The following is a 144,179-nucleotide window of genomic DNA, read 5'->3' as shown; positions in this document are numbered from 1 at the left end:
ATAATAATTTATTAAATGTACTTATTTATTTATTTATAGAAGAGTTACAAAAATTCTATTGATCAATAATTTAAATAATTAAAATGTTCTCATTTCTATTTTACTATTTATTTTATGTTTATTGATATTAAATTTATTATTTCTTTATAGTGAAATGTCTGTTGAGAATGAATAAACATATGTTTGCTGCAATATAGACCTGTGATAATCAGTTTACTTGAGCCATATTCTTGAATGTGTATGAAGTTACTCATCATCCATTAACGTCCTTTTAGTAACTAAGGCTAGTTTCACACTAAGGCCTCATGCACACGACGTTGTGTGTTTTTTTTGCGGAACGGCGCAGACAGCCATTAATATAACTGCCTATTCTTGTCCGCAAAATGGACAAGAATAGGACAGTTATATTTTGTTTGCGGACCACGGAACGGCGCAACGGATGCGGACAGCACACGTAGTGCTGTCCGCATCTTTTGCGGCCCCTTTGAAGTGAATGGGTCCGCATCCAAGCCCCAAATACTGTGGCTCGGATGTGGACCAAAATAACAGTCGTGTGCATGAGGCCTAATGCTTACATCAGAGGAACAGTCTGCAAGAGGTCATCACATCCATCGCATGCCATTAGCTGAAGTGAGACAACCCTCTTTTACATGAGCGAGACTGATTGGATCCGGATGCATTCAGGGTACGTTCAGTGAAACTAGCACCATTTTGCAAACAAGTTCAGTCAGTTTTGTCTGCAACTGCGTTTTGATGAGTTTTTCATGCACGTAATAAAAAACTGAAGGTTTACAAACAACATCTATTAGCAACTATCAGTGAAAAACGCATTGCATCCGCACTTGCTTGCGGATGCAATGCGTTTTTCACTGAAGCCCTATTCACTTCTATGGGGCCAGGGCTGCGTGAAAAACCCAGAATATAGAACATGCTGCGTTTTTCACACAACGCAGAACTGATGCGTGAAAAAAAACGCTCATGTACACAGACCCATTGAAATGAATGAGTCAGGATTCAGTGCGGGTGCTATGCATTCACCTCACGCATTGCACCTGCGTGGCAAACCCGCTTGTGTAAAATGGGCCTTAAAGTGTTTTAGTCAACTTTTTAACTTCTTTAACAAGGGTGGCCTACCATAAAGGCTTAAAAAGCGACAAGGTATACCTAAATGTGGCAAAACTTTTATGCTAAATTCTGGCATAAAGTAAGCCAACTGTGATAAATCTGACGCATTTACAGACTGCCTGTCTAAAACTTTGGCAGTATTACTAATTCTAGTATTAGTAAATCCGCTTCAGAAGTTTCAGAACCATTGACACAAGCAGTGAACACTATACCTTTCTTTTAAACCAACTACAATAGGACAGATTCACTAATACTGAATTTATGGTGCAGAGAGGCAATTTATTGTATTGAGCAATTTAAAGACGATGACAGACAAGCATTTTTCCGCAACGATTATCATGCACAAATTTTTTCAAATGCGATCATTTACTTGCTTTATCAAAGATCGTTCATTGTATTTAAACAGCGTCAATTTACATGAACACACCTGTTTTTTCATTGTTCACACCACAGAAAGATCACACAATGCACCTTTACATTACCACAATTCAATAACCACAAACAATAATCTATTTGTTCCCATAAATTATTTTACAAGCAATGAATGAGTGTTTTTAGTACAGTCATTCAGGACGGGCCAGAGCTGGGCTGCAAGCCTGGGGGAAGGCCTGCATGAGGGAGAAAATGGCAGGTAAGGGGTTAAGGACGGTGCTGGGAGGGGGGTGGCTGGTAGGAGGGGGAAGATAGTTAAAAGGGGAGAGCAAAGGCGGGAAAGGGGTAATTTTTAGTGGGCACAGTGAAGGGATCAGTTGTCCCCCCCCCCCATTTTAAATAGTGTACTGTGTGCCCCAGAGCCTACTCACCATGTCCGAGGTGGAGGTGATGCTGGCGCAGCTCTGGGCAGCTGCTGAACAGAGAGGGTCAGGATGGCTGAAGGCTCAGGTCCAGGGCCTGATGGTGGGGTCAGGTGGTGCTGCTGCTGAAGTGCCCCCAGAAAAACGACCACAGAGGACCATGCCTCTGGTGCGCCTGATCCCATAGGTGACCCCGAGGGTCCGGCGCAGAGTGAGGAGCCCCTCCAGGGACCCTCCGGTTCGTGCGGCTGTGGGGCAGGTTAGTTCCAGGTGGGCATGGGCCGGGAGGAATCCGGCAGCACGGCAGGACCCAGGCCTGGGGAGTGGATCCCCTTCTTATTCAGTGGAGGTGGGCGGCAGGGGAGCAGGACCAGGTGCGGCAGGACCTCTGGGCAGAGGTTTTGATGCCCAGCGTGGGAGAGATCGCAGTAGTGAGCAGCAGGAACGGCATGGCCAAGATGGAGGCTCGGCATCTTCTTTCCTGGCTTCTTCTGGAGCTTTGGTGACACCTAGTGGTACGGCGGTGGAACTGCGCGCCCGGGCTACAGGTGGAGAAGAAATCTCTACAGAGGATTTCCTGAGGATCGGTGGGGAGTTAGGGGAGCTTTGGGCCGGGTTATGGGAGTTGGTTCAGTTTAATGGCACCTGGGACGACGGCAGGGTCACCATTGGCGGCATGGGGTTTTTCAGGGGAGGGGAGCTCCGGTCAAGGGGGGACGACTGTGAGCAGCGGTAGTAGTGGTGGCAGCGGGGCTGGAAGGACTTTAGCGGAGTCGGGAGTTGATAAGGACGGGGGAGTAGACGTTAATAAGGATGGCGATACGTCGCGCTTGGATGACGCGGCAAAGGGCGAGGTGTATGTTTGCTTTGAAGGACCCTTAGGGGCACATTTAAAGCAAGAGATGCGGGATAAAATTTGGAAAGGGGAGTACGTGGATAATTTTTCCCTACTCCCTTTGGAGCATTTTCAGCTGAATAGAAAACAGATGGAGGATAGGAAGCCTACAGTGTGACTTCCTTCGCTAGCAGAAGTGCCACCCACATATCAGAGTCCTCAAATACTTCAGCCAAAAGAAAGGAATTAGCTGAACAACTTCCTGTCAAGAAAGCAGAAATTGAGATGGAAGCTGCCATCGAGGCGCAGCATCAACTGATGGCTGAAAAGCAAGCTCAAAAGGATGCACAACGCCATCAGATGGAAGCTGAAATAGATGCACAACGCTATCAGATGGAAGGTGAAATGGAGGCACAGCGCCATCAAGTGGAAGCTGAAATGGAGGCACAGCGCCATCAAATTGAAGCTGAATTGAAAAGTCTGGAAAGGCAGAAAGAAGTTAAGATCATAGAAGCCAGACTCAGAGTACATGAGGAGGATATGAGTCAGAGTAGTCATAGGTTCAAATCTGTACTAAGTAAAGAAAAAGACTCCTACTTTTCTTCATATGCCCAGGAGAATGGAAGGAAATCTCCAGCATGTAGTGCATGAAGTGAAATAAGTTATTTACCTTCCATCCCTGCTCAGAAAAACAAAGAGAGGCCTAGTCCAGTGTTGGGAAAAAGGTGTGTGAATTTACCCTCTATCTCTACCGGAAAAGATGAAGAAAAGGACTCACCTAATTCAGAAGTAAGTGAGAAAATAGAACCAGATGATTCTATTCCTAGATGACACGGCAATGCTCAGGAGAGTGTTATAACCATTGTCCCAGCAAGACCACAGAGAACAGTACTAGCTATACTTCCCGTTTTGGAACCCACTGTATTTTCAGGAGATGTACTGAAGTTCATAGAGTGGAAGGCAAGTTTTGAAATGATGATTGAGCATCATTGCTTCAGTCCAGTTGACAAGTTATTCTACCTTCAGAGATATGTTGGTGGAAAAGCCAAGGAAGTTCTTGAAGGTAACTTCAATATAAAAGATAAAGAAGCCTACAAACAAGCTTGGGAAAAATTGAATGCAAGATATGGTCATCCTTTCTTAGTACAAAGAGTCTTTAGAGAGAAACTGAATAACTGGCCTGAAATAGGTCCTAAAGAACACCTCAGACTTCAAAAGTATGGTGACTTCCTGCAAGCATGCAGCAATGTCATCCCACATGTTCAAGGACTGGAAGTACTGAACGACTATCTAGAAAACCACAGGATGCTAACTAAGCTACCTGAAGAAGTGGCTTCAGGATGGATTCGCTATGTGACTAACAGTTAGATCTAGGTAAGAACTTCCCAAGTTTTAAAATGTTTTCTGAGTTTGTCAATGAGGAAGCACAGATAGCATGTTATCCAGTAACATCCTCTTACGTCTTAAAATCCTTAGAAGAAAGGCCTGCAAGAGAGATAAGACGTGCAAGAGCAACTAGCTTTGCAACCAACACAGCAGCTAAAGGTCCAGATACCTACAAAAACAAGTTCAAAGTCACTACTGCAATCAGTAGAGAGACAGAACCGACAAATCTTCAGACTACCTTCAAGTGTATGTTCTGTGGAGAGAACCACTCCATACATAAGTGCCAACAATTGAAGGAGAAGTCCCCAGATGAAAAGAAAAAAATTGTGCTGGATAACCAACTGTGTTTCAGATGCCTAAGAAAAGGCCATGTTACTAAGGAGTGTAAGAAAAAGGCCACATGCAGCGTTTGCAAAGGACGCCATCCTACACAACTACATGAAGAACGTCCAAAGAAAGATAAATTCTCAATACCTAAAGATACTGAGGAAGAAAAGAAAGTATCAGTATACTCTTGCAGAGTGAAGGAAGGAGAAAGCAATGGAACATCAATGGTTGTACCAGTGTGCATATTAAATCCTAAAAGGAACAAGAAGGTATACGCCTATACGCCCAGAGTGATGTCACCTTCATTGATCAAGAAATCTGCAAGAAATTACAAGTGGCTACAGAACCAGTGACGCTCAAACTCACCACAATGATGGGGAGAGACACATTAGTGAACAGTCAAAGGGTCAAAGGACTGAGAGTTAGAGGACTTCATTCAAACTGCACATCTACCTCCAGCTTATACAAAAGATGATATACCTCTAGATCGAGATCGCATACCTACCTGTGAAACAGCCAATGAATGGGAGCACCTATCTGTCATATCTCAAGAAATGTCCCCGCTTAAGGAATTTGGTGTTGGACTGTTGATAGGCTACGATTGTCCCGAAGCCTTGGTACCACGAAAGGTAATCACAGGAGGAAAGGGTGAACCCTATGCTGTTCAAACTGATCTAGGATGGGGTGTTGTTGGAGGAAAACAGCAGATCGCAAACTCAAGACAGGTGACAGGATTGTGTCATCGAATATCTGTCCAAGAGTTACCAACTGTAAGTCCAGCAAAAGTAATCAGATCCTCGAATCCGACTTTGCAGATATAAGTTCTAAAGAAAAGAGTGTATCCCAAGAAGACATAAAGTTTGTACACACTCTAGAAGAAAATATTCAGCAGAATCAACAAGGTCATCTTGAAATGTGCTTACCTTTTAGAGAGCGACCTTCTCTGCCAAATAACAGAAATCTTGCCCTAGCAAGATTGAAATGTTTGAAGAAAAAGATGGGAAGAGATCCCAAATTCAAGCAGGATTATTTGAAATTCATGGAAGGCATCCTTGAAGAAGGACATGCAGAGAAAGTTAATAACCAACCTAAAGAAGAAGTGTGGTACATCCCACATCAAGGTGTTTACCACTCAAAGAAACCCGATAAGATTAGAGTATTTGATTTCTCAGCAAAGTACAATGGTGTTGCATTAAATGATTATCTACTAAAAGGACCAGATCTTACAAACACTCTGCCTGGAGTACTCTGTAGATTCAGAAAGTATCCCGTAGCGGTCATGTGTGACGTTGAAAAGATGTTTCACCAGTTTCATGTGAAGAATGAAGATAGAGACTTCCTGAGGTTTTATGGTGGGAGGATGGAGATACAGAAACAGAGCCAGCAGAATACAGAATGAAAGTACACTTATTTAGAGCAGGTTGCGCCAATTATGGTATGAAGTACCTGGCTAATCAGAATGAAAAGGATTGCCCATCAGCAGCACATCTTCTGAAGAAAAACTTTTATGTAGATGATGGTCTCATAAGTCTAGAGTCCACAGAATCTGCAATCAAACTAGTGAAAGAAAGCCAAGAGTTATGCGCAAGAGGAAACCTGCGCCTTCACAAATTCATCTCAAACAACAGAGAGGTACTGGAATCCATCAGTGACTCTGAACGTGCAGCAACAATGAAGAATGTAGATCTCAATTATGATCATCTTTCAGTTCGGAACGTACTTGGATTGGGATGGAATGTAGAGAACGACAAGTTCTTCTTTGAAGTATCTATTGAAGAGAAAGTTGCAACTAGACGAACCATTCTTTCCGCAGTGGCTTCTATATTTAAACCATTGGGATTCTTGGCCCCAGTAATCCTCAGAGCAAAATAAATACTGCAAGAATTATGCAGACAGAAGTTGGAATGGGATAAGCCCATACCTGAAAATTTGAGGCCAAGGTGGGAGAGTTGGATAAGAGACTTGCAAACCTTGAGAGAACAACGACCTACAAGAATCGAAGCCAAAGGTACAAATGCAAAAAAGTGTATAAGCTTTATTAGATAACATGATTATCTACATATAAGACGTTACGTTAAAAAGAAATACCAGCAGGAAAAAAACACCATCCCGGTGGTACACTACATAGGAAAATAGTGGTACTGTATATATGCCAATCGCAAATCTATATGGTATATGGCAATGTCTCCTATATGAATATGTTCAATATCCCTGAATAAGACAAGAAAGTCACTACCAGGGAAGTGACCACAGTCAGAACTGCAAAAAGTAGCTGGACCATATGGAAACTGGGTGTAACCCTGGCACCTAGCGGAGTTATGACCAAAAAACAAAAATGAACATATATCGGGGAGACTTACCAAACAAAGTAGTGTATCTATGGATGTATAAATTATGGGGATATGTGGTGTTTTGAGGTGTTTTCTGTGTTTTGGGAAAAAATTTGTGTTTTCTGCCTGTGAGTGATTAAGTTAGCCCATTATGTTTGGTAATTGTATCACAGGCAGAGCCCATTATGTTTGGTAATTGTATTTTGTTGATTGCGTCAAAGACAATGCTTATTCTGTTATTGAGTGCGTCACAGGCAATGCCATTGTGTTTGTTAATTGCGTCACAGACAATGCCATTGTGTTTGTTGAATGTACAGTTTTTGTGTTTAAACTGTAAAACTGTAAAGGATTGGCTGCTATGTTATGTCCTCAGTTCCCAACCAGGTCCACGGGGGTGGTACCCTTGTTGGAAAATGTGCATATAAGTCAATGCTTGTGTGTTCAATAAAGAGTTCCTGTTTTTACATTCAACCTAGAGCCTCGTCTCATGTGTGTGTGGGGATTGCTATATGCTGTATACTCCCCTGGCTATAACTCCTAGCTCTTGTAAGAGCTGTTCCTGTTCCTTGTTCCTGTGATGGTTACGGTGTAGAGCGGAGTGCTTGGAGTCCTCAGGAAGCACTAGGAGCATCCATCAACGGAGGTACCCAGTCAGGGTGCCAGGAGATCCGTTACACTCTGTATAAAGTATAGGTGAGATAGTTGGTGGGCAAAGGTCTGTGAGGGGCTGGAACAACAGGGGGATACAAGATGTGCAGGGGCAGCAGCTTCAGGTCTCTTCTAATTTCCCTCCCATAGTAACTTACCCCAGTGCTGCTGTGTGGAGCAGTAGGAGGACCAGTGAGAGAACTGAACATTACATGTGGCAGGCGCAGCACTATCAAGTGCCTTTTGCGCTGTGGCATTAGAAGAATTTTGATATCTCTGACTTTTAGTCTAACCAGACTGTCTGTTATTCTGTAATTCCTCTAGCGCCGTTCTATGGAAACAGTAGGTTTAAAGAACACACCAAATGCTTGAAAATAACTTCTTTGTATTGCGAACTTCTTTATTAACTTCAACTTTTCTTCATATATAACACTGCCACCTCCGCAGCAGATAGTCCATGTACAAAACACGTGTTGAAAACATATCACAAAATGGCGGTATGCAGTTAGCAGTAACTATTTGCAGATTGGTTGAGTATGATCTGGTATGGTTGTATGCAATTTGGATTGCAATATGTTTGTATGGTATTTGTAGTAGTTCACAGTTTGCAACTGTAGCTTGCAATTTGTATTTGTACATTAAAATTGGTGGAACTGTAAGTAAACACACATATAACTGGTTCGATATACAGTTCCAATCACAATACTAACAACAGGAACATTATATAACTGCTTTAAATACCTATTTTGGCCTCTCCTGCTTTCATAAAAACACAGCTCTCAGTGAAGTGAATGTCTCTTCAGCTCCTATCTCTGGTGAATAATGATTCTATAGTTCCTGCTAGGGGAATTCCCAGACAGGCTGTGTGTGAGGCTGACTCTGATTGGTGAAAAATCTTGCTGTGTGAGAAGCTGGCTGTGATTGGTCTAGACTTCTGCCCAGCAACAACAGATTAACACTATGCTTTCTATTGTTTCTGCTGTGTCACTGAGCTTACCTTACACTATAACATGAATCTTAAAGGCATATTATCTTTTCTGCTTCTGTGAACACAAAATATAACAGTTATATGACATCCAAAACATGATGTCACAGTAAATAACCCTGCTTTTGTCTTTAACACATAAACATAGGAATTGTATCAAGGCTATTGGCAGGTCTAGCTGTATACACATATAAGCTATACTAGCAACCTAGGACAGGTCTTAGCTGGCCAGCTACTTTATACTGGAGGCACAGTAACACAGGAGGTCAGAAGGAGCAGTGTCTCCATTATTTCCTGCTGCTGCCTGGGCTCCTCTGGCTCTGCCCCCTCCTCACACATGAAGGAATATCACACTGCAGAGAGGAGTGGGGGTTGTCTGCTCATGTGGGGTCCATGAAGTTTACTTTGGAGCCCTGCAAGGTACTGCGCTGTCCCTTTCACCAAAGTAGAATGATGTGTGCCAGTGCTGCAGTCCAGCACCTGATAACAGCGGGTGGTGGTAGCTGGGAGCTGGCCCTTGCTTCCTTGCAGCTAGGCCCCTGACAGTATAGTAACTGCCCTGCTGGTGGTTCTGGCTGTAGTATAAGCAGACAGTCAAGGGGCCCACGGGGGATTTCACGGGCTCCCCGGTGGGTCAGTCCGAGCCTGAGTCAGTGTTTCTCAACCTGTCTGCTAGGACAGTCCTGCGTACCCAAAGGGGTAGTCCCCTTTATGCGTGAGAGGGTACGCAGGACTGTCCTAGCAGCGAGCAATATTTCATTGCTGGTTGCAAGAGCCTCTTGGTATTCAACTTTATCGCCATCCGCAGGGCAGCAATATGGTTGAATTCTGCAGTGGAGCAAAGGAGCTGAAGTCTCCCTGCCCCACTGCTCACTCTCATAGGCTACAGGCACTAGGCCTGAAGCCTAGCAGAGGCCGGAGCAGGCAGCACGATGATGTCATCAATAAACATACCGCCTGACTGGGCTGCAAGCAGCTCGGGACTCAGACCAATAGAGGCCTGAGTTCTGCACCGTATCACAGACAGCGGCATTCAGGTATCTGATTTTGTTATTGTTTTGTTACCTTGGGGCAGCACTATTGGGCCACTACCGGGAAATAAGTGGTAATTTTTTTTAACTGGGGCAGCACTATTGGGGCACTATAGGGGGTCATTATCATAACTGGGGCCACACTTATTAGGGCACTGTAGGGGAGCACTATGGAGACATTAGTACTGTAGGCAGTACTATAAGGGGCATTTATTTTTTAAATTACATTATGGGGGATTTAATGCTACTGGGGACACTGTAGGGGGCATTTTTTTTCTACTGGGGCACATTATGATGACTTTAATAATGCTGGGGGGCACTATAAGGAGGAACTAGTACTACTGAGGGCATTATAGGTGGGCATTATTACTTCTTGGGCATACCATAGGTGTCTTATTACTACTGGTGGGCACTATGGTGTGTGTCACTACTAATGTAGAGCACTTTAGGGGACATTATTAAATAATGGGGGCACTATAAAGAGGCATATTTACTACTGGGGCACACTGTGGTCCCAGATTAAGGTAACCAGGGCTGTAGGGGCTTTAATACTACTGGGGGTATGATAGCGGGCTTTATTACTACTGGGTCACCATGGAGGGCTTTATTACTACTGGTGGGCTTTAGTACTACTACTAGGTACTATAAGTGGGCATATCTACTACTGGGGCACACTGTGGGGGCTAATACTACTGGGAGCACTGTGGTGGGCTTTATTATTACTGAAGCATTCTAGGTGGCATTGGTACTATAGAAGGGCATTATGGTGGGCTCTTCCTCTACTGGGGGCACTATAGGGGTAATTATTACTACTGGGGGAATTATGGTGGCATTTGTTTATACTTGGGACCTATGGGGAACACGATTACTATTATAGGCACAATGGGGGAATTATTACTTCTGGGGCAATATTGGGGACACAGTAGAGGCATTATCACTACTAATGGCACTCTGGTAGAGAATTATTACTATTGGTAGGAGCACTAATGTGTAGGACCTATCCAAAAGAAGGTGGGGTTTCAGTGAAAGGGGCATGCCCTCTCTTGAAAAGAAAATCAGCTTACACAATCGGGACTCTGCCACTTTTAAATGTTTGGAAGTATGCTATAGTATGATGCATGCTGCAGTGAAAATTCCTCCTTCTATTCTCAGAGCATTGCTAAATGTTCTCCAGTATGTACAGTTGTGGCCAAAAGTTTTGAGAATGACACAAATATTCTTTTTCACAAAGTTTGCTGCTAAACTGCTTTTAGATCTTTGTTTCAGTTGTTTCTGTGATGTAGTGAAATATAATTACACGCACTTCATACATTTCAAAGGCTTTTATCGACAATTACATGACATTTATGCAAAGAGTCAGTATTTGCAGTGTTGGCCCTTCTTTTTCAGGACCTCTGCAATTCGACTGGGCATGCTCTCAATCAACTTCTGGGCCAATTCCTGACTGATAGCAACCCATTCTATCATAATGAATTCTTGGAGTTTGTCAGAAATAGTGGGTTTTCGTTTGTCCACCCGCCTCTTGAGGATTGACCACAAGTTCTCAATGGGATTAAGATCTGGGGAGTTTCCAGGCCATGGAAACCAAAATGTCAACGTTTTGGTCCCCGAGTCACTTAGTTATCACTTTTGCCATATGGCACGGTGCTCCATCGTGCTGGAAAATGCATCGTTCTTCACCAAGCTGTTGTTGGATTGTTGGAAGAAGTTGCTGTTGGAGGGTGTTTTGGTACCATTCTTTATTCATGGCTGTGTTTTTGGGCAAAATTGTGAGTGAGCCCACTCCCTTGGATGAGAAGCAACCCCACACATGAATGGTCTCAGGATGCTTTACTGTTGGCATGACACAGGACTGATGGTAGCGCTCACCTTTTCTTCTCCGGACAAGCCTTTTTCCAGATGCCCCAAACAATCGGAAAGAGGCTTCATCTGAGAATATGACTTTGCCCCAGTCCTCAGCAGGCCATTCACTATACTTTCTGCAGAAGATCAATCTGTCCCTGATGTTTTTTTTGGAGAGAAGTGGCTTCTTTGCTGCCCTTCTTGACACCAGGCCATCTTCCAAAAGTCTTCGCCTCATTGTGCGTGCAGATGCGCTCACACCTGCCTGCTGCCATTCCCGAGCAAGCTCTGCACTGGTGGCACTCCGATCCCGCAGCTGAATCCTCTTTAGGAGACGATCCTGGCGCTTGCTGGACTTTCTTGGACGCCCTGAAGCCTTCTTAACAAGAATTGAACCTCTTTCCTTGAAGTTCTTGATGATCCTATAAATTGTTGATTGAGGTGCAATCTTAGTAGCCACAATATCCTTGCCTGTGAAGCCATTTTTATGCAACGCAATGATGGCTGCATGCGTTTCTTTGCAGGTCACTATGGTTAACAATGGAAGAACAATGATTTCAAGCATCACCCTCCTTTTAACATGTCAAGTCTGCCATTTTCACCCAATCAGCCTGACATAATGATCTCCAGCCTTGTGCTCGTCAACATTCTCACCTGAGTTAACAAGAAGATTACTGAAATGATTTCAGCAGGTCCTTTAATGACAGCAATGAAATGCAGTGGAAAGGTTTTTTTGGGATTAAGTTAATTTTCATGGCAAAGAAGGACTATGCAATTCATCTGATCACTCTTCATAACATTCTGGAGTATATGCAAATTGCTATTATAAAAACTTAAGCAGCAACTTTTCCAATTTCCAATATTTATGTAACAGTAGTTAATTTGGGGCCTACAATGAGTGGACAGATCTGTACTTCTGTAATGCGTAATTGAATATTTTCTTTGAGGTAACTGATGGTCAGCTGTCTTCTACAGAATTAGTTGTATGGCAAGGAACCTGAGCAGAATATTTCAAAGAGTATCTAATACTCTTAGGTTGCTTAACAACATGGATTTGTGATGCTGAATGTGGTATTTTTAAAGAAGAACTGGAATAAATCATATTATTGTGCTCACCTGCTCTCTTCTCCCATGTGGTGTGGCCAAATTCATAACTTCTTTCTTACTTCTATTCTTCAAGACAAGAGAGGTTGGTTTCTATCCTAACAAAGGAGGGAATTAAAGAGCCAGGGCAGGAAGTAGAATACATAGAGTGTCTTCAAAAAAATTATATCTAGAAAACAAGCTCCGGTGAGTAGAAAATGAACAGCGGCACTCACCAATATGCGATGAAAAACAGTAGCTTTATTCCATGAGATTAAGGCAGGGGGCAGACAGTTCAAGCACGCAACTAACAGCGGCGGCCGTTTCGCGATATCTGCGCTTCATCAGGCTGTGCGTCAATGCGTGCTTGCGTCAGTGCTCCTTTTAAATCCAGGTGCAGGTTACCGTCATGACATCAGACAAATCAAACCGCACCTGAACTAAGGGGGGGGATCGACACCGCCTCCTCCTGCAGAGGGAAGCCAGGTGGGTCTTGCGCACACAAGCGCTGGGGGAACTTGGGCTGAATGACAGAAATGACCTCAGCCCTTTTCTTTAAGTAAGTTTTCTATATTATTTTTTTAAGTTCGTTCGAACATATGTGCATGATGTGTCCGTACTTGTCCCTGATATATTGCTTGTCCATTGTTTGTTTGTATTTTGAAATGCATTTGATTTAGTTCAGGTGCGGTTTAATTTGTCTGATGTCATGACGGTAACCTGCACCTGGATTTAAAAGGAGCACTGACGCAAGCACGCATTGACGCACAGCCTGATGAAGTGCAGATAGCGCGAAACGGCCGCCGCTGTTAGTTGCGTGCTTGAACTGTCTGCCCCCTGCCTTAATCTCATGGAATAAAGCTACTGTTTTTCATCGCATATTGGTGAGTGCCGCTGTTCATTTTCTACTCACCGGAGTTTGTTACGTTGTATCCACTTTATCAGCTGTGCACCGCCGAGTGCGTGTTCTCTCACCAGCCTCGCTACATGCACTGACTACTTTGTATCTATCCTGTGCTTGCTTGATTGTGCCGCCCTCCATCTCATTTGTTTGGATCTAGAAAACAAGCCATCCATTTTTTTAAATTACATAGAATATTAACATAGAGATTGATACTGTACAATGCTATGGTTTTGCCGCATATAAATCTATGGCAGCCAATCCACAGTGTTCACGCTATGTATGATCCCAAACTTAATGTGTATAATGTGACACAGTGAGAGGTTTTGTCTGGGAAAACAGGTATTTTCCTCCCAGCATGTGCTGCTGGGCTGATTTACAGCCAGGTGAGGTCAAATACCGGACTGGATTTTAGTGCCGGTCCGGGTTTTGGCAGCAGCTGGCTGTCCTTAAATAGGCAGCTGGGCTCAGAAGACAGGTCTCTGTGTTGCCACTGCGACATACCTCAGCAAAACTCATAGCTAAGGAGTTAATGGAGATGTTTTCCCGAGTAGGACTACCTAAAGAGGTTCTGACCGACCAAGGGACCCCTTTTATGTCCAAGGTGATGAGAGAACTCTGTAAGTTGCTGCACATAAAACAACTACGGACGTCCGTTTACCCTTCGCAAACGGACGGTCTGGTAAAAAGGCTTACCCAAACATTAAAAAATATGTTGAAAAGGGTGGCGGCTAAAGATGGGAAGGACTGGGACCTCCTTCTGCCCTATCTCATGTTCGCAGTGCAAGAGGTACCCCAGGCCTCTACTGAGTTCTCGCCCTTCGAACTGCTATATGGCAGACACCCTCGCGGTCTCTTGGTCGTGGCCAAAAAGGCGTGGGAACAACAACCCACTCCACATAAAAGTGTCATTGAGTACGGTAACCAAATGCAAGATCGGATATAGACAGTGTTGCTGTCACAGTCGTTACCTCTGGCTGTGACCTTCTGTCTATGCTCTCGCTGCAGCTCCGTTCCTGTGTGTTGTTTGTGGTTCTTTATGGGTTAACTCCCCTGTGTGCCTATTAGGAGTTAATCCTCTCTGTCTGCTCCATGGGTGTGGCCTCTCTGCTGCACTCACGGAATCTGGAAATAAGGCTGATTTTCCCTTAGTTCTGGTGCAGCTCTTCTTGTATGAGTTTGTCCTGTCCTTCTCTTGGTTTGTATTTTGTCTCCCATGCTGCTGACCCATGGCATCCGTGTCTGTCTGTGTTCTGTGAGTTTGCCTTCTTGTTCATTGTCGTCCTTTCTCCTGTGTTTCTGTTATCAGGGTTGCCAGTTATGTTTGAGTTCCCCTGTGTTTATTATTATTTCTTTATGCCTCTGCCCTTATTTGTCTTGCCTATCTTGTATCGTACCTGTCTTCCCCTATTTCATATTCGTTCCTGGTATGGAGGGTTCTGTCCCTGCGTTAGGGGTTATTCTGTTCAGCAAGCCCTTGCTGCACCTTTTTTTTTGCAGCAGAGTGCCATGGGCAAGGCCATGCAGTTTACTTCTGGTGGAGCAAGTCCTCCTCTGCTCATTGTCACTCCTGTTTCCTTGCTATGTACTCCTGCATGTGTTATTAGTTGCCCTGTTTGTATTTGCCTGTCTATGTTATGTTTGCTTATGTGCCGTCTGTACCTTCTGGTACCTGTTGTCCGTTCGTTCTTGCTGTCACTGTCTAGTTCATGCTCTGGAGTGGACACTGGCAACTTCCTGCTGCAAAGTCTAACCCTACCATCTGGGGCCCTAGTGAATACCAGGAGTTGCTTAGTCACGCCCCTCTGGAGTATTACTAGACAGTGGTGCAGTGGGGGGTTTCTCCCACTGTGCTGATGGTACATAGAGCTCATGTTTTGTCTGTGCTCCTTCCCTGGTTTTTGTTTGTGCAATAAACTCTTGTGTGTCTGTACCTGATTTCCATTTGTTTATTGCTTGACGATGCAGAGGTCTTTCGCTGGATCTCTAACTCGTGACAGTTGCCTCTTGTTAGGGAGCATATGGAGGCAGCTCAGCAAGCCCAGAGTCGGGTCCGGATCTTTAACCCGGGTGATCGGGTTTTTGGCTCTGGTGCCAACCATGGACAGTAACTTCCTGGCTAGGTGGCAGGGGCCCTACGTAGTACTTGAGAAAATTGGAGATGTAAACTACAAGGTACACATGCCAGGGCGGCGAAAGCCGGAGCAGCTTTACCATGTGAATTTACTCAAACCATGGAAAGATAGGGAAACCTGTACAGAAGACAGCCCGTGGCCGGTTTTCTAGGAGAAGAGGTACCGGCCCCTCTGTCTGATGCAAGAGAGGTGGCTGCCACAGTAAAAATTGCTGACAGCCTCTCCTCTAAACAGACTCAGGAGGCCAGGGTGTTCATTAGGCGGAACACGGATGTGTTCTTGGACCTCCCTGGACGCACTTCAATAATCCAGCATGACATTGTCACTGAGCCCCAGGCAAAAATGTCTGATTAAAACCATACCGGGTACCCGAGGCTCGGCGACAAGCCATATCGGAGGTTGGTGCAGCTAATGTTGCAGCTAGATGTCATTGAGGAGTCAAAAAGTGAGTGGGCCAGTCCTATAGTATTGATACCCAAGCCGGACCGGACGTTGCGGTTTTGTAACGACTTTCGAAAACTTAACGAGGTTTCCAAATTCGATGCGTATCCCATGCCCTGGGTGGATGAGCTCATCGAGAGGTTAGGACAAGCCCGGTATTTTTCTGTTTTGGACCTCACGAAAGGGTACTGGCAGGTGCCCTTCACGAAGGCTGCCAAAGAGAAAACTGCCTTCATGACGCTTGAGGGGTTGTATCAATATAAGGTCTTACCCTATAAACATCGTGCTTCGCCCACATTGTTGGTACGCTTCGGCTTACCTGGACAATATTGTCATCCACAGTACCTCCGTGAAAAGTCACCTACCCAAAGTGCAGGCTGTAGTGGACTCCCTTCGGAAAGCTGGCCTAACCTCTAACCCAAAAAAATGTGCTATAGGGTTAAAAGAGACTAAGTACCTGGGGTATGTCATTGGTCGCAGAGTCATCAAACCCCAAGTGAACAAAATAGAGGCGATAAGGAATTGGCCCCGACCTGTCACCACTAGGCAAATAAAGTCATTCCTGGGAATGGTGGGCTATTACATGAGGTTTGTCCCCCACTTTGCTACTCTAGCCGCGCCCTTGACAGGACTCTTGAAGGGACACAAGTCAATGATGGTTCACTGGGATGATCGGGCGGAAGAGGCTTTCTCCGCTTTGAAGTCGTCCCTGTGCGGGTCTTCGGTTTTGGTGATGCCCGACTTCAAAAGGGGGTTTATAGTACAGACCGATGCCTCCGAAGTAGGCCTCGATACTGTATTGTCTTAGGAAGTCAACGGAGAGGAACATCCCATTGTCTTCCTTAGCCATAAGCTCACACCAGCCGAGACCCGGTATAGTATAGTGGAGAGAGAGTGCCTGGCTATCAAGTGGGCACTAGAATCTCTTCGCTATTATTTATTGGGGAGAAAATTCCGCCTGGTGACTGACCACTCCCCTCTCAAGTGAATGAGCCAGGCCAAGGACAAAAATGCCCGGGTCACCCGATGGTTTCTCTCCCTACAAAGTTTTCAGTGGAGCACAGCGCAGGCCGGTTACAGGAAAACGTGGATGCCCTGTCCCGGGTACACTGTCTGGTGTGTGTTCACCTCCTCAGGGTTGAACAAAGGGGTGGGGGGTGTATGTGAGACACAGTGAGAGGTTTTGTCTGGGAAAACAGGTATTTTTCTCCCAGCATATGATGCTGGGCTGATTTACAGCCAGGTGAGGTCAAATAGCGGACGAACTTTTTGTGTCGGTCCGGGTTTTGGCAGCACCTGGCTGTCCTTAAATAGGCAGCTTGGCTCAGAAGCCAGGTCTCTGTGTTGGGATCTGGGAGCCTTGTGTCTGGATAAAGGCTTGCTACCTGTTTGGTGTGAGAACAGGTTGGTGCTGCTATGGTCAAAGACTCTTTGATGCAGAATTGCTGCATGGTGTGAATTACCACCAACACTGCAAGGTGAATTTTTTTTGATTATGACTGCTTGTTTTGTCACTTGCCTAAAGTGTTAATAAAACACTGAACTATTTGATGTTGTTGCCTCTATAATGCGTCCGCTAATTCTGTCTACCAGAGCGAAACCCCACAATAATTTAATATAAGGTTAATACAATGATAATAAAACTATGAGACATTCTACTCTACCACTAGAATGACCACAACATTTATCACATTAGTCACCATATTAAAGGGGTTATCTCACTTCAGTAAATGGCATTAATCATGTAGACAAAGGCACCGGCCTCTTTGGTGGCTGGGACTATGGGAGTATGCCTAGGCCAGTGCTTAAGCAAGGACAAAGCTGCTAGATTGCAGGGTGATCAAAACCCCTGGATATGAGCAGTGATTAAAAAATGAATCCAGCCTTGAAAGGAAGAATATGGACAATCACAATACATTAGTAAGTGCCTTGTATTAACATTCTCTAAATGATAAATGCAATTTTCTAAAGTGAGACAACCCCTTTAATACAAATACATGACCTATTTATTTTACTTCTATTGCAATGTCTTTACTAGAGGTCAGGTTCCTCTTCACTGGTGTTGGCAGCATATAAATAATTCAGCCAAACTTGTACATACCCATTACACCAACGTGAGGAAGGAGGGTACTTGGCTTGATAGGAAACCAAAGGGGATGTTTAGATGTGGCACATGCAAGGCCTGCAAACACATATGCATAACAAAAACGGTAACTTGTTCTATGACCAATCACACTTACTCCATAGGTGATTTTGTCAATTGTAAAACTAGGGGAGTCATTTATATCTGTCAGTGTACCTGCCCCAAAGATTATATTGGAAAAACCTATAGAGAGCTGAGACGGAGAGTGTGCGAACACATCAATGACATACTCAAACAGAATGATACCTCTATAGCTAATAATGTTAATCAACATCATAATGGGGATCTCAACTCCATTTGATTCTCCGTACTAGAGGTTTTCCCTATGTCCCCCAGAAAGGGTGACTAGGACCGGAAGATTCTAAAAAGGGAGACTGAATGGATCTATCGCTTCCATTCCCAGTCGCCAGGAGGCCTTAATGAAAGATTGACTTTTACTTGTTTCATTTGACTCGTTTTTTTCCTGTTAGACATAGCCTCTTCCTCTGTTATATTAGTTGTCGACGTCAGGACCATGTGGGTGCGAGAAGCACCTTTGCTTTTAGGTGACATTTGCATTATATGTCCCTTTTATCTCTTCCACTGCGATTATGGGTTCCCCTCTATCTATGATGGGGTTCACTTAATTGGCTGTTTATTAACATATATATAATCAAATTGTTGATTCACACTAAAGGCATCAAAACTATGAATTAACACATGTGGAATTATATACATAACAAACAAGTGTGAAACAACTGAAAATGTGTCATATTCTAGGTTCTTCAAAGTAGCCACCTTTTGCTTTGAGAACTGCTTTGCACACTCTTGGCATTCTCTTGATGAGCTTCAAGAGGTAGTCCCCTGAAATGGTTTTCACTTCACAGGTGTGCCCTGTCAGGTTTAATAAGTGTGATTTCTTGCCTTATAAATGGGGTTGGGACCATCAGTTGCGTTGAGGAGAAGTCAGGTGGATACACAGCTGATAGTCCTACTGAATAGACTATTAGAATTTGTATTATGGCAAGAAAAAAGCAGCTAAGTAAAGAAAAACGAGTGGCCATCATTACTTTAAGAAATTAAGGTCAGTCAGTCAGCCGAAAAATTGGGAAAACATTGAAAGTAAGGGCTATTTGACCATGAAGGAGAGTGATGGGTAGCTGCGCCAGATGACCTGGCCTCCACAGTCACCGGACCTGAACCCAATCAAGATGGTTTGGGGTGAGCTGGACCGCAGAGTGAAGGCAAAAGGGCCAACAAGTGCTAAGCATCTCTGGGAACTCCTTAAAGACTGTTGGAAGACCATTTCAGGGGACTACCTCTTGAAGCTCATCAAGAGAATGCCAAGAGTGTGCAAAGCAGTAATCAAAGCAAAAGGTGGCTATTTTGAAGAACCTAGAATATGACATATTTTCAGTTGTTTCACACTTGTTTGTTATGTATATAATTCCAGATGTGTTAATTCATAGTTTTGATGCCTTCATAGTCATGAAAATAAAGAAAACTCTTTGAATGAGAAGGTGTGTCCAAACTTTTGGTCTGTACTGTATTTTGTTACTTTCTCCCTCCCCTAGAAGATTGAGCTAGTGTTACAACTTTTCTTAATATGAGTATAATCTAAGTATTTATGGGGTCCCTTACAGGTCAGTTGAACATCTACACTTACCTAAAGAATTATTAGGAACACCTGTTCTATTTCTCATTAATGCAATTATCTAGTCAACCAATCACATGGCAGTTGCTTCAATGCATTTAGGGGTGTGCTCCTGGTCAAAACAATCTCCTGAACTCCAATCTGAATGTCAGAATGGGAAAGAAAGGTGATTTAAGCAATTTTGAGCGTGGATGGTTGTTGGTGCCAGACGGGACGGTCTGAGTATTTCACAATCTGCTCAGTTACTGGGATTTTCACGCACAACCATTTCTAGGGTTTACAAAGAATGGTGTGAAAAGGGAAAAACATCCAGTATGCGGCAGTCCTGTGGGCAAAAATGCCTTGTGGATGCTAGAGGTCAGAGGAGAATGGGCCGACCGATTCAAGCTGATAGAAGAGCAACGTTGACTGAAATAACCACTCGTTACAACCGAGGTATGCAGCAAAGCATTTGTGAAGCCACAACACGCACAACCTTGAGGCGGATGGGCTACAACAGAAGAAGACCCCACCGGGTATCACTCATCTCCACTACAAATAGGAAAAAGAGGCTACAATTTGCACGAGCTCACCAAAATTGGACTGTTGAAGACTGGAAAAAAGTTGCCTGGTCTGATGAGTCTCGATTTCTGTTGAGACATTCAAATGGTAGAGTCCGAATTTGGCGTAAACAGAATGAGAACATGTATCCATCCTCTGATGGCTACTTCCAGCAGGATAATGCACCATGTCACAAAGCTCAAATCATTTCAAATTGGTTTCTTGAACATGACAATGAGTTCACTGTACTAAAATGGCCCCCACAGTCACCAGATCTCAACCCAATAGAGCATCTTTGGGATGTGGTGGAATGGGAGCTTCGTGCCCTGGATGTGCATCCCTCAAATCTCCATCAACTGCAAGATGCTATCCTATCAATATGGGCCAACATTTCTAAAGAATGCTATCAGCACCTTGTTGAATCAATGCCATGTAGAATTAAGGCAGTTCTGAAGGCAAAAGGGGGTCCAACACCGTATTAGTATGGTGTTCCTAATAATTCTTTAGGTGAGTGTATATCCACCATTGGTCCATTCTAGACACCCCCAGCAACCTCTGATGCTCTTTAGCACCTCCTCTAGGCCAGGCATCCTCAAACTGCGGCCCTCCAGCTGTTGCAAAACTACAACTCCCAGCATGCCCGAACAGCCTACAGGTATCAGCCTACAGCAGGGCATTGTGGGAGTTGTAGTTTTACAACAGCTGGAGGGCCGCAGTTTGAGGATGCCTGCTCTAGGCTATCTGGAGCTGTGCGTTCCATACCTGCGTTCCAGGTACCGGAAGTCACGTGTCGCGTCACTGCGATGCGTTCCAACTACCGGAAATACGCTGTTTTGGCATCTGGTTGTTCCATGTGGCGCCGGTGCTTAAATACTGGGCGCCGGCGCCCTAACACTTGCCGCATCAGCTCCCTGGATATCTAGGCAAAGTGTGCTGTGGGTTCCCTGGCCAGTAAGTACAGTATACTTTGACAGTCTATATACATACCACCTCCCTCTTTATTTGTAGGTTCTGTATCTACTGGCAGAGTTACCATATTTTTATATCTGATCTCCACAAGCCACTAACGGGAGCTAAGTATCCATTACATCTATTACTGTATATATCTCTTTTTCCCTACGATTACTCCTGTTCTATCACCCCCTAATGAACCGCCAGGTGCAGGTGAAACGCGTCAGGGTCTTTAAGTTTTATATTTAGGCATCTTATTTCCTTCTATGGGCTATTTCCTATACCCCATAGGATACTGCGTGCATACATCATTTATACATTAAAGTAGGGCCATAACAGGGTTGAGTTCAGACATGGGTACGGGGACAGGGTACTTCCACCATCAGGGGGTATCCCTGGGCACAGGATTTGGTTCTCCAGGGAGGACTAGGGAAAGATTTCCTCCTCCCTCCCCACCTCACCCCTCTCCACATAGCCGCATTGGATACCAATGTCGACATCTACCTCTCCCTGTTAGTTTATTATCTTATTTTCTCTATGATGGGAGTTTCTTAAAGTATCTGTCTTTAGGCATAGGTTATCACTTGAGCAGTTACTTACTCCGTTACCTTGCTCCGTTATAAAGGTATTATTTTAAAAAACACTTTATTTCCTACTTATTTAACCTAATTTATTACGTGTCTGCTATCCATACCATCTTTATGATATTTTTCTTCACAGTTCAAGCTCTACTTTGCTACATACCTCCAGTAATACATTTTTCAAAGCACATCTCCATACAGCAAACATATGACCTGGTATATTAACAACCCTAAGAATATATGTGATGAACAATAGTGTGAAATGGTTTATACTTCTTTAAAAAGTTAATTTTCTATTACCTAGCATACAAAGCAGAACAGTAAAATCTATGTGAAACAGCAAAAAGTTGATAATGCTAGCGGTAGTGCTGAACCTCTGACGTGTTCTAAACAAAAATAGAGCTGTGACAAGATCACACCACTATGCTTACAAGGCTAATTTTAAATATAGATCTTAAATACAGATTTTTGGGGGGACTGTGTCTAAACTTCCGGTTATTATCGAAGGATCCTTTTTGCTGCTTTTTTTTTCATTATAAATATTCTTGAAAGTATTACTACGTTAATTTGTTACATGTGTTGAGCTAAATAAACCTCCCTTTTAAAAATAAATAAATTAAAAATTAAAAAATAAATAAATTTGTATCAATCTGCTCAGACCCTCCTTCTCTATAACATGCTGCCTGCAGATTGCACTGTTTTTTCACGGTGACAGGTTAGGGGCTCATGCACATAACTGTTTGGCAAAAAGTGCAGATTCAATGGGGCAGCAAAAGGATAGGACATTTCTATTGAAGTGAAAAAGAAAATGGCAGCGTGCACATGATTGGGATCCGTGTTTTGTGGATTCGCGATTTGCAGACTGCAGAACACATACAGTCGTGTGCATGAACCCTTAATCTGCATTTTGTTACTTTTGATGACTTTAGGCTTTCAACAAAAGTATGGCACTCTTCCTATTTTGACTATATATTTGTCATGGGTAACAGGTATGTCTTGCCTGTTTCTCACTAACTTGTCTGAGGCAGCTGCTATACAACTTCCGTACATCTGATTCTGTGTCTGTTACCAACTTGCTTAGGCCTCCTTCACACGTCCGTGTCCGTGCTCAAATCCGTAAGTGGGGGTCAGTAATGCATCCGTGAAGCTGTCCATGAAGGATCCATGTTTGGTCTGTGTCCATTTTTTGCTGTCCGTGTGCCATCCGTGTTTCACTGACACTGAACAGCTGAAAAATAATTTTCAAAGCATCTCTTCCTAATGATCCGTGAAACACGAATGCAACACGGATGGCATCCGTGTGGCATCTGTGGCTTTCACGGAGCTATAGACTATAATGGGCGTGATGGATCTGTGAACACGGACAAAATAGAGCATGCTTCTGTGCTAAAAACACAGACAGTGCTAAAACACTGATGTCTATATATACACATTAAAATGAATGGGGATGTGTGCTGTCTGTGGAGAACCCCACACGTCCGTGAAACACTGACGTGTAAATGCGGCTCCTGTTTGTTGAGAGGGGCTTTTTATTGTTATGCCTATAATACCTTTCGCTTCTGTGCCTCTTGGCCATGTAGCGATAGCTCTGTGCAGTTGTTTCCAGAACCTTAAAACCTCTTTGTTTGAGTGGATTTGTGGTTCCACGGTCTTGTTGTTGTGTACATTGTAGTTGTGTTTGTTGTGGGTTCAGCTTGCTGTTTAGGTTTTGTGATTTCCTTACTGTCTAGTTGGACTTAGCTATTCAGGATTGGCTTCTGCTAGGTACATTCCTACACTCTTTGGGGCACATTTACTAATGTCTTTTGACGCCAGTCTTAGTTTCCCCCTTGCACTACTCTAAGATTCGTATAATATATGATGAGGCGTGCACCTTGTCATAAGTTAGGAGCATCTATGGTAGTCCTGGCGCCTGGCGATTAAAACCAGTTATTTGCCAACATTTACTCCTGTTTGCAGACATAAATGTTAGCAAATTTGACAGGACTGGAGCTCCAGCCCCAGTACGGTCCTTGACATGACCTCGCCCTGCACGCATCCTGCCCAACTGGCGAACACAGCGTAAAAACAGCTGTGTGACTAAATATTCTCTGTTAAAAAGGGGACTTCCAACTATTTTTTCACTAAAATAGTTGCTGATCCCTTCATAAATGTGCCCCTTTGTTCTTCACCATTTCGTCAATGTCTGTGTTTCATTGCTGGACCCCATCTCCCTCATCCATCTGTCATCTATCAGTGAGTTTATTAGCATTCTGCTCCTTCAGCTTTCATCAGCTCTGCTTGGCTTTTACTATTACTATTGTTGTTGCATATGACTGAACTCAGCTAGGAGGTATATACATTTACACCCTACAGTTATTGTAAAAACTTGAAAGAACTTGTGGTAAGGCCTCATGCAAATGACAGTATCCATTTTTTGGTCCACCAACTGCAGATCCGCAAAATACGGATGCAGTCCATGTGCCATCTGCATTCTTTTTGTGGACCAGCAAAGGACATGCTTTATCTTTTACCGAACAGACATACGGCATTCCGGAATATGTTGCCATAATAATACAATTTTATCTCCTGTTATGGAAAATACATCTCCTTCCGCTATTTCACTCAAAGTTTATGAGCATCATTTCTCAGGCTTTATACAATGCAGCTCTCATTTCATTACAATAATCAGACAAGTCTACAGGTTCCTCGAAATCATCACAATTCTGATTCTTTAAATAGTCTGATAATATGGAAATAATAAAGTGACTTGGCACACATAAATGTAGCTTTATTTCTGCTGATATAAACTGATTGTGAATACATTAGATTACATCATATTCCGGTATCGCTGGCTTTCCTGTTATATTCTGAATTACTACTCTCTAAAGTCTGTGTAATAAAGATAGATTTAAAGGATATGTACACCGTTGGAGGCAGTTTCTGTTTATGATTGTATTTTTACTAATTTTTGGCTAAAAATCATATTTTTAATTTGCAACTGGTGGCCTCCCCCCTGGGCCCTCTCTATATAAAACGTGTCCCAGGTGTAGGAATTGCCGAGTGGTATAGTGCGGCCTAAAATGTCTCTTTATGGGTGTTACGGTGCTCCTACCTGGATACGGCTGGACCCCAGGCTTTGGCTCCAAAGCAATAAATAGGGGGAATAATTGAGGGATAAAAGAATAACTTGAGTCCAGACCTTGAGATGAAGTTTAATGGCAGCTTTACTTTGCATAAACGTTCTCCAAAAATTTTTACAGGCTTTGTCTTGGTTCCAGCAGGCTTTAGCATGAAACTGGCAGGAAAACTACACTCTGCTACATCTGTTTCTCTCTAAATCTGCTGTAATGACAGGCTGGCTGTATAGCTCAGCTTCTTCTGTATGCTGTACTTCACTTTGTAGTCTGACTCCAGGTTATGCCAGGGAACTTTCCTGAGGCTTTAAACTTTGGCTTCCATGGCCAGCAGAGAGAAAGGTGCTCTGGCTGGTGTGGGCACATCCAGCAGAGACATGCCCCTGCGCACCTTTCCCCTAGCTGTGGGTAAGCTAGACTGACTAGAACTTCTGCCCCACCCTTCCTGCAGGAAGTAGGACTCGCCCACCTCTCTTCAGAGGCGGGTTAGAATGGAATGGAAGGTTCCATTCTATCTAAATATAGATCTGCCATGTTTTCTGCCACCTGCTGGTGAACCAGGCGCATTACATGAACAGTTACATAACATTAGAAATGCACAGTGTGGAGGACCTGGAATAAATGCATAAGATGACTTGAGTTTAGACCAATAAAGACAGTAGCAAGGTGCAGAAGTGGTAACACCACTCTGGGGTGTTACAACTTGGCCTTTATTTAAAATATTGAGCCATTTTGTCACAAAAGGTTAACTGTTTTTCTAATGATGCATTCACACGACTGTATTTCTAGGTCCGCATTTCTAGGTCCGCATCCCCAACTTTGCAGGAAAGGGTGCGGATCCATTCATTTCAATGGGACCGCATCTGTTGTTCCATTCCATGACCCTTCAAAAAAATATAGAGCATGTCCTGTTCTTGTCTGCGGACAAGAATAGGCATTTTATATATAGCGCCGGCCATGTCCAGTGCGCAAAATGCAATTGGCGGACCGCAAAACTGTCATGGTCTCACCTTCTTGCTGTTCTCCTTCGTTTGACATGTGCTGGCGGCCATCTTGGTTTCTGGGTTTCTTGTAGCCTTCCACCCTGCGGCTCCTCCTTCCCACTGGGAGGAGCTGGATGCCTAGCTCATATATATAGGAGGTCTGTGGCTTCAGTTCCTTGCTTGGTCCTCCTGTGTTCACATGCTTCTAAGACTGCTGCTGCTTCTGGTTCCTGATCCTGGCTTCGTCTGACTACCCTGCTGGTTCCTGATCCTGGCTTCGTCTGACTACCCTGCTGGTTCCTGATCCTGGCTTCGTCTGACTACCCTGCTGGTTCCTGATCCTGGCTTCGCCTGACTACCCTTCTGGTTCCTGATCTCTGGCCTCTCAAAGACTCTGCTTCGGTTTCACCATTCGTTTGGACTTTTGCTTTACAGCTTTATTTTCAATAAAGCCTTCTTATTTTCACTTATCTCTTGTTGCACGTCTGGTTCATGGTTCCGTGACATTAGGACCAAGCCATGAGTTCTGACGGTACAGGGCCATCCTCGCTACCCATGCTGGTTGCCAGACTTGATCAGCAGGATCACCTGTTGGGTCGGTTCGCTGTGGCGTTGCAAACCCTGCTTGAACGCACGGCTCATTTCGCTCCCGTTGCCGATGGGTCGGTTGTCGCTCCTACTGCCGCTCCGGTTGTTGCGCCAGAGTCTACCCCGACACCTGTTGTTGCGCCTGCGGTGTTTCGGGGTATGACCGGTTCTGCCCCTCTTCCACAGCGCTTTGGGGGAGAGCCAACTCAGTGCCGAGGTTTCCTTAACCAGGTGGGCATTTATTTCGAGTTGCTGCCACATGCCTTTCCTACTAAGAGATCAAAGGTGGGCTTCTTGATCTCGCTGCTCTCGGACAAGGCCTTGGCCTGGGCCAGCCCTTTATGGGAGAACAACAATCCGGTGGTTGCCGAGTTTTCCGGTTTTGTTGCTTCTCTTCGGAAGGTATTCGATGTGCCGGCTCGTGCTGCCTCTGCTGCGAAGCTCCTTATGTCCATCAGACAGGGTTCACGATCCGTAGCTGAATACGCCATTGAGTTTCGTACCCTGGCAGCAGAGGTGGGCTGGAATAATGAGGCTCTGGTCGCTGCTTTCTCTCATGGTCTCTCGGATGCCTTGAAGGATGAGGTTGCAGCTAAGGACCTACCAGTGGAGCTCGAGTCTCTTATTTCTTTCCTGATTTTGATTGACACCAGACTCAGGGAGAGACCTTCCTTTAAGGAGAGCCTGCGGAGGTCTTCTAACAGATTGGCGCCTACGTTTGCTGTCCCACCCGTGCCTCCCTCTCCTCCCACGCCTCCTGGGGATGACTTGTCTGGGGGTGAACCCATGCAGCTGGGGTTTGCTAGCCTGTCCGAGGGGGAGAGGGTACTCCGGAGACGCGAGGGTCGATGCATGTACTGTGGTCTCGGTGGGCATTTTCGGTTGGCATGTCCGAACCGTCCAGGAAACGCTCGCACCTGAGATCCTGTCGGGGGCAGATCTTGGGTGGAGTCTCCTCGTCCCCGGTTTCCCGTGTTGACAAACCACTGATCACTGTTGTCCTCTCCTGGGTCGGGGGCTCGGTGACGACCCAGGCGTTGGTGGACTCTGGTGCTGGTGGTTTGTTCATTGATAGAGTGTTCGCTGCCGCCAATTCCATTCCTCTGCAGGCTCGAGGTTCCCCACTGGCTCTTGAGGCGATAGACGGCAGACCCCTTCTGTCGTCACACGTGACTCATGAGACCCTTCCAGTGGGAATAGCCATTGGTGCCGTTCACAGAGAGTCGGTCTGCCTCCAGGTTATTTCGTCTCCACACTACTCGGTGGTCTTGGGCTACCCCTGGCTCCAGAAGCATAATCCGACTTTCGATTGGAGATCGGCCGAGATCCTCTCGTGGTCACCGCAGTGTGGGGCTAGTTGCATCCATGGGTCTGTCAAGTTGCTGTGTACTTCCTCGGACTCTCTGTTGCCTCCTGAATACGAGGAGTACCGGGATGTATTCGATAAGGTGCGCGCGGTTGCCCTACCTCCGCACCGCCCATACGATTGTGCCATAGAGTTACAACCTGGTGCCGTTCCTCCTCGTGGAAAAGTCTATCCACTGTCGGTAGCGGAGAATGAGGCCATGGAGGAGTACGTGAGGGAGGCGCTTTCACGCGGACACATTCGCAAATCCTCATCCCCGGCAGGGGCTGGATTTTTCTTTGTGAAAAAGAAGGGCGGTGAGTTGAGGCCTTGCATCGATTACAGGGGTCTCAATCGCATCACGATCAAGAACGCTTACCCGATACCCTTGATTTCCGAGTTGTTCGATCGCCTTAAAGGGGCCACGGTCTTTACCAAACTCGACCTGAGGGCGGCATATAACCTGGTAAGGATCAAGGCGGGCGATGAGTGGAAGACCGCGTTTAACACCAGGACCGGTCATTATGAATCCTTGGTTATGCCCTTTGGGTTGTGCAATGCGCCCGCAGTCTTTCAGGAATTCATCAACGATGTTTTCCGTGACCTGTTGCAGCAGTGTGTGGTGGTCTATTTGGATGACATCTTGGTATATTCTGAATCCATGGAGGCCCACATTCTGGATGTCAGACGAGTGTTGCAACGGTTACGAGAGAACAAGCTGTTCGGTAAGCTTGAGAAATGCGAATTTCACCGATCCCAGGTAACCTTCTTAGGTTACATCATTTCCGCTGAGGGGTTCTCCATGGATCCTGAGAAGGTTTCGGCTGTCTTACAGTGGCCCCAGCCCAGTGGTCTTCATTCCCTGCAGCGCTTTTTGGGCTGCCAATTATTATCGGAAGTTCATCAGGGACTTTTCCATGCTGGCCAAGCCTCTCACGGATCTGACCAGGAAGGGCAGTAATTCCCAGGTCTGGCCGCTCGAGGCCATCCGAGCTTTTGAGGCCCTAAAGTCCGCTTTTGTGTCGGCTCCGATTCTGTCGCATCCCAACCCTGGGTTGCCCTTTGTCCTCGAGGTGGACGCGTCTGAGACGGGAGTAGGCGCCCTTCTGTCTCAGCGTAGAACACCAGAGGGTCCTCTGCTTCCTTGTGGGTTTTACTCCCGGAAACTGTCTTCCGCGGAGTGCAACTATCAGATTGGTGACAGGGAGTTATTGGCCATCGTGCAGGCCCTTAAAGAATGGAGGCACTTGCTCGAGGGTTCGGTGGTTCCGGTTCTCATCCTGACGGACCATAAGAATCTGACCTACCTTTCTGAGGCCAAGAGATTGACACCACGTCAGGCCAGATGGGCTCTGTTCTTGTCACGTTTTAATTACGTGGTCTCCTACCTACCCGGTTCTAAGAACATCAGGGCGGATGCCCTATCACGGCAGTACTCCGAGCTGTCCAGGGAGGAGTCGATTCCGACTTCGGTCATACCTCCGAATCAGATCCTGGCCGCCATTCGCACCAGCCTGACCTCTCCCCTGGGTGAGCAGATTTTGGCGGCTCAATCTGGTGCTCCCTCTGGGAGACCCAACGGCAGATGTTTTGTGCCTGAGGAGTTGCGCACTCAGTTGTTGCGAACCTACCATAACTCCAAGACCGCGGGGCATCCTGGAAAGAATCAGCTGTCCTGGGCTGTTTCACGTCTGTTCTGGTGGCCTTCCCTACGTTCCGACATCGCCGCATATGTAGCGGCATGCTCCGTTTGTGCCCAGAGTAAGTCCCCTCGGCACCTTCCGTTGGGCCTTCTGCAACCCATAGCCACCGGGGAGCGCCCATGGTCACACCTGGGGATGGATTTCATTGTGGACCTCCCTGCATCCCGAGGCCATACGGTCATTCTCATGATTGTGGATCGGTTTTCCAAAATGTGCCACTGTGTTCCTCTCAAGAAGTTACCCTCTGCACAAGAGTTGGCCACGATTTTTGCCAGGGAGGTCTTCCGGTTGCACGGTTTGCCCAAGGAGATTGTGTCGGATCGGGGGAGTCAGTTTGTGTCCAGGTTCTGGCGCGCCTTTTGCTCCCAGTTGGGGATTCATCTCTCCTTCTCCTCGGCCTACCACCCTCAGTCCAATGGGGCCGCAGAACGATCCAATCAGGCCTTGGAGCAATTCCTTCGTTGCTATGTCTCCGATCACCAAGACAATTGGGTTGACCTTCTGCCTTGGGCTGAGTTTGCCAGGAACACGGCGGTGAACTCTTCCTCTGGGACGTCTCCCTTCATGGCCAATTATGGGTTCCAACCTGCCGTGTTACCGGAGGTATTCTCTCCCCAGGATATTCCGGCTGTGGAGGATCACCTTTCCGTCCTACGTGCTTCTTGGGTACAGATCCAGAAGTCCCTTGAGGCCTCTGCGCAGCGCCAGAGACTCCAGGCTGATCGCAGACGAGCGCCTGCTCCTTCCTACCAGGTCGGAGACCGTGTATGGTTGTCCACCCGCAACCTCAACCTTCGAGTGCCCACTCCCAAGCTGGCGCCTCGCTTTGTTGGTCCCTTCCGAGTGCTTCGCAGGGTAAACCCGGTAGCCTATGCCCTTGCGCTTCCTCCTGGCATGCGGATCTCTAACGTGTTTCATGTCTCCCTGTTGAAGCCACTGGTGTGTAATCGTTTCACTTCCTTGGTTCCTCGGCCTCGTCCGGTCCGAGTGGGCAATCATGAGGAGTATGAGGTGAGCAATATCCTGGACTCACGCCTGGTCCGCGGTCGGGTGCAGTTTTTGGTCCATTGGCGTGGTTATGGTCCAGAGGAGCGTTCCTGGGTTCCCTCCGCAGATGTCCATGCTCCTGCCTTGCTCCGAGCCTTCCACGCACGCTTCCCTCAGAAACCGTTTTTTGCTCCGCGGAGGAGGGGCCCTTGAGGGGGAGGTACTGTCATGGTCTTACCTTCTTGCTGTTCTCCTTCGTTTGACATGTGCTGGCGGCCATCTTGGTTTCTGGGTTTCTTGTAGCCTTCCACCCTGCGGCTCCTCCTTCCCACTGGGAGGAGCTGGATGCCTAGCTCATATATATAGGAGGTCTGTGGCTTCAGTTCCTTGCTTGGTCCTCCTGTGTTCACATGCTTCTAAGACTGCTGCTGCTTCTGGTTCCTGATCCTGGCTTCGTCTGACTACCCTGCTGGTTCCTGATCCTGGCTTCGTCTGACTACCCTGCTGGTTCCTGATCCTGGCTTCGTCTGACTACCCTGCTGGTTCCTGATCCTGGCTTCGCCTGACTACCCTTCTGGTTCCTGATCTCTGGCCTCTCAAAGACTCTGCTTCGGTTTCACCATTCGTTTGGACTTTTGCTTTACAGCTTTATTTTCAATAAAGCCTTCTTATTTTCACTTATCTCTTGTTGCACGTCTGGTTCATGGTTCCGTGACAAAAACACTTATGGTCGTGTGAATGCAACCTAACTGTGTGACTAGTACTTTCACTTTGTGCTGGTCAAGGTCATAAACACTTATTTAACCCCTTCAGGACCGGGCTCATTTTCACCTTAAGGACCAGGCCATTTTTTGGAAATCTGACCAGTGTCACTTTAAGTGCTAATAACTTTAAAACGCTTTGACTTATCCAGGCCATTCTGAGATTGTTTTTTCGTCACATATTGTACTTCATGACACTGGTAAAATGAAGTCAAAAAAATTATTTTTTTTGCACAAAAAAATACCTAATTTACCAAAAATTTGGAAAAATTTGCAAATTTCAAAGTTTCAGTTTCTCTACTTCTGTAATACATAGTAATACCCCAAAAAATTGTGATGACTTTACATTCCCCATATGTCTACTTCATGATTGAATTGTTTTGGGAATGATATTTTATTTTTTGGGGATGTTATAAGGCTTAGAAGTTTAGAAGCAAATCTTGAAATTTTTCCGAAATTTACAAAAACTCAATTTTTAGGGACCAGTTCAGGTCTGAAGTCACTTTGCGAGGCTTACATAATAGAAACCACCCAAAAATGACCCCATCTAAGAAACTACACCCCTCAAGGTATTCAAAACTGATTTTGCATACATTGTTAACCCTTTAGGTGTTGCACAAGAGTTATTGGCAAATGGGGAGGAAATTTGAGAATTTCATTTTTTTGTCTAATATTTCATTTTAACCCATTTTTTACACTAACAAAGCAAGGGTTAACAGCCAAACAAGACTGTATCTTTATTGCCCTGACTCTGCCGTTTACAGAAACACCCAATATGTGGCCGTAAACTACTGTACGGCCACACAGCGGGGCGTAGAGTGAAAGGTGCGCCGTTTGGTTTTTGGAAGGCTGATTTTTATGGACTGGTTTATTTACACCATGTCCCATTTGAAGCCTCCTGATGCACCCCTAGAGTAGAAACTCCATAAAAGTGACCCCATCTAAGAAACTACACCCCTCAAGGTATTCAAAACTGATTTTACATACGTCATTAACCCTTTAGGTGTTGCACAAGAGTTATTGGCAAATGGAGATGAAATTTGAGAATTTCATTTTTTTGCCTAATTTTCAATTTTAACCCATTTTTTCCACTAACAAAGCAAGGGTTAACAGCCAAACAAGACTGTATCTTTATTGCCCTGACTCTGCCGTTTACAGAAACACCCAATATGTGGCCGTAAACTACTGTACGGCCACACAGCGGGGCGTAGAGTGAAAGGTGCGCCGTTTGGTTTTTGGAAGGCTGATTTTTATGGACTGGTTTATTTACACCATGTCCCATTTGAAGCCCCCCTGATGCACCCCTAGAGTAGAAACTCCATAAAAGTGACCCCATCTAAGAAACTACACCCCTCAAGGTATTCAAAACTGATTTTACATACGTCATTAACCCTTTAGGTGTTGCACAAGAGTTATTGGCAAATGGAGATGAAATTTGAGAATTTCATTTTTTTGCCTAATTTTCAATTTTAACCCATTTTTTCCACTAACAAAGCAAGGGTTAACAGCCAAACAAGACTGTATCTTTATTGCCCTGACTCTGATGTTCACAGAAACACCCCATATGTGGCCGTAAACTACTGTATGGCCACACAGTGGGGCGTAGAGTGAAAGGTGCGCCGTTTGGTTTCTGGAGGGCTAATTTTGCTGGACTGTTTTTTTGACACCATGTCCCATTTGAAGCCCCCCTGATGCACCCCTAGAGTAGAAACTCCATAAAAGTGACCCCATCTAAGAAACTACACCCCTCAAGGTATTCAAAACTGATTTTACAAACTTTGTTAACCCTTTAGGTGTTGCACAAGATTTAATGGAAAATAGAGACACAATTTCAAAATTTCACATTTTTGGCAGATTTTCCATTTTAATATTTTTTTTACAGTTACAAAGCAAGGGTTAACAGCCAAACAAAACTCATTATTTATGGCCCTGATTCTGTAGTTTACAGAAGCACCCCATATGTGGTCGTAAACCGCTGTACGGGCACACGGCAGGGCGCAGAAGGAAAGGAATGCCATACGGTTTTTGGAAGGCAGGTTTTGCTGGACTGTTTTTTTTGACACCATGTCCCATTTGAAGCCCCCCTGATGCACCCCTAGAGTAGAAACTCCATAAAAGTGACGCCATCTAAGAAACTACACCCCTCAAGGTATTCAAAACTGATTTTACAAACGCTGTTAACCCTTTAGGTGTTCCACAAGAATAAATGGAAAATAGAGATTAAATTTCAAAATTTCACTTTTTCGGCAGATTTTCCATTTTAATATTTTTTTTCCAGTAACAAAGCAAGGGTTAACAGCCAAACAAAACTCTTTATTTATGGCCCTGATTCTGTAGTTTACAGAAACACCCCATATGTGGTCGTAAACTGCTGTATGGGCACGCGGCAGGGTGCAGAAGGAAAGGAATGCCATATGGTTTCTGGAAGGCAGATTTTGCTGGATTGTTTTTAGACACCATGTCCCATTTAAAGCCCCCTGATGCACCCCTAGAGTAGAAACTCCAAAAAAGTGGCCCCATTTTGGAAACTACGGGATACGGTGGAAGTTTTGTTGGTACTAGTTTAGGGAACATATGATTTTTGGTTGCTCTATATTACACTTTTTTGTGAGGCAAAGTAACAAAAAATAGAAATTCAGAAATTTCATCTCCATTTGCCATTAACTCTTGTGGAACACTTAAAGGGTTAACAAAGTTTGTAAAATCAGTTTTGAATACCTTGAGGGGTGTAGTTTCCAAAATGGGGTCATTTTTTGGAGTTTATACTCTAGGGGTGCATCGGGGGGGCTTCAAATGGGACATGGTGTCAAAAAACCAGTCCAGCAAAAACTGCCTTCCAAAAACCATATGGCGCTCCTTTCCTTCTGCGCCCTGCCGTGTGGCCATACAGCAGTTTACGACCACATATGGGGCATTTCTATAAACTAAAGAATCAGGGCAATAAATATTGAGTTTTGTTTGGCTGTTAACCCTTGCTTTGTTATGGGAAAAAATGAATTAAAATGGAAAATTTGCCAAAAAATAGCTGTTTTGGCACTGTTTTTATTTTTTAATATTTACAACGTTCATCTGACAGGTTAGATCATGTGCTATTTTTATAGAGCAGGTTCTTACGGACGTGACGATACCTAATATGTATACTTTTTTATTTATTTAGGTTTTACACAATAATATCATTTTTGACACAAAAAAAAAACATGTTTTAGTGTCTCCATAGTCTGAGAGCCATAGTTTTTTCAGTTTTTTGGCGATTGTCTCAGGTTGGGTATCATTTTTGCGGGATGAGATGACGGTTAGATTGGTACTATTTTGGGGTGCACATGACTTTTTGATCGCTTGCTATTACACTTTTTGTGATGTAAGGTAACAAAAAAATAGCTTTTTTGACACCGTTTTTTTAAAAAAAAATTTACAGTGTTCACCTGAGGGGTTAGGTCATGTGGTATTTTTATAGATCAGGTTCTTACGGACATGGCAATACCTAATATGTCTACCTTTTTATAATTTATCAGGGTTTTACACAATAATATTTTTGAAACAAAAAAAAAATCATGTTTTAGTATCTCCATAGTCTGAGACCCATAGTTTTTTTATTTTTTGGGCCATTGTCTCATGTAAGGGCTCATTTTTTGCGGGATGAGGTGACGGTTTGATTGGTACTTTTTTGGCGTACATGCAACTTTTTTGATCACTTTTATTACCTTTTTTGGGAAGTAAGGTGGGCAAAATTTCAATTTCCTCATAGTTTTTATTTTTTTATTTTTATGGCGTTCACCGTGCGGGGAAAGTAACAGGACCGTTTTATAGATCAGGTCGTTACGGACGCGACGATACCTAATATGTGTAGTGTATTTTTTTATTTTATTTTTTATTCAGTGATAAATGTGTTTTTTTGAAACTTTACTTTTTTCACTTTTTTTTACTTTTTTTTTGACCCAGACCCACTTGGTTCTTGAAGATCCAGTGGGTCTGATGTCTGTATAATACAGTACAGAACAATATATATTGTTCTGTACTGTATTTTACACTTGTCTGAACAGATCTATGCTTTCAGCACAGATCTGTTCAGCACCATGGACAGCAGGACGCCTGAGAGGCGTCCTGTTGCCATGGGAACCTTCCCCGTCTGCTCAGTACTGGTCAGAACTGCGCAGACGGGGAAGGGTAAGCACAGGGCTGAGGGGGGCTCTCTGGGGGCTCTCTCCCTCTCCCATCGGGGGGCTGCAAAGGCACAGCAGCCCCCCGATGGGAGAGGGAGGGAGCTCCCTGCGCTGTTAACCTTTTCCATACAGCGGTCCGTACGGACCGCTGTATGGAAAGGGTTAAACGGCTGACATCGCATCGCAGATGTCAGCCGTTTATACCAGGGTGCCAGCAATGTGCTGGCACCCTGGTATCCCCACTAGAAGCCAACGATCATTGAAAGGGAGGCGGGCGGGGGATCGCGATCCCGCCTGCCGCACCGCCCGCCTCCCGCAGCTTACCGCACCTCCCCACCGCCTGCGACACCCCCCCTGCACCACCCGCCCACATAACATCATTCAGGGGTGCAGGGGGGGTGAAAAAGCTTTATTTTGGGCATAGTAAAGTTTCTGATCCCCGCGGTCAGGGACCGCGGCGATCAGAAACCGCTACAAACCGCAGGTCTGAATTGACCTGCGGTTTGCAGCGATCGCCGACATGGGGGGGTCACAGGACCCCCCTCGGCATTGACCTAAGGTGCCCGGCTGTGTGTGACAGCCGGGATCTCAGCGCTGTCACCATGTCTGCAGACATGGTGACAGTTTATGCCATGACGTGTATACTCATCATGGCGCGCTAAGTAGCAGTGCGCCATGACGAGTATACTCGTCATAGGTGGGGAATATTTTCACACTATCTCCTTCTCTGATCGCTTCCCTGACAGGAATTGGGGCGATCAGAGAAGAAGAAGCACATAGTCCCTCCCTAACCCCCTCTTACCTGCCCCGATGCGCTGTGATTGGTCCCTCTGCAGTAATGGACCAATCACAGCGATCGCGGGCGGGTCAGAGCTCCAATACAGCTCCTGCCGGCTTCTCTGGTTGCCTAGCAACCCCAGCACGCCGGCTTCACTGGAGCTTCAGCGCTTCGCTCCCTGCGCTGACAGTGAAAGCCGATCACGTACATGCACGTGGGAATGCGGTGAGGCACCACATTCCCCCACGTACATGTACGTGATGTTGCGTGAAGGGGTTAAGCCACATTCTTATCATTAAGATAAGAACTGACCTATAATGAGTGTTTATAATGTCAGAGAGCAGAGATAAGGAGCCTGTCAACTAGCTATCTGACGGAAAAGAGGCTGCTTGTCCACTAAAAAGGCTTCTGTAGTCATACTTCACAAGGGCTACTAAATAGACAAGGGGAGGTTGGGTGTTCCTACACAGTGTGCCAGTGGCAGCACTTACTGGACAATGTCAGATTGTGATGATTGTCAATTGATTCATAAATTACCAGAAATAATAACAGAGGACTCACATAAAATAGAGCTGTAATAAAAGATGCTTAGGTTATTAATATAATTAAAAGGTTAATAACCGCATATGTGAAATAACATTGTGTGTGAAACCACAGCACCCACAAGACACCAGCTTGCTATTTTTACTTTTCTGAGCTCATTATGAAAATACATGCTCGTGAAAATAATCTTGTACTCAAACCTTTAGTCAACCTTTTGCTAGCATTTGTGATAAAATTACATATAGTCATTATTTCATCACCTTCTGCTATCTGCCTGGCTATATTAGTTTGGCTGCAGCAAATCACTGGACTAACGGACCATATACCAGATACTAGAGGCAGTGATTGGCTGCGGAAGTGTTCGGGTCAAGAAGATGACGTCATGGCTGCAGACGCCGGGAGGGCTGGACTGGCAGCACTGGAAGTGTCAGGGAAGAAATAGGTGAGTATATGTTATTTTATGACAAATGCTGCCTCGGCTGATTCTAATAAGACCTCATGCACACGACGTTCTGTATTTTGCGGTCCGCAAACTACGGATTCGCTAAAAACGGAAGCCGACCGTGTTGTCTTCCGCAATTTGCAGAACCGAATGGGTGTCGGCAATATAAATGCCTATTCTTGTCCGCAAAGCTCGGACAAGAATAGGACATGTTATATTTTTTTAACGGGGCCGCGGAACGGAGCCACGGATGCGGACAGCACACGGAGTGCTGTCCTCATCTTTTGCGGCCCCATTTAAGTGAATGGGTCCGCATCCGAGCCGCCAAAACGGCGGCTCGGGTGCGGACCCAAACAACGGTCGCGTGCATGAGGCCTAACTCGGAGAACCCCTTTTACAGACCATTCCAAATGGAAAAAAAATTAAGAATGAGCATGTCACAGATTACCAATACCAAATAACCATTGAATGACATTGAATGACAATCCTGAATATGTGAACAAACCCTTATGAAGTAATTTCCTTTGTGAAAAGTGATTGTGGGTGGCCATATTTCAGGCACTAACCCTTACTGTTAACTTATCATGACGCAGGAAGTTCCAACTTTATCACACTATATTGCTGAAATAACTTTTGTTGCTGTTTTTGTAACTTCTAAGTTCAACATAAGTATTTTGCAACTATTCACTTACTAGTCACTCACTATTCACTCACTTACTCCAGAATGTCTTAAGGGTACTTTCACACTAGTGTTTTTGTTTTCCGGTATTGAGTTCCGTCAAAGGAGCTCAATACCAGAAAAAAACTGATCAGTTTCATCCCCACGCATTCTGAATGGAGAGAAATCCGTTCAGGATGCATCAGGATGTCTTCAGTTCAGTCACTGAATGGCACTTTGAACGGAGGAAATACCGCAGCATGCTGCAGTATTATCTCCGTCCAAAATTCCAGATCAGTTGCCGGAATGCCGGATCCGGCATTTATTTACATTGAAATGTATTGGTGCCGGATCAGGCATTAAAAATGTGGAAAAAAAAACTAGAAACTGATCCGTTTGTCCGTATGACAAATTGAGAGACGGATCCGTTCTTGCAATGCATTAGTGAGACGGATCCACATCCGGATCCGTCTACAAATGTTGTCCTTTTGCATGCAGATTGCCTGATCCGTCAGGCAGTTCCGGCGACGGAACTGCTTGCCGGATCACTCTGCCGCAAGTGTGAAAGTAGCCTAAATTTCTACATTTGTATTCCTCTTTTGTGTCAACCATTTAGGTTTTAGTAACTTCTTTCTACCCCATATTGTACTAGTATTAAGGCTGGTTACAGCCTGCATTTGTGGGCGGGGCTGCCGGCCTACTTATTCCCTCGCGACCTCACCTCCAGGACGGTCGCTTCAGGCTGGCTTCTCCGTTCCGCCCCGTCACTTCCGGTTCGCAGTCGCGTCACTTCCGGGTAAGTTTCGGCTCCCTGGGCTGCCTCGGCTGGGGGCAGCGTTCGTGCATCGCCCGGCCGGGCTCGGCCGGTCCTTCTCTTCTCTCCAGCTCCGGGGGAGCCTCCTCTTGTCAGGTCTGTTTTGGTCCACAGCGGAGTTCGGCGGGTCCGGCGCCCGCAGCGCTTCAGGTGGGGGCGGACTGTTCCGCTCGGCTCCCCTGCGCCTCAGGTCTTCAGCGGTGTAGCAGAGCTGGAGTATGATAAAAAAAATAAAAAATAAGCACGCACTGCTCTGCTGCCTATGTTCAATTTTCTTATGTCTTTGTTTTATCCAGCAGGTTCCTCAAATGTTATGTGGTTCCCTGTATGCATATAGACATATTCCTCAATGCCATCCCCATCTGACTCTCATTGCCATGTCCATAACACTTGTTGTGCCGCCCTCCCGTGCACGCGTGCATCTCCGCATCCCTTGCCGCCTTCCTGTGTGCTCATTTGTGGCGCAGTGGTGTGGTGTCGCCTCCCGTGCACGCGTGGTCGGCTCCACTCGTGTGTCACCCTCCGGGGCACATTACAGGGCTCAGTGGCATGGGGCTGTCCTCTGTGCTCGGGTTCCTGGCATTGCTGCCGTGCCGCCCCTTTGTGCACAGGCGCGGGGCTCTGCCAGCTTTCCGGACTGGCGCGTGCATGGAGGAGGGCGGTATAGCTCTTAATCAGGCCTTCCTTTCGTGCTCGGAATGCTGTTTTCAGGCTGTCTCGTACCATGTCGAGCTCAGGGTTTTCTTGTTTCTCTGGTCATGTCTGGGTGCTGATAAGTTTTTTCCCATATGAACAGGACTGCGGTTTCAGGGTTTCCAGACTTCCCGTTCAGCCAGGTAGCGACTCTTCAAGTTTCTGGGTTCTTCAGGTATCTCGCATATGTTATTGTACTATCTCCACAGTGTCGTTTTGCTCTCACATGTCATAGGTGGTCTACCGCGATCGCCCAGGCTCGTTTTTTGCTATCTTCCTGGTTCGCCCAGGCTCTTTTTCTGTCATCCTGGGTCGCCCAGACTCGTATCATTCCAGTCTTCTTTGTTCGCTCGGGCTCGCCTTATCGCTGTCTTCCTGGCTCGCCCAGGTTCACGCTGTCTCTGTCGTCCTGGATCGCCCAGGCTCGCTCTGTTCCTATCGTCCTGGATCGCCCAGGCTCGCTCTGTTCCTGTCGTCCTGGATCACCCAGGCTCGCTCTGTTCCTGTCGTCCTGGATCGCCCAGGCTCGCTCTGTTCCTGTTGTCCTGGATCGCCCAGGCTCGCTCTGTTCCTGTCGTCCTGGATCGCCCAGGCTCACTCTGTTCCTGTCGTCCTGGATCGCCCAGGCTCGTTCTGTTCCTGTCGTCCTGGATCCCCCAGGCTCGCTCTGTCCCTGCCGTCCTGGATCGCCCAGGCTTGCTCTGTCCCTGTCGTCCTGGATCGCCCAGGCTCGCTCTGTCCCTGTCGTCCTGGATCGCCCAGGCTCGCTCTGTCCCTGTCTTCCTGGTTCGCCCAGGCTCACGCTGTCCCTGTCATCCTGGATCGCCCAGGCTCGCTCTGTCCCTGTCGTCCTGGATCGCCCAGGCTCGCTCTGTCCCTGTCGTCCTTGATTCACCCATTCACGTTCCTTATAGGCGCTCTTGAGCACGTCAGGTCCACCTGGTCAGACACCTCTCAGTTAACTCCTGTTGCTAGGGTCATTTTCCTTCCTGCTTTGCACAGGCATCTGTTCCGGTCTGCCTCCACCTGGATCACCAGGTCCCGTTTCTCGCCTCCCTTGCTCCTGCTCGCTCGGGTCACCTCGTGGTCACGGCACATGCCTATTCTAGAATTTCTTCACTCGACTCACCCAGGTCCTTCCAGCAGGCACCAGAGGCGTTCAGTTCCTCTTGTCGCCTGTTCACCCGCCCCGCCCTCGGCACTTTCCGGCCTTTTCCCAGCACTCGGCATTTCGCCCGTGGTCCCTCTCTCGTCCACGGTCCTCTCCCATCTTTGCTCCCCACCTTGGTCCTCCTTTTCTTTTCTTCTTTCGCTGGTCGGCTCCTAAAGCGGTGTTTATTCGTGCCTGTCTTTGCTTACGTCCACAGGTAAATTTTTCCCCATACTCTCTCCAGTACCCTCCTGTAGCGAGTTCCGGTTCTGCGCGATTCGGGTAGGATCACGTTTTCTTCACGCCTCTATCCTCATTTCATGCCGGTCCTTTGTTTATTAAAATTTTTTTTTTTTTCCTTTCTTCTCCTCTCTCCTCCCCTTTGTCTTCTGTTTGTTTTGACTTTTCTTTAACAGGTTCAAGATGTCACAACCATCGGATATTGAGGACTCCTTCTCGGATCCCGGCTCATCAGTTTCAGGGCACACTGGGAGCCCATCTCTCAGGCGTTGGACTGTCCCTAAACTCATCGCTGAGCTGAATAAGAAGGGTATTCCCCATCCAGCTTCGGCCCGAAAGGCGGAACTCTATCGCCTCCTGAGGACCGAGCCAGGGAGCGGCAATTCCCAGTCCTCCCTCTCTTCCATCCAGCTGTCGCTGCACCAGCTGCAAGCCACCATCAGCAGCCTCGTCGGTTCTTTGGCGGACGTCCAATCCAGAGTTGCGGAGCTGGAGTCTCGTGGCTCAGAGGATCCCCAGTCCGCAATCACTGCGATTGTTCCCTCGTCTTCCCAGGAGCCTGCGTTGGGTACGCTCAGCGCTGGTCCTGTTGTTGCCCCAGCCTATTTTGTCCCTGAGGGTATCAAGAAGGACATTTTAGCTGGGAAGGACATCAACTTGGCGTCCATCCTGATAGCTTCCCAGGATGTGGCCGAAAATAGAGTTATTAACTGCGGGGAGGTTGCAGTGCTACTCAGGGCCAAAGATGCCCGCCTGAATAGAAAGCTTTCTATTCCAGAGTTCGTGCTGGCATTTAGCCTTTATCGCGATGTGGTCTGCTCAGCCCATCCGCTCAGGCGGGAGGAACTGGATACATATCTTTACCGCCTGACGGATCTGGGATACAAATATGGCGGCTTTAATTTTTACGATTATCATCGTTCTTTTTCCGCCAAGGCTGCGGCAGCCTTGGTCCAGTTTCAGTTTGTCACCAACTGGGCCATATTGGACATGGAGCTCTTTTTCCGACACTTCGCCGGGCTGAGAGCTCCCACCTGCACGACATGCCAGTCCATCTTGCACACGGCCGACTGGTGCCCCTTGCTGGCCACTCCGGGTCTTGACCGGGCCCTTCCGGCCAAAGAAGCCAGCCGTCCGTGGACAAGTTGGGCAGGCCCATCGTGTTCCTAGGACAGAGCCAGGTGTGCAACAATTTTAATGCAGGCGGGTGCGGTTTCGGCAGCTGCAGAGCCTTACACGTCTGCTCCCTGTGCTTTAGGGCTCACCCCCGTTCTTCCTGTCCTAAGAAACCCTCTAAGTCGTGACTAGCCGACATCAACGTCGACTTGCTGGCTGTCCTCTTACAGGAGCACCCCGATCAGCATCTGGTCCAGTTCCTCCTTTCAGGATTCAGGAGGGGTTTCCACACTGGGTTGATTGCCCTCCCTCTTGAGTCCTGGGAGGGGAAAAACCTGCAGTCAGCCATGCACGATCCGGGCGCAGTCGACAGCTTGTTGTTGACAGAAGTCCAGAAAGGGTTCCTGCTGGGCCCATTCGACTCCATCCCTTTTGATGTCTGGAGGATTAGCCCGATCGGGTTAGTCTCCAAGCAATCCTCAAATAAAAAAAGGTTAATTTACGACCTGTCTGCGCCCCATATGTCCTCCACACCCAGCTTGAATTCCCTGATTCCATCGGAAGAGTTCACAATGTCCTATTCCACCATAGGGGAAGCAATCAAATTCATTTTGCAGTCAGGAAGAGGGGCCCTTCTCGCTAAGGCAGATATAGCAGATGCCTTCCAGTTGCTTCCTATCGCACCTCATCTCTGGGGATTTTATGGCATTAAGTGGGGTCATAAGTATTATTTTGCCAATAGACTTACCTTTGGCTCCAAGAGCAGCCCTTGGTTATTTGACCAGTTCGCGGGCGCTCTGCACTGGATCTTGGGTCACCACGGGGGTTTGGATATGGTCATCCACTATCTCGACGACTACTTAATTGTCCAAGACCCCCGGGGTGAAGCCTCCGGGCTGGACGTCCTCCTCCAGCTGTTTTCCAGTCTCCAGGTTCCAGTCGCTACTTCCAAGACTGAGGGCCCTAGCACGAGGGTCACCTTCCTGGGCATCGTGTTAGATTCCGTCGCCATGGAGGCTAGTCTTCCGGAGGCGAAATTGTCTAGGATCAGGGCTGCAGTCTCCACCGCGGCTTCCTCCCGGGTTCTTACCAAGCTGGAGTTGCAGTCTCTCCTGGGTTCCCTCAATTTCGCCTCCCGGATCATGCCCCAGGGGAGATCCTTCGTGTCTAGGCTCCTCTCTCTTCTCCCCTCGGCACAGGACCAGGATTCCGTCGTCCATCTTGACAACCAAGCGGTCGCGGATCTCCTCATGTGGCACTCCTTTCTGACTTCCTGGAATGGCATTTCCCTTTTCGTGCCCTCCTTGGATGCCTTTTCCCCAAGGATTCAGTCCGACGCCGCCGCCTCTCGCGGGTTTGCGGCCATTTTTCACCCACACTGGCTGGTTGGCAAGTGGCCGGCGGAATTCTCCCTCGATGGCGAGTCCCTCAAATCTTCCCCTCTTCTGGAGCTGTACCCGTTGGTGGCGGCCGCCCAGGTCTGGGGCCCCCTCTGGACCAACAAACCCGTAGCTTTCATCACGGATAGCCTAATCCTGGTAGAGGTTCTCTCCAAAGGCAGGGCCAAATCACCTAGGATCATGTCCCTCCTCCGCAGGTTGGTTTGGCTTTCCCTACGGCACAACTTTCATACAGGGAGTGCAGAATTATTAGGCAAGTTGTATTTTTGAGGATTAATTTTATTATTGAGCAACAACCATGTTCTCAATGAACCCAAAAAACTCATTAATATCAAAGCTGAATATTTTTGGAAGTAGTTTTTAGTTTGTTTTTAGTTTTAGCTATTTTAGGGGGATATCTGTGTGTCAAGGGGACTATTACTGTGCATAATTATTAGGCAACTTAACAAAAAACAAATATATACCCATTTCAATTATTTATTTTTACCAGTGAAACCAATATAACATCTCAACATTCACAAATATACATTTCTGACATTCAAAAACAAAACAAAAACAAATCAGTGACCAATATAGCCACCTTTCTTTGCAAGGACACTCAAAAGCCTGCCATCCATGGATTCTGTCAGTGTTTTGATCTGTTCACCATCCACATTGTGTGCAGCAGCAACCACAGCCTCCCAGACACTGTTCAGAGAGGTGTACTGTTTTCCCTCCTTGTAAATCTCACATTTGATGATGGACCACAGGTTCTCAATGGGGTTCAGATCAGGTGAACAAGGAGGCCATGTCATTAGATTTTCTTCTTTTATACCTATTCTTGCCAGCCACGCTGTGGAGTACTTGGACGCGTGTGATGGAGCAATGTCCTGCATGAAAATCATGTTTTTCTTGTAGGATGCAGACTTCTTCCTGTACCACTGCTTGAAGAAGGTGTCTTCCAGAAACTGGCAGTAGGACTGGGAGTTGAGCTTGACTCCATCCTCAACCCGAAAAGGCCCCACAAGCTCATCTTTGATGATACCAGCCCAAACCAGTACTCCACCTCCACCTTGCTGGCGTCTGAGTCGGACTGGAGCTCTCTGCCCTTTACCAATCCAGCCACGGGCCCATCCATCTGGCCCATCAAGACTCACTCTCATTTCATCAGTCCATAAAACCTTAGAAAAATCAGTCTTGAGATATTTCTTGGCCCAGTCTTGACGTTTCAGCTTGTGTGTCTTGTTCAGTGGTGGTCGTCTTTCAGCCTTTCTTACCTTGGCCATGTCTCTGAGTATTGCACACCTTGTGCTTTTGGGAACTCCAGTGATGTTGCAGCTCTGAAATATGGCCAAACTGGTGGCAAGTGGCATCTTGGCAGCTGCACGCTTGACTTTTCTCAGTTCATGGGCAGTTATTTTGCGCCTTGGTTTTTCCACACGCTTCTTGCGACCCTGTTGACTATTTTGAATGAAACTCTTGATTGTTCGATGATCACGCTTCAGAAGCTTTGCAATTTTAAGAGTGCTGCATCCCTCTGCAAGATATATCACTATTTTTGACTTTTCTGAGCCTGTCAAGTCCTTCTTTTGACCCATTTTGCCAAAGGAAAGGAAGTTGCCTAATAATTATGCACACCTAATATAGGGTGTTGATGTCATTAGACCACACGCCTTCTCATTACAGAGATGCACATCACCTAATATGCTTAATTGGTAGTAGGCTTTCGAGCCTATACAGCTTGGAGTAAGACAACATGCATAAAGAGGATGATGTGGTCAAAATACTCATTTGCCTAATAATTCTGCACGCAGTGTATATTCCCTTCCCACATCGCGGGGGCTGAGAATGTGGCAGCGGACGCCTTGTCTCGTTTTAACTACACCGTCTTCTTCCAGGCAATGCCAGACGCAGATCCGGTGGGCACGCCCGTTCCCCCCCTGAGCCTCCTGACCATGGACTAGGACAGCTGGTGGCATCCGCAAAGAAGTTGGTCCAGGGATCCTTGGCAAAGAACACCGCCAGGAACTATCTCACGGGCTACAAGGCATTTCGGCGCTTCATGCTCAGCCACCCGCAGAACGGCCAGGACTATGTGACCTTTGTCATGGCATTCATCGCCCACTGCCATCTCCACCTACACCTCACTTCCAATTCCATCAAGGGGTACCTAGCAGGTGTCCAGCACTACAGACTGCTTGCCGATCCCACCTGCCAATCAATCTTGGCCAACCAGGCGGTGAAGGCAACCCTTAGGGGCATACAAAAAATCAGCCCATGCCCAGTAGCGCGGAGACAGCCGATTTCTGGGGAGTTATTTCAAAGTCTGTCACTAGCCCTAGACGGTTCTCCTTTGGGCACCCAGCAAGCCTTGTCATCAAGGCTGCAATATATCTCGGGTTTTATGGCTTCCTAAGACCAGGGGAATTTACTTCCAGTGCCTTGACGCGCTCCACCCTCCTTAAACGCCATCTCGTCCGTCAAGGTGACCAGTTTTCCCTTTTTCTCCCTTCGTCCAAGACTAGTCAATCAGGTCCTCCCGTCGAGATTAGGTCACTTTTCCACATCAAACTCCTGGTGCCCCGTCAAGGTACTGGGGGCCCTGACCGAGTTTCTCCTTCCTCTAGCACCAGAGGATCCGCTACTTCCCCTCCAGGGCAGACCTCTCTCCGCGTCCCAGTTCATGTCCCACGTTCGCGCATTAGCGGCAGGGCTAGGGCATAACCCAGACACGATTTCAGGGCATTCTTTCCGTATAGGAGCCGCCTCTGCGGCCTCTAAACACCGGGTTCCCGCGCATATTATCCGCAGGATGGGGCGCTGGCGTTCTTCATGCTTTGCCAGGTACATACCTAACCCGCAGGTCGAGATTGCCAGGGCTTTTGGTTCACTGGCCTTGTAAGTTGTCCCGTTTACTCAATAAACATTTTTCACTCCTAACGCGTTGGTAATCTTCTTGCCCACATATACAGGCCTACCCCGCTCTGGCTCCGGGCACAGTTCAGCCATAATAGATCTTGGAGGGTGGTAGGCCCCCCCCCCAACTCCAAGCTGACGTACACCTCAGCCCCTACCACAAGTATTAAGGCTGGTTACAGCCTGCATTTGTGGGCGGGGCTGCCGGCCTACTTATTCCCTCGCGACCTCACCTCCAGGATGGTCGCTTCAGGCCCCACCCTCCCGACCCTTCTTTCTTTCATTCCTCTCTCTTGGGTGGCCCACATATACAGGCCTACCCCGCTCTGGCTCCGGGCACAGTTCAGCCATAATAGATCTTGGAGGGTGGTAGCCCCCCCCCCCCCCCCCCCAACTCCAAGCTGACGTACACCTCAGCCCCTACCACAAATAACAGGTTATTGCTGCGTGACTCAGACTGCTGAAAACTAGAACATGAAGCAAATCATGGAAGATGAATGCTCTGTATGTGGAATATAATGTTAATATTAGTCAATGGAAATACTCTGTAGCCACATTTCTAAATATTCAGCATACTCTTCATGATGTCTATGGAATATGAATGATATGAAAGGCTTATAGAGTTATTCCCTGTTTGTCAGATACTATACATCTGTTCATACAAAAGCTAAATTTAAAAAACAAAAAATAACTCTTTCTAACAGTAAAGGAGCAGGTCAGGTCACAGATGAGTTCACTGCTCAGGGGAAAGTTCTAGAGTACTTCTCACAAATGATAGCATGGTTGGTAGATATTACTCATCTCAAACATATACACTATCAGATAATGCTTTCTGTCAACTTTTGAGATTAAATAGAGATCTGAATGCAGAATTAATTTTTTACCCTATGCAGGGATGTAACAATAGGAGGTGCAGGGTAGCAGTTGCACCCATCCATGAAGCCTTAGCAGACCCGAAGGCATCTCTGGCACAGAAGTAGACATGGCACACGGTATGTGTTACAGACTTCTATTCAGGGCCAAGAGATTCATGTTACTGCCCTGATACTATGGCTACACAGAGCGCACAATAACTGGAAATATTGATGATCACAGTACCAGGAGAGTCATCAGGTAGGAAGAGAAGAAATCTCCACACAAGCACGATGTATATATTATACGTCCTTTTCACTTGAGTGTGTCACAGACCCACCAGAGGTTTGACTGACCCCAACTTACAGCCTTAGGCCTCATGCACACGACCATGTTCATTTTGAGAATAGGTCTGCATCCGAGCCAGTCCTGTGCATGAGGCCTTACAGGGAACTTTCTCTCACTTGGGATTTATATGGGTACGGCCACATGGTCAGGTTTTCTGGTGCAGTATTAGGGTCCATTCATACGTCCGCAACGGTTTTGTGGTCCGCAAATTGCGGATCCGAAAAACACGGACACCGGCCATGTGGGCTCCGCATTTTACGGACCATACATGTCAGGCACTATAATAGAAATGCCTTTTCTTGTCCGTATCTGTGGACAAAAATAGGACATGTTCTACGGAAGTGCGGATGTGGACAGTACACTGTGTGCTGTCCGCATCTTTTGCGGCCCCATTGAAAACGAATGGGTACGCACCCGTTTCGCAAAATTGCGGAATAGATGCAGACCCATTTTGCAGACCTGTGAATGGATGGACCTTTAGAAGAAAATCAGGAGCGGATCATAAAAGAAGGAAAAATATAAAGGATAGATAGATACGACTTAGGCCTCATGCACCGCACTTGAATGGGTCCGCAATCCAGAGCTGCGGTGCGGAACAGCGGCACGGAAGCACTATGGAGTGCTTCCATGATGTTTATCTCTGTGCCTTCACACCGCAAAAAAATAGAACAAGTTGAATGGGTCTCGATCTGTCCCCGCCGCCGCACAGATGTTGCCCGTGCATGAGGCTTTCTCCTGTTTTTTGAATTCACTCCTGGTTTTGGCTTCCAAACCTGCATCAAGAAACGTGATGACCGAACCCTAATAGAGTTGTAAATACCTGTTTAAATCAGCCAATACTTTTTTGTTTCAGGGTTTTACAGGAGTAAAAAGTTAATGGCCTATCCTTAATAAAGTTTATACATTTTTAAATGGGTGAAGTCCTACTGATCACCAGAATGAAGGCTGGAGTCCCGTTATTAAACGTGATAAGCCATCAGTGCCTAAGATATACCTGAACCTGGTATTAATAAGACTAACAAATATTAGCGTGAAACATGACGACGTTAAAGGGCATCTCTCAGCAAATCTGTACCTATGAAACTTGCTGACCTGTTTGTTGCATGTGCACTTGGCAGCTGAAGGTGTCTGTGTTGGTCCCAAGTGCTATGATATTCTTTACCTATTGCTGAGGCTGCTGGTTATTTTATTTTCATATTTGTTATATGGCTGAGTGGAAAGGGGGTTCTATGGCTAATCAAGATCGCCAACACTCGCCATACGAGTGGGGGTTACAAGGATGTAGCTAAAATATAGAAAGTCAAAAATAAAATTACTCCAAGCAAAAAATGCATAATCAATATTCAACTTGAATAGTGTAAGGATGCAACAACTCCTTACAGTTAGTGGGTTGCCATGGTGGATAGTTTTAAAGCGTACCTATCCTTTCAACAAACTCTGCATTAATCAATAGTACGGTGGGTGTACATGAGGAACACTACTATTTCTGGCCATTAGATCACTTGTATCTGCATTTTTAGCAGATTCCCTGTGTACCTGCTGAACATCTAGTTTGCAGATTTTTAAGAGGTGGAGGGTGGAGACTTGCTGCTATCAGCTGCTTACAGAAAGTAGAGGGGAAGCTACTTCCTAATCTTCTCTTATTCAGGGTCCATTCAGACGTCCGTAGAATGGGTCCGGATCCGTTCCGCAATTATGTGGAAAAGTGTGCTGTCCGCATCTGCATTTCTGGTCTGCGGCTCCAAAAATAGAGCATGTCCTATTCTTGTCCGCAGCTGCAGACAATAGGAATCCTCTATTAAGTGCCGGCGATGTGCGGCGTCAGTGTTTTGCGGACCGCAAAACACTACGGACATCTGAATGGACCCTCACCCAGTATGTCCCAGGATCATGAAGGACACTACAATCGCAGCATGTTCTATATTCTGCATTTTTCACGCAATGCAGGCCCCATAGAAATGAATCACAAGCAAGTGCGGATGCGGTGCAATTTTCACGCATGGTTGCTAGAAGATGATAGGGATGAGCAACCCTGGACCCCATTAAAGTCTATTCACTGTATTATTTTCCCTTATAACATTGTTATAAGGGAAAATAATAGCATTCTTAATACAGAATGCTAAGTAAAGTGTGCCTTGAGGGGTTAAATCAAAAATTAACTCACCTCATCCACTTGATTGCGCAGCCGGCATCGTCTTCTTTCAGAACCTGCAAAAGGACCTTTGATGATGTAATCGTGCTAACCACGTGGTAAGAGCGGTGACGTGAGCGCAGGTCCTGCTGAATGAAGATAGAAGATCCTTCTATCTTCATTCAGCAGGACCTGCGCTGAAGTCACCGCGCGGTCAGCGTTATTACGTCATCAAAGGTCCTTTTGCAGGTCCTGAAAGAAGAAGACTATGCCGGCTGCGCAATCAAGTGGATGAGGCGATTTATGTTTTTATTACTTTTTAACCCCTTAATTGACATTATACTTAGCATTCTGTATTAAAGAATGCAATTATTTTCCATTATAACCATGTTATAAAATCTACAGAATACTGAACCGGAACTTCAGTGAAGAAGTCCGGGTTCGGGTCTGGGTACCACATTCAGTTTTTTCTCACACGCGTGCAAAACGCATTGCACTCGCACGGAAAAAACTGACTGCAATTGCGTGCCTACTCACGCGGGTTTCCCGCAATGCACCCTGAACGCATCCGGCCCTCACCCGCGAAGCCCGTGTGAAGGTGGCCTAATGCTGCCTCACTTCCTTATCACTTGCTCAGTACCTCTTCTGACAAGCAGAGAAGAAGCTGGGCTTCACCCATAGCAATCCATTTTCCTGGGTACTAACGGTATCTCCATTATTCCGGTACTTCATTATCCCGAGGATTTACATTAGGACCAAATTATGCAACAAAGAAAATAAGAAGAGTGCAACTTGGCTTTTGGAGGGCAGATTTTGATGAAATGGTTTTAGGCACCATGTTGCATTTGCAATGTATCAGTACAGTGGAAACCCCCAATAATTCACCCACATTTAGAAAATACACTCCGAAGCCATTTAGCCATTGTGACCCTATAGATGTTTCATACAAAATAATGCAATAATTTAGCTAAACATTTGCATGTTAATAAGGGGTAAAATTTGAAAAATCACCCCACGTTTTGTTAAGAAATTTCTCCAGAGAAAGCCACCACCTCATATGTGATCGTAATTACTGTTTGGGACATAGCAGGGCTCAGAAAGGAAAGAGCACCATTTGGCTTTTGGAGGGCAGATGTTGATGGAATGGTTTTCGGTAACATGTTGCATTTGCAGAGCCCCTGAAGTACCAGAAAGGTAATCCAATTTTGGAAACTGCACCTCTCAATGAATTTACCTAGGGGAGTAGTGACTGGTATTACCCCACAGGAGTCTCAGAGAATTTCGGATGTGAAAATAAAAAGATGACATTTTCCCAATATTATTAACATGCCTGCACAAGTAGTAATATGTGTTTTAGGCTCCATTCACACGTCCGCAAGTGTTGTCCGCACCCTTTCCGCAATTGTGCGGAACGGGTGCGGACCCATTCATTCTCAATAGGGACTGAATGTGCACACTATGTGCTCTCCACATCCGCATTTCCGGAGCGCGGCCCCGATCTTCCGGTCCGCAGCTCCGGAACAAAAAAAGAGCATGTCCTATTCTTGTCCGCAATTGCGGACAAGAATAGGCATTTCTATGGGGGTGTCGGCCGGGTGTATTGCGGATCCGCAATGCACTACGGACGTGTGAATGGACCCTAATTGTGTGCAGTTTCATGTTCCCTATTGTAATGTATTGCTCCTTGCTAATTACTTTGCAAACAGTGCCATCTACTGTCACTATGCAACCTGTTTTATACCACTTCCTATATCAGTAATCAGCTCCTACTGAGCTCTCATAAGTTTGGCCTTTCCAGCCACCTTAGTTTCCCATCTGCCCATTCCTTTAGCAGTAGCCATCTTGTCTTCATGCTGTCTGTCTCTCTATACCATTCAGCTTCATTCTGCTGTTTAACGTTAACCATAACGCAGACAGTGAGTCCTACTTATCTTTCTCATCAGCCCACACAGGTTATCGCTGTATTGCTATGCCTTTAGCTGTTCCCATGTTACTACTATGTGGTCAGCTTTCCTCATGGTTAGTCAGCCATCTTGCCCTCAACCGCAGCCTATACATTATTCTTCCCATATGTATATCAATATGTTTGTATATTACATATGCTTTTGCTATACTGTCATTTATACAGTGATATGTGTATATTTGCCTCATAGTGAGCAGTTATTTTCTTGTTATAGCTTTACACTGATCTCCTTGCTTAGGAGTAAAAGAGCACCATGTGAATTTGAGGCCCAATATGGTGATTTGAGGAAAAATGAGAAGTGACCCCATTTTTGAACCTATACCTCTCAAGTACGGTAATTATTTAAGGGGTGTAGAGAGCATTTTGATCACACAAGTACTTTGTAGAAAAGTGGACAGTACAAAGTGAACATTGCAATTTTTCCACAGATATGGCATTTTGGTGCCCAGCTTGCGTGTGCATACAGTATACCCCTTAAAACAATTCCATGAACGCGGAGGTGAACTGCTCTTTGGGCACACTTTAAGGCTCAGAAAGGAAAGACCTCTTTTGGGGATTTGGAGTGTGGATCTTGACAGATTAGTTTACAGGTGCCATGTCAATTTTACAGAGCCAATACATTATAAAAAGTTAAGGAAACTGCACCCCTTAGGGTATTCATCTAGGGGTATAATAAGTAGTAGTAATCTTGTTTGGGGTTTTCTAGCATTTCAATTTATAACTCCGGGGGCATACCTAAACTGTGCAGAGTACATCAGGGCATAATAATTTGTGTAAGTGGGAAATGGATAAAAAGCAGGAAGTCCAACATTGGTGTTTTATGGCATTCATGGTGCGGTATAAATGACAGGTTACCTTTATTCTGCGGCTTATTATGGTTAAAGCTATACCAAATTTAGGGTTGTCTACTTTTACACAATGAAAGCTAAATATTTAAAAAAAAAATATAATAAATGTTTTTGTGTTGCTACTTTCTGTGAATCTTATTTTATCCTCTATGAAGCTATGGGATATTTTAGAACTTATATGGCCATCATGGGAAACTCCATGTGTGGTACAAATCCCTAAGAACCCCAAATAAACTTTGCGTCGCAAACTGCGACAGATATGCCAAAAAGTGGTGTATATCTTCTCATAAATGACCCCCTTAGAGTCTAGATGCCAAGCTAATAGGCATACCCCAAGAGACTTGCATATATAATTACTGTAAAAAGGTGGCTCCACAAAGTACTGAATTGTCAGGGGATGAATACTTAAAGGGGATGTCTCACTTCAGCAAGTGGCATTTATCAGGTAGACAAAGTTAAAACAAGACACTTACTAATGTATTGTGATTGTCCATATTGCTTCCTTTCCTGGCTTTTCCATCACATAATATATTGCTTGTTTCCATGGTTTTGAACACCCTGTAATCCAGCAGTGGTGGCCGTGCTTGCACACTATACGAAAAAATATTGTACTATATGTGCTCCCACAGTCCCAGCCACCAGAGAGGCCTGCGCCTTTTCCTAAAGTGTGCAAGCATGTCCACCGCTGCTGGATTACAGGGTGGTCGTAACCATGGAAACAAGCAGTGTATACTGTGATAGAAAAATGAAGGAAGCCAGCAAATGAAACAACATGGAGAATCACAATACATTGGTAAGGGCCTTGTTTTAACTTTGTCTATATGATAAATGCCTATGCAGAAGAGAGTCAAATCCTTTAAGCAGAACATTAAAAGGTCTCAGATTTTTTGGGCAAATTATTGTTTTTTATCACAGCAAAAATATTTTGCACACTCAAAGTTATAGGCAAGAAGAACAAATGGGTCAGACCAACCATCCCAATAATCCACAACACACAGTTACAAGTAGAATTTATTTCAAAGGAAGTCAGACTTGCACAGAAACCAATGATAGTGATAGCAGGTAAACCAACTGAAATGTACAGTTTGACATTGAAATGTAATGATGATGTGGAGCAAATGGTTTGATGGAAGATGAAAGGAAACACCTAAGATATCTGCCCAAAACACAAGATATTAGCTCTTAGATAAGAGGTATTGCCACACTATAATAGGCACCTGTATATTCATACACTTGTTTTGAGCTTGTCCTTTACCCCATTTTTTTTTATTGTTCATATTTAAAGGCCCCTTTACATTGCTCAACTGAGCATACGATTGTCAGGAAGGAAGTTTTCTTTCTCGGCAATCGCCTTCTTGTCAGTGAGGGAGACCCCTGCAATTACTCCTCCATCACAGTATGGGGAGGACTGATCATGAATGCCATCGCTCATTCCCATACAAAATCATTGATTTAGGTGTCCGCACAAATGATCTTATTACGATTACATTCGTTCATCGAGTAATTGGCAGCACCGTTACACTGGCAGATCATCGCTAAGGAGTGTTCCTACAAACGCTTGTGAGCGATTATCTGCCTGATGGTCGGGTAGCGTAAAGGGACCTTTTGAGACAACCGATTGTAAAAGTACAGGCAAGAACTGGCCATAAAATTCAAGCGTTCACCACATTCTCTAAGACGTTAATGAGGCATGTACAGGAAGACAAACTATCACTGAGTGCTACCAGATAGATTTGCTTATATTAGGCTATGAATACATAATATTAACTACAGTACATCAGGAAATGTGCTGATATGACATAACAGGCAAGATATCTATAGTGTAGGACCACAATGGTGGGGTGAACTCATGCATCCAAATCCCAGCGTAGACAAGCGAGCTGTCAGTTTTGTAATACATTGTGAAATCTGATTGCCAAGTGCCTTATTAGTCGCTGTGAGGTTTTGCAGGTTTACCCTTAGCCATTAACAATAGGTAACTGACTGACAAATTTTAACGATCTCCCAGTTTTCAGCAGGATCTTGACCGCCTGTTAGCTGTGTCCTACCCTTAAAGGGGTTGTGCAGCGGTTTTATAGTAATGACTTATCGTACAGGATGTTTTGCATCTTTTTCTGTGATTTTTGATAAATTTATGTGCTTGAAGGAGTGGCACACTCAGGAGTGAATGCACTCCTATTATCTGGAGAGCAGCATTCTTGTGCACTTTTTGCCCCACCTATCCCACATGCGACTTTGATTACGTGGTACATATAGGTGTGCGTGCTCCTCCTCTCATTGGTTGCTGGATGCACATAGAGGTGACTAAGAGCAGCATACTATATGTGCAGGGTCTGCTCTCCTGAATGTAGACGCCCAACAGTTTATCGTAGGACCTGCCTGAATGAGACCACCTTGGCGCGGGTAGGCGGGCACGGATGTGTTTTGATCAAAATATATTGGCTGAGAGTCTCCGATTTTTTTTATATTAGGAGTGAGGGCTTAGTTTATATATAATGTTTGCATCTATTGTGTTTTCCGTGATTTTTTTTCCTTATAAATGTTGCCATGTACATCCACATAGTTAGTTGTCATATCGTGCAGGATGTTTTGTATCTTTTTCTGTGATTATTTTATATTAATGACCTACCCTCAGGATAGGTGATCTATATCTGATTGGCAGGGGTTCAACTCCTGGCACCCCCACCAATCTGGTGTTTGAAGAGGAGGCAGCGCTCCATGAGAGCACTCCTTCCTCTTCATTACACTGTGCGAGTATTTGTAGTTACAATGCACTTCCGAGACGATGGGCAGTTTAATGAAGAGGAAGTGGCGCTTGTATGGAGCACTGCCTCCTCTTCAAACAGCTGATCAAAGATGGTGCCGGTTGTTGAAACCCTGCCAATCAGATATAGATCACCTATCTTGAGGATAAGTCATCAATATAAAAACACAACCCTGTTAATGGCCTTCTCCAACTAATAAAGTAAGTGGTTCAGTTACAGGTTAAGACTAACCATTGATCACAATTGGGTTGTGTGAGTTACAGTACACCAAGCAATAATATATCTCATAAGTGAAAGTTTAGTGGAGTTAATTATTAAACATTACCCATATACAATACCCCCTTCTTTCTTTCACTTATTCCTTTTTTCCAATCAAATCATTATACATTTGTTATAGTCGCCTACAACCCTGTGGTTCATAATATGTTACACGATAGAAACTGTCATTTGGCAAGCAATGACAACATTGTGAAATGTGAAGTATAAAATGAACATCCGCTCCTTTAATATATCCACAAAAATAAAATACAAAAAAAAAAAAAAACTGTACATTAGGGCACAAAGAATCCACACAAATATACATTAAATAAACCTGTTCAGGGCTTCTGTGAGGCTCCTCGGAGCTGCCAGCATTAATTTGACCATTTACAAGATCAGAGACTCCAACACAGTAAATATGGCGGGGTTTTTTACATAGCCAGCAACCATAATGCTGTCTGCTAACAGGCTTAGTTACTTTACACTAGATGAAAAGATGTATACGTAGATATTTTATGAATCTGATGTATTTAAACAGCAATGGATTGTGAAAAGCTATTGTACTGTATCTCTGTCATTCCACAAATGGTGTATTAATAAGTGGTTCTTCTGGTTAATCCACATTAGGCTAGTTGCCCAATAGAGGCGGCGATCTGGCAAGCTGTTATGGCAGGGAACCACCTGCCAGACTGCATTCCGTCATGGGCGGAAGTTTGTAAAGTTCCGTCCAGTGCCGATTCTCGCCATATGTGCCAGAATGTGTCCGGATCTCTGCCAATCCCCAACGAATGAGGCCGGATGGAACCTTACATACCTCCAGCAATGCCAGAGTACACAGACACAGTAGGCTGCTCCCTGCCAGATCGCCTCCACTAGTGGGCAACTAGCCTTAGTCTTATTGCACAATCCATTCACAAATCAGATAGAATTGCTATTATCTGCCCTAAGGAAGATGAGGGGCTGCCATTGGTTTCTATACTGAAGGCCTACAAATCGCGTTGTGCCTATCCTAGTACAACCATGTAAGGTATTACTTGCTTATTTCCCCCTTTCTTTTTCTGAACATACTACCTGAGAGGAACTCCGCTTTTTTCTTCTTCTTTTAATACCCTTCTGCTGATCAGTACACTAAAATATTCTGTGCTGCTGTGAGCACTAACCATGCACAATAACTAGAGAGGGGGTGCGGTAGAGATTAATAAAGATATTCTTAAGCTTGCTTTCATCTCATTGGGCAGAATGGCTTATAGTTTGCATGCTGCGCTAACTACAAGGGGTGGCTATGTCTAAGCTTATTTGTCAGCTTCTGTTAAATAGGAGCTGATAATTCCTAGAAAACTCAAGGGCAAATATTGAATATTCCTGCATAACTTTCTTAGAGTGATCTGGCATGGTACATGTCCTGCTAGGACAATGGAGACATGTTCCATTGTATTCATTAGCCAGAATAAAATGTGAGCTATAATGCCATGACCCTATGATAATGAGGCATGGCACAATATGATGAGACACAGGTTTCACATGTATTATTATACAAAGCCTACACAGGGTGTCCATTACTGTCCCCTGTTTACATTGCACAGAGGTCTACAATTCCATCTTAGGCCGCCGTACCACCAGCACACAGTGTTCTTCACACTCCAGGATAGGAAACTGCTACTGTAGCAATGAGTCAATCACTGCTTCTGGTTTTGCTGAACGCTTCCTGGAAAAAAGGAAAATGAAATATTAATACTGCTGAAATCTGATATAAGCAATATAATTGGACTAGTATTGATTAGTTTGTCTACATGTTAATTTACATTAGTATACAGTATATTAATATACACTAGTGTAAAACAATAAAAGAACATCTGAAAAACTTAATGTGATGGAGCCGAGATCAACAGTATACATTGTAGTGCTTGGACAATAACCATACAACCAAGGTGGTGCACCCTTTTGGGTTTTGCAGCAGGGTATGTATTGAGGCAGGGTCACATTTCTACTGGTGGCTTCTTCGCTTGCTGTGATACAAGATGTCACTCTGGCATGATAACGGTCATACAGATGTTGGATATCCTCCTATGGTATGTCATTAAAATCTCTTTCAACTTGGACCCGTAGTTCAGCCAAGGTGGTTCTTGGCTGCTTTGCATGGGATACCAGACAACCCACCCATTCTTAATGGGGTGAGATCTGGTGATCGAGCTGGGCTGGGTAGCGCAGGAGGAGGTTATCTTGTTGGAACATAGTCTCTTGTATTGCTAACAAATCAGGCAACTTGCTAACAAATCCACCATTTCAGATTTAGAGGCTCTTTAAAGAGAGACCACACACACTACTTTAAGAATAGTAAAATATATAAATAAATTTATAGGGATAATCGGGCAAATATAGGTCCTTTTTTTTTAGAAAAATAGGTAAATACAAAGAATAGAAAACTTACAATCAATAAGGGTTAGATGCAACACACCAATTACATAATTACAACGACACTTCATCTATAGTCCTTACTACATCCAGAATGAATGTACGTACATCACCAATTGAGTTAATCTGACAGGAACAAACAACTGTTGGGGAGCCCGTTTCAGTGAAAGCAGTCAGACTCGATTGGGAACAACAATTTTCTACGCAGATACGTCTATCTCACAGATGAACTCCGACTTTTTAACTGAAAAGGTCCAGCTTTATACGGTTTTAACCAAATAGCTTCATCCCTAATGGAATGTAGCCAGCTTATGCAATCCATAATGGTCACTGTGTACATCTTGTTTTTCTGTTATTATTTTGGACCTTGGAGTGGCCAATTCTCAGATCCACAATTAATCAGAATCGCAAGACAAATTATGCAGACAATGCTAACTCTCTTTTACACACCTTTACACACAGCTTCTTCATTTAGAGGTCTTCTACTAAATGAGACAAGACCTAGAAACATGCAGTAATTCGTATTTATTAGGTGTACAAATTGTAAAATTAGTCAGCACCACTCAAAAGGTGTGTAGTACAGGAGCTGCATCTGTTATACCCCTTGCCCGTAAACTAAACAGTCACCTAGTTTAGAATATTGGCTATGTGTTTCTATGGAGTAGAGCATGTAACTCCGTCTTATCCTCCCCCAAAAACCTGGGCTAATTTAGTAGGACAATTCCTAAATTTAACCATAACCGATTCATATGGGATTAACTGGTTGACCTGAGATTTCCACATAACTAATGTGGGGGTGATTAGGCTGTAATAACGGAGTGCATGCTAGGAATAATGTTTCTCAAAAATATTTTCATATGGTGTGATCATTCCTCTTTTGCCAGTAGACCTATCAGAAAGATCTGAGGAGAACATGGAACAGGCAGTGCGCAAAAAAAATAAAATAAAATATGCCAGTGTAATTCAATAGATTGCAGATCTCACAGGGGGACACAGCCTTAAAAATCATTAAAACGCTCTGCGGTCCTGTTAGAGGAGCAGAGTTCAGAACAGGAACTCACACTGCCACACACAAGTTTCCCGCACTGAACTCGCTTGTCATGTCTATACACGGTCTCACCACTGACAATACACGAGGAAGAAAGAACTGCCTGTAGAGCTCAGAGACAGGACTGTGTTGAGGAACAGATATTGAGAAGGGTACAAAAATGTTTTTGTAATTGTGTAAAAAAAAAAAAAAAAAAAAAAAAAAGAGCACATTGGCTTCCATAATTCTTAAACTGAAGAAGTTTGGAATAACCAAGACTCTTCCTAGAGGTGGTCTCCCCACCAAACTATGTAATCTGGGGAGAAGAGCCTTGGTAAGAGAGGCGACTAAGAAACCAATGGTCACTCCAAAGATCCTGTGTGCAGATGGGAGAAACTTCCAGAAGCAAAAAAGGACTCTCAGTCTGTGAGAAACAAGATTCTCTGGTCTGATAAAACCAAGATTGAACTTTTTGGTCTAAATTCTAAGTGACAAGTCTGGAGGAACCCTGGGCTGTGGAGTCGGTAAGGCTGAGTTCACATCACCATTTAGCTTTCCGTTCTTCTGATCCATCAAATTGATTCATTTTCAGACCTTGGTCTTTCCAAATGCAACATCTCTCAAGTGCAACTTTTAAGTGCACATACTGAATTATACCAGAATCGGACCAGAAGGGGACCACAGGTAATTACAAACATAGTTAATGCAAACAATGTTTTAATTTTTCTTCTTACTCTTCCCACTTTTCCACAAACTCCTGAAATACCCCCACATCCATTCACCCAGCAAGGAACTATTAATCTCTCCCGCCATCTTACCTTCTTACCTGACCACTTGCACAACCCTGTTTGACAACATAAAACACTTCCTTCCCAAACACACACAGATACCTCATGCCCTCTTTTATTCTCACCTATTAACTCTTTCCCTACTTCTCCTTATTGCTGGTGATATCTCTTCAAATCCAGGCCCCCCTCAGCAAATCCCCACTATCACCTCCATGTCCCACTACAAATCTCCTTCTACAAATTTCTGCAGTGCCTTAAAGAGGACCTTTCACTAGTTTAAAAACTAAAAACTAACTATATCAGTGGGCAGAGTGGCGCCCAGGGGTCCCCCTGCACTTACTAGTATGTCTGGGCGCCGCTCCGTTCGCCCGGTATAGGCTCCGGTGTGTGCAGCTCACTCTGTTGTACGGGGCGGAGTTTTTGTATTAGGGTTGTCCCTTGCTGCAGCGCTGGCCAATCGTAGGCAACAGCTCATAGCCTGGGACTCCCAGGCTATGAGCTGTGCGCTACGATTGGCCAGCGCTGCAGCAAGGGACAACCCTAATACAAAAACTCCGCCCCGTACAACAGAGGGAGCTGCACACACCGGAACCTATACCGGGCGAACAGAGCGGCGCCCAGACATACTAGTAAGTGCAGGGGGATCCCTGGGCGCCGCTCTGCGCACTGATATAGTTAGTTTTTAAACTAGTGAAAGGTCCTCTTTAAACCTAATAACCATTCCTCTGACCCCTGCTCCTTTGGTTCCTCTTGCAGGAGCATTATGGAATGCACGCTCTGTCTGTAACAAACTGTCCTACAATCATGAACTTTGTATCTTTCAAAAACTTTCCTTTCTGGGTCTCACAGAAACATGACTGACACCTCCTCCCCTGCTGCACTCTCATATAGTGGATTTATATTCACTCACTCACAGTTGGTCTTCTCCTATCAGACACCTGCTCCTACAGCCCAACTCCACTGCCACCCTCCATTAAGCTCACCTCATTTGAAGTACACTCTGTTTGCATCTACTCTACCTCCAACCTTCAAGTAGCCATCATTTACCGCCCCCCAGGCCCAGCCACCATCTTTCTTGACGACTTTAACACCTGGCTACTACACTTTCTGCTGACATCCCCACTATCATCATGGGTGACTTTAACATCCCTATTGACACCTCCCACTCGGCCGCCTTTAAACTCCTCTCACTCTCTTCCTCCTTCGGTCTATCACAGTGGTCTTCCGCTCCCACCCACAGAGATGGTCACACTCTGGATCTTTACCCGCCTCTGCTCCCTATCTAACCTTTCTAATTCGCCTCTCCCCCTATCCGACCACGACCTACTCACCTTCTCTTCACTGGTCTCTTCTGCAGCTTCCCCGGTCCACACACTAGCACACCCCAGCAGGAACCTTAAACATCTCGACTTTCGCTTGCTTTCTGACTCTTCTCCCACTCTCTACCATCTGTTCCCTCCAAGACCCAGATGCTGCCACCACCCTATATAAACACCACAATAAGTACAGCTCTGGACACTGTTGCCCCCCTCACACACAACAAAACCCGAAAAATTAACAGACAACCCTGGCACACCAACCTGACCAAAAAACTCAGACAAGCTTCCAGGGCTGCTGAGCGACGATGGAAGAAATCCCATTCTAAAGATCATTTCACCGCATACAAGCAATCCCTCCTCATATTCAAATCCTCACTCGCTGATGCAAAACAGGCCTACTTCTCATCTCTCATATCTTCCATGGCTCAATGCCCTAAACAACTTTTTAACACTTAACTCCCTTCTCAGTCCCCCAGCGCCCCCACCCTCTCCTCTCATCTGAAGACTTTGCCAAATACTTCAAAACAAAAGATAGTCGACATCAGAGAAAGCTTCAGTACACAATCCCCACGGACCCTCTACACAACTGCTCGGTCCTCTTTTCCCAAAAATCGCTTCTCCACCATTACAGAAGAAAAACTCTGCACTCTACTCTCACCACCTGCGCACTTGACCCAGTCCTATCCCACCTCATCCCTAACCTCACCACAGTGTTTATCCCAGCCCTAACTCATCTCTTCAACCTATCACTAACCTCTGGTGTCTTCCCCTCTGCTTTTAAACATGCTACCATTACACCCATCCTCAAAAAGCCTTCACTTGACCCATCTGCTTTGTCCAGTTATCGCCCCATATCACTTCTTCCGTATGCCTCAAAGCTACTTGAGCAACATGTCCATTCAGAACTGTCCTCTCACCTCTCCTCCTGCTCCCTCTTTGACCGCCTACAATCTGGCTTCCGACCCCACCACTCAACTGACACTGCCCTTATCAAAGTCACCAATGACCTACTAACAGCCAAAACCAAGAAACAATACTCTGTCCTCGGCCTTCGACACTGTTGACCACTCCCTTCTGTTGCAAACTCATCTCTTGGCATCATTGACCTGGCCCTCTCCCGGATCACATCATACCTCACAGAACGGACATTTTGTCTCTCCCACGCCAGCACCACCTCCTCGTCTCATTCCCTCTCTGTTGGTGTCCTGCAAGGCTCTGTCCTAGGACCCCTGCTCTTCTCTATCTACACTTTTGGCCTGGGACAGCTCATAGAGTCCCATGGCTTTCAGTATCACTCCTATGCTGACGACACACAAATCTACCTCTCTGTTCCAGGCATCACCACCTTACTATCAAGAATCCCACAATGTCTATCTTCTATATCATCCTTCTTCGCCTATCGCTTTCTAAAACTTAACATGGATAAAACATCATCTTTCCCCCATCTTGCTCAACCCCCCCCAACAGACCTATCTATCACGATCAATGGCTGCACACTATCCCCGGTCAACCAAGTCCGCTGCCTTGGAGTGACCTTGGATTCTGCCCTTTCCTTCCGACGCACATCCAAGTCCTTTCCACCACCTGCCGCCTCCAACTCAAAAACATCTCCCGCATCAGTGCTTTCCTTAACTGTGAATCTGCGAAAATGCTTGTACATGCCCTCATCATCTCCCGCCTAGACTACTGCAACACTCTCCTCTGTGGCCTTCCATCTAGCACTCTCGCACCCCTCCAATCTATCCTCAACTCTGCTGCCCGACTAATCCACCTCTCACCCTATTACTCCTCTGCCTCCCCCCTCTGCCAATCCCTTCACTGGCTCCCCAATGCCCAGCGAATTCACTTCAAAGTACTAACAAATACATACAAGGCAGTCCCTAACCTGTCCCCTCCCTACATCTCTGAGCTACTTTCCCGATACATCCCCACACGCAATCTCCGATCCTCACAAGACCTCCTTCTCTCCTCTTATCACTTCTTCGCACAATCGCCTGCAAGATTTCTCCCGCGCATCCCCCATACTCTGGAACTCGCTACCCCCAACATATCAGACTCTCACCTACAGTGGAATCCTTCAAAAGAAACCTGAAAACCCACCTCTTCAGACAAGCCTACAACCAGTGACCCTGCTGCCTCTATACCGCCATGACCAACTTCACCCTTACCTACTGTGTCCTTCTCCCATACCATGTAGATTGTAAGCCCTCACGGGCAGGGCACTCTCTCCTTCTGTACCAGTCTGTAACTCGTTTTGTTTATGATTAGTGCAATTGTCTGTATTATGTATGTGTACCCCATATCATATGTACAGCGCTATGGAATGAATGGCGCTTTAATAATAAAAAATAATAATAAAATTCATTGAATCAGTTTATGTCACTTCTGTCAGAGATCAGTTGTTTTAATGGGAGAATAAGTCCTGCATGATGATCATCAATATCAGATTGGTGGGGGGCCGGTCAGCAGTTTGTAGAGAACACAGGGCTTGATGATAACTGATGCTTAAAATAACAGATCGTCCCCTTCCTATTCACTTGAATAGATGGGAGTCGTTCCATTCAAGTGAATGGGGACGGTGGAGCTGTCAACTAGAAAACACTTAATTTTAAGAAATCTAGGAATATGTCCTCAGAAAAAGTTACTAAAGCTATATATGTCCTGGTTTATTGCTCTCATTAAGAGAAACAAAATAGGAGTCTTCTGGGTATGACACCTTGCCAACAAAAATAGAAGCAGTAAATAGTACACAGCAAACTTTCGAGACATCTCAGGCATAATTCTACAATGTCTGAAGAAACAGCAACATATATACTTATACGCATACAAAATAGAGACGTGGTGTAATAAAATGGACATTTTATAAGCAACAAAATATCAAAAAGAACTCAAGAATGAGCCCTTAATTATAGAAAAATCCAGCCCCATTTGCAAAAAGGAGAGGATTCAGGAAAAATTTCCAAGTCCTGTAATATCTTGGACGACGTTCGCGTCTTGGCCTTAACCATGGTGTGAATTACTCAATAGGAGAAACCATGCCGCTTCAGAATGGTGGTCTAAATAGCCACGCCGTCAAACGTAGCGATTCTAGAAGGTCGTCCCTGAGCAGAAGAGGCCACTGAGCGTCTCCTAGAAGAAGGATGAGATCGGTGTACCAGGCTCGGCGCGGCCAATCCGGGGCGATGAGAATCGTCTGAATGCCCTCCGTCTTGATTCTGCAAAAGACCCGTGGTAGTAGAGGAAGAGGGGGGGGAAATGTACAAGAGGGAAAAGCAATCCCATGGGGCCACCAGTCCATCTACTGCGCATGCCCGGGGATCTCTCGTCCACGAGATGAAGGTGGGAAACTTGTGGTTGATCCTGGATGCCATCAGATGCACATCCGGACAGCCCCAACGGAGTTGAACACCCCTGGGTGCACAGACCACTCACCCGGGTCCACAGTCTTCCGGCTGAGGAAGTCTGCCATCCAATTCCCCACTCCTGTAATGTACACCACCGACAGAGCTGGTACATGTTCCTCTGCCCACCTTAGAATCTTGGCCGACCTCGCCATCGCCGACTGCGGGTTCCGCCCTGATGATTGATGTATGCCACCGGCGTGGCATTGTCCGACTGGATCTGGACCGGCAGGCCCCTCAGGAGAGGAGTCCAAAGTAGCAGGGGCAGATGGATGGCCCGAAGTTCCAGGATGTTGATGGGCAGTCTGGACTCCAACTGTTCAAGGTGGGAAGATTCCTCCCTATCCTAGGAGGCTGACATCGGTGGTGATGATCGATCATGAGACCGGGAGAAAAGTTTGCAGAATCCAAGGTTGGAGTTGAGAGCCACCCCCTGAGGGCCAACCGCACCTTCAGGGGAAGGGAAATGGTATGGTCCAAGGAACTCAGCATCTTGTCCCGGTGGAGAGGACGGGTGTGAAATTGCGCAATTGGGGGCGCCTCGATGGAAGAGACAATCGTACCTAACACTTGCATGCAAAACCGGATCGACGGACGTCTGCACGGGAGGAGAAGACTAGCTGACCGTTGAAGGTAAAACCACTTGTCCAGGGGAGGCGGACTACTGCCGCGGCCGTGTCGAGGATCATGTCGAGGAAAGTGATCCGCCTGCTGGGGTGCAGTGATGACTTATGGAAGTTCACTAGCCAGCCAAAAGGTGCCAGGGCGTCCAGGTGGATGCGTAAACTGTCCTCGTTCTGACCGAAGGTCATAACCTTGACGAGGATGTCGTCCAGATAGGGGATCAGGGTGTTCCCCCTGGAATGAAGAAGGGTGAGGAGCGAGCACTTTCGTAAATACACACGGTGCTGTTGCCAGTCCGAAGGGCGGAGCCACGAACTGGTAATGGTGAGACTCTACTGCAAAGCGAAGAAAACACTGGTGCGCGGGAGCAATGGGAACGTGCAGATACGCGTCCTAAATGTCCACCAAGGTGTTCCAGAGAGGCAACCATGGAGCGGAGTGACTCCATCCTGAAGTGCTGTACCCCCACAAACCGGTTCAGCAGTTTGAGGCCTAGAACCGGACGAACAGATCCCTCCTTCTTGGGGAAGACAAACAGGTTCGAATAAAAACCTGTGAACTACAGAATGGTATCTGCGTACTGACTTGAAAGGGAAGCTGGGCAATTTGAAAGTAACTTAATCTTCATAGAAGATAGTCTCTTGCACTTTTTACAATTATACTGGTATTATCTGGGACAGATACACATCCAGATAGGGGTGGGAGGGGGTTTGGTTTATTTCGGAAGGGGGTTTCTTTTGAATGGAGCAAAGAATGTGTTACTCTTCATTTGTACAAAAATGTATCAGAAGTGTGTCACCACTGTGATTTTTCTCTTGTACTTATAATGCATCAGGATTGATGCCTTAAGGTACTTTCACACTAGCGTTTTTCTTTTCCGGCATAGAGTTCCGTCACAGGGGCTCTATTCCGGAAAATAACTTATCAGGCATATCCCCATGCATTCTGAATGGAGAGTAATCCGTTCAGGATGCATCAGGGTGTCTTCAGTTCAGTCATTTTGACTGATCAGGCAAAAGATAAAACCGTAGCATGCTACGGTTTTATCTCCGGCAAAAATAAAACCCTGAAGATTTGCCTGAATGCCGGATCCGGAATTTTTTCCCATAGGATTGTATTAGTGCCGCTTGTCATGCAGACAGACGGATCCGTCTTGTATCTTTTCTCACATTTTTACCGGTCTGCGCATGCGCAGACTGGAAGGACGGATCCGGCATTCCGGTATTTTGAATGCCGGATCCGTCCTTTAAAAATGTGAGAAAAGATACAAGACTGATCCGTCTGTCCGCATGACAAGCGGAGAGACTGATCTGTTCTTTCAATGCATTTGTGAGACGGATCCGCATCCGGATGAGTCTCACAAATGCTTTCAGTCACATGCAGATCGGCGGATCCGGCGGGCAGTTCCGACGACAGAACTGCTTGCCGGATCACACTGCCGCAAGTGTGAAAGTAGCCTTACTCTTATGATGCATCCATCAGAAAATAAATAAAATGTTCTTTAAAAAAAAAAATATATAATAACTGTCAACTGCTCCACGAGTGGACCTGAGGAGATCACTCCCCGGGCGAGAAGGGACTGTAAAGCCTGAAAAAAGGCGGCGGCCCAAACTCTGTCCCGGGCGGCTGGGAAAGGAAGAATCGATCCGGTGGGATGGAGGCAAACTCGATCTTGTAACCCGAGGTTACTATCTCGAGCACCCATTCGTCAAAATTGTGGGACTGCCAAACCTCCTGAAAAGTAGGAGCCAACCCCGCACCCGAGAGGGCGGGGGCGCCCCTGCATGCTGAAGATTGTCTAATGGCAGGGGAGCAGACAGGTCGTACCTCAAACCCCCGTGCCAGGCTGGTTGGGGCTTAAAGGACGGATTTTCTCTTTTGCTCTTGATTGGAAGCCCTAGGTGGCGCCCCTGCTGACAGGCATGTGCCGGAGAAGCGGCGAAAGGAGTGAAAACGGGGGTTTGAGGGCCTAGAGCGAACCGGACACTTGGACTTGCTATGCGGGAGGTGGGTACTTTTACCGTCCGCGGCCTCAGAGATTATCTCATCCAACCGAACATCAAACAGACGAGAGCCCGAAAAGGGAAGCCCCGTAAGGGAACGCTTTGACGAGGAGTCTGCAGCCCAGTCTAAGCCACACCTTGCGCCGTAAGGTGACCGTGAGAGCGGATGAGCAGGCAACATGAGAGCCAGTGTCCAAAGAGGTCTCTCAGAGGTACTTCCCCGCCTAAGACATCTGCAGGGCCAAAGACTGCAGGTCCGCCGGGGGAAGATCAGCCGCGATGTCCTGATGCAGGAGAAGGGCCCATTCAGAGACCGCCTTAGCCACCCACGCGGAGGCAAAAATGGAACAAAGCGCGGAGCCAGCCGCCACAAAGGCAAACTTAGTAAAAAAGACTCCAGGCGGCGATCCGCAGGGTCCTGAAGAGATGTGCCATCTAGGGCTGAAGTAAACGATTATTTTAGTAATTGAGTATTCTATCGATTATTTTTTACGATTAATCGAGTAATCTAATAAGAAAAAAATAATAATACTGTTTTCCTTTATAAAAACCTCAGACGCCCTGCCATTAGCCCCCAACACCCTTTGTTCCCCACTGTGCGATCAGCCCAAGTGCATCAGCTCTCCCTCACCCCAGTGCCAGCAGCTCTGCCCCCTTGTGCCATCAGCAGCTCTGCCCCCTTGTGCCATCAGCAGCTCTGCCCCCTTGTGCCATCAGCAGCTCTGCCCCCTTGTGCCATCAGCAGCTCTGCCCCCTTGTGCCATCAGCAGCTCTGCCCCCTTGTGCCATCAGCAGCTCTGCCCCCTTGTGCCATCAGCAGCTCTGCCCCCTTGTGCCATCAGCAGCTCTGCCCCCTTGTGCCATCAGCAGCTCTGCCCCCTTGTGCCATCAGCAGCTCTGCCCCCTTGTGCCATCAGCAGCTCTGCCCCCTTGTGCCATCAGCAGCTCTGCCCCCTTGTGCCATCAGCAGCTCTGCCCCCTTGTGCCATCAGCAGCTCTGCCCCCTTGTGCCATCAGCAGCTCTGCCCCCTTGTGCCATCAGCAGCTCTGCCCCCTTGTGCCATCAGCAGCTCTGCCCCCTTGTGCCATCAGCAGCTCTGCCCCCATTGTGCCATCAGCTCTGCCCCCATTGTGCCATCAGCTCTGCCCCCATTGTGCCATCAGCTCTGCCCCCATTGTGCCATCAGCTCTGCCCCCATTGTGCCATCAGCTCTGCCCCCATTGTGCCATCAGCTCTGCCCCCATTGTGCCATCAGCTCTGCCCCCATTGTGCCATCAGCTCTGCCCCCATTGTGCCATCAGCTCTGTTGCCATGCTCCTCCTGACACCCGTAGTGCACAGCGTCACTGGTTTCTATGACGCTGTGCACTCCAGGCGCCCGGCCTTAGTTGCGCCCCCACCCCCTCGGTTTCATCCACTTACCTTTCCAGCAGGGGCGCTGCCGACACTCCATCGTTCTGCGCTGCTCTGCTCCTGACGTCACACAGTGCGTCGGGTCACGGCGTGCGTACGTCAGGAGGTCAGAGCAGCGCGGGACCATGGACGTACTGTGGAGTGTCCGGAGGCCGACCCATGAGAGAGAGTAGATTGGGAAACTTTCGATAGGTCCTCTACTGCCCGGGACAGGGCGCGGGCCCATTCCGGTTCCACACGGTCAGGGGGGCAGTGCCATTACTTGGGTGGGATGGTTAGCACCGGTCTGGGCGCACGGCATGCGGTACACAGGAAGTCCGACTGGCTGCGTGGAAACTTGAGCTCGCATTTTGCGCAAGCGTAGTGGGTGGGGGCTGGTGGCGGTCGTCAGTCGTGGGTTCGGACATAGCTCTAAGAGCTGGTTCCAGGGCTGGAGGGATATAGGCTAGTCCTACCAGACAAGCTGCAGGTGAAACCATATCCAGACGTCCTCCAGTCAAGCCTCCTGCCGACCGATGAGAAGAGGAAAGAGAGGCAGCTTCCTCACAGGGCCAGCGCGGTAAAAAAAAAGAGCGAGCTCCGCCCTCCCAGGAGTGTCCGGTAGAAGAGGGTCCTACCCCCTAAGTGTAGAGGAAGAAAGGAGGGCCTAGAGGAATGCGGCCTAGCAGGCCTCCGAGACCAGGGATGAAATTAGTTGCAGCGGCCGGTAGCGAAGCACTCCCGGTCAGGTAGAAAAACGAGGGCGGAGGGTGAGCTGTCCGAAAGCGAGGGCTCACGCTGGAGAGCCCGCCAGAGGTGAAGCAGAGAGCCGGAGGAGCGCGGAGACCGGGAAGGCCGCAGAGAGAGGCAAGCTTGACTCGAGGCCGGGGCCTAAATTTAGAGGGACGGCTGGCTGGGACCACGCTTCCGGGTGTCCGCCAGTAGGAGTGCCGGAGGTGCCACTCGGACCCCCAAACCAGGGTCAAACTGAAGCCCTAGAGCAGTGGTGGTGAACCTTTTACAGACCGAGTGCCCAAACTGTAACCCAAAACCCACTTTTTTTTATTGCAAAGTGTCAACACTGCAATTTAATATGAATACCAATATAGTATATCTTCCATGTACTTTTATCATTTATCTATAATAACCTGCCTACATTCAATGCACTGCCTGTGTTGTTCATAGTGCGCCCTGCGCTGCCTGTGCTGTTCATAGTGCGTCCTGCGCTGTTCATAGTGCGCCCTGCGCTGATAAATGGCAGGAAAAGTCTATGGCATATTGGTACACCTTAGACTTTTTCCATGGTGCGGGTGCCCACAGAGAGGGCTCCGAGTGCCGCCTCTGGCACCAGTGCCATAGGTTCGCCAACACTGCCCTAGAGGAATAGTGGTGCCCCAGGAGTAACAGGTGGGCCCCGGGGAAGCAAGGGAGGGAGGGGACCCAGGACTGTCGGAGTTAGAGGGGGTCAACCAATACTCACCTAATCCAGAGTACTCACCCCACCTCTTCAGCTGCTGGCACCGAAGTATGAGGGAGCTGGCATGGAGGGAGGGCTGCACCCAGGTGACCCTTTGGCTGGCGGGATGCAGTAAAGAGGCTGCCCTGCCCAGGAAGGTCTGCCTCTTATGACACTAAGCTAAAAACTGATATGCTCTCTCCAGCCTGGAGGAGGTATGGCAGGCGGGAGGAGCTAACACTTTTTAACCTATGCTTAGCCACAGGAATGTGTACATTTTTTCTTTTTAATTGTGTGACAATGGGACCTCATCCTTGCTTTAAGTTTCTGTCCTGTTTTCTCCCACAAAGAGAATCCCAACCGGACATATAAAAGTCACAAGAGACTACAGAATCTACAAAAGTCTACTCTAAAGACAGTCTACAATAGACATATCACACAGTTATTGGCTGCAGCAAATTAAACAAGCCGCGGTCTGGAAGATGGACACACGGTCAGCACAGCACACAGAAGCAATAATGGCGGGGAGTAGATACAGTAAATAGGATTCTTACCATAGCAAAAGGCAACTTTAAAGATGTCCTCCTGTTTTGTCTAGCAGTTCTGAAATAACTGCAGGCATGCCAAGTAGTGAACTTCCCCCCTCTGGTCTTCACTACTGAGCATGTGTAGCACAGTTTTAAGCATTGGAACTAAGGGACTTGGAGTAGCAAGAAGAAAGGTATAGGGGACAGGAGAGAACCCAGGAGAGATGAGAACTGATTATCTATCACCACTAGAACACCTTGCTTATGACTGTTTATAGTATAAGGTACAGAACACAGGAGAGGTGAGAACTGAATATCTACCACCACTAGAACACCCTGCTTATCACTGTATATTAGTATAAAGGTACAGAACACAGGAGAGATAAAAACTGATTATCACCACTAGAACACCCTGCTTATCACTGTTTATACAAGGTACAGAACACAGGAGAGGTGAGAACTGAATATCTACCACCACTAGAACACCCTGCTTATCACTGTATATTAGTATAAAGGTACAGAACACAGGAGAGATAAAAACTGATTATCACCACTAGAACACCCTGCTTATCACTGTTTATAGTATAAGGTACAGAACACAGGAGAGGTGAGAACTGAATATCTACCACCACTAGAACACCCCGCATCACTGTTTTTCATCAATAAGGGCCTTAGATTAATAGAACATAAGAGTTATGATTAACATTTCTAAAAGTTTCTAAATTTATATGAACATCAATAATTACACAATATTAATAACAAATATTTTTTTTTAAGCTGGAGTTGGTCAGTACATTTCTACCGACTTCACCCAAAGCTACCTCTGTCTCCAACTCCACAACCTTGGAGGAAACCAGGCACTGCTCATCACCTGTCCAATACCATCCCTACAGTGAAGCATGGTAGTGACAGCATCATGCCGTGAGGGTGTTTTTCATTAGCTGGGATAGGGAAACTGGAGGGAGAGTTGTATGGAGCAAAGTGCAGGGATATTCTTAATGAAAACCTGATCCATAATACTCTGAACCTCAGACTGGGCCGAAGGTTCACCTTTCAACAAGACTATGACTAAGCACGCGGCAACACAGGAATAGCTGAGGGACAACTCTGTGAATGTCCTTGAGTGGCCCAGCCAGAGCCCTGAATTGAACCTAATTGAACATCTCTGTAAAGACCTGAAAATGGCTGTCCACCAATGGTCCCCATGCACGCTGACAGAGCTTGAGGGGATCTGCAGAGAAGAATGGCAGAAAATCCCCAAATCCAAACCTAATAATAACAGTGCTAGCTGTGGTGATAGTTTTAGATGATATCCTAAGGTTGATTCTATAAGTGTCTCAGTAGCTGTCCATAGAGGTCTTATTGTTTTGCAATTCCACAGGGTATGTATTAATGTTCCTCTTTCACCGCAATTTCTCCAGCATTTGTCTGATGTGTCTGGGAATATTAAGTGCAATTTGCTTGGGGTATGATACCACCTGAGATAAGTTTTGATGATGGCTTCTTTATGGTTAATGCTATGGAAATATTTGTGAGTGTTAGAGAATGCAGAGTGCCATTCCTGCAGTTCTATTTTTATTTTTAAGTCACCCTCCCATCTTTCCATATGGTTGTTAGTGGAGGAATTTTGTGAGTCTGATAGTTGATTGTAAAATGTGGTGATTCCCTTTTTTTTCTTAAATAAATTAGATACCAGAATCATGTGAGATAGTTTTTCCTTCTCTATTATTTTATGTTTATTTATGAATTCTCTGACATTCAGAAATCTATAAAAATCATCTCTTTCTAGCTTAAATTTAGCTTTGAGGTTTGAGAACGAGGTAATTACCCCTTCCTCAAAGAAGTTTTGCAGGGAGTTAATACCTAAGGTTTTCCACTGTGGTATTGGGATCATAGCCACTTGGTCTTGGAGAAACTCTAATGTAGAGTCAGACAGAGGAGAATATAGTTTTCCTTTCCTCTGTTTAAGGAACAGTTTCCAAGCTTCATCTGAGACCTTTATTACATTGATTGGGGGGGGGGGGGGGGGGGAGAAAATCCCCAAATATATGATAGTAACCTGGTTTTCATTGTGGATAGCCCACAGATATTTCTCTCAATTTGGACCCATAGTTTTTCAGGGTTACTAGACCACCAATGTGACAGTTGGTCTAATATAGCGGAAAGATAGTAGTGTTGGATATGTGGTACTCCTAGGCCTCCCTTCTTATGGTGCCCTATGATAGTTTTGAAAGCAACTCTAGGTCTTTTACCATTCCAAATGAATGCTTTGAGTTTTGAGTTCAGCGATGCAAAGTAAGATTTCGGAATATCAATCGGCAGTGATCTAAAGAGGTACAAAAGCTTTGGTAAAAGCAGCATTTTATAAGCTGCTATTCTTCCTAGCCAAGAGTTCATGTTTTTGGAATACTCAGCCATGTCTTTCTCAATCTCAGAGGCTATTTTAGGGTAGTTTGATTCGAAAAGTCTTGAGGAGGGACACGACACCTGTACGCCCAAGTATGTAATCTCTGTTTTTTGCCAGTCAAGATTGTATTGTTTTTTGAGGTTGTTTAGTAAAGTTGGGTTTATGTTTAATGGTAGGGCTTGGGATTTGTCTTGGTTTATTTTATAATATGACATGTTGCTAAAAGTCAGGGCAGTTTCAAAAAAGGCTTTTAGTGAAGATTCTGGGTTAGTGAGTGTTAATATGATGTCATCAGCGAATAGAGCTAGTTTATATTCATGGTGACCCACATCTATTCCTTTTATGTCTGGATTTTGTCTGAGGTATGGCAGACTGTAAACACTACATGCTCTTTTGAAAAAACAATTGCCAGAGTCCAAGACAAGACCCCTACCTTCCATTACAGATGGGATAAATGGTTAGATAGCAGTTATTACCGCTCTCAAATCTAGAGGAATAACCTGCATTGTTATGTTTTGTTGTTAATTTACTTTTCTTTTATTCTTTCTCTTATTCCTATGTTGAGACAATACTCAAAATTCACAATATATAGAAAACTACATATGATGACAAGTATAGATGCGAATATATTATAACAACTAGTGAGAATAGCTAATACACAATACCATGCTAATAAAAGATAATGAACAGTGGTAAGATATACCAAATATGAGAAACTACACTTCTAATGCTTGAAAATATGCAAGAAATAATGTTACATATACTATATGCTTAGACATATATAATGTATACTTGATAATAAGAAAGAATGTTACTCCTTACTCTTTATGTACTTACTTATTCCAACATGGAAAATTTGTTTTGTTTAAAAAGGAAAAAAAAAAAAAAAAAAACAATAAAAAGAATTTTGCAAGAAAATCCCCAAATCCAGGTGTTCAAACCTTGTGGCATCATATCCAAGACTGGAGGCTGCAATCACTGCCAAAGGTGCTTGGACCTTTGTACTGTGTACTGTAAATTAGAAAAGATTTCTGACATTCTGTTATCGCTTTGTCATTGTACCGTATCTACTACCTTCAAGGGAGTACCTGTAATCTTGCTTAAAATAAGATAGTGTATACAGCAGATATCAGGCCTCTAGGTCCTTGGGATGGAAAGATACCAATTAGAGGATAATTACAAATTGTGGGTCTAGGTGAGTGAAACTGGGCAGACATAGCATGTCTTAACTGCAGACATCTGAAAAATTGAGGATTTGGCAGGGAGTGAGCCCTGTGTAACTGAGTAATTAAGCAAAGGAGAGCTGGACCCAACTATGTTGCTCCCTCCAAGATGGGCCAGAACATGTTCAATTGTAAACTGGAGCACAGATGGTGTTCTGAAGTAGGCCTATCATATGGTAAAACCCAGAAGTACAGCGGTTTCAAATTTCCTGTCAAATAGTATAGGAAATAGTCCGGAGTGCCATTCCTCCCTTGTCCTTTGGCCTAGTTAACGTGTCAAGACCTAATTTTGAGGAAGAACTACCCAATACAAAGGAAACAGTGAGGGAGTTTAAATCTTGAAATATTCTCTTAGGGATCGGGACTGCAGTGTTGTAATAAATAGACATTTCGGTAAAATGATCAGTTTAACCAGGTTTACTACCACATGCCACTGATCGAGACAATTACCTCAAGAACCTAAATTTAGTATGAACAAATGTTAGCAGTGGATAAATGTTATTTTGTAGGGTTTGTAAATGGGATTTATCCATATATCCGTGGGACGGATATATGGATGCCGACAGCACACAGGGTGCTGTCCGCAACTTTTGCAGCCCCATTGAAACTAATGCGTCAGCAACCGGCATACCAGGGCAAGTGCCAGGGCCCACAGCACAGCTGGCAGAGCCCAGAAGTAATGAGCGCTTCCGAGCACTCATTGCTGTAGCGCAGGGTGCTGCGGTCCTGTCACTTACCGCTCAGCTCCCGGGCTCCTTCCCTTCTTCAGGCCAGCCGCGTTCTGAATAGTGAAGCAGGAAGACTTCTTCCTGCGCCACCATTCAGCCTGCAGGCATGGATCATGCTGCCAGCCTGTGAAGGTTGTACAATGAGGGCAACACTACTGTGAGTGGGTACAATTTTTTTTTTACAGTATTTTACACTGTAGGCACGCCACTGAAACAGGGAACCATTTGCTCCCCGCTCCACCATTGAGCCGCCAGCGCTCCACAGCAGCAGGACGTCCTCACACATCGTCCTGTTGATCTGTGCAGGAGGGGGGCAGGCTGGGAATCAGCCTCTGCTCCTCCTACACAGCAACACGATATGTCACAGTATCCTGCTGATGGGGAGCGCAGAGCATAGGAGGAGCCAGGTGACTGAGGCGAGGAGTATTTATTGTTTGTTTTTTTCACTTCCTGTGAAGGGGGCACATCTGGGCATAACCACTGAAGGGGGCACTGGGCACATATCTTGGTATCTTGGCATATCTACTGTGAAGGGGGCACACATCTTGGCATGTCAACTGTGAGGGGGCACATATCTTGGCATGTCAACTGTGAGGGGGCACATATCTTGGCATGTCAACTGTGAGGGGGCACATATCTTGGCATGTCAACTGTGAGGGGGCACATATCTTGGCATGTCAACTGTGAGGGGGCACATATCTGTGAGTAGACCTGAGGGATTGAAACACTGGGTAGAAAATAAAAGTAAGCACATAAGGACTGATTCACATATATCCGCTCCGTAGCATGCTCTGTGTAAGGTATTTAATCTATGATACATGCAGTTTCATTGCTGTAAGCGCTGTGCAAAATGCCACAAGGGGGCCCACTGAGACTTTATCGCCCAAGGGCCCACATGAACCTGGAGCCGTCCCTGGGTCAGCATCCGATCCGCAACAAATGCAGATCAGATGTGGACCAAAAATATGGTTGTGTGATACTCAGCATGGAACCCAAGAAACACTTTGAGCTGTTCCCTATCCTGAGGGCTAAAGAGAGTCAACAAAAAACGCTGAGCATTAATCTTATACGCTGCTGATGTAGATACCTGGTTAAAAATACAGAGAAGTGGCAAATGGTCTGATATGCCCCTAGTCAAGTATTGTATACTAAGAATCTGTGGTCATACGGTACCCAATCCAACCACATACGGTAGTCTATACGAGATAGGGAGCTATGTGCAAAGCTATAAAAGATGTATGGCTAGACATAAGGATTTTTATGCCTCCAGAAATGTAACCAGTTTATGGTTTTCAGAAAAGATCCAGGCTCATGGGCGACCCCACAGGCAGACGATCAGCAAAAGGATATAGTTCAATGACTAGATTTGTGAACCAATAAAGAAATACTTCTGGAGTAAGTAGAACAACAGGAACATTCAAGACCACTGGACCCATGGTTTTCTTAGTAAATCAATTTGCCAGAAGCGAGATGAGCTGAGAAACTGACCCAGCACATACACAGTAATACTGGCAAAAGCATGACATGGTGTAATATTGCATACAATAAGCGGCGAACATTGATAGGGGTGGTGCTGAAAAAAATATCATCATGTAAAAGTTTAAACTCCATAGTAAGAAAAAAGAAACATGATGGCACGGAAATTGCAAGCTCAGGTTTCTTAGCGACTAGAGTTCAAAAGTCCAGCAACTTTTGTGTTGTGGACACAAACATAGACCTGTCACAAGGAATGGCCACTCCTTTCTGTAGCCAAGAGAGCGCTCTGGTCTCAGCTCCTGAGGCAAGATGGCACCTGGAGATCCACAGGTAAGTAGGGTACACCGTAGGGTGGCCATATTCTGTCAGGGTGCACGGATCCTACAAAGCATCCTGCCATGTCAGCTGCTGGCCATGCCCCCAAGAGATACATTTTACATTTTGGCATGGACTGCAACCAATACTAAGAACCATGCATCACCATGTTCTTCTGATTGTGAGGCCTCATTAGAGAAAGATGGAGAAACCTTCATCTAAACAACCAAGTGATACCTTCAGTTTCACATCTCAAGCCTAATAAAGAGGATGACACATACCTCCGACCTGTCTTGGGTCTTGTTTTTCCTTTTGATGTTCTAGGCCTTTCTAGCTTCATTAAGGACTGACGGAGGCTCTCCTCAGTGTAAGCCAAATATACATGGGACAAATCCACTTCAAAAGGCTGAGGGGGCAAAAGGAAAATTTTTCAGTCACCGGCCAAGGTTGGATTATGTAAGATATAATAATTGAGCCAAACATAAAACAAATAGAGGCAATGGGGCAGTCTAAATATACACCACTTCTAAACTTTTGTAGTTTTACTCCAAAATGTTGCTGCATTTTTTTGGCACACGGAGGCCGTGTCCTTTCCTGTGAAGCAACACTCACTTCCCACAAAGCCACAACTCGTCAAGTGAGGCATAAAATGCTAAGAAAAGGGTCTAAAACAGTTGGTAAATGTGATGCAAAGCATGCATGCTAGTTTTCTGGACTAAAATGCACCCAAAAACTAGCAAATTTCAATAGAAAAATCTGCCGACTGGGTAGTGTCCCACTTTGCACGGTCTAAGAATCCAAATCACAGCCCTAGGCCTCATGCACACGGCCGTTGTGTGGACGTTCCGTGCATTGGGGACCGCAATTTGCGGTCCCCAATGCACGGGCAATATCCGTGCAGCGGCAGGGACGAATCGAGACCCATTCAACTTGAATGGGTCAGTGATACGCCCGCACCTCAAAAAAGTAGAACAAGTTCTATTTTTTTGCGGTGCGGGGGCATGGACAGAAACACAGCAGAAGCATTCCGTAGTGCAGGGATCAGCAACCTCCGGCACTCCAGCTGTTGTGAAACTACAACTCCCAGCATGCTCCATTCACTCCACTGGGAGTTCTGGGAACAGCTAAGGATGTGTGCATGCTGGGAGTCGTAGTTTCACCACAGCTGGAGCGCCGAAGGTTGCTTATCCCTGCCATAGTGCTTCCATGCCTCCCTTCCACATCCGTGATGCGGGGTGCACACGACCAGTGCCCGTGTATTGCGGACCAGCTGTATGCGGGCCGCAATACGGCCACGGCTGGGCAACAGCTGTGTGCATGAGGCCTTAAATGGTTCTGCGAGATTTTTATTCTGATGACCTTAACCTCAGTATCTAATCGGTGGGGTACCAACTCCCGGGACCCCCTCCAATCAGCTGTTTTGAGAAGGCACCGGCGTTCCTGTGAGTGCTGCAGCCTTTTCATACCTCATCAGATGATTTAGACGAGACTGCAGTAGATTGCCAGTCCACATAAGATATGGAGATATAACACACTGTGGTATATGTTATGTGATAAAGATAAAACTTGTTTCACTGTCTGCTAGGACAAAGCAATACATTATCTTACAATCCCCATGGTCCTTCTGTGGAGTTTCCTCTCTTATATCTCTACATGACTCATTAACTAATACAAGGTGTATGACCGTAGCCCTTCATATTGTGGCACTCCTGTCTTGACAAATGTTGAAATGGAAAAACAAGTTAAAAAGTAGTGATAATATGTAGTGGTGTATCTATCCTTACATGCCGACCATTGATAATGTCTGGACAGCAGTTCTGCTCTAGCTAATAGAGGGGGACCTTCAGTTAGGACCTCATAGAAGAGGGCTCCACACTAAACACATGGAAACGACAGCAGTGCAATCGGCGTTACTAGTGAGCCAATCGCATCTTCAGGCCAAGCCTTCAGGAGCCCTCAGCACAGTAACAAGAAAATGATATAACAAAACATAGTCTATAAAGATAAAAAGCATCTTACGTCCTTTTCTTTCTTTTCAGGCACTGGAGTCTGCTTTCTCATATTGTTTCCAGTGTATGCAACGCATTTCTTGCCAAGAAAGATGAAAACATACACATTAGATTTACTTGGAAGGTTAGAAGACAATTTACGGTAAACTAAGACAACTGCTTACCAGCTGCCACTCTCCAATATCTTCATTCCAGTGGACATAGTTCTCAATCATGTCCTGAAAAGGAAAGAACAAAAAACCTGTTATACAACAATATCTATATGAAAGTATCTCATATTCATTAAAATACTACATAAGGATAAAGGCAGCAGAAAAAATGGCTTTGTATTAACTATGTCACCTGTTAAATCCCCTGCCACTCCAGCATCAATTACTGGTCTCAGGACTGGTGATGTACATCAAAGTGCCACTGCTATGGCCAAGGGATGGGTGTGACGGTCACATGAATGATGTATAGGATGGTATCGCTGCAAGACTGGAGCGGCAGGTGATTTAGTGGGCAAGTAATGGTTATTTTACTTTATACCATTCTCTGCTCATTTTTTGTAGCTTTTTCTTACTGATGATCTATCCTCTGGACAGATCATCAGCATCTGATTCGTGGGGGTCCGACATGTCGGACCCCTGCCAATCAGCTGTTTGAGAAGGCAGCAGCGTAGGCAGTATTACCGCAGCCTTTTCGCTGTTTCCCGCAGGCGCAGTGACATCAAGCCTAGTATCACTGGCCTGGGCACGGCTAAGGCCCGTTCACTTCAGTGGAGCTTAGCCGCCAGTGATACTAGTCGTGACGTCACTGGGTCGTGGGAAACAGAGAGAAGGCTGTGGTGTGACTAACAGTCACTGCCTTCTGAAACAGCTGATCGGGGGGATCCTGGAAAAGAAAAAGCTACAGAACCCATTTAATGCTTTTCCCTTGGTTTATAAAATGGCTTTGCTATGACTTTGCTACATCAGGTCCTGGTCAGCTCACCACCACAGGATGAACTATGAATTCTTCATGGTACCAGAGGGTGACTGAGCATTAAGACTGCCTATGAGAAGTCTGAAGCTCAGTCAAAGTGGACCATGCAACATAATCACCAGTGTTCCCTAACCTGTGGCTCTCCAGCTGCTGCAATACTACAATTCTCATCATGCTCTGACAGCCTGAAGGCATCAGAGCATGATGGGTGATAAGGATTTGCATTTGCTGGAGAGCCACCGGAGATAACTGTCCAAAACATGCCATTAAATTCCCCAAGAAAGAACTGGCAAAAAAGAAATGGAGAATTCTTCAGTGGCAAACTTTAAAAAACCTGGGAGGAAGGTTTAAAAACGGATGTGCATGCGAAAAACTCCTCAAGCATCAGACATCTGAGAAGTTTCCACAGTAGAGCGGGAACACATTCCTCCATGCCGACAGGCTGGAGATTATTCTGCAATACCTGGTAACATCACCTTTATATCTATACATTGTTGGAATATAAAAATTATGTTCACATGCAGTGTCTTAACTCTATCAATTTGTACACTCCACACAAACCATTCATATAAAAGAAATATATAAATTTCCGTCCCACACTTTTACTAAACAGAGGCATCACCATCAGTATGTAAATCCAGTGGGGATTTCAATCTGAATCCTTAGAGCGTCTCCAACCTGCTGAAGGATATGCAGAGAAACAGGTATTTTTAAAAAATGGTTCTCCATGAGAGAAAAGATGACCTATTCTCAGAATAGATCAATATCAGATCAGTGGAGGTCCAACCCCTGGCTGTGCCACCGATCAGCTGTTTGAAGAGGTGGTGGCACTCAAGTGAGCGCTATGGCCTCATAGCTTATCAAGCACCGCGTCATACATTGTATAGTGGCGGTGTCCGGTATCGCTGCCCAGGACCATTCAATGGGATTGACCAGCACTTAGACCAAGTGACCAATAAACAAGAGGTCACTGGCCTAGGAAGAGGTCGCAGCACTCACAGGAAGGATACAGTCTGTTCAAACTCTGATCAGCAGGGGTGCCGGGAGTCTAGGCCAAGTCATCAATACTGTACCCCTTGCACATCTTCATCCAAGTCTGAGAGGATTCCCTAAAATATCAAAAAGCTTTCCCAAGCTTGAACATATAATTTACAAACCGATGCAGTGCACCAAACCACAAATGGATATAATCTGACCAATCCAATTATTGCATTACCTGATATTCCTGTGGAATAAAATTATCAATGGTGATCATCTGAAGTCGAAGCTCGCGACTCAACTGACGGATATTCTCTAATAGCCCCTCTATTTCTCTTTGGTGTTCTTGCTGCAGGTCGGCCATCTATGAAAAGTGTAACACAGGTAAGTAACCGTTGACCTGCCAGTTAATGTAGAATTTCAAAAGGTAGTCTTTATAACCTTGCTTGGAAAGCTATGTGTAAGCCCAAATCTTTGCTCCCAGTTTCACACAATCCTAAAAGACGTACATTTGGGCGCCATATGACAGATGCACTCAGCCGAATGACCTGAACTGACAGGATCCTAGGGATTCAGGATGCTGGCCTGATGTTAAAGGGGTTCTGCAGTATGGATAGATCATCAGCATCTGATCGGCGGGGGTCCGACACCCAGGACCCCCGCCGATCAGCTGTTTGAGAAGGCAGCGGCGCTCCAGCAATGCAGCGGCCTTCTCACTGTTTACCTCTGGCCCAGTGACGTCACGACTAGTATCAACTGGCCTGGGCGGGTGCTAAGCTTCATTCAAGTAAAAAGAGGTTAGCCCCGCCCAGGCCAGTTGATACTAGTCGTGACATCACTAGGCCAGCGGTAAACAGTGAGAAGGCCGCGGCACTGCTGGAGCGCCGCTGCCTTCTCAAACAGCTGATCGGCGATGGTCCCGGGTGTCGGACCCCCGCCGATTTAGATGCTGATGATCTATCCAGAGGATAGATCATCAGTTTAATAGAACTGCAGAACCCCTTTAATTTGGGATGGAAGAAGTCCTCCCAAATTACCCTACAAGTCAAGCAGTTATATAACAGTCATATGCTGTAAAGTGTATTGCTGTAAAGTCTACTGTTCATAAAGGTGTACAGGAGCCTAGCTTTTATATGCGGTATTCCTCAGCACTGGACGGTTCCTCTAACGTGAATCCTGCTAAATAAAATGGGATCTGCACTTGTAAATCGCACTGCGCTGCTGCTGCAAGTGAGAAGACGCACACTGTAGTCTTAGGCTACTTTCACACTAGCGTTCGGGTGTCCGCTCGTGAGCTCCGTTTGAAGGGTCTCACAAGCGGCCCCGAACGGATCCGTCCAGTCCTAATGCATTCTGAGTGGATGCGGATCCGCTCAGAATGCATCAGTCTGGCACCGTTTGAAAGTAGCCTTAAAGAGGAAGCAGAACTCTCACAAACTGATGACTGGTAAGGGTGTCAGAGATCCACTAATCCCATACTGATAACCTTTCCTGAGGATAGGTCAACAATATAAATTCCTTGCACAGCCCCTTTAACCCCACATGCACAGTGTGAAATGCAATATATGGCATTCAACACACAAAAATCTATGGTGAACCTAGAAGGAACCCTTGTGGGAGAAATGCATACAGCCTTTATTTCCTTTGGTTGTAGTCACACAGTGCGATGATATGACTGCACTGTGTGAATACAACTTACTGTACCGTACCAAAACTACCATTGCAAAACTTCGTACATAGGAATTTCTGTAGAGATCACTAAATCTCTGTCACCCCCGTACAGTCAAGTTATAACTTTAGTTTTCAGGTATTGAGATCTGGCATAGGGGCTCAATACCGAAAAAAAAAAAAAAAACGGTTCAGTTTTGTCTCTATTAATTGTCAATGGGGACAAAACTGAACTGAACGGAATGCTCCAAAATGCATTATGTTCCATTAAGGTGCGTTCCTAGACCGGAAAGCAAACCGCAACATGTTGTAGTTTGCTTTACGTCCTGGGATGCGGAGACCCAATCTGACACAACGGATCCCTCCACCATTGACTTTCAATGGAGTTCATGACCTCTTGACTACGTTACAGATAATACAACCGGATTCATTCATAACGGATGCAGACGGTTGTATTATCAGAACGGAAGAGTCTTTGCTGATTCCTGCTGGATCCAGTAAAAACGCTAGTGTGAAAGAAGCCTAACCTACTGTAATCTAGTCTTGAAGCATCAAGCAACACTGTTTTATAACAAACCTCAGACTTTGCTGCCATAAGCATGGTCCACACTTTCTTCAGTTTCTTAGTTTTACCCTGTGCCTCCTCCTGTAAACTTGTGTATTTCTCCTCAATATCCAGCCGTTCTTGCTGTAAAGAAAAGAAAAGATAAGGACTTACAGGCTGTAGGCACACCGCACTTCGGTTTTTTTATTGTTCATTTTCTTCCCAAAGGCAAAATTAAGCAACATCCTAAGTTTTCCCAGTGCTAGTGGTGCTGCAGAATCTGACATAAATCGAACAGAGGCCTGCTCCCGCTTCTGATGGTTCCCTCCGCTGTTCCCCTCCCGACTCTCAATGTTAGAGATGTTGACATGGAGGGTGAGGTTGTACACTCTGGAGAGAGGATCGAAGAAAGCAGTTCATACTGGCTATATATAGGAAGGAAAGCGCACGAAGTGGTTTGCAGAGGGACAACCACACAGGCTATGTAGAAGTTCAGTGAGAAAGCAAAACCCCACAGCAGACTCTGCACTAGAAGGGACTCACTCCTCACGGATGGTCAGTCAGGGCTGCCATAAAGGCAGGGACCCAGGCCCCTTCAGGTCTCTAACATTGGCAGTCTCATTAATATTCAGTTCAGTGCAGTGAATATTAAAAGGGGCTATCCAGGACCTATAATGCCCCCCCTGCCCACTCCCATATGCCTGGGCCCTTCACAGAGGTTGCACATACTTCACTCCACGGCACCTGCGTCGCCTGAGTTTATCAAAACATCTGGCGAATGGGCAGACTGCGACAGGAACGAGTCTCCCTAGCGTCACCCAATTGATATTTTGTTCCGCGCGATGGGGAGATGCAGCAGTAGACCTGACGGAATCTGAAGCGACATGGGTGCCAGGAAGTGAGGCAAGTACAATCTGTGTGAGGGGCCAGGGCATATGGGAGGGGGCATTATGGGTCTTGGATAACCCCTTAAGGACACAGCCTTATTTCACCTTAAGGACCAGGCCACTTTTTGAAAATCTGACCAGTGTCACTTTAAGTGGTGATAACTTTAAAACACTTTGACTTATCCAGGCCATTCTGAGATTGTTTTTTCGTCACATATTGTACTTCATGACACTGCTAAAATTGGGTCAAAAAAGTTAATTTTTTTGCATAAAAAAATACCTATTTTACAAAAAAAAAAATGGGAAAAATTAGCAAATTTCAAAGTTTCAGTTTCTCTACTCCTGTAATACATAGTAATACCCCCAAAAATTGTGATGACTTAACATTCCCCATATGTCTACTTCATGTTTGAATTATTTTGGGAATGATATTTTATTTTTTGGGGATGTTACAAGGCTTAGAAGTTTAGAAGCAAATCTTGAAATTTTTCAGAAATTTACAAAAACCCAATTTTTAGGGACCACTACAGGTCTGAAGTCACTTTGCGAGGCTTACATAATAGAAACCGCCCAAAAATTACCCCATTCTATAAACTAAACCCCTCAAGGTATTCAAAATTGATTTTACAAACTTTGTTAACCCTTTAGGTGTTGCACAAGAGTTATTGGCAATGGGGATGAAATTTGAGAATTTCATTTTTTTGCCTAATTTTCCATTTTAACCCATTTTTTCCACTAACAAAGCAAGGGTTAACAGCCAAACAAGACTGTATCTTTATTGCCCTGACTCTGCCGTTTACAGAAACACCCCATATGTGGCCGTAAACTACTGTACGGGCACACAGCGGGGCGCAGAGTGAAAGGAATGCCGTATGGTTTTTGGAAGCCAGATTTTGCTGGACTGTTTTTTTTTTTTACACCATGTCCCATTTGAAGCCCCCTTGATGCACCCGTAGAGTAGAAAATCCATAAAAGTGACCCCATCTAAGAAACTACACCCCTCAAGGTATTCAAAACTGATTTTACAAACTTTGTTAACCCTTTAGGTGTTGCACAAGATTTAATGGAAAATAGAGATACAATTTCAAAATTTCACTTTTTTGGCAGATTTTCCATTTTAATATTTTTTTTCCAGTTACAAAGCAAGGGTTAACAGCCAAACCAAACTCATTATTTATGGCCCTGATTCTGTAGTTTACAGAAACATCCCATATGTGGTCGTAAACTGCTGTACGGGCACACGGCAGGGCGCAGAAGGAAAGGAATGCCATACGATTTTTGGAAGGCAGATTTTGCTGGACTGTTTTTTTGACACCATGTCCCATTTGAAGCCCCCCTGATGCACCCCTAGAGTAGAAACTCCAAAAAAGTGACCCCATTTTAGAAAGTACGGAATAGGGTGGCAGTATTGTTGGTACTAGTTTAGGGTACATATGATTTTTGGTTGCTCTATATTACACTTTTTGTGCGGCAAGGTAACAAGAAATAGCTTTTTTGGCACTTTTTTTTTTTTTTGTTATTTACAACATTCATCTGACAGGTTAGATCATGTGGTAATTTTATAGAGCAGGTTGTCACGGACGCGGCGATACCTAATATGTATACTATTTTTTTTATTTATGTAAGTTTTATACAATAACTTCATTTTTAAAACCCAAAAAATGTTTTAGTGTCTCCATAGTCTAAGAGCCATAGTTTTTTTCAGTTTTTGGGCGATTATCTTGAGTAGGGTCTCATTTTTTGCGGGATGAGATGACGGTTTGATTGGCACTATTTTGGGGTGCATATGACTTTTTGATCGCTTGCGATTACACTTTTTGTGACACCGTTTTTTTTTTTCATTTTTAGTTTTTACGGTGGTCACCTGAGGGGTTAGGTCATGTGATATTTTTATAGAGCCGATCGATACGGACGCGGCGATACCTAATATGTATACTTTATTTTTATTTATGTAAGTTTTACACAATGATTTCATTTTTGAAACAAAAAAAAAAAAATCATGTTTTAGTGTTTCCATAGTCTAAGAGCCATAGTTTTTTCAGTTTTTGGGCGATTATCTTGAGTAGGGTTTCATTTTTTGCGGGATGAGATGACGGTTTGATTGGTACTATTTTGGCGTACATGCGACTTTTTTGATCACTTTTATTACCTTTTTTGGGAAGTAAGGTGGGCAAAATTTCTATTTTCTCATAGTTTTTATTTTTTTATTTTTATGGCGTTCACCATGAGGGGAAAGTAACATGACCGTTTTATAGATCAGGTCGTTACGGACGCGGTGATACCTAATATGTGTAGTGTATTTTATTTTTTTAATTTTTATTCAGTGATAAGAAAAAAAAAAATTCACATTTTTTTACATTTTTTTGACCCAGACCCACTTGGTTCTTGAAGATTCAGTGGGTCTGATGTCTGTATAATACAGTACAGAACCCTATATAGGGTTCTGTACTGTATTTTACTTACACTGAACAGATCTATGCTTTCAGCATAGATCTGTTCAGCACCATGGACAGCAGGACGCCTGAGCAGGCGTCCTGTTGCCATGGGAACCTTCCCCGTCTGCCACAACTTCGCAGACGGGGAAGGGTGAGTACGGGGCTTCGGGGGGCTCTCTCCCTCTCCATCGGGGGGCTGCCCCTTGACCGCGTACGGACCCCGGTATGGAAAGGGTTAAACGGCTGACATCTGCACAGATGTCAGCCGTTTATACCAGGGTGTCAGCAATGTGCTGGCACCCTGGTATAGCCCACTAGAAGCCAACAAATTTTCAAGGGGAGGCGGGCGGTGCGGCAGGCGGTATCGCGATCCCGCAACGCCTCCACCGCCTGCGACACCCCCCCTGCACCACCCGGCGGCATCAAAATCGTGCAGGGGTGCAAAATCTTGATTTTAGGCACTCTAAAGTTTCTGATCCCCGCGGTCCCCAGAAACTGCAAAAAGCGCAGCAAACCGCAGGTCTGAATTGACCTGCAGTTTGCTGCGATCGCCGACACGGGGGGGTCACATGACCCCCCCCCTGGCGTTGTGACAGGATGCCGGCTGAATGATTTCAGCCGGCATCCTGTTCAGATTAACCCCTGGGGTGCCGGAATGCCTATTTAAAGTTAGGAAGTACCGGTACGTCCTGTGTCCTTAAGGACTCGGGAAATAGGGCGTACCGGTACGTCCTGTGTCCTTAAGGGGTTAATGAAGATGTCTCTTGCTCAATATGGGTTGGGGGAGAGGTCCTCTCCAGCACAGACTTTTACTAAACAAATTAACAGGCCTCTGTGGGGATTTAAACCCCAGATCTTCTGTATGACTGGTAGAAGACTTACCATTACACTATAGACATGCCATGTTAGAATGATAAGATGTTTTGTGCTTAAGGAGCAGTTTCCTTCACAGGCAAGATGCTAAATAAATACAACTTAAATTCCTAAAAACTTGGGATGTTGTGTAAAATATAAATAAATGTAAATAAAAACAGAATGCAATAATATGCAAATCTTAGATCCATATTTTAGAACACATATGATCGTGTTGAATGTTTAAAGAGAGACATTTTACCATTTAGTGAAAAAAAAATTAACTTGTTTAAAACTTGATGGCAGCAATGCATCTCAAAAAAGTTGCAATAGGGACTACAAAAGGCTGGAAAAGTAAGTGGTACTGATAAAAACAAAAATGGAAGAGCAATCTGCTACCAAGTCACAGACTGAGTATAAAAAGGGCATTTCAGAGAGGCAGAGTCATTTAGAAGTAAAGACGAATGAAAATGAATGAAGATTGCTGCCTGAAACTTAGTACAACTGTATAAACTCAAGGAAATTGCTATCAGGTGTCAAAGCCTAAGGGTTCATTCAGACAGCCATATGTTTTGTTCTCCACCCGTTCTGCAAAAATGCGGAACAGGTGCGGACCAATTCATCTCAAATATAGAGCATGTCCTATTCTTGTCCACAATTGCGGACAAGAATAGGCATCATTTATCATAGTGACGGCCATGTGCGGTCCGCAAATTGCGGAACGCACACAGGCCGGTATCCGTGTTTTGCTGATCCGCAATTTGCGGGCCGCAAAACAAATACGGCCGTCTAAATGAGCCCTAAGAAGGAGAACTTATACATTTTCAAATACAAAAAAAAAAATAACTTAAAGGGGTTTGCTTGGTTTCAGGAGGGAATCCTGAAATAAAGAAAAGATAAGTACTTACTTGACAGATACAGCTCTATATACCCGGCTGCAGCGGTGACATCGTATTGACAACACTGTTGACAATCACTAGTCTCGGTGGTGCACCAGGAGGGCAGGGATTGGCTGCAGCAGTTACATGTTGTCGAGATGACATCACCACAACGCGGGAAAATAGAGCTTGGCCAGGAGATGGGAAGCTGTGGCATGGGATATGTCAAGTAAATCCTTAACAGTTTTTTATTATTTTTTATTTAGGATGATCCTAAAGGGTTGTCCGGTTTACTCCTGGAGCCACAAATGGCCGGCGCGATATTGAAAATGCCAATTCTTGTCCGCGATTTCGGATAAGAATAGCACACGCTCTAGATTTTTGCGGGGCAGTGGAATGAAACGAAGTACACTGTGTGCTGTACACATCTTTTGCAGCCCAATTGAAATTAATCTGCACCCGTTCTGCAATTATCGGATGCGGACCAGTTTATGTGGTCGTGAACCCTTAGGTAAGAACTCAACCACAAACCTCCTTTTCTTCCAACTCCTTTCGAAGTTTCTCGGCTCGTCTTCTCCGCTCTTCAAGCTCCTGATTTGATTCGTCCAGAAGTTTCTCCTGTTCCTCTGCCTTGGCCAGCAAATCTACTCCTCCAACAATGACCTTCTTTTCCAAAGAAGACAGCTTCTCAAGAAGTGATTGGTGTTCCTGTCTACATGACAAAGGCAAGATTGCATTTTACTTATGGAATGAACGCTTACCACAATTTTTTACAGAGGTGTTAGGTTTTCATATAAAAAAAATTCTCTGTAAGCATTTTAATAAATCAAAATAATCACATTTGGCTATGTAACCAAAACATGATAATTTAAGAAACATCTGGATGCCTGCAGGAAAAAAATGTGAAGACGACATGTTATTCATGATGAAATATCCTTACTACATGGGGCTCATGTATTTCTCACATGAAATGTACTGTGGTAGAACTGCAAAAAGAATACATGTGTCAACACCACTGACTTGTGGTAATACAACAAGTATCTACAAGCAATCCTAGGAGCTGGGAAATATAAATTCAACCTTATGATCAGAGACAAAAAAAAATAAAAAATAATAATAATCTAAATTTAAAAATATATTATGGAAAGCACAAGAATAATCTTACTGGTAGGCTGTGAATGACAAGAGATAATTAACGGGGTTGTCTCACTTCAGCAAATGGCATTTATCATGTAGAGAATATATTCAATATATTTATTAATGATCTTGTAGAAGGCTTGCATAGTAAAGTATCAATTTTCGCAGATGACACTAAACTGTGTAAAGTAATTTACACTGAAGAGGACAGTATACTATTACAGAGGGATCTGGATAGACTGGAGGTTTGGGCAGAGAAGTGGCAGATGAGGTTTAACACTGACAAATGTAAGGTTATGCACATGGGAAGGAATAATGCAAGTCACCCGTACATACTAAATGGTAAAACACTGGGTAACACTGACATGGAAAAGAACCTAGGAATTTTATTAAACAGCAAACTAAGCAGTAAAAACCAGTGTCAGGCAGCTGCTGCCAAGGCCAATAAGATAATGGGTTGCATCAAAAGGGGCATAGATGCCCGTGATAAGAACATAGTCCTACCACTTTACAAATCATTAGTCAGACCACACATGGAGTACTGTGTACAGTTCTGGGCTCCTGTAAACAAGGCAGACATAGCAGAGCTGGAGAGGGTCCAGAGGAGGGCAACTAAAGTAATAACTGGAATGGGGTAACTACAGTACCCTGAAAGATTATCAAAATTAGGGTTATTCACTTTAGAAAAAAGACGACTGAGGGGAGATCTAATTAATATGTATAAATATATCAGGGGTCAGTACAGAGATCTATCCCATCATCTATTTATCCCCAGGACTGTGACGAGGGGACATCCTCTGCGTCTGGAGGAAAGAAGGTTTGTACACAAACATAGAAAAGGGTTCTTTACGGTAAGAGCAGTGAGACTATGGAACTCTCTGCCTGAGGAGGTGGTGATGGTGAGTACAATAAAGGAATTCAAGAAGGGCCTGGATGTATTTCTGGAGCGTAATAATATTACAGGCTATAGCTACTAGAGAGGGGTCGTTGATCCAGGGAGTTATTCTGATTGCCTGATTGGAGTCGGGAAGGAATTTTTTATTCCCCTAAAGTGGGGAAAATTGGGTTCTACCTCACAGTTTTTTTTTTGCCTTCCACTGGATCAACTTGCAGGATGACAGGCCGAACTGGATGGACAAATGTCTTTTTTCAGCCTTATGTACTATGTTACTATGTAATACCAGGCACTTACTAATGTATTGTTATTATCCATATTGCTTCCTTTGCTGGCTTAATGTTTCCATTGCATTATACACTGCTCATATCCAGGTGGTACGACCACCCTACAATCCAGCAGTGGTGGTCTTACCAGCACACTATATGAAAAAGCTCCAGCTTCCCCTGGTGGCCGGGACCGCGGGAGCGGGCACAGGCACACATGCGCAGCAGCTCCTGTCCTGGCCACCTAGTGTCTGCTCTGCAGCGGTGGTCGTCACCCCTGAAAATGAGCAGTGTATAATGCGATGGAAAAATGAATCCAGCCAGAAAAGAATGGCCTTGTATTAACTTTGTCTACTTGATAAATGCAATTTGCTGAAGTCAGACAACTACTTTAACTGAGGTGTAGGGAAATGTAAGTGTCAAAGTGTGCCAATACATTTTAATTGATATGCTGTGAATTTGTTTCAGATTTTTTTGGCAGGGATTCCATACCAAAGCTACCATAATGCATGTGAATTGGATTTGCACTTGTTGAGTGCAATGTGTTGCAAATTCATAGTGTATTCTATGCATAAGCAAAAACAAACTATGCAACAGCACTTTGCAAACACAAAAGTAAATACAATAGTGCCATACTCAATGTAGAAAATGTACTAGTGCTAATGCTACATTATAAATGTGAGATTCCGGGCAAATACATTTCATACAAAATCACTTGAGAATGTCCACCAACGACATGTGGAACCTGAATTCCCTGAATGTAATGGAGGCCAGTATGGTTCCAGCGGAGGTAGTATTTAGTGTCGGTTCCTGTCCTAAAGAGATCACCTTGCCTGCGCACTGGGATGTGCTGACTAATCCCCATTTCTTTCTTAGGCTACTTTCACACTAGCGTTTTAAATTCCGCTATTGAGATCCATCATAGGATCTCAATAGCAGAAGAAAACGCTTCCGTTTTGTCCCCATTCATTGTCAATGGGGACAAAACTGAACTGAACGAAACGGAATGCTCCAAAATGCATTCCGTTCCATTTAGTTGCGCTCCCATTGCGGACAGAATAACTCTGCAAGTAGCGTTTTTCTGTCTGCGATATGCGGAGAAAACGGATTCGTCCCCATTGACTTACATTGTGTGTCTCTGACACAATAGAAAACGGATCCATCCCCCATTGACTTTCAATGGTGTTCATGACTTTCAATGGTACGTCATGGCTTTAGAAGACATAATACAACCGGATCCGTTCAAGAAGGATGCATGTGGTTGTATTATTGTAATGAAAGCGTTTTTGCAGATCCATGACGGATCCGCAAAAAACGCTAGTGTGAAAGTAGCCTTATTCTATTCTATGCATAGTGGACTTGGTGTGGGTTTATTGCATTATTTTTTTTTACATTTACAACAAGAATAGACAAGGAAGATGAGGAAAAGGTTGAAGGAAAGGAAAATGCAGACTATAAAAGTTGTTGGCGGGTTTTATCAATTTGCAAGGCCATGAAAATTCTCCTATTAAATTCAGGTTTATGAGACTATTTAACCCTATTACTGGCCTCCAAAACTGCCAAATAACAGATCTGAAAAGCCCTGTAAATGTTTTCTCATACCTAGGACGCAAGCAGAGGTGTAAAACATTAAATAAATGGCTTCTCCTCACTATACTATAAGAAATATAGCGCCCACTTAATTAAACATCTCTTACCAGTATTCTCTGCGGCAATGATTTCTGGTCGTTTACCACCAGAAATGTTAGAGGCACTTATAGTAGCCATACCGAAACCGGGAAAATCTCCCTTACAAACAACAAATTACCGACCAATTTCACTGCAAAATTGTGATATCAAAATATATGCCAAGATCCTGGCGAACAGACTTCTCTCTATTGTCCCCTCCTTAGTCTCTATTGATCAAACTGGTTTTGTATCAGGAAGACAAGCACTGGATAATACAAGAAGACTTTTAACACTTATGCAAACAGCAGAACGCTTGGCCAAGCTGACTACGTTCTTGACACTGGACGCCGAGAAGGCGTTTGACCGTGTAAATTGGCCTTCTCGGTGTTACGGAAGTTTGGTTTCTCTGGACCAATCTACTCAGCCATCGCTGCATTATACTCCAACCCCTGTGCCAGAGTGTTCACAAATAGCGCCCTGTCCACGAATTTCAAGCTGACTAATGGCACCAGACAAGGGTGCCCACTGTCCCCTTTATTTTTCATTCTCTCCATTGAATCACTAGCAGAATTAATTAGGTGTAACCCCAATATCAAAGGCCTACGAATAGGACCGACAGAACATAAGCTGGCGCTCTTTGCCAACGACATTATAGTAGTCTGCACGGACCCTGAAGTCTCCCTCCGCGGAGTATTTGACCTACTGACATCCTTCGGTCAGGTTTCATACTACAAATTGAACGTTGATAAATCTCAATGCTTGCCCATTACCATCCCGACTGACCAATTATTCCTACTAAAAACACCAATTTCCCTTGGATTGGCAACAGGAAAATATTTCCTACCTGGGAATAAAACTAACTCACCCAACATCCAAAGCATTCCACTCCAATTTTCCCCCTCTCTTAGAAGAAATACAGCAGGACATTAAAAATATGAAGAATCACATGATCTCCTGCCTTGGGAGAGTTGCAGCGTACAAAATGCTGCTTCTGCCCAAACTTCTCTATCTCTTTAGAACCCTGCCTATCCCGATCCTCGTTTGTCCTGCCCTGAAGAAACTGTCAGTTTCAAGCCGCGATTCCGGTTAGGAAGACACCTGATAGCCTTGTGTTCAGTTTGTTTATTCTGTTTTGTTCATTTTCATTTTCTTTGACGTTTTATTCTTTCAAATGAACCCCTGTCTGGGTTGAAATGCTCATATATGGTGTAATAGACTCTTGTATTATTATATGACTTATATCAAGGAGTAACCTGGCTACTTAATGACTGCTGTTGAGGCGCTATTACTCCCTGTATGTGTAATTGTAGCACTATTTTTTCGAAAAAATTTCAATAAAAAAACATTGAATAAATGTAAAAGATGTGGAAACATATTTCCAATGTTTGTGCAGCTTAGAAAAGGACAGGGTAAGATTGTCCTAAGTTATGAGATCCTCCTAGAGTGAATATGCTGTAGAGCTTTCCTGGTGACAGGGTGGATTTCACTTCCCATATTTCAGATTCAATGATTTACAATATATAGGTAGTCTAATTCACACTGCCACCAATGATATAGGTAGCAAAATACAATAGCAATATCATACATTGCTATCCTAATGGAGCACCAGAGGCGTCGCTGGAGTGGTGCTCAAACTGCATAAGGCTACTTTCACATTCACATTTTGGGCGAATCCGTCATGGATCTGCAAAAATGGATCCATTGCAATAATACAACCGCATGCATCCGTCATGAACGGATCCATTTGTTATATATGTAACATAGCCAAGACGGATCAGTTATGAACTCCGTTGAAAGTCAATGGGAGATGGATCCGTTTTCTATTGTGCCAGATTGTGTTATAGAAAACGGATCTGTCCCCATTGACTTACATTGTGTGCCAGGACGGATGGCTCAGTTTTGTCATACGGACACCAAAACACTGCAAACGCTGGTGTTTGCCTCCAGAGCGGAATGGTGACTGATCGGAGCCAAACTGATGCGTTCTGAGCGGATCCTTTTCCATTCAGAATGCATTAGGGCAAAACTGATCCGTTTTGGACCGCTTGTGAGAGCCCTGAACGTATCTCAGAAATGAAAAGACAAAACGCCAGTGTGAAAGTAGCCTTAGCACGCATCCTGGTGCTCCAATACCTCATTTGTTTATTTATAAAGTTGAAATTTCTCCACAACGCTATTACCTACAGAGAAAAGATGGGTATCATTTTAATAATCTTCATCAACCCTACTGGGAAGAAAAGGAAGCAAATGAGCTCTTAACAAGCTCCGCCTCTAATGCCACCAGATGTAAGCCAGTACTCTCTGCTCTGCACTGATGAGGGGCAATCACCCTGAAACAGCTGTCTGCAGATGAGATGCTGGCTTATTTAATATTGGAGTCATGTCTCAAGGCCTATTTGAAGGGTAGAACATTGACTTATAGGATAGCTACCTTTCATGTGGTAGCATTAGAGGCAGAGCTTGTTAAGAGCTCATTTGCATCCTTTTCTTCCCAGAATTCCAGAGGAGCATGTATGGCCTATAAGTCTCCTCGCGCTGATAAAGGCGCTCTCTACCCAAGTAGAGATAGTACCCCCCAAATGTTTTCACCTGAAACATGCCAATATATACTGTGGGCTTTACCTTCGGCAATACAAAGGTTACAAGCCACAGTGCAGTGTAATTGTTGAAATCAGCAGAATAACCGCTGTGAACCTACCAACAATGCAGTCGGAAAAAAAAAAACACGGTTGATTTTGGGCAGTTTTGGCAACTGCATTTTTTGGGCCAAATCTGCTGATGGCAAAATTCAAAGCATAAACTGATATGTTTATTCAGTTTCTTATTGCTTATAAGTAGTGATGAGTTAACTGATTTGTACAAATCAAATTCATAAAGAAAAAAAAATAAATCTGCCTTCCTCTGCAGCGAGGGACTTGCCCCGCTACTAAAGCGATTTCCCCCTCCCCCTTGATAGGACCAGATACCTTTTTTGCCCAGTCAATGTTGCGCTTGCATCGTTGCTCGAGTAGCGGCACAAGCGCAGAGGCTCTGCTGCTACCTAACCAGTGCAGATGCCGACTGTGCGTGCAATGGGTACACCTGGAGGTGCAGTCGTGTGGTGTCAGAGAAAACTATTACAATCCTGACCATTCTGTTTTCTCTATTAGAACTCTGTTATTACTGGGCTAAATTGAATGGTAAAAATAAATTAACATAAGGATTCTTTTTTGTTTTTACTGGGCATAATACCATAGCAGGCTAAGATATTCTACCCACCAAAGGGGAAAAAGGGGAGCTTTCTTAAAACTGCAGTAAATGAAGAGCGGAACAGTTGCCGATAGCATCATACCGGTTCCCTGATTTGATCTTTCAAAGGCTCTATACAAATGGGATTTGATTGGATGCTATGAGCAACGCATACATTGTGAGGTTGAAAAAAAAATAAGACATGCGTCCATGCAGTTTATTAAATTTGGATAAAAACCTAAAAAAAATTAAAAATAAAATGTGTCTAGAAATGGACTGACCATTGAAAGTAAGAACTGCATTGTCTAGAATACTCACTGGGCCTTAAGCAGATCTTTCTCCCTCTTCTCCAGCTCTGCCCTGGCTCTATTCCGTTCCTCTTCCTCCATGTCAAGCTTTGCTTCAAGTGCTTTCCTTTCTTCATCAATCCGTGCTTGCATCTCTGCCATTTTATCTGGAGACACCTTCTTCTTGCCTATGGGACAAATGTTAACATGACACATGGACCTAGGAACATGCGCTGCTACTTATCAAGTGGAAAACCCATCATCACATGGATTAAAACGTATCCAAAAAACCAAAGCTTGTACTGGAATGTGCACTCATTCAATACAAAAGCTACACAACACACAAGCCATCACCTAGAATGGCGCAGTTAGTAGAAAACTCTGCACCGCAGCCGTGCATCGCAAGATACAGGTTAGGAATTGTAACCATGATGAAAAGGGGCCAGAATCACCTGCGTCAAGAAAACAACGTAGATTTATCTCGTCTTGGAATTCACAGCAAAACCAGTAATTGTCTTCTAAGACTATGAAGATAAAATCATAGCGGCTCAATGCCAGACTGAGGTTATAAAGCTTTCTTCCTCCCACTAGGACTCAAAGAGGGCTGCTTAGAAAAAAGGAGCACAAACCATTACACCAACCTGCTTGTTCTTGCATTAAGTAGTGGTTGCAATAATATCGCAGGTAGGCAGCATTGGCGTGAAGAGGAGAAAAAAAAACAGAAAGTTACATTACTCAGGATGATTTGTAGCTTGCAAAAGGAGCCTATAAAGTTTTCCTTTGGCAAGGACTTAACAGATCACTTGCGACAACTACTTTCTGTGCAGGAAAGCAAATGTGAAGTTAAATAACAGTGCAAAAAACACAACACAAGCAGGAGCACCTCGTGTATCCAGAGTTAAATGAATGCTCAGTGTTAAGCTGCATTACTTAGGTTAACCAGAAATGGCACTTTTGCTCTGGATGGCATTACTGGCCAAGCTAAATTCTAAAGCTGCATGTAGGCAGTCACTTGACTGTAGAGAGTCAGGGAAAATAAAGATTGGACATGTTGGATTTTAACATGATTAATGCTTGCCAGTAGAGATACTGAGGGACATTTATCAAAACTGGTGGAAAGGAAAAATGGCTTAGTTGCCCCTAGGAACCAATCAGATCGATCATTTCAGTTTCCAAAAGAGCCCTGAAAAATTAAGGGTGGAATCTGACTGGTTGTTATGGACAACCAAATCGGTTTTCCTTTGCACCAATCTTGTGTCTCACTCACTCCCCCCCAAAGAATATGAAAACTCTAACAAGTATGTATGATAGAGGAAGTCATGGGAGATGACTCCACAGCTATGACCTGCTGTTCTCGCATATGTGCATCTTGGGACTTCTAACCCTTGAGAACAAAAGGTGTGCCCCAGCACATCTGCTATTGGGGGAGTGTCAAGAAGACACCCTCATACACCCAATATCAACTCCAGTTCTCAAGGCCTACCTGCCAGTCTAAATATGAGAATATCCCACACAATGAGCACCCTGGTAAGTCCTGATGCACTGGCATCATTATATCACCAGCTCAATACTGAGGAAATCCTGAAAACATGACCGGCAGGTGGGCTCTGAGGACTAAGCTTTAGGGTCCATTCACACGTCCGTTTTGGTGTTCCGCATCCGTTCCGATTAAAAACGGAACGTTATGCGGATCCATTCATTTTCAATGGAATCCGCAAATAATCGGACAGCACTCATGGTGCTCTCCGATTCCGTGATTCCGTTCCGTTCCGTGGGTTCCGTTACTCGGATCCTGGAAAAAAAAATATATACCCTGTCCGACTATTTGTCCGATTTTGCGTTCCGTCATCCCATTCTAGTCAATGGATCCGTCAAAAATGCGGATGACATGCTAAAAGCATCCTCATGTCATCCCGATTTTCGGATCCGCAAAAAACAGGAACGTTTATCTGGAAAGGTAAAAATACTGACGTGTGAATGCACCCTTAGGCTACATTCACACGTCAGTATTTTTCTATAATCCGATTTTCGGTCCGTTTTTTGCGGATCCGTTGTTCCTGAAAATGTTTCCGTATGTCATCCGTTTTTTGCGGATCCGCAAAAAACGGAAACATGTATAAATTTCAATAAGCAAATAAAGTTGTTTGGATTTCTTTAAAAAAAAAATATAAAAAATAATTAAAATGTAATTTCCAGGAACGGATTCCGTATAAAAACGGATGTCATTCCGTATGTCATCCGATGTCATCCGTTTTTTGCGGATCTATTGACTTTGTATTGTACCAGGATCCGATTTTTCAGGAAAAGAATAGGACATGTTTTATATTTAAACGGACATGCGGAACGGAACAACGGAAACGGACAGCACACATTGTGCTGTCCGTTTTTTTTCCAGGACCCATTGAAAATGAATGGGTCCAGATCTGGTCCTGATCTGTTCTGCAAAAAACGGAACAGATCAGGAAAGAAAAAACGGACGTGTGAATGGACCCTTATATGACTGGATGCCTTACTGAAATCTAAGGGTTTGATAGAAGTTTCATGTAATGTAGCTGGGATCAGCTGAAATGTATTAAGACTGGCATTTCATACGCCAGTCTTAAAGAGGACCTTTCATATAAACTAAGTATCAGGGCATATAGGGCATACAGCAGGGATCTAATAGCGCTTACAATTTATTCTGGGCGCCGCTCCGTTCGCCCGCTGTGGCCCCCGTGAAATTCTCCCGCCCTGTATGCTAATTTTCGCATATGAACGAGGGAGGAGGAGACTGCCCTGTTATATGCGAAAATTAGCATACAGGGCGGGAGAATTTAATGGGGGCCACAGCGGGCGAACGGAGCGGCGCCCAGAAAAAATAGTAAGTGCTATTAGATCCCCGCTGTATGACCTACATATCCTGAAACTTAGTTTATAAAGTCTGGACCCATGAAAGGTCCTCTTTAAATTTAAGTGTGCTGCCGTAAAATGGGCCAAATTAACAGGCGCAAACCTCTTTGACCCATCAGTCTTAAAGGTAGAAAATGACATCTACTCCAGCTAGAGTAGGTGAAGATTTGTGCTACATTTTGTAGCATGTTCTGGCTTAGAACTTAGTAAATTGATTGCTAAGCACCAGCCACTTTCCAAAATTGGCAATGGGGCTGGAAAAAAATAATCACAATTTATTACACAAATGTGACATATGCAACTTGTTTTCCCCACAAAGGTGGCACAAATATACATTACTTATCATTAAGGAATCATTCAAGAAAACTGGACAATGATGTTGGAGGGTAACCGCCATAGTAAATGATCATCACTTACAAGTCTTGGGGGTCCAACTGCCAGGCCTCAATGATCCTCAAATAAATAGAGATTTGACCCCCACTGAGCAGAATAACACTCTAAGATGGGTTATGTTGCCCTTAGCTCATTTACTTTAGGGCACAGCCGCATGTGGAGAGTCCACAGCAGACCTGGGAAGAACCAGCACCAACATCTGTGCCAAATTGTGTGGATTTTTCACATATCAAAGGATGAAATCCAGGGCAGATATCCACAAGCATGAAGTACGTACAGATTTCACTAGGAACAGTTTCCACTTAGTGTGAATGACACTGGCCACTTTGTTGCTACTGTAAATGCCGTGGACCTTCTGCACACAAATCCATTTTGAGAAATCTGCAGCATTTACAGTAGTGAAACCTACTCAGAGATAAGGTATAAGGGAAGATCTGCTCCTGTTCTGTGTTTAGAGCAGCACCTGGTTTTGGCTCAAAAATCACTGACAAAAAAAAACACAACAAAGTGTGAACTTGGCCTAACACATACAGATTTTGATGTGGATATAGTGCAGAAATGCTAAGCTACATTGCTACGTGCATATACCCTTCAACTAAGTGGCTCTTTTTTCGTACAGCCTCGTTGTCAGGCTCACTAATGCACAACACTTTTTAAATCTGCTATTTCACATAATTTTTTGCAACGTGCCATGAGGCACAAACTGATATTTCCATTATCTTATCAGCAAACCATGACCATAAAATGGGAAGTCTGCAGCAATCTAGTAGGCTGAAAAGGAAAAAATTGCTAAAAAAAAAAAAAAAAAAAAAAAAAAAAAGAAAAAAAGCGCAAAAGGTAATATGACATTTATTAATCATTTCCTCTTGAGTGACATGACTGCAAACAAAAAACCTTTGGTTGAACTACTACCTTAAAAAGTCAATGGAAATGTGATGAAATGAAACTGAACAGAAGACACTGTACATAACAGTAATAATGATGAAGCAGAAAAAATAGAAACCAATGTAGATAGATGCACATTGGATGAGTGTCGGCTGAACCCGTTGATGGAGGTGTTCTGACCATAAAGCAGAAGTCAGGGGGAAGGATTGGGCAAGTTGGATTTCAACTTGCCAGATCCTTTGTTCCCAAGGGAGATGGGTATCTGGAGGAGAGCTGTTTCTTCTCCCTGGCTGTGACACGCTCCACAGCAACTGGACCATGGCACAGCCAGGGAGAAGGAGACCCCCACTGAGAAACCCTGGAGTCTCCTGCTCCCTGTATCGCTGCTTAGTATGAATATACTAGGAGCAAAAACTGCAGGGGGCACGCGAAAAAAAGAACAAGGATGGCACCTTGTGATGCAAGGTGACAAAACGGCTTTTTTTTTTTACGGTGTTCACCTGAGGGGTTAAATCATGTGATATTTTTATAGAGAAGGTTGTTACGGACGCGGCAAAACCTAATATGTATACTTTTTTCTTTTTTATTTCAATATCAGGCTTGATAAATTTATATTGCTACCCCATTATCCGAGATTTGTCATAGTTTGTGCAGAGCAAGGATTCCTATCTTTTAGTAACATTATTGAGTTTTTAGATCTCAAAAGTGTGGTCGAGAAGTTATATTTCATCCAAGGGTACTTTCACACTTGCAGCAGAGGATTCCGGCAAGCAGTTTCGGCAATCCAGACGCAAACGGATGCATGTGTGAGACTGATCCGGATCAGTCTCACAAATGCATTGAAATACCAGATCAGTCTTTCAGGTTTTTTTCCGGATGACAACCGGATACAGTATTTGTTTGTTTCTCATTTTTAAAGTTCTGCGCATGCGCAGAGCGCAAAACCAGATCAGTTTTGCCGGAACACTTTAATTAATGCATGCTGCGGTATTTTCTCCGGCCAAAAAACGTAAGAGGGACTGAACTGATGCATCCTGAACGGAATGCTCTCCATTCAGAATGCATTAGGATAAAACTGATACGTTTTTTTTCCGGTATTGAGCACCTAGGACGGAACTCAATACCGGAAAACAAAAACGCTACTGTGAAAGTACTCTTATGTCTGGGAGTTACTGTGTATACGCTGGTATTTGCATTGGTTTTTTGGGGTACTGCAAATCACTGTGTATCATTACAGATTATTGAGTTTCACATTGATTAATCTTTGTATTTTAAATTATTTATATTTTTGCATAGATGCTTGTACCTTGTTTTACTGAATGCACAATATAATTAAATAACCGATCAAACTCTTATTTGAGGTGTTATATATGTCCACCTCGAGGATCAATAATCATTTGAAATTTTTTCTTTGATCTTCTTTTATATAAAGTCTTTTGCTTTATATCCCCGACAACGCGCGTGAAGAAAAGCTGAAGAATAACAATCTACATCTCATAGCAATCATCAGTGAAAATTGCCTTGTATCTGGATACCTTCAGTTTTTCACGTAAGCCCCATTCACTTCTATGGGACCAGAGCTGCATGAAAAACACACAATATAGAACATACTGCGATTTTTCCTCAACGCAGAGATGATGGCTGAAAAAGGTGCACAGACCCATTGAAATGAATGGGTTAGGATTCAGGCCGGATGCCATGCACTCGCTACACGCATCACATCTGGACGGAAAACTTGCTTGTGTGAAAGAGGCCTTTAAGGTGCAACTTAATCCACTATGATAATTGATTTCAATAAAAAAATAAAATAAATGCAACACAAAAATAGCGAGAGAAAACCAAGCCAACCGACTACAGTCATTCATTTCAACGTTGGTGCTAGTAGTAAATGGTCTGATGAAGATGGCTGACCATTACGGTGAAACACTTCCCAAATAAAAGTAAGCTGCAAGGCTGACTAACGTATTGTGTATTCTATTCCCACCATATAACGCCATATCAGCATGGCTAATTTAATCAGTTTCTATGAGGAGGTAAGTTCTAGACTTGACAGCGGCGAATCAATGGATGTCGTGTATCTGGACTTCTCCAAAGCATTTGACACTGTACCACATAAAAGTTTAGTATATAAAATGAGAATGCTCGGACTGGGAGAAAACGTCTGTATGTGGGTAAGTAACTGGCTCAATGATAGAAAACAGAGGGTGGTTATTAATGGTACACACTCAGATTGGGTCAATGTCACTAGTGGGGTACCTCAGGGGTCAGTATTGGGCCCTATTCTCTTCTATATATTTATTAATGATCTTGTAGAAGGCTTGCACAGTAAAAAATACATTTTTGCAGATGACACTAAAGTGTGCAAAGTAATTAACACGGAAGAGGATAGTATACTGCTACAGAGGTATATAGATAGATTGGAGGCTTGGGCAGATAAGTGGCAGATGAGGTTTAACACTGACAAATGTAAAGTTATGCACATGGGAGGGAATAATGCAAGTCACCCGTACATACTAAATGGTAAAACACTGGGTTTTGGGTATAGAGCTGAGGACATGGGCTGCTAGATGGCCACTAGCACATCCGCAGTACCCAGTCCCCATAGCTCTGTGTGCTTTTATTGTGTAAAAAAAAAAAAAAGATTTGAAACATATGGATGAAAGGCGCCTCTTTACGGAGTTGACCAACACTATAAAGCTCAGTTCACATATTTTTGCATCTTTTTGACACAGCTGTTTTTCCTTTTCGGTCAAATTTATCGTTAAAATAGGATGTAAGTTGCCTGGGGGCTAAGCTGCAGTAAACCAGCTTGGCCACGGTACACAGCTGTCAGCTGTGAGTTAGTTCCAGTCCCACAGCCCCTGCTATCAGCTGATTTGTGGGGGTGTCGGGTGTCAGAACGTCACTGATCTGATACTGATGACCAGCCTTAAAATAGGTCAGCAATACTGAAGTCCTGGAAAACCCCTGTAAAAGAAATGTGTCACCGAAATTTTTTTTCCTGCTAGTCAAGATCAGTACCACATCTCTCTTTTTCTTTTTATCAGATCTTTTTTATTGAGCATTTACAATGTAAATACACTGTTGTACAGATCATAAGCAGATATGATACACAGACATAGCTTTCATAAGGCTGACAGCCGACAGGATACCAAACAGTAATTAGCACTCAAATTTCCACCCATCCCGCCCACCCATCCCACTTTAGCACAAAAGTTGCAAAGAAACAATACTAAACATTTCTATTCAGACGTCGAAACGACAACCATGGTTCCCATAGTTTCTCAAATTTTGATGGGCATCCACGCTTCTGGTACACCACTCGCTCATAACTTAACATCGTATCAACTGTACCTAAGAATTCGCCTAAGGTGGGCGGCGCTGTCTGTATCCAATGCAAGGCAATTAACTTTCTAGCAACATATAGCACTCTACCTATTGCTGTTTTATGTACCTGACTAGTGGTCAGTTCAGAGACATACCCCAACACACACACTCTAGGGTCAGGCGTATCCGTACCTCATATGCGTCCTGTATAGTCTGAGTTACCATTTCCCAGTATCTCCCTAGCTTCTCGCACTTCCACATCATGTGCATCAAGTCCGCAGATTCTACAGAGCACCTTGGACATTCAGCCGTAGGTCTAAAACCTATGCGGAACAAAAAAAAACGGTGTCTTGTAGACCCTGTGGACTATAAACAGCTGCGAGAGTTTACGTCCTTCACTTAAGGAAGAGAGAGGAATCGCCTCCAGTATGTCAGACCATTGGTCATCTGTTAGTTCGCCTACATCTTTTTCCCACTTACCCCTAGCTGCCAGCGGATGTAATAGTAAAAACTTATCGAGCAGCAGCTTGTATATACAGGAGATCCTACCTCTCTCCGCCCCCCTGGACAGAATCTGGTGCAATGCGGCATCTCTCCCTGCCACCACAGTCGGACCCCTAAATGTGGAGTTGTATGCGTGTCTCACCTGAAGGTACTTATAGAAGTGGGTCCTAGGCAACTCACATACTTCTTGCAGCCTGGCGAAGGACATGAAATTTTTATCTTCCAGAAGGTGGCCTAATCTCAGGATACCCTTCCTTTTCCATGCTCCAAAATCGGACAAAGAGAGGAACTCCGGCAGCACGGGATTGTCCCACAGTGGAGTGTATTCCGTATTGCCGACAACACCTCTTAGGTGCTTAACCCTGTTCCATGCGGACTGCATCAAGTATCCCAGATCCCCCATCGGACCACTTTTCCTGGCATCCCTAGTCTCCAGGAGCAACATTAGGTCACTAGACGACAAGCAATGAGCAAACAGCTGACATGTCACCTCACTCGGCTCCGGGTCCATCCACCCTTTAAAAAGTGTTGGCATTGTGCAGCCAGGAAGTACACCCAGGGGGTTTGGCACTGCAAGGCCCCCTTCCGTTTTAGGATATTGCAACGTTTCAAGTTTAATTCTCGGTTGCCCCTTGCGCCATATGAGCTCCCTGAAGGTAGCATTAATCTGATCAAATTTAGACTTCGACAGCCAGACCGGGGAATTGTGTAAAACAGAGTAGCTGGGGCATCAACACCATTTTAATAAGATTCGCTCTTCCCGCCACCGACAGGTACAGTTTACACCATGCCTTGACTTTATTCCTAAATTTAATAACCAGCGGGTCAAAGTTAAGGCGCTCAAAGTCCCGAATTCTAGGGGATACATGAATACCCAAGTACTTAAAGGTTGCTACGCATGGGATATTTCTTTCTCGCACTGTCTGCGACTGCACTTGCCCGTCAAGCAGCATAATTGCCGATTTACCCCAATTTATAGTCAAACCCGACAAGGCACCGAAGCGGTCAATAATTGTCATAGCCGCTGCCAGGGATGGACCAGTGTCCCCTAGAAAAAGCAAAGTATCGTCCGCATACATCGCCACTTTATTGTTAACTGTTCCATATTGGAACCCCCGAATGTCTAACGACCTGCGAATCGCTGCAGCCAACGGCTCAATCGCAACTGCAAATAACAGAGGCGACAACGGGCACCCCTGTCTAGTGCCCCGGCCCAGACAAAACTTAGGGGACACCCCACTATTTGCCCTAATACATGCTTTGGGACTAGAATACAATACTCGGACCCAGGATATGTACTCATCTCCAAATCCCATATGCGCCATAACTCTCCACAGGAATCGCCACTCGATGCTGTCAAAGGCCTTGGCAGCGTCTAAAGAAAGGATAGCTCTATCTCCAACATTTTCAGCTGGGAGTTGAATACTGGCAAACACTCTTCTTACATTGATTGACGTAGATTTCTGAGGCATGAAGCCAGTCTGGTCAGAGTGTATGATAGACAAAATCACTTTAGACAGACGCGTGGCCAATACCTTCGCAAGCAACTTAACATCAGTGGAGAGCAAAGAGATCGGTCTATATGAGTCCGGGAGAGAGTGATCCTTTTCCGGCTTAGGAATGACGACAATGAGCGCCTCCTGCATAGACGGAGGCAACACCCCCCCCCTCCCCCTCTAGAATAATTGAATACCCTCAAAAGTTCCGGGAGAAGTACTTCCGCAAAGGTCTTAAATACTTCCGCCGGAAGACCATCTAAACCTGGCGCTTTGTCGTTAGCCATCGCACCCAGTGCCGCCCTCATTTCTTCTAACTCAATCGGCTCCTCTAACCGCATACTATCTTCCCTTGAAAGCTTAGGGAGATTCAATGTATTCAAAAAGGCGTCGATCTCCTCATCTGAACATGACACCTTAGAAGTATACAGAGAGGAATAAAAATTATTCAGTATATTTAAGATGTTTTCAGTATCACGCCTCAAGACGCCATTGGAATCTATCAGGCCAGTAATACATTGCGAACCTTGCTGAGCCTTCGCTATAATCGAGAGCATATGACCTACACTCTCCCCTTCTGTAAAAAACTGTTGCTTGTAAAACAGCCGTTTCCTCTCCGCTACCTCCAAGAGGTGACATCTCAGCTCCTCCTGCCTAGTCTTTAAAGCATTGCTTGTTAGGTTAGATGGGTTCAGCACAAAGGCTTCCTCCGCTAGCTTCATATTATTATGTTTCTGTATAGCAAGCTCTCTAGATTTAGATTTAATCCGACTGTTTTAATTAGGGAGCCCCTGAGGAAGGCCTTCATCGCTTCCCAAACAACTATCGGTGATGCAGTCCCCTCATTTATGTGAAAATATTCCCTAAGGGATTGAAGCGTATCAGACGTATCACCCATCAGTGCTAGCCAGAAAGCGTTCAAACGCCAGCATTTAACCCCCGGTCTGGCTGTCTCAGAAATGTCAAGGACGACACTAAATATGGAGTGGTCCGACAAGGTCCTGGCAAGATACTCTGAGTTCCGTATAAGCGGAAACATGTGAGCATTCACCAAACCCAAATCTATGCGCGACAGGGAGCCATAAGTCAAGGAGCAACACGAATACTTCCTGTCTAAGGGGTGGGTCTCCCTCCATATGTCCGTCAGTCCTACTTCCCTCAGTAGCCTCGCAAACGGAGTTTCACCCGTACTACTATCACTAGATGTGACCTGGCATCTATCAAGCGAGCTGTCAAGCACATTAAAATCTCCCACTATTAGCATTGGAAGCTCAGAAAACTCTGCCATAAACTCCATAAGCTTTCTTAAAGGCACCGAGGAAAATGGTGGGGGTATATAGATCGTCGCCAACACCATTCTCAACCCTTGGACTACACAATGCACTCCTATAAACCTTCCCTCTTCATCCACACATACCCTAAGGCATTCAAATATGATATTCTTATGGACCAGGATACTAACCCCCCTGGAATGCGAGGAGAAGACGGGGTACACCGAATAACCCACCCACGGCTTTTGTAGAACATGTATAGATTGTTTGGTCATATGCGTTTCTTCCAAGCATATTATTGCTGGCTGATATCTAGATAGGTAATGAAACAGACAGTGTCTCTTCGTAGCATCCGCCATTCCCCTCACATTCCAGCTAAGTATTCTTGTAACAGATCCCATAAGAGTGCATACAAAAATAAAAGTAGGTTAGGACCACATACATCTCCACATCCCAGCAGCTGCAAGGAAAAGCAATGTTAATCACCAGAGTACATTCTCCCATCTCTACCCCATTTCCCCCATCCAGGTGAAGAAGGGCTGTACGATTCAACATCTTGGAATTGCTATCATTGGCACAATTGACAGTATTAACCCTCCATGATCCCTTCCCCCCCCCCCCCATCCCAACCCTCACAAGAAACATAAGTAGGATAACTAGATTTGCTAGTGAACCTGGGGCCAACAATGTGAACCTGGCCCAACAGCGCCTGGAGCAGCACAGCATCCAACACGATACCATCCGCAGGCACAGTGAGAAAGTGGGGAGCAACCAAGGGCGTATACTCTACCCACAAAGTGTCTCCAGCAACCGGCTGAAGACAAAAGTGAAGTGTCCACAACGGTGAGCAGACAATCCAGGGAACATCAAAACTCCATCCAAGAGCAGACATGCCCAACAGTCTCAGGTGTCAGTCAATGGGATCCTAAGGCGAAGCTCATTTTGATCCAGCCATTTGACCTCAGCATCCGAATCTTCAAAGAACACAGCGGATCCAAACACCACCACCCTGAGCCAGGCCGGGAACATCATGGAATATTGGACTTGCAAGTCCCTCAACCTCCTTTTAATATCCACAAATCGAGTCCTCTTCTTTTGTACATCCGACGAATAGTCCGGGAACAGAGACACCTGTACCCCATTGATTTTCAAATCAGGGTGAGACCTCGCAGCCCTCAGTATAGTGTCCCTGTCGCAATAGTGCAGGATTTTAGCAAGTATTGGGCGTGGCGGACGCCCTGGTGGCAGGGGCCTGGTGGGGACCCGATGCACTCGTTCAACCGCGTATAGTGCAGAAAGTCCTCTATCCCGGAATTTATCCGCAAGCCATTTTTCAATGAATTCAGTAGTAACTGGGCCTTCTGACTTCTCTGGTATTCCCACCAGCCGGATATTATTGCGGCGAGAGCGGTTTTCAAGATCGTCGGTTTTTGCATAAAGCGCCGCTATGTCCTTTGACGCAGCCCGGCTCTCTTTCTGTAGAGTAGCAGCCCCATCTTCCAGGTCCGAGACCCTCCTCTCTACCTCTGAGGTACGTTCAGCCACCTTATGCAGGTCATGACGAATAATGGATATATCAGCTTTCAGGCTTCCAATATTTATGTTCATAGATTGGAGGGTGACATTGCAGTTAGCAATTGCTGCCATAACATCTTTTAAAGTAGGCTCAGGAGCAGTGATCACTGGCAGTCCTTTTTCAGTGCTGCATAAGCTATTGCTTGCTCGCTCCCCCCCCCCTCTTGCTGGCCGAGGGGTTGCTGATCATCAGCACAGGGGCCATCCTGCTCCCCTATGCCCTCATCCACTGGTGTCAGGGTGTCATCTTTCACCCCAGTCATGGCTGGGGGACTGCTGTGACTTATGGGCAAAGCGCTCCAGCCTCGCTGCAGCTCCCTGACTCACCGCCGACCGCAGGTCAGGCCAGTCCTCCTCATCAGCGCCATCTTGAAAGCGGCTCTCCTTCTCCTGGCGGCTCAGCGTTTTACCCCTTTTCGCCGGCATGATCTCCAAACTCTGAACCGGACCGCTTTTGGAGTGTGTCCCCCGCTTCTGCTGTCGATTGCAACACGAATCGCCACCGCTGTGAGTATAAAAGTCAGGATCCTTGCTGGAGCTGGTGCGACGTGCGTCCTACTCCATGCGCCGCTAGGCTCCGCCCCCCACATCTCTCTTTTTAATCATTTATAATTTGTGATTGCAGATTTTTATTTTTTATTCTGTTTTCTGAACACGATTATGGGGTTGGCCATCTTTCTTGAGCTAACAGCATTTAGAAAGCATAAAGAAAATTGCTTTACGGCAGCCCCATGGTCCATAGACACAATGGTCTGGAGGGCACCTCACTGACTTCTATGGGAGAGTTTTCTGGGCATGGTCTGTGACCTCTGCAGAGGTCATCGTACAAGGAAAGAATAGACAAGGCTACATTCACACCAGCATTTTTGTTGGATCCGGCAGGGATCAGCAAAAACACTTCAGTTACTGATAACACAACCGTCTGCATCCGTTATGAACGGATCTGGTTGTATTATCTTTAACACAGCAATGACTGATCAGTCATGAACACCATTGAAAGTCAATGGGGGATGGATCCATTTTGTATTGTGTCTGAGAAAACTGACCAGTCCCCACTGACTTACATTGTGAGTCATGACGGATCCGTCTTACTCCGCACCACATCGCGGACAGAAAAATGCTGCTTGCAGCTTTATTCTGTCCGCGATGGGAGCGCATCCAAACGGAACGGAATGCATTCTGGTGCATTCCGTTTCGTTCAGTTTTGTCCCCATTGACAATGAATGGGGACAAAACTGAAGCGTTTTCCCCCGCTATTGATATCCTATGACGGATCTCAATAGCGGAAATGGAAAGCGCAAGTGTGAAAGTAGCCTTAGCTGTGACTATCACCTATTATGAATGGTGGATACTGTGTTATCTATACACAGAGGTGATATTACAGGCAGGAGTAGAAAAATATATAATTGCAGTAAAATGAGGTGTACAAACCAAGAATTGGCGCCAATTATTAGACATAGTGGCCAGTGCAAAAACTGCAGGATTCTGTTCAAATATAAATAGTGACATGGAAAATTAAAAAACAAAAATTATTTAAAAAAATGTGTTATAAACATAAAAAGTGATTTAAACAGCAGGTCATTTTCTGATGACACTTTCCCTTTAAGGGCTCCAGACGGATCCTGTTTTTGTGGATCCGACACCTTGTGCCACGGTGATCAGATGTTATAAGAGGCCACCGTGCTCCAGTGAGAGCCACGGCCTCTTCCTAGGCCAGTGACCTCACCTTCATCGGCCACATGTCCTTGGAGCAGCTAAGTCCTATTCAATACCAAGCACAGCTGATGTACAGTGCCCGGTGCTGTACTTAATATGCTGTAACAAGGCAGCGACTTCTGCTGATCTGCAGGGTGCTGGGAGTCAGCCCCACCAATCAGATATTGATGACCTATCCCAAGGTTAAGTCCTCAACATTTCACTCCTGGGAAACCTCTTACTCGATTATGTCTGCAACCATTACTGAGGAACAACCACATACAACATAATACAACATTTTGAAGAAAAATGCATGGAGTTTTTCCCCTTTACGGATCATTATGTAAATAAATTGCATTATATTTTACTGATCCAGAGTTAGGCCAGGGGAACGTTTCTGATGGCAGACTGCAAACTTCTGTGATCGACCAGGTTGTAAGGCATGCTCAGCCGATCATTTGACATTAGGCTCAAGGAGCTCAACTCCTTGGTCTGCCAGTTCAGTCTGGCAAGTTGCTGGTGGGATCATTTGTACGGGATCTTTAACTTACACAGTTTAAAAAGGGACCAATATCTAGGGCTATAACTTTGATGGATTATCCTAACAAGTCATCAATGTTATCAAACCAGACAACCCCTTTACTTGTTATGCCCCATTCACACGTCAGTGTTCGGTCAGTGATTTCCATCAGTGATTATAAGCCCAAACCAGGTGCGGCTCTAAACACAGAACAGGAGCAGATCTTTCCCTTATACCTCTATCTCTGAGGAGGCTCCAATCCTGGTTTTGGCATGGAAATCACTGACCAAAACACTGATGTGTGAATGAGGCTTTATCGGTGTGTCAGTCAATGAGTGCCGACAGTCCAGAAGCAGTCAAGCTCTGGTCTACTATATAGGTCGTAACTCCGGATCAGTAAATATAAATGTCAAATAATGGCTAGGCTTTATACATACACATTATTATAACATGTGAACTATAAAATTACGTTAAAGAGTAAACAGATGCTTAAAAAAAGGAAAGGGAAAAAGCCAAAGAAAGAAAAGGCGACTGCTGGGAAAAAAGGGATGAGGTTATTTAAAGCTGCACTCCCACAAAAATGTTTATGCTCTAAACCATTATAAAAAGGTACATAGTGAAGGTAATCTTCTTACTGGCGGCTGCAGTTGTGAGTATTCCATTTCCTTCTGATCCTCAGCTGTGTCATGTGACCAACATGCTGACTCTCCAGCTGACCCAGCATCTTATGTGTAGACAGGAAGTCAGTTACCCTTTCCATCCAATGAGAACCCCAATGTCAGTTTTAAAGGAATGAACAGAGAAACTGACTTCCTGTCCACACATAAGACGCTGTGTCTGTTGACGAGTCACCTGTAAGAATATTACCTTTACTAAAATTAAACAGGCCAGAGAATAGAATATTTTTCGGGGGTGCTTCTTTAATAGCATAGCATTCAAAGGTTTTGGCTGTGAAACAAAGTGGTTGCGGCATGAAAGCATGCATTAGGGTTTCCACTCATCTGTATTGCTTCGAATGCAGGCAGCAGTGCAGCAACTCAATGGGATGCATAGGGCATGGAAAAGCAAGAGCTCAGAGGCTGCCACTCACTAGGTAAGAACTTCTCCACTGGTCTCTCTATCACTGTGGAGTCTGAGCTGCTACTGCTGCTACTGCCTGGAAAAAAAGAGATGGCCCCAGAAGAATACATGGATAACACACAACATGAAAAGACAAGAACCGTTCAGTATCTGAGATGCAGAAAGATCAAGAACACACACACACACACATATACATATGTCCGTACAATCTGCCATTGTGATGGTCGCTTCACTGAACCACAAATCACAGCTGATTTCAGTCAGACATCTTCATTTCTCAAAAACATTTTCAGGATCTATATCAAATTCCACCAATAACCTACTTTTTTACTGTAATATCACTTTGCCCTTTAGGCTAGGGCTTCTGAAACTTTAGATTCTGGGGCCTCACCAGCCAAATCATAGTGAAGCTTGAGCCTCATGAAGAGGTCAACACCCAAGCCAAAAATGGCATGTAGATGTGGAGTGTATACAGTAGGTGTAGGAGCAACCATAAAAGTGCCAGCCACAAAGCGCTCATTGCAAGTCACAGGGTCTCACTGTCCCCACTACCAACCACAATGTTTGCTGTGCCCCTACCATTTTACATTACTAGCCCTTCTGACACAAGGAGGAAAGGTACTTCTGTAAAGAAGAATGCCGGCCTGGATGAAGTGATCTCAGGTGGAGCATCTATGCTAGGACAGAAGCAGTATGGCCTAAGAAAACAGGACTGTCTTTTATCATCAAGAACTGTGGGGAGCCCCATCAGTGAGATCGCCTCACACTTTAAGAGACGTATACTGTAAACTTCTGATGTTGTGGCTGCAAACCTGCAATACTCCAGTTAAGGGCTCATGCATATGACCGTATGTATTTTGCGATCCGCAAAAAATACGGATGACATCCGTGTGTATTCTGTTTTTTGTGGAACGGAACCGCTGGCCCCTAATACAACAGTGCTATTCTGGTCCGTGATGCGGACAATAATAGGGCATGTTCTATTTGTTTGAAGAACGGACATGCGGAAATAAGGAATCAATGCACACAGAGTAACTTGGCAAAAAAAAAACGGAATGGACACAGAAAGAAAATACGTTCGTGTGCATGAGCCCTTACTGCGATGATGTAATGTCACATAGCATCACCATATAACTATCCAGGGAAGACACGATTTCTCATTTTTCTATATGGAAGAGGTTTTACAATTATCCGTCTTCTGTAATGCTCTTTAAGCCCCCCACATCACCGCCACCACCAGTCTGGGCAGGGTTCATTTACATAGGAAAGGACAACACTCCTTCTTTGGTCGACTAGTGCTTGGGTTGTACGGCGACATGGGGGGCACTTCTGAGGGCTCTTATATTGGGCTAGAATTGAGAAAAGAATCTTGAATTTAAACAAGACCTAGTCTGAATCCGAGTAAGGCCTCTTTCACGCCAGACAGTTTTCCATTAGGATGCGATGCGTAAAGCAAACGCATAGTATCCGAACTGAATCCTGACCCATTCATTTCACTGGATCTGTGTACACGTATTTCACACATTTCTGCTTTCAGCTCAGGCTCCATAGAAGTGAATGGGGCGTTTTCTGAGGTGCACAAATATATTTATATTGCACATACAGGCGTTTGTCTTTTCTTTCTTTTTTCGTTAACTTTATTAACAACATGACAACATCACCCAGACAGACAGACAGCCATTTTATATATCCCCTGGAAACACACAGTGAAGTAGTTGTTGTAATAGCCACAATGGATTCCACCAATAGTGTCCTGTATTCTGCCCGAGCACATGTACGTCATGTAACACAGCTGTTTCCTCAATGTCAGTGGAGTGTCACATAACTGATGCCATGTTTCAGTTAGGCCATAGATGCATTGGAAGGAACTGACGGATACATGGGCTATACCAGTGGTGGTGAACTTATGGCACGGGTGCCAGAGGCAGCACTCAGAGCCCTCTCTGTGGGCACCCGCACCCAGGAAAAAGTCTATGGTGTACCAGTATGCCTTAGACTTTTCCTGCCATTCATCAGCGCAGGGAGCACTATGAACAGCACAGGTAGCACACTGAATGTAGGCTGGACATTATAGCTAAATGATAAAGTACATGGAAGATATACTACATCGGACTGTAGTATTCAGGTTAAAGTTCTGTGTTGGCACTTTGTGACAAATACGTGGGTTTTGGGTAGCAGTCTGGGCACTTGGCCTCTAAAAGTTTCACCATCAATGGGCTATACCATTCTGCTGTGCAGATAAGGGTTAACAACCTGACAAAGATATGGAAGCAAAATTTGAAATGCATGTATATTTGAAAATTGTATACATTTTCCATTACATAAATAAACGAAAAAAATAAAAACTATAATACCCCTTTAACCCTTTCCCGACCACCCAACGTAAATTTACATTAGTGGCCAGGCATTTAAAAAATGGTAACCGCTCGCGAGCAGAGTGGGCACCATAGCCGTCGGGACATTTAACCCTCCGTAATGAACAGAAGCTGCTGTACATTAGTTCCTAAGCCCCTGCCTGTGGCAGGGCTCCATAGGAACATATGGGGCCATTTATCAAACTGGTGTAAAGTAGAACTGGCTTAGTTACCCATAGCAACCAATCAGATTCCACCTTTCATTTTCCAAAGGGGCTGTGAAAAATTAAAGGTGGAATCTGATTGGTTGCTATGGGTAACTAAGCCAGTTCTACTTTACACCAGTTTGATAAATGACCCCATTTGTTCCTATGGAGCCCTGCCACAGGCAGCTTCTGATTATACTCTATAGGGGGGGGGGGAGAAAAAAAAAAAAAAAAAAAATCACCCCTCTTTCCTCAAAATGTAAATAAGATTATGTCAATAAAAAAAACACATAATGGGTATATTTTTCCCATCCTGCAAACGGCAAAATGGAAAAGTCAAAATGGACGACTTGAAGTTCTTTGGTCGCTTCAGCTCCCAAATTTATTTTTTTATAAAAAGTGATCAAAAAGATCATACACATCCCAAAATGGTATCATTGAAAATTACAGATCGCCCTGCAAAAAATGAGCCCCCACACAACTCCATACACATAGCTACAAAAAAGATATAGGGGTCAGAATATGGCGATAAAAAAAAAAGAAAAAAACACTTTTTTTAAAGTATAATAACACACACGGAAAAACGATATATATGCGGTATCGCCGTAAACCTCCTGACCTGGAGACTAAAATTAAAAGGTCAGTTTTACCGCATAGGAAATGGTGTTAAAAAAAAAAAAAAATATATATATATATATATTAAATATTATTATTATTATTATTAAATTGCGGTGGAATGTTAATTTTATTTTATTTTTTTATAATTCTACCCCATTTGTGAAAAAAAATTAAAAAATTATGGCTTTGGGAGGGCTGGGAGTAACAAACGGAAACAAAATGGAAAATTGTCCAGTCTATCAAGGGGTTAAATTGGATTTGCTGATGATCCAAACTTAACACCTACATAAATATCCACAAGGTATCATGGTGTAATAAAATCTCTAATTTTGTTTGTTAAAAAATGGCGGATCACATATGACAAGCTGGCCACGGATGCAAAGGTCTTATATGCAGAAGTGACAATGTATTATAGCACACGTGTTACACATAAGGAGGTGTAGGCACCTAAGAGCATTACCAATATGATGTAGTCAGGCTAGTTAATAGAACAAACAAAAGCTAAAACATAAGTACTCATGTAGGAGAGCATATGCAAACAGCTAGCTACAACATACAATTCAGATCATTAATGGCCATTCCCATTAGAAGAAGCCACAGCAAAACACACGTCAGGGGTGTGGGGTGCCTGTTACACTGGTCTGCATGGAGAACCAACTGTGTGTTGTAGCTAGTTGTTTGCATTTGCTCTCCGTCATGAGTACATGAATCCTGGAAAACCCCTTTAAGATATGAGCTAACTGTTGGCTAAAAGTTAATGTCTCAGGTTCCGTGGGTCATCCATTGGACTGCTGGTTTCTCTCTCAGGTCTTAGGCGACACCCTTATAAAGGACCAAGCCACATCTGCCACTGAAATGGCTGAAGAGGCAGCATCAGATAGGGTGTATGTTTGTTGAACCCCCAGAGATCAGATAGTGATGGCTTCTCATTACTTGTAAAGGAATGGACAGCCCCTTCACAGAACTGAAGAGAGACACAATCTGAGGCTTCTTTCGAATTCTGGAAAACCCTTTTAAGGCTGTCTTCACATTTTATAGGAGCCACATAATTTCAGATGTTCGAGAGGTTTCTTTTCATCTGGATTTAAAGGTGTTTTCAGAGATTTTGATACTGATGACCTATCCTCAGGATAGGTCATCAGTATCTGAACGGTGGGGGTCAGACACCCAGGACCCCGCCAATCAGCTGTTTAAGAAGGCACTGGTGCTCCTGTGAGCGTCGCTGCCTTCTTGCAGCTTACCAAGCACAGCGCCGTACATTTTATAGCGTTCAGCCCTATAGAAGTGAATGGGGCTGAGCGCGATACCAAGCACAGCAGCTGTTTTTGTTTTAAAAGAGGTTTACCACAAAGCTGGTCACGAGCCCATCTTCCACCTCACTCCACAACTGGAGGAGGGAGGAGGAGATTGACTAGAGCGTGTATGATGCCACTCCATTCAAAGTCTATGGGACTGATAGACACAGCAAAATACAGCACTCAGCCGTTTCCATTGGCTACATAGACACTGAGCGGAGTGGCCTCATGCATGCTTGATTGGTGCTCTAGTCAAACACCTCCTCATTGCTGGGGGCGCTCAGAACCCCTGTTCTAGTAATCAACGATCAGACATGTATCTGTCCATTGTGGGGAAATTCTTTGATAAAGAACTTTCCGTTACACAAACTTAGGCCTCATGCACACGGCCGTGTTCCGCGGCCGAAAGCGGTCCGTGGTAACCCGGCCGGGATTCCTGCTGACAGCAGGAGCGCGCGGCGTCATTGGTTGCTATGACGCCGTGCGCTTCATGCCGCCGCTGCTGTACAGTGATACACTCGTATGATCTATATGAGTGTATTACTATAGTGCAGCGGCAGCATGAAGCGCACGGCGTCATAGCAACCAATGACGCCGTGCGCTCCTGCTGTCAGCAGGAATCCCGGCCGGGTTACCACGGACCGCTCTCGGCCGCAGAACACGGCCGTGTGCATGAGGCCTTAAGCAGATGTATCATAAGATAATGCAACTATGTACATAGATCCGACATCTACCCCGCACAGTAGGAACTGTCCACATGAGTAGGTAGAGAGCAGTTTACGGCTGCGGTATAAAACTACTGAGCCACTGGAAATATATGGCTATTACTTATAACTCCCCAACACACCGACTCTGCAAATCAAGCACTAACGCCTTGGCTGCATTTGTGTGTAGCAGTGAAAGAGTTAAAGGGGTTGTCTCATCTCAGACAGCGAGGGCATATCGCTAGTATATGCCCCCATTGTCTTATAGGTGCGGGACCCACCGCTAGGACCCGCATCTATATCGGGAACGGAGTCCGGCAAGTTGGTGGCTGGAGGACTCTGGTCCGCCCACCACCAAGCACTCTCCTCATAGAACTGAATGGGAGCGGATCGCACATGACCGGCCACCACTCCCATTTACTGCTATGGGCCTGACAGAAATAGCCAAGCCACCCTATTTTTGGCAGCCCCATAGAAATTAATTGAGGCCGACTGCACATGCGCCATGAGCCGTGTGCCGTCCACCACTTCTGGGCTCCGTTTAGGCACCCGCACCTATAAGACAAGGGGGACATATCTTAGCGATATGCCCCCATTGTCTCAGATGAGAACACCCCTTTAATTGGCTTATAAACCCATAATGGAATATAGCAGTGGATCTCTCATGGATTTCACACATTGCATTGCAGATAGGGCACACAAATGATTTTAATATTCCTCAAAGTCTAGAATTTGCTGTAGATATCGTTTACACAGTTTCTGACTGGGGTTTGTTAAAATCCCATTCGCTTGCACTGTATTATAATTTGTAGTAGAAGTTCGGTGAGAATGCAGATAGTGTGAACATGGCCGAAATACAATTCTCACTGCTGTTTAGTCTTGGAGCGTTACGCAGCAGACAGGGATGAGGAAGAGGGGACCTTACTTAATAAGTCAACATGTTCTGAATGGGCGTTCAAAACAGGTTGACCCTTCTGGAGACCTAGCAGAAGTAGCAGAAAGGTCCTGCTCATATATGTAACAATCAAAATGTGCCAGCAATTAGTAATATCTAACAATGCTTAAAGGGGTTTTCCCCAAGATATTTTTTTATTGATGACCTATCCTAAACTTACTGCACCCATTAACCCTGCATATGCTAAAGTGCCCGTTTGACCTACGCTGGGCTGGTATGGATCGGCATACCTTTTTTTTTTTACAGTATATAAGAGTAGTAAACTGAGGTATATCTGCATTTTCTACAATGGAAGCTTAAAAGGGTATTCCCATCACATACAATGGGGGCATATCACTAGGATATGCCCCCATTGTCTGATAGGTGCGGGTCCCACCTCTGGGACCCGCACCTACAACAAGAACGGAGCGGGCAGAGCTGTGGCTGGAGGACCCTGGATTTCCCGGGGTCCGTCCACCACCAAGCGCTTCTCCCCGCTGCTCCCATAGAAGCGAATGGGAGTGCACCGCGTGCGCGCGCGGCCCCTGCTCCTATTCATTTCTATGGGGCAAACGGAAATAGCCGAGACAGCCCTCGGCTATTTTCGGCGGCACCATAGAAATGGAGGGCGTATGCGCAGTGCACCCTCTGTTCATTTCCCCGCTCAGTTCTCACTGTAGGTGCGGGTTCCAGAGGTGGGACCCACCCCTATCAGACAATGGGGGCATATCCTAGCAATATTCCCCCATTGTCTGAGATGGCAAAACCCATTTAAGGGTAACAAGTCCCATTATATGCCTACACATTAGGAAAGGTCACAGTAGCTCCTCCTGACATATGCCTCCAATGGAGGCCTCTTAACAGATGTGAAGGGGGCCTATTAGACTTGTGTTGCAGCTAATCCACATAATGAAGACGAATGGGAATATCCAATTTAGTAGCACTGAAAAAAAAATAATGATTATGACTGTCAAAGGGAGCCTCAGGATGGAGAATACTCCCGTCAGATGGTGATTTTTTTTTCCCCCAGCGATGTAAATAGTAACTCTATATACTGTCAATTAAGTCAAGGCAAGTTTAATAGTAATACCAAGAGGTCGGTATGAGCATTTAATATTTAGGCTCTTACCTCTTCGTCTTTTCTTCTTTTCCCCATCTTCCCCAATCTCCCCATCCTCATCATCATCATCATCTGTCCCACTTTCATCAGAGCCGGATATTTCTTCTCCTGAACAAGCAGATTCAATGATATTCAAATCAAAACTCATCCCTACATTCTGACCGCTACATGTGGGTAGGGTTCTCCCAAACCCCCAATTCTGTTTCTTACTTCTTACCTTCTTCAAGTTTCTTTTTAAGTTCTTCAATTTCTTTCTGAAATTGACGCAAAAGTGCATCTTTGGGATCTTCGTTAATTCTGGCTTTATTCTTTATATTTTTCGCTCTATTTGCGTAACGGAGAGTGCTTATTGTTTCATCATAATTGTAGTCTGCAGGGCCGATGTTCGCACACTGTAAGGTAGAAAAGGTGTAAGTGTAAAATGAAGGAAATATATTAAAATATACACATTTAATAGAAGTTATTTAGTAATATGACTTCAAAGCTACAAATCGCAACCTATCAAAATATTATAAATTTAATTCATTGCTTCTGGGAAGAAGGGAGGCGAATTAACTCTTAGCAAGCTCTGCCTCCAATACCACCAGATATAAGGCAGCCATCCTATAAGTTAATGTTCGACCCTTTAAATAGGCCTTGAGACATGACTCCAATATTAAATAAGCCAGCACCTCATCTGCAGACAGCTGTTTCAGGGTGATTGCCCCTCATCAGTGCAGAGCAGAGAGTACTGGCTTAACTGGGTGAGAGGCCAAGTCAGGATTTGGGGGGTATTATCTCTCCTTGGGTAGAGAGCGCCTTTATCAGCGCGAGGAGACTTATAGGCCATACATGCTCCTCTGGAATTCTGGGAAGAAAAGGATGCAAATGAGCTCTTAACAAGCTCTGCCTCTAATGCTACCACATGAAAGGTAGCTATCCTATAAGTCAATGTTCTACCCTTCAAATAGGCCTTGAGACAGGTCTGTACAGTATGTGAATGTATTGGCTCTGATAAACCGAAGTTATTACTTTGCAAAGTCTCACGAGACTTTGTGTAATAACTTTGTTAATTATTACTGTAAAAAGATGTATTACAGTAATAATTAATTCACAAAGTTATTACACAAAGTCTCGTGAGACTTTGCAAAGTAATAACTTCGGTTTATCAGAGCCAATACATTCTCATACTGTACAGAGCTCCCAAATCGAAGCATCCAAAGTCGATTTGCTTATCCCTAATAGTAACCCTCAAGTACATTGCTTCTGTCATTCTAAATAAAAATCAATCTGGCAACTAGCACCATCTAGTGGCCAGTTGTATGGTTACATATATTCTAGAGAACGAGCCTTCTCTCACATGACATGGACATTTTATTACTGAAACACAGTTAAAGCATTACATCCTACAGGTTACGTATCTGATCACCGGGGTCAAAACTACTAAGGATGCAATCATGGGACCCCCAGCAACCACGAGACTGGTGGTCTTGAATGCTCGTTGACAATAGAGTGACGGTGCACATGGGTGGCTACGGCTCCATCCAGTTTATGGGACTGCCAAATACAGTGCATTATCTCTGGCAGTCCTAAAGAAGCGAATGACGTGGTGGGCATGCATAAACACAATTTTAGAACCTCCATTCCCACGATTGCTGTGGGTTCCAGTGGCTGGATCCCCAGCGATCAGATACTTATCCTCTTTCCTGTGGATGGAGATAAATAAATAATAATAATAATAATAATAATAATAATAATAATAATAATAATAAAACCCCTTTAAAGCTAATTTTCTAGCAGAAATGAGGATAAATCTTAGTGGCTCAGGAGACCTCTCCCGCTAAGCCTCACCTACAGCAGTTAGTGGTGGAAAATCTAAAACAGAGTTGCAAATTGTAGTGGAAAAAGGTCTCCAATATTTGTGAGATTTGTTTTTTGACAACACCCACATGCAATGATAAATTGCATAATAACCAAAGTTATCATTTGAATCCTGGGGATTTGTTGACTTTCTTTAAAGGGATTTTCCATAAATAACTTAAGGTCAGACTCTGAAGGCCCTCACTGGTAAGCTATTTAAAGGGGCCTCAAACAAGTAGTGTGGCCTCTAGTAGTATATTGTATATTGAGCACAGCGCCGCACAGTGTGTAATGGCTTTGCTTGGTATTGCAGCTCAATCCCATTCATTGGATTGGGACTGAGCTGCAGAAAGGCTATGTGACCAATGGACGTAACATCGCTGGCCAAAGAAGAGGACAAAATCGCTCGCTGGAGTGCCGACACCCTTCCAAGAGGCAGCCAGTGAGGGTTGGTCCCCCAATTACGTATCCTGAGGATAGGTCAACAATATTTAATGCTTGGAAAACCCCTTTCAAGTATGTAACCAAGAGGAAGACTCTTACCATCATGGTCTTGGAATTTCCACCCAAGGAATCCTGCAGCAATCTGGTCAGCTTGGAGTTCCTGTATGGCACGTGAGTGCTTTTCCCATCAACCAAGGCAGAGATAACATTACCCAGAGTGGAAAGGGACAGGTTGATTTTTGTGGCTTCTTTCAGTCTCTGCCCAGTTGCTCCAGTCTTCCCTTGCCTTTCTGAACCCTGTGAAGGCAATATAGACATGGATTAATGAGATCTGAATCTTCTTTAAAGGAAGGCTCTCCAAGCATAGTGTCTGCTAGGGCCTGGAAAGTGTAAAAACAATATATTTTTCATCTGCTGCATTTCTGAGAAAATGTCTTTTGATTTAGTATGTAAATGGACTCTAAGGCCTCTTTCACACGAGAAAGAAGCCAGTTTTCCATCCAGGTGCGATCTGTGAAGCAAACGTTTTTCACCCATCATTTCTACGTTCAGGAAAAATTCCAGCTTTGGCTCCATAGAAGTGAATGGGGCTTCTGTGAAAAACGGATTGCATCTGGATACAGTGCGTTTTTCACAGATGGTTGCTAGGAAATGTAGACCGTTAATCTTCAATGCATCAAAAACTGATTGCACCCGCACAGAAAAAACTAAAACACTGAGCGCAGTCGCAGACAAGACTGGCTGAACTTGTAAAACCATCAGTTTTTCCTGAACAGATACTGACACAATCCGTATCTCTCGTGTGAAAGAGGCCTAAGTGTATCCAGGATACGCTTTCACCCCTCAATTCACCGTACCGCCACTGATATTCTGACGCCCCTCCTTTTCGTAGTTGATTGACAGGGCCAGGAATCTGAATCCACTGATCACCTGGCCCTGCAATCTCATGCCTGCACCGTCCTGTACATTGCCAGCGCAGTACTGCACATTACTCAAAAGAACTGTGTGTCACACTTCTGGTATAAAGTGGGCTAAAAGTGGAGGAGACGGGAGCTTGGTTCTGGAGACGGAGCACTGTGACAGGTAAATGTATTTATTTATTTTTATTAACCGCTGCACCCTGTCCAGCTTGCAGAAAACCCCTTTAAGCTTAAAGGACATCTGTCAGCAGTTTTGTCCCTATGACACTGGCTGACCTGTTGCATGTGCTCTTGGTAGTTGAAGACATCTGTGTTGGTCCCATGTTCATATGTGCTCGCATTGCTGAGAAAAATTAGTTTTTAATATACGCAAATGAGCCTCTAGGAGCAACGGAGGCGTTACCATTACACCTAGAGACTCTGCTCTCTGCAACTGCCGAACCCTCCGCACTATGAAAGACAGGACCAGGCAGTGAAACGTGATCGCACCTGGCTCTGACTTCTCCTAACGTCAAAGTGCAGAGGGTGCGGTAGTTGCAGAGAGAGAAGAGCCTCTAGGTGTAATGGCAACTCCCCCATTGCTCCTAGAAGCTCATTTGCATATAATAAAACCTCATTTTTCTCAGCAATGCAGTCACATATGAACATGGGACCAACACAGATGTCTTCAGCTGCCAAGAGCACATGCAACAGGTCAGCCAGTGTCATAGGGAAAAAAAATGCTGACAGATGCCCTTTAATGCATTATTTGGGACGGTTGCACAACTCCAAAAGATAAAAGTTGAGTATTGCCCTTTAAAGGAAAGCTATTATGTTGAACAAGGTATCTGAGCTGCAGGAATGATGTTACAGAGCAGGATGAGCTGAGCAGATTGATATATAAAAGTATTTTTTGGACTGTAAGACTCACTTTTTAGCAGGAAAAAAAATCTAGAAAAAAAAAAAAGGGGTCTTAGTCTGTAGCGAGTGTGCTCCAGCAGTGCCAGACCTCCCGGACTACTTTCAGAGCTTTGCTGTATCAATGACGGAGCTGTGCATCTGCATACTCCTCACTCCCTGTGCTCACTAATCAGTGTAATCAATGCAGGCAGGAGAAGAAACAAAGATTTTTCAGCTCATGGAGAGAACTGCGAGAAACACTTCCCCCACTCCATGCTGAAGGTCCCCAGGCAACAGGGAAATACATAAAAGCTCTGACCGATGCGTCTAACGGACACTTGATGTCACCAGTGGGAGGAGTCAGCAGTAAGAAGCAGAGGACCACTCAGCACTGTACCGTGTACGGTAACTTGTGATGTTGATACTCATCATGTGACCACATGCGCCATTGTTGTTTCAGTGGTTAACACACTAGAATTAACAGGAGCTGACTGTAAACTATTAACCCCCTCTACCCTAGACAAAGTTGGTGACACTGACCCACTTCATTAAACTACCATGGAAGCTATAATTAGTAGAAAATATTTATTTTCTCATTTCCTGTTGTCCAAAACTGGGGGACGTCCCATGGTCAAGTGTGTCTTATAGTCCAAAAAATATGGGTAGTTTTATTGAAAAAACATAAAATTAGAAACTGAATGTCATTCATTTAAATTCCTGCTCAACTTGGGATTTGGAGTCAGTTGTCCTATTAGTAATAGCATATAGACATAGCTGTCAATCACTGATAGGACCGCCTCCAAACCTCAGGATAAGCAGGAATTGAAATCAATGACATTTAGTTTATAATGAATCTTTTTCCCACAAAACTATATATCAATCTGCTCTATAACATGCTGCCTGCAGAATGCACTGTTGTTATACCCATGTGGGACATTTAAGGTATACTGCTAGGAAATATATGTCATATAGGTGCAGGTGCCATTCTTATCCCCAGAATGGGGCCCGAAATTAGTAAAGAGTAAGCCATGCATGCCCGGCCACCCTCCACTATAAGACTTCTGAAAATAGCTGAGCCCATAATGGTCGAGTTTGCTTAGCTTGCTCTGCATTTACTCCAGAATAGCTGCGCAAGCTCACTCGTCTATTTTCAGAAGTCCCACTGCAGTGAATGGAGAGGAACCATGTGTATGTAGATGGAGGTGCAGGTGCCACCCCTGGGAACAGCTCCTATCTCCAGAATGGGGCTCCAAAGTGAAAGGATAGCGAACAGTGCATAATCAGCCACACTTCATTCATCGCTATGAGATCTCCGAAACTACCCAAGCCCATAGTGGTGGAATGCAGTCCCATAGTGATGAATGGAACTTCTGAAAAAAAGCTGACTGCGCTTGCTCAGCTATTTTGAGAAATCCTACACCAGTGAAAAGAAAGGATGCCATGTGTGTGTGGTCGGCTCTCCCTTCACTTCTGGAGACATGAACGGGTCCCAGCGATGGAACACTCACCTATCTAACATTTATGACATATCCTTATGATCTGCCATAAATGTCCCACATGGGACAATCCCTATAACTTGGCATCAAAGTACAACTTTCCCTGGAGTCTTTCTTACTGTGGCCATTTTAGAGAGGGAAAATTTGGGACCTTAACTTCTGAATATTTTTTTATTATTCATACACAACTGTTCTAGGAACAATGTACTGCTTTCAGTAAAATTAAGGATTATTCAAATAAAAAAATATTCATACCGCCAGGTCTACAAGATGCAACTTTCCCATTCGCACATGGATATTGCCGTCTGCACCTTTCTCACTGCACTCTATAGTGATGGTGAATATGGCGTGTGAGCGGGAGCTATGCTCATTCATGTTTGTGGCTCCCACTGAACCTGTGGAAAGAGAAGAACCACCTTTACAATCCATAAACTAGTAAATGTGAGAAAAATCCCAAAAGTTCAACCAATATCCTGCAGTACTCATCCAAAAAAGGACAAAATGGACTGCTATGAGGAAGTCGTCAATTGTCTTCAATCTCAAGGATATTTAAACTTCTGAACAAATTTACATAAATTTGTAAAAATAAAAAAAAAGAAGGAAGAAGCAGCAATGCGCATGCTCAACAACTGTTGAGAGTCCAAATATTGGGACCCCCAACAACCTAGCAGTTATCCCTTATACAGTGCCGTTATTGGTGTACCCCTTTAAAGGGCCCTGTGATAGAAAAGCCTATTCATGTCCCCGTCAAGAATAGGACATGCTCTATCTTTTTTGTGAGGCCGCCGACCTCAACTACGGATGCGCACAACACACAGTACGCTGTCTTCACCTTTTGAGGCCCCATTGAAATGTATGGGTCCACACCCATTCCGCAAAATTGCAGAATGGATGCGAACCCTAAACTACGGACATCTGAATGAACCCTAAATAGGTTTTCAGGTTTTATGTAAAGAAAACAAAATGCGTAAATAAAAAGTCCTACAACTTTCTTATATTCTATGGGGGAATTTACCAACTGATTTCATCACTTTTCTGGCGTAAAATAAAAGTAGGGGTGGGCGATATGGCCTAAAATCTATATTGCGATATAATTTTAAGCATGTGCGATATATTCTATATTTCGGGGGGGGGGGGGGGGGGTGCGGCGGTTAAATTATTATTTTTTTACTTTTTATTTAATAACTATTAGCCTCCTTAGGGGATAGAACACTTGTCCTATTTACCCTGATATTGCTCTATTAGGATGAATAGGACTTCACACTCTCCCTGCTGCCCTCTGCTTTTTGCACACAGCAGCGGGGAGATTACCATGGCAGCCAGGGCTTCAGTAGCGTCATAGCTGCCATGGTAACCGATCGGAGCCCCAGGATTACACTGCTGGAGCTCCGATCAGAAGCTACCACCCTGGGGCCACTGCCACCAATTATTTAATCGTGTGGAGGAGGGGGGGGGGGGGGGCAATTGATATAATACTTCGAAGAGGGGGAGTAGTAGAAGGGAGGGGCTGCACCACCAATGAATACAGTTAATATGCCCGAATACAAACGTAGCCTGCATGTGCTGGCCAAATCCCATACCTGGCCTCTATTACTGCGCGCCGTGATCCGTCGCAATTAACCCTTCAGGAACTCACAACAAATTTGGGCAGGTGTTGAGAAAGGTGTAAAACCTAATTTCAACACACTTGTGCAAGCGAGATCTTAGAGGTGAAAAGTTGGAACTACTTCTGATCAACATGAGTTTTAAATAAAGTGAAAAGAGGTTCTCCAGCAACACTTCTGTTAAGGAAAAAATTGGTATAAATGTGCCCATTAGGCTACGGCTACACGACGAGAACAATAAGTCGCGCAAAACATAGGGCACAACTACACTGCGACATCTTGTCCCACCAATGTTGCGGCCCAATTTTTATAACGATAGTCTATAGTGTCGAACTGCGACTGCAACATTTCAAATGTTTTTTTTGCGACTGTCGTGTCGCAGCATGTTGCATGTTTCAGTGCGACACCATAGACTATCATAAAAATTGTTGCGCGACAAATGTCATCATGTAGCCCTTAGCCTTACTGATACAGTCATGTACAACAGACTGGGTGCTGCGTATACAATATCTGACAACAGACCCCACCCTTTACTAACTCATACAGATCACAGAGAATAAATTAGGTCTCAGTGGTCACATCTTGAAACTGGCTATCATCTGTAATGTGGTTGCCATGGACAATATTCAGGGGCATGACTTACGGTTTTTGTGTCCCAGAGTCATGATCCGATCCATGTCATCAGCATTGTTCACAACATACCCCGACAGGTCCTTAATGTAAACTCCAACATCGGGTCGCTCTTTAACCTAAGACAAAGTGATTCCTATTTAAAAAGCCATATATAACCAATGTTCTCAGGCCTGGAAAATGGATACTGCTATGCTTACATTATAGGACAGCTCGAACTGTGCATCTGCTGCTCCTAGATCAAGCTGTCTCCTTAGCAAATGGCATTTATTATGTACAGGAAGTTAATACAAGGCACTTATTGTCTGTCCCACAGGTTGATTTTAATTAGTGTAAGTATTTAGCTTGGCCTGCTCCCCCCCACTCACTGAAGCCATCTGGCACCAGGAGAGAGATAGTGTGTGGACTCTCATTGCAGTTCTTGGTGACCATGTGGTGCCAGGGGTGGTGTGGAGTGGGCCCGGCGTGCATGCTGCTAACTGCTTTTCCTGGATATAATGGAGGCCATTTTGGCACCGAAAATGACGGAAATTCAGGCGGATCCAGCATGTAAGTGGAACCTACACTTTCTGAATTTTACGATAGCCTCTATGGCACATAACAGGTATATTTAGTGTTAGGAACCCGTCTAACTAGAGATTGCCTTGACGTTCGGCAGACGGGCTCAAATAATTTTGTACAAAACGATTTGCCAAGTATCTCTAACTTATTAGTTCAGCATTTGCTATTATGATGCAATTTTGTACTTTATTTGATTTGCAGTGAGCTGTTGCATTGCTTGTTTTGCTTAACAGTCTTGTTCTCAGCCATAGCAACGTGCCCCTGCGCTTTGGGATGTGCTGACTGACCCCCTTTTTCTTTGCAGAAGGCACTTATTACTGTATTGTTATTATCCATTTTTTTTTTTTTTGCTGGCTGACGACGGCCATGCTAGAACTATATAGGAAAAGGTGACAGCCTTTCTGGTGGCCGGGACTGTGGGAGCTCACATAGGCTGGTGCTTTTCAGATAGCGTGCAAGCACGACCACCGCTGATGGATTGCACGGTGGTCGTACCCGTTGAAACAAGCAGTGTATAATGTGATGGAAAAATGAATCAAGCCAGCAAAGGAAGCAGTATAGATAATAACAATACATTAGTAAGTGACTTGTATTAAATTTCTGTACATAAATATTTGCTGAAGTGACAACCCCTTTAAGAAGTGCTGCATGTTTAGGGTATGATCATACTGAGCGGCCATTAACAATGCAGACCATCTAAACAGCGCAGTCCCGATTAGTTAACTGGAGCCCGCTGCACCTCGTGGCACTTACAGTTCACTAATGAGGACTCTGTGGCCACATTGAAGCTGCACGATAACTGTGGCATGTACTCATACCCTCAGGGACAACAAGCAGAACAAAATCTAACTCCCCCCAAGTTTAGCTCCAGACTAATGACCAGATGTGTTTTTGCATGCATGGTGATTTATCTCAGGAAAAAAAAACACCCTTTGCAAGGTGCTTTTTTCCTTTTTTTAGTTCAATTCTAGATTAACTATAACTAGATATTTCTACTTACAGTAAAATCTGTTTCTCATCTGTATCATTGGGGGACGTGGGCTCGACCATGGGTATGGCTATTGCCACTAGGAGGTGGACACCAAGCACAAAAGTGTGAGCTGCTCCCTTCCTACAGGGACCAAGCTAAATCAGTTTGTGCAAAAGCAGTAGGAGAAGGAAAAACAGACAATATACAAACCCAGAATCACGCAGGCCACAACGAGGCCCACAACCAAAGAAAATGGGTGGGAGCTGTGTCCCCCAATGAACGGAAGAGAAACAGATTTTACGGCAAGTTCCCATCCGTATCATTGGGGGACACAGGCTTGACCTTGGGACGTTACCAAGCAGTCCTAAGGGTGGGTCATAAACAAAGAAGCCAACCAGCTAATCAGAGAACCGCCGTCTGCAAAAAACTATGCCCCAGAGAAGTGTCAGAAGATGTAAAGGTGTGCACTCTTGTAAAATTTGGAAAAGGTGTGCAAAGACTACCAGGTAGCTGCCCTGCACACCTGAAGGGCTGAGGCCCCATGATGTACTGCCTAAGAGGCCCCCACTGCCCAAGTGGGATGAGCAGTAATCCGGAAGTGCGGAGCCCGGTCACTGCTCAGGTATGCTTCCACAATGGCCAAATGAATCCATCGGGAAATGGAAACTTTGGGCGCAGCCAGCCCTTGTCTCGGTCCCTCCGGAAGGACGAATAGAGAATACGTCCGTCGGAAAGAGAACGTCTGAGACAGAAAGATGAGAATAGCCCTAACCAAAACCAGAATGTGGAGAGACTGCTCACAAGGATGAGACTGGACAGGACAAAAGGAAGGGAGAATGATCTCTGCATTGAGATGGAAGCCGACACGAAAGAGCCGCTAGCTCGGAAACCCTACAGATGGAAGTGATTGCCACCAAAAAGGCCAGAAAAGGACAGAAAGCGAAGGGACACCTGCTGCAAAGGCTCAAACGGAGAGGCTGGAGAGCGCTGAGAACCAGATTAAGGTCCCACGGATTTAACGGAGGACGGTAAGGGGGCACAACGTGCACCACCCCCTGCAGAAGGGTCCGAACCGCAGAAAACGAAGCCAAGTTTAGTGAAAAAAGAATTGAAAGGGACGAAAATTGCCCTTTGAGGGAACTGAGAACCAGTCCCTAGTCGATGCCCGACTGCAGGAAGGACAAGATTTGACGGCAACGAGAACCGAATGGGGGGGGGGGGGTGTGGCCAAGAGAAGCCGTCTGATACTCCATGGAAGGCTGCCTGAACTGGCAGACCTAAATCGGAAGCTGCAGACAGGAACCAGAGATAGGGAAAAAAAATACTGCACCAGGAAGGGAGTGTGGACCCGAACGCCACAAAGCCCCAGAATACAACTGGTTACAGAACCAACACCACCAGCGCAGGCACCCCACAGGAGAAAGGGGGCATACGAGAACCCAATGGCTATGAACACTGGCCGAGCAGGCAATGACAGTATGTGGGGGAGCACAACTACTCGCCCTGTGGAAGGAGAGAAGTAGAATCAGTCAATGCGGCTTAGTAACAAATCAGCACTTAGGGGTGACAACAAACAAGGGCAGTACGACCGCTCGACCCGTTAAGGGAAGCCATGTATACAACGCACATATGCAAACTGAATAAGTGCATAATCAAACTCCACACAGAGGGAACACTGATGCTGTCACCGTAGTAGTTGTAGAGGCAATGCGTTACATGTAAAGGGAACAAGGCGCTAAGGCAGTGCCATAGAAATCGATAGGTTATACCATGTACAGGAAACATACTAATGCCCAGCAGAAGTGAGCAAACCCCTCAGCCGCAGCGTGTCATAGCAGCACATAAGCAAAGTGCCCCCAGTGGGAGAAAGAAATGTAGACACAATCACAACTACAACTAGCGAGAATGCATCATGCCTAGAAGGAGGAATGCTGTGTAGATACCGCCGAATGCCAGGGCCGATACTCTACATGGAGGAAGGGGATGTGGGGATAACCATAAATGTAGTGTCCCCCACCAGTGCGTCATATAAGCCACAGTTTAAGGATGAACGCAAAAAAATTTCCCCCGGGAAAGGTTCACGCAGTAGTAGCCATGGAACTGGAGTAGCCAAAATGTCTATGGGCAGCGCGAAGACTGCCTCATAGGGGGGAGGAGGTAGCAACAACTATGGCCTCTAGGATCAGAGGAGAGACTCGACCTGAAAATGAGGACAACAGCAATAGCCACCAAGAATTTGTGCTAGCGCAACACTCCACCTGAGAAGGAAGAAAACTGGCAATCAGAGTAGGCGTTCCACCTACGAAAGGAGTGTGGACACAGGGCGTGTCAATGACAATCAACCAAATGGAATTGCCCCTCACAGGGACTCAAGGCACGAGGAAAGGTATTAGGTATACCAACGGCCTGTTAGAGCTACAGGCCAACCTGGAAGACAGAGGCTGCCACGTAGGCGCCAGACCTAATTCAAACTAAGACTACTTGAGGAAGAGGATAGTATGAAGCAGTCACAGTATCCAGCAGTAGTGCCAAACTTCCACCTATGACGGGGGATAAGGCGATTGTAGGTACCCCGTCTAGCTAATAGGGCACCCATGGAACGGGATGCCATGCGACAAGGAACAAATGAGAGTTGTCATGGTAGACAATGTTGAAGCAATTACTCCACCCAGCGAAGATATGGGCGCGAAAGTTTCGCGATCTGAGCGCACAGTCTCCGCCCCCCCAAACACTGTGGAAGAATGCGGTCTAGTAGACTGCAGAGCCGGGGCCCTCGCATACAGGCGGGCCGACCGGCAGCGCTTCCAGCTGGTAGAGCGGTGCAGAGAGGGAGCGGGAGTGTCGAGGGGAACTTGCCCCCCCGAACAGAGGAGGCCGAAACAGGCGTACCGATGCCCAGAGGAGAAGCAGCGGCTGCCCCGGAGGCATGCGACCGCTGTGAATGCACCGCAGGGCCTGGAGGAAACTGGGGATGGGCCTGTGAATCACGGGCAACAAGAACAGGGCAAAGATTCTGAAGAAAAACCCTATTTTTCCATGTTCAAGAGAGAATACAGGAGAAGGGGACCCAGCAGGGAAGGGTAGGTAATATAGTTATACAGCAGTGTCAACTTCCTCAGTGTGCTGCCACTTGGGAAGGGCATCTACACTTGTAACCGGAGGGGGACTTCTAGAAGTAGTAGACAAGGTGACACTGTTGCTGGATGGTAACAGCGGACTTGAGATCCACTGTTCCCCCTCGTCTTCCAGAGGCGGGAATGAGCAGCGGGCTTGAGGACCCACTGGTCTCCCTCCTCATGTGTGGGGAAAACAGGCGGTTAGAGCCCACCTGTAGTCCGGACCTGAAAAATCAAAATGAAAAAATCTTTGGCAGACCAGCAGGAAAACATGTCAGCCTCCTACGGACACTAAGCTAAAACGGATTTAGCTTAGTCCATGTAGGAAGGGTATAGCTGGAGGGAGCAGCTCACACTTTTGTGCTTAGTGTCGCCTCCTAGTGGCAATAGTTATACCCAAGGTCAAGCCTGTGTCCCCCCAATGATATGGATGAGAAACAATTTTTTTTTAAACTTACAAACTGAAATCAAATTAATGTTCTAAAATGGGTACCCTATTGTCTTCTGGTTGTTTTGATATGTATGAAGTACAAAGAGGATGACGGGGATGTGGACAATGAGCAGCAGCTCTAGTATGCAGTCTCCATTACCACAGCCTGAAGATCTTATCTATATTCAGGATCACGATCCCTGACAAGTAGGAAAAGTGGATGAGGCAGCTCTTTACCTCAGTGTTCTGAAGTAACTTGTCCTCCTGTGTGATTAGGACAGGTTATGTGTGTACTAATAGGACGGCAGCCATTTTATTTCTCCTAATGATTGCTCCCAAGACAAAACGAGCCATTATAACTAATAAAAAGTATTTGGAATATACTTATAATAAAGTAATATTTAAAAGGGTTTTCCAGGGATTTTACACTGATGACCTATCCTCTGGATATCATCTGTTCAGTAGGGGTCCGACACCCGGGACCCCTGCCAATCAGCTCTGAGCGCCGCTGCCTTTTCGTATAGCATTAAAATGTATTGCCTCCATGGAGGAAAAATTTATTTACCCAAAGTCACGCAAGACTTCAGTGAATGAATTCGATATTCATTTCTACATCTTTAAAAAAAAAAATAAAGTTCGGAAACCGAAGTCAGGTTTGTATCGGCTGGTACCCAGATACCAAACCAGACTTTGGTTTGCTATTTTTAAAAGTTTTTAAAGACGCAGAAATGAATACCGAATTAATTCACGAAGTCTCAGGCGAATTCGGGTGAAACTAATTTTGCCTCCATGGAAGCAATACATTTTTTTGCCGTCTGAGACAAGTCTCCGTACAGTATTAAAATAAGGTGTTTCAACTAATCGACTTCGGATCTATGATCCGAAGCTCAATTCACTCAAAACTAGTCCCGAGGATAGGTCATCAGAATTAAAATTATAATCCAAAGAGATACCTTTTAAAACATAACTTTTAATAGTATACAGTTAAATCCCTAAATGTAAATGATATACACCATTCACTGCGCCAGTGGTAACCAGGAACTAGGGATAGGGGAGACTAGTACTGGGTCTCTGACAACTAGTCTCTCCCTACAACGGATATAGGGTGTCTGTGGCACCATCCACATCAATTCCCACAGTTGTCCGTGGAAACCTGTTAGGCCCTCCCTGTCCCTGCGCAGCAATGGAGACTGCCCAGCTTCGTCACACTGTGGTGGAGAGCCCTGTTACCAGTAGGTCAATCTTCAGGTCATAAAACATGTACTTTGTTTGGTCCTTCTAAACGTTCCAACGCGTTTCGTTGGACATCAGTCCAATTCATCAGGCAACCTATTGGCAATAAGCTCAGTTTCAGAGTTGGTGATCCCTGTGTTGGGCTGTGTCTGTGGCCGCACACCCAAACCCAAGCCCACCTCTTATCACTGGCCTACAATACAAACATCCAATGCAAGAGGAAGAATAAATCCCAATAAGGTAATGCATTAAGATACATAAGTCTCAATACTTATCTTTGCCCCCCATGTCTCGGTCCACACGGATGCAGCTATAATATGGCAGTCAGCTGTCCGTCACGTGACAGAGTCATGTGTATAGTCAGATGACGTGCAGAGACAGCCACCGCCTTCCCCATTGAATCACATGACCGCCATGCCTTCGATCATGTGTGAGACTCTATGATGCGCGCGCCATGTGACCCTTGGGGAGTGACGTCAGGGAGAGAGTGTCCCTCCCCTCTCATCCCGCTGACGGAGGCAGGTATAGAATGGAGGCGGTGGGGACCATCACTGCGGGATAACAGTGCCCCCTCTCTCCACTAATTATCATTGTGCATAATTCAATAATGATAAAATGAATGTGCTTTGTTGTAAACTACAGATCGTGCGCTGTGGAGCATTTTAAACGGCATAAGGAATATTGACAACTCCCCTAAATAACTACAACCATAGCTAACCAGTAGAAGGATGAAACGGACCTCTGAGAAATACATATTGCGGGGTGGGGGGGGGGGATTTTTAAGAAATCACAGTTTACAGCAACATATATCAGACCCAGTTTACAGCACACCTCCACTTCACAATCCCCCATGCCAGCCGGCCATGGGGATAATACAGAAGGAAGGGCAATCGACTAAGCTGGATACATGTGGACTCATCTCCAACCTAGGAGATCAGAGTCAAAAACAGTCAAAAAAGCCAGAAAAGCGTTTGATGGACTAAGGTTAGATAAAGCAGCCATATGATAGTTGCTCATTGAGCCCCCCAGGGTGCATAGTTCTCAGTTCGAAAATCCACCATGTCTCACGCTGTAGAACTCTTCTGTCCCAGTCTCCCCCTCTTTTCGCATACGGCACTACTTCTATGCCCATCAATTTAATACTCGAGAGGGTGCCCCAGTGGTGACTCGTGACATGCTTTGCCAAGGGGGTATCTCTACCATGTCGCATGTCTCCCACGTACTATACACATGACTTGGTCACGTGACGGACAGCAGACCGCTGAGATGAGGGGGCGGGCCGGCGCTCACGGCATCCTTTAAAAAGCGCCACTCTACATGTGGCAATGTTGCTGCCACAAGCCATATTATAGCCGCATCCGTGTGGACCGAGACATGGGGGGCAAAGATAAGTATTGAGACTTATGTAACTTAATGCATTACCTTATTGGGATTCACCTTCCCTCTTGCATTGGATGTTTGTATTGTAGGCCAGTGATAAGAGGTGGGCTTGGGTTTGGGTGTGCGGCCACAGACACAGCCCAACACAGGGATCACCACCTCTGAAACTGAGCTTATTGCCAATAGGTCGCCTGATGAATTGGACTGATGTCCAACAAAACGTGTTGGGACGTTTAGAAGGACCAAACGACGTACGCGTTTTATGACCAGAAGATTGACCTACTGGTAACAGGACTCTCCACCACAGCGTGACGAAGCTGGGCAGTCTCCATTGCTGCGCAGGGACAGGTAGTGCCTAACAGGTTTCCACGGACAACTGTGGGAATTGATGTGGGTTATGCCACAGACACCCTATATCCATTGTAGGGAGAGACTAGTTGTCAGAGACCCAGTACTAGTCTCCCCTATCCCTAGTTCCTGGTTACCACTGGCGCAGCGAATGGTGTATATCATTTACATTTAGGGATTTAACTGTATACTAATAAAAGTTATGTTTTAAAAGGTATCTATTTGGATTATAATTGTGAAATTTGTGGTACCAGACTCTTCATCAAGCAGTGACCAATGTGCAATTTGGTCGTGTTATAAGCTCATCAGAATTAAAACAAGGAAAACTCCTTTAAGGGTTTTCTTAATTCCTGGAGAACCCATTGAAGGGATATCCCATTTGGACAACATACCCTAGAGCCGAACACTACACATGTATTACTACAGTTATAAAGCATGCCACCTTTACAGGTGAATTGTTAAAGAAACTGCACAACCAATAACCATAAAAGCAGAGGAACACTGAGCAGCGCACCACCACTATGTGCCCACCCAACCTAAGGCTACTCGTTTGGTGAATGGGATAATTTAGAGAAGTTAATTTGCTAGGCAAAGATAATTTGATTCATAATTTAAGGGGATATTCACAAGAGACATTTTAAACATTTTGGTTGCAACATTAATTTATCTTTTGGGTAAAATAACTTGACAAAAGAAAATGTACAAATACAAGGTAATGTAAATATACCTTTAATCGGTATGGTGCTGTCTACAGCAAGCTTTTCCAACCGATACCATTTTATGAGCACAGGCTCAATATCAAGTAGGAACAGACACGGTCACCAAAGTAACATTTCTCGGTATTGTTATACTATCTTTACCTCCAGCCTTTGTGTTTGGTCCTTCCCGAGTAAATCACGTACTTCCTCATTATAAATTTCCAAGTAAGACACTCTTACGAGAAACCTAGAAAATAAATCACCCAGTTAAAGAAAATGCAACACGAGTATCAAGTGATAGTATAAATGTGAAGCATGTCCCGCAATAGCTGGGATGCAGCAGAAGCCGAATGTTACATTTCAATGTGAATGTAGAAGAAAACATCATGTACTTTATTTTTCAGACTATGAAACGCATTTTAACAAGGAATAATCCGGCAAAAGTGTCCCTGCGTGATCTAGTCCGCAAACAAGAGGCCTAGACCCTCTCAGTGCTTCATTTAACAATGGGACAGAACAGTGTGTCTTCATACAGAGTCCTCTCTCCCCCTGCCCGGCATTGATCCGTATGATCAGTATAGGGGTGAAGAGGAAGCTAAATTTGAGGTGCACATCACGTTCAGTGTCTTATCATGGAGAGAACTGGGAGGCACAGTGCACTCTGCTTCTGCCCAGCACTGATCCGTATGATCGGTGCCAGACAGGGGAGGAGGCTAAACCAAAACATGCTCAGCTTTCTGACAGAATACATCTCTGAATCCTAGGGAAGTGTGTAGACCACCAGGTATCAGCCCCCATTTACACTAGGCCACCAGGGAACATTAGGTTAATCCCTCTTCTACCATAGACAACCACAAACATACTGATATTAGGCCCTCCACCTCCTTAGAGAAGTTTTAATGAAATTTTCTTTGCTTATATCCTCTTATCTAAACCGGAGTGGGTAAAATACACACTGCATGATAATTTCGGCTCAGATTTTTCATGCACGTAGAGGAGATCTGTTTGACTTTCATCCACTTTACTGTCCATTGCTGTGATGGAAAATCCACAAGATATATGTATGGCCCATGGGGATGTACCCTTACACTGTTCTTCCTGCCTAAGGTTGTGTGCACAGTACAGAAGCAGGGTAGTTAGAAAAATTTGGGGTGCAGCGTTCCAATTATGCTGACATTCTGGGGTGAATCTCACCGTGTATCGCCTTCCGCTTTTGCAATATGTCCAAATATGTGTGCAAATGAATTAGGAATGATCCCTCTAAGCTCGGGAACAGCTCGCACACCCTCCATTGTAAAGGTTTTGCCTGTACCAGTCTGCCCATAGGCAAATATAGTACCTAGAAAAGAAAGAAGAGTTACAAGTCAGATGGCAGCATACCCAATATATTGACATCCCATAAATCTAAAAGCCATTGATGAACTAATTAGGATGCATACTATAGTCATTTCCTACACAGACTATGTACTACTTTCCTACAGACTGCTGGTAATTTACCAGGAAAACTGTTGAAAATACGTGAGAGAGAAGAAAAGGGTAAATGAATTTTCTGTCCAGCATCGTACTTCAGCCAAGAGGACAGAAACAAAGAAAGTGATTGTGTCTCGCCCGAGCATGACCACAGAAGTGTCACATCCACATAATGAAGCTCAGCAGCTACAATGGCCACATTGATGTCCAGCTACGGTAGAAGAGACGGCAGCGGGGAGAAGACTCTGGACTCCAGAGCTATGGTCTACATTACGATATCTCCAGAACATGGCTGATAAGGGCAGTAGTCTGGAAATGGACAAAGCCCATACAGTGAAGGAGGCCAAGAACATTCATTAGCTGTTGGCTATCCTTCCTGACTCCCCTATACACATACAAGCTGGGTTCGGCAGAGCATGCAGGTGTTCGGAATGGGGAGACAGGACAAAGCCGCCGGAAGACACTTCTCTCTTGAGAACAAAAGAATTGGGTAATGAAAATCAACTTGACCAAACCTTCCCACAGACATACATGTACCGGGCATTTCCACACAAATCAGCAGGTATGGCTGACTTTACTCTTATGTGTATGGGCACCTAAAGAACGGACAACACACGGCCAGCTATCAGAGCCCAGACTCTCCAAGGTTCCCCATTATCAGCATATCTGGCAGAGCTGCCATGGGAGGCCAAATAGATTTGATGCCAGGTACATGGTTAAGGCTGTAGTAACGGACGATCAGTGGTTTGAAAATGTGCTGCAGGTAGCTGACAGAAATTTCCAGTAGAACAGTCGCACTGGTCGCCATTCGCTGGTGCATGTGTACTGTAAATCCTAGGAGAATACTTACCTATACATGCCTCAACATGGCCTGACAGACTATGTCACAGTCACACGGTGACTCATGTAGTCAACTGACTACAACTGCATCCATGACTGCCACCCTGAACTGTACCTTCAGCTGAACCAAGTCACCTCAGATTAGAACCAAAATGTGTTGCTGAACTTTTTCATTTTGCGGTCATATAAGCAAGTACAGACCACCACTATAAGACGGAGGGGTCCAACTCCTGTCACCTTTATCACTCCGCTGAATGAAGGCCCCATCATTGCTATGAAGCACAGCGCCATACATTTGGTAGTGGTTGTGTCTGGTAGTGCAGCTCAGTCTCCGTCCAGTAAATGGGATGGAACGGCAAAAGCAGGGACAACCAGGTCTAAAACAATGGCACTGTGCCTGGTAAATGATGAAGGGGAGGGGACACATCGGGTTTTGGCACAATGATTATATTCTGTCTCCTATCGTTTTCCTGCAATTTATTTCAATTACTCCCAGCTAATGAAAACCACCATCAGGGCTCGCATGGCACTAACCTTCCTGAAACAGACTCACTATGGTTGGGCTTAAAGGGGTTAGTCCACAAAAAGTATCACCTATCCTACCTTGTAAATGTCAGATTGTGGTGGGGTCTAACCGCTGGGACCCCTATCAATCAGGAAAATGAGGGGTCCCCATTTTCATGGAGTGGTGGTGCATGTCCACCACTCCATTTATTTCTATGGGTCTAAGAGAGCACGCTGTACATCAGCCTCATAGAAGTGAATGGACAGGGAGACCACATGTGCACTACCACTCCATTCAGAGAGGAGGCCCCTCATTCTCAGGATTACTGGGGGTCTCAGGTGTTGGAGATATGAATAGGTGATACTTTTTCTGGGATAAACCATTTTAGAAAATGAGAGCAGCAATAGCAGGACTGCTGCCCAGTTGGCTATGAGACTGCATCTTGCAGATGAGATGTAAGATCCATACAGTAGAAGGGAGACGCAGCCCACCATCACAGGACCTAACGACCAAGGCAAGGAAGCACTCGCAAGAGCGGCCGTGTACAAAGAGTAAAAACCAACCCTCCAGTGCTACGTACCATTGTAGCCCTCCAGCACAGAATCTACTATAGGCCGGGCCGTTAGATTGTAGACATCCAGCTGATTACTGTCCGTCCCAAACACTGTGTCAAACGTGAACGTCTTTGGGGGCTCGTTCATAGAGTCCACCTTGTGGACTGCAATAGTCCCTCGGATTTCATCCACCCTGACGGCCATCTTGCTACCCATCACCTTTTCTCGCTCGTTTAGAGGGCGACATCGCACCACAACCTTCACGTTGTCGCTAGACTCTGGTTTATCTGCTTTGTTGATCTGTGGATAAAAGAGAATTACTTTCAGGAAAAAAGCATCAGAAAATTTATAAATCAATCATATAGCGGAAGAGCGGAGAGGGTAGAGATGGCGGGGTGACTGGATCCATGCAGTGTGGTGCTCCACCGTGCTGTCACTTTGTACCCATTCCATCGCCTGGCAGGGTCAGGTATGGGCAGCACATCCTCCTGTACACAGCAGCTTGGGATGTGTCATCATTAGGGATCAGCAATAAACATCCCGAAGTCGATTCGCATAAAACTTCGTTCTAAGGCTACATTCACACATCCACAAGTGTTTTGCAGTCCGCAAAACACGGACACCGGCATTTTGCGGACCGCACATAGCCGGCACTTTCATAGAAAATGCCTATTCTTGTCTGCTATTGCAGACAAGAATAGGACATGTTCTATTTATTTTTATTTTTTTTCGTGAACGGAAGTGCAGATGCGGACAGCACATTGAAAATGAATGGATCCAGACGTGTAAATGGACCCTTATTAGGCTACATGCATACGAACGTGGTGTTTTGCAGATCCAGAAAACATGGACACCGGCCCATGTGCGTTCCGCAATTTGCGGACAGCACGTCGCGACTGTCATAGAGAATGTCTATTCTTGTCTGCAATTGCGGACAAGAATAGGACATGTTCTGTTTTTTTTTTGCGGGTCCGAAGCACGGAGCAACGGATGCGGACAGCACACGGTGTGCAGTCCGCATCTTTCGCAGCCCCATAGAAATGAATGGGTCCGCACCCGTTCCGCAAAATTGCGGAACGGATGCGGACTCATTCATATGGTCGTGTGCATGTAGCCTTAGGCCGCCTGCACACAAACTTTTTTTTTTTCTGTTTACTGCACTCCGTATGCATTCCGTTTCCGTATTTCCATTCTGTTCAAAGATAGAACAAGTCCTATTATTGCCCACAAATCACGTTCCGTGGCTCCATTTAAAGTCAGTCAATGGGGACGGGGGAACAGAACGCATACGGAATGCATCCGCATCCGTATCCGTTTTTGCAGAAGCATCTATTGAAAATGTTATGCCCAGCCCAATTTTTAAATGTACTTACTGTTTAAACATTATTGTATGCTTCCGTTTCCATTTGCGACAGCACAAAACAGATCACAAACGGAAACGCTACTGAAACAAAAAAACGGATCCGTTTAAAACGTACCGCAAAGCCATATGGTCTGTGCAGGAGGCCTTAGAATGTATTGGCTCCGATGAGCCGAAGTTATTGCTTCGCGAAGTCTCGCGAGACTTCGAATAATTTCGGCTCATCGGAGCCAGTACATTCTAATACTGTACGGAGCTTCTGCTCCGTAAAGTATTAGAAAGAGGTTTTAAGCGAATCGACTTCGAATGTTTCATCCGAAGTCGATTCGCTCATCCCTAGTCATCATCACACTCCCCTAGAAGGGGAAGGCCTTGTATATGAATGGACGATCTGTCTCTGGCTTTGTGTACACGAAGCAAGACCTGCCATTCACACCCCATCCCCTCATTACCGGCATCCTTGCGACGATCCCGGGACACTCCCCGTGCAGCACGGCTACCACAAACACCTTGCCCGGGAGCTGCCAATTCCTAGGACCAGCGCTTTAGCCTCTCACTACGCGCATGCGCCAGGCTCACGGAGGTACTTCGAGCGACAGCAATATTGACCAATGGCCGATAAGGATGAGTATCGGCTGCGGATATGGGCGTCCAATCACTGAACTTTATTTCCCTACTGCAAACACACAGGATGGAATAGGTCCAAAGACGTGACTGACGGAAGGAATCCAACCAATGGGAAGCCGTTTTGGTCCGTTTGTTCCTAGGATAGCTGTGTTGTGCTGCTTGTAGCTGCTGGGTGTAGCAGTTGTCATGGTAATGGTCGTGAAGGCCCTGTGTGGTACAAATGTATGAAATATCGATGAATAAGGAAGAAGATGGAGGGCACTCTACTTTATTGTCACAAGGATGACCAACACATTGCATGTTTAAAATTGTACATTTATAAAAAAAATCCAAAACCGTAAAGGATTAAAACGGAAAATGCAAAAAACAGTTCAATAGCATCTCATAATAAATAAAACCTTGTTATAACTAGTGATCACTGTGCATTAATAGTAATATGAAAGAGTTAATGTGCCAAGTCTATGCAATATCAGTTATGCCTGACTGTGATATGGAACAGTATATGTCCTTTTTGATCAGTCACACATTTGATCGCACTTATATCCCCATTAAATGTCTAGAATAACTCAGATGGTGTAACTATTATGCGCATTAATAGTATAGTAACGTTACTCATCATCTGTATCGAACGGCGGGCACTTGTATGTATCGCAGCAGTCTCTATGGATCTGGCTGTATCGGCGTCCCATGTGGCGCTGACTTCGCAGGTTATACTTGGGTGCCGATGCGCTGATTAGAATAGTGGAGCGCTCCTAGTTTCAATGTAGATTGTAAGCTGTATTCAATCCAGTGTATAAACTGTTGTGGGTGCAGTACATTTCGGTATACTGTCTCTTTATTACCAAACGCGTTTCGGAGCTAGCTGCTCTTTCATCAGTGGTGGACAGTATGCCATTTTTTGGCTCCTTTTATAGCTGGATATTAATTGGAGGTGGTGCGTATCACCTTGGTGAATAATAACACTTGGGGTGGATTTATAGCGTCCCATATTGGATATCGCAATCCTCATCTCCTTGTATCCAGAACTCAATTAGCACAATACATTTTGAGGGTTCTGCTCCATTTGTATCATTATGACAAAAGTCCATGTGTAATTATATAAAACATAGAAAATGAAAGCTCATATAACGTGATAAAATCAATCTATACGGTATCTTATCCTGCCTGGCATTAGTAGTTTTTCATAGGTGTTAAAGCCACACTTCAATTAGGGCATTTAAGATACACTCTGGTGTTCCGAATCAATGTACCCTCAGGGGGTTAATCTCCACGCGTGGTAGAAAGAATGAACACTGACACAGAAGTTGGTCAAAGCAATCTCACTCTAACTTTTATTACATCAGGTAGACATATATATATCTTCAGAAGAGGGCAGTCCTCACTGAGACACAAACCATTGTTTCATTGGTCAAAGTTAAGAAGAGATAAGAGAAACAGAGATAACACTCAACAGCTGCGCAGTGAATACCACCTTGGAATGTTAAGCTAATTGTAAACATCTAAGGGTCGCCATTTGTTAATGGTGGACGGTCTAACAATACTACTGCATACGTCATATGTGACACTTCAAAGAGGTGCTTCTCTATAGGCAGTGAACAACATATATCATCAAGTCATGTGATTGGTCTACACATTCCACCACACTCCATGGGACACCTGCAAAAAGGTGAGAAATCAGACACTGCCCGCAGCATTTTGCCCCCCTTCCTCTCCTGCTTTAGACAAAGAGAGGGGTGGGAGGGAGGCACTTGGAGAAGAAAAAGTTTAACTCATTACAGTCCTAGATATACAGAAAACATAGAATAAAATTCACACATCTTTAACAGTCAAATTCACACATCTTTAACAGTCCCCCCTTGAATTTCATTCTCTCCCTAAACCTAACCATCTGTCCCAATGCTCCGACGTCCTCTTCACCAGCTTCCACGACAAGTCATTCCTAGCGAACAACCTCCCGTGACACTGGATTTGAGCACGGGGAAGTCAGATGATCTTTCCCTAACCGGCGTTGACATTATATGGGGGGACTGGAGGTCATCAGTGCTCCTGATTTTGTGGATCAAAGTCTTCATACAATTCTCCCATCATCATCTCTGGTGCGGCCTCATTAACTGCCTTGTTGAACAATTTCTTTACACAGGGAATAATACAGCAGATAATTAGAACAAGCAAAATCAAAACAATAATGATGATACCAATTTGCAACAACATCTGCTTCCAATTTTTGAACCAGTTCTCTAGCCCTTCTGCCCATGAATTGTCTATTCCCGAATTCCTTTTTAATTCCTCAGATAGGGAGGTCAATCCCTTTAAAGCACTCATAACCTGCCCATTGGGCCCTAGATTATCGGGTATGACAGTACAGCAGGTTTCTCCTATCATTTTGCAAACTCCTCCTTTCTCTGCCAGCAACATGTCAAAAGCCATTCTGTTCTGGAATGCCATAGTACTAGTGGGACCCAATTGTTCTATTATACCTTTTAGGGCATCCCGAGTGTAATTCACAAAGCGTTGCTGGTTATAGTAGATATAATTTATCCAATCCACATTTTTGTTTACCACAATTATTGGGAATATAGATTCAAATCCTGCTGCAACTTGATTTTGTGCCTTAAATTCATCAGGGACCCCCCTCGGGACTCCAATAGCATCTATATATACATGGGCATCCAAACTACCACCTGGAATAGTCTCCCGTTTTCCCCTCGTCCCTATGTGTTCCTGGGTTCTTGGAGACTGCTGTATATGACTTACAACCTTCTTCCAATCAGGGATATCGAAAATATGGAAGGGCATCAATACCATGGCTAATGCACACTGACCATGCCATTGTACCTCGATTTTTGTTCTCAATTTCATGTCTGCACATATCCATACTATATCTCCTAGAGCCTGGGTTTGGTTTACCAAATGGATTTTATACTCCTGTCCAGTGGTATTTACTATCTCACCACAATATCCTTCTGGGAATTTTCCCATCTCCTTTCCTTCCTTGCCCTCTATCTCAAAACAAGTGTAGTTGCCCTTGTATATAGTAATACCAACTATTTTGGGGCCTTCATTAAGAAGAGGGTACTGGTTTTTCCATTGTTCACAGGCTATCTCTTTAGATGTGGAATTGGTGTATAGGCCAAGGAAACAGGTGAAATGATCTCGAGGGAGATGCAGAGGAACAGTACCTAGGTGGGGCCGGGCTGCAGCACAAGTTATACACGCACTCCTATTGGCCTGGGCTGTAGTATATCTCACCCAATCAAGCCACACATTATGATCTGCAAAGCCAGTTTCTGTGACTAAGGTTTCTTTCACTGTGTAGGGTTTCCTTCCCTCCTGACTGCGAGCAAGGGACAGTAAGGGGTTTCCAGGGGTTGGAGTGGGGCCAATGAACCTACTTGCCAAATCCTTTAGGTAGAACTGGCCCCAAGGTGCATAATTTCCATAATTTGACGGGTATCTTCTGAGTACGTACATGCCCAGATCTGTCCTTTGTGGGTTCTGCAATGTTAGGGTCAGGGGGTAACATTTTTGGGGACCCTTGCAAGTTATTGTATTTGGATATAGCTGACAACCACTGGGCCGAGTTTTCCCCACTTTTCTGTCAAATAAACGCATTCTATGTATCAGGTTCTTTCCCTGTTCATCTTTACTTTTTAAAGCCTTTTGGGGCCTATATCCCCAATCTTCCCCTGTGTTAGTGATGACATTAGACCAGGAGGAACAGTAAGAGTTACCTGCTTCAGTAGCACAGATATAGTATTGGAACAGTTTATACTCCTGTATGGTCATCAAATCATAACATCTGCAATCAGCAACATCACAGTAATCAAAGTCATATACTTGAAGTTCTTTGGTTAAGTTGACCCAAAAGACTAAAGGACTTCTGTCTGAATGTGGTTCCCAATAATGACATTTCAGCGGAGGTTTTGGGCACACATCTTTGTAGAAACATTTGTCTGAGCTTACATAACCCCCCCCATATGATGAATAGAATGAAAAAGGATATCATCATTGTTCAGGAGGTGGGTCAGGATTCGTGATTCTTTTACAGTGGGATGCGTGTATCCAAGTCTTTTTTCCCTCAAGTTTCACTGAGGTAGCTGTGGTGAGCAGTACTTGGTAAGGCCCTTCAAATCTGGGTTCCAGTGTCTTTCTGACGTGTTACTTTACCAGGACCCAGTCTCCGGGCTGCAACTTGTGACTTCCAGGAATCTGCTCAGGATCTGGAATTGAAGAAAAAACTTGAAAATGTAGATCAGTCAAATGTTTACATAGAGCAATCACATAATCAGCTAGACAGTCATACTGTAATGCAAGCTGTTCTGGAAAATACTGTCCTAGCTTAGGGGCACTACCAAATAGGATCTCAAA

General features: G+C 44.9%; 1 protein-coding gene across 3 annotated transcripts; it reads right to left on the bottom strand.

Annotated features, from left to right (window-relative positions):
- Positions 1-55,993: 55,993 nt before the first annotated feature.
- On the bottom strand, positions 55,994-139,757 carry KIF3A (kinesin family member 3A). 3 transcript variants are annotated; one of them, XM_040405756.1, is made up of 19 exons: positions 139,637-139,757; positions 137,851-138,124; positions 135,650-135,794; positions 134,618-134,702; positions 125,733-125,838; positions 123,741-123,880; positions 120,290-120,487; positions 118,125-118,299; positions 117,917-118,015; positions 95,683-95,691; positions 95,494-95,565; positions 95,073-95,229; positions 88,092-88,272; positions 82,542-82,652; positions 80,535-80,660; positions 78,520-78,573; positions 78,366-78,434; positions 76,628-76,752; positions 55,994-56,953 (listed from the first exon to the last, which is right to left on the bottom strand). In XM_040405756.1, exons 1-19 carry the CDS (start codon positions 139,640-139,642, stop codon positions 56,905-56,907), a joined length of 2,181 nt encoding a protein of 726 aa, XP_040261690.1. In that variant the 5' UTR covers positions 139,643-139,757; the 3' UTR covers positions 55,994-56,904. The 3 variants fall into 3 exon arrangements, with proteins under 3 accessions (XP_040261690.1, XP_040261699.1, XP_040261709.1); XM_040405765.1 differs by lacking the exon at positions 95,683-95,691; XM_040405775.1 differs by lacking the exons at positions 95,494-95,565; positions 95,683-95,691.
- Positions 139,758-144,179: the final 4,422 nt, after the last annotated feature.

Source organism: Bufo bufo, chromosome 1 (genome assembly GCF_905171765.1).
Source record: "Bufo bufo chromosome 1, aBufBuf1.1, whole genome shotgun sequence".
Taxonomy (NCBI): domain Eukaryota; kingdom Metazoa; phylum Chordata; class Amphibia; order Anura; family Bufonidae; genus Bufo; species Bufo bufo.
Note: the sequence above shows the minus strand (reverse complement) of the source record. Positions and strands in the feature narration are given on the sequence as shown.

Coding starts and splice junctions, on each gene's coding strand:
- KIF3A (XM_040405756.1), bottom strand. Junction 123,881..125,732: donor GACTCTGGGACACAAAAACC/GTAAGTCATGCC, acceptor CTCTTTCCACAG/GTTCAGTGGGAGCCACAAAC. Junction 118,300..120,289: donor GAAATTCCAAGACCATGATG/GTAAGAGTCTTC, acceptor TCTACCTTACAG/TGTGCGAACATCGGCCCTGC.